This window comes from Halichoeres trimaculatus, unplaced genomic scaffold, assembly GCF_033239565.1.
Source record: "Halichoeres trimaculatus isolate MK-OKI-2021-1 unplaced genomic scaffold, fHalTri1.1 fHalTri1_scaffold_10, whole genome shotgun sequence".
NCBI lineage: Eukaryota > Metazoa > Chordata > Actinopteri > Labriformes > Labridae > Halichoeres > Halichoeres trimaculatus.
In genome coordinates, this window is record NW_027437187.1 from 31,731,590 (window position 1) to 31,875,768 (window position 144,179).

The 144,179-nt window shown below is 40.6% G+C and overlaps 1 protein-coding gene across 2 annotated transcripts; it reads right to left on the minus strand.

The window, feature by feature from the left end:
• Positions 1–557: 557 nt before the first annotated feature.
• LOC141797047 (chemokine-like protein TAFA-5) lies at positions 558–98,493 on the minus strand. 2 transcript variants are annotated; one of them, XR_012598918.1, is made up of 5 exons: positions 97,774–98,493; positions 54,827–54,976; positions 31,797–31,924; positions 4,220–4,658; positions 558–4,122 (listed from the first exon to the last, which is right to left on the minus strand). XR_012598918.1 is itself a non-coding variant. In XM_074678439.1 (4 exons), exons 1-4 carry the CDS (start codon positions 97,862–97,864, stop codon positions 4,650–4,652), a joined length of 378 nt encoding a protein of 125 aa, XP_074534540.1. In that variant the 5' UTR covers positions 97,865–98,493; the 3' UTR covers positions 558–4,649. The 2 variants fall into 2 exon arrangements, 1 of the variants encoding a protein (XP_074534540.1); XM_074678439.1 differs by having other exon boundaries at positions 558–4,658.
• Positions 98,494–144,179: the final 45,686 nt, after the last annotated feature.

Here is a 144,179-nt window from a genome sequence, read left to right on the forward strand (position 1 = left end):
CGTAGAAAACTGCAATGCCATCAAGAAATACACCCAGTGACGCATCACAAAAGACACTGCAATTCTCTCACGCCCCTTAATGTGATTCTTTGCTTTTGGCACATTTTTAAACACAGACGGCATTTCTAAAGTATGGAAGCCCATTTCCGCCAGTTAAAAAAAAAAAAAAGACCAAAAAACTTGAAATTATGACATTATTAAGTCATAATTATAAGGTAATCAGTCAATATTATGAGATAAACAGTGATAATTTTGAGATAAAAAGTAGAAATTATGAAATCAAAAGTAAAAATTATGAGTTTAAAATTTGAAATTATGAGATTTATGTCCTCCTGCTTGTGTTGTAGTCTCTGCATCATCTTACCCTTAGTGCATCACTTCACTTGCCCAGACATGTGAACAGTATGTGACACTGAACAAGGTAATTCATTCCACCAAATGAAGAGATAAATGGAAATTAGCATAGTTTATAGTTGTGTGTTTCAATCTGGCATAATTAGAAATAAACACATTACGTTACTATTGTAATTTGTTTAGTATCTATCTTGTAATTTTGCATTTTTTTTGTTGTTGTTGTTTGTTTTTGTTTTTGTCTTTCCTATACTGGCGGAAATGGGCTCCCATACCAAAGTGTTCATTAACTGGAAAGTAAAGAACATTTAAAGCTCCCCCTGCTGACCAGCTGAAGAACTACAGGCTGTGAACCCCACTGCGTTTAGGCTAACAGAAAGATCAAAAGATGAGGTATCAAATTAAAATACATAGCATGACTTTCTCAAACATGCTTTCTGTCATTCCTTTCATGTTCATTTTTTGCCTAAGGGTGAGGACTTCATCAGTGATTTTAAAATATAATTGCTTGCATGTATTTGCCTGTTTAGAACCAAAATTTAAAATGAGTAAATCAGGGTTAAAACTGGTAGTAACCGGCAGTAGCTCAGTTAATAGGGACTTGAATTTGTAACCAGAGAGTCGCTGGTACAAGTCTCACTAGGAATTGGGCTCATAGCTGGAGAGGTGTATGCATAATTTCCTAAGTACCGTCAAGATACCAAACCCTCCAACTACTCAATGTTGTACATCACTATGGACGAAAGCATTTGCTAAGTAAAAGATCCCAGACTTTTCCTTGGAGAACACAAAGCTATTGAAAGCCTGAAACTCCCTTTGATGACGTTACACTAGAAAATCAATGTCTTGGATTTGGGTTTGGGTCTGTTCAAGAGTCTGTTTGAGAGTCTACCAATACAATGAAGATCCAGGATATGTTTGTTCCACTTGGCGAGGTTTCAGGTGGTAGGACGTAACCAGGATTCACTTAAGTTGCACATTACCGACACGTGTTAGAGCACCGGGCTGTGATTAAAGCTAAACATTGCCATTGAATTCTCTCATTGCATTTGCACTTGTACTTTATCTTTTTCCAATTCATTTATATTATTTTTATCATGATGCTGGAGAATCTCTGCTGGGCTTCATGTGTTATGTTTATATGTACTTGATGTGGATAAAATTATTTGCGTTCTTCATGTATTTGTGTGACTCAGCCTGCAAACACATTTCATTGTTAGGACAATAAAGATACCTTAGACCTTAAAAAGATAGTGTGCTGGAGTGCAGATGGCCTAGTGGTCTAGGTCGCGCACCATGACGTTCGCCCATGCGTGATTGGCCCGGGTTTAAATCCGGCCTGTGGCCTCTTTCCTGGATGTCATTCCCCAACTTCCCCCCGTTCCCTGCTCTATCCACCGTCTTCCTATATCTGATTAAAAGCATAAAAAGCCTAAAGATAAAAAAAAACAAAAACAAAAAAAGAACAAGCAGATTGTCTGCTCACCTTCTGGACACTAAACAATACCACAAACTGAGTTTAAAAGTCTGATTGCTGACATGTTTCAAACATCATATCTCTACATAACCACAAACAAATGAATTACCTTGTTGATTTGCATCCTGGGAAGATTTCTCTTGAAAAGAAAGAAGTATCAAAAAAGATCTGCTCCCCATTGAAATAAATGCACATCTTGGTAACAGAGATGTGAATGATGAGGCTCATGGGAAACAGTAATTTAATTAGAAAAATAATAATAATAATAAATAAAAACAATACCGATTCTGTCCACAGGTGTCACTGCAATCAACACCAAACGAATGGTCATCAGCCGTCAAGTTCAAGACTCACTCCAAGGTCCACTCAACGAGCACCAACACTCACTGCAAAGTCTAACAGAGCTGGCTGTAGCTGAACCACATTGTTTTGAAATATCTGAACTCAGTTTCATCACATTCCTTTTTGTAGGTAGTGAAGTGAAAAAAAAAGGGGGGGCTGTGTGGTGGTTTAGTAGTTTGCAGCGTTACCTTAAAGTTTGTTTCCTGGTAAGACCAGAAATTTAAGTTGATACTTGTTAAACATGAGACACTGTTAGGTATGAAGGAAGAACAACAGGAGGTGAGACATCAAAGATCACGCTAAAACCGGAGGCCTGGAGTCAAAGGGTCAGTGGTTTTCAGAGGCCAGTAAAGACAACATGAATGAGGACAAGCTCAGCATTGGGGGCAAAAAGCCTTTGAAGTCATGCTGGAGGATTACTAGCTGTTGAGCTGTTTGGTGGATGTTAACAGATGAGAGAGAATTAGGCCAAACTGCTATGCAGCGGAGACGCACCGGACACACACCTGGTTGAAGTCTGGCGTATTTCAGACTTAGCCCTCCACTGTCAAGGTGTTACCTGGGTTTTATCCCTTTCTGACCCTCTTAGTGCTATAACAGTTGATTATTTCCTCTGCTGAGTCACATGACCAGCTGCACGGAACTCTGAATCAGTGTGTGACATCATCACAGAACTGCAGCAGCAGAGGGTGGTTTTAAATTCACAAAAGTTTAGAAACAACTCGTCATATAGGCCAGAATGTTGACATTATCTGTGTAAAAATATATTTTGGTAGGAAATTTGATCAGGAATCCATTTATGTTATTTTTAAAGCTGTATAAGTTTGACCTTTTTGTCTAGAGGCCCCAACGCGGAAGCCTGCGTGAGGTGGAGGCTCCAAACCTATTGATTTTAATGGAGGAAGCTGAGCCGGCTTCTGTGGGGTTCATTGACTTTGAGGGCTCGTCCTTCGAAAAACCGTCAAAGTCATTTACAGCTTTTGTAAAGCAGGGTTTAGTCTGCCATGTGAGCGAATTTCAAGCCGTCAGCATTGATGGTTTTGGAGGAGATAATTTTTGCAGAAAGGGTAAAAATGCAGCAAAATCTTATTTTAAAAGGCAAATTGCCAGCGTCCTGTCAAAGATCGGTCAGGGGTGTCAGTGTATGATTTTTGCGTCTCAATGAGACAAACAGTTTGATGTTGGTTTGACGTCTATACAACATTCCCACTGACCACTAGGGTCATTTTAGTGTGCCTAGGTGGTGCTAGAGAGCATATTATGGGATGTTGGGGGTCATGTTTGGTATCGTTTCAAAATTTTTCCTGATTGTTTGTTGTTTGCCAAATTTGGTGAGTTTTTGAGCATGTTTAGGGGTCTAATAAGCATTCAAAGTGTGTGTGGAATAACAATGAGAAAGAAACAGACAAAAAAACAATAGTGCCCTTGCCCTTTTGGCGAGGATCCTAATTACAACAGATTGCAACATATGCTACTGTGATACTCAGATTACCACAATACAAAACTACTCATGAATCTTATCTTACTGAAAATTGTAATCAGCTTGATGCAAACATCAGGATGCTTCACCAGTGGACTCCTTTTCTAACCATCTAACTATCAGCTGACTGTAACCATGTATCTTAGCACAGTTGTGTGAAAGTCAAAGAAATGTTCAGGTATGAAATATCCCCAAATGAGCCCAAACAGAGTTTCTGAAGCACTTTATTGTCTGAGGTTTGTTTCCTCTCTGTTTCGATCTATAAACTGTACCAACAGTTAATTTATGTGTTGTTTTGTAGAAAAGTACATTCACCTGGTTGCCATGTTTGATGTTTTTCTGCTCTGGTTGACAGTTTCACAGCATGCCTCTCATCTCTAAATGATGTCCTCTGGTGCACAAAGTTTTATGATCTCATCATAAAGATGTCTTGAATGATTTCTCACCTCCTCCACCCGGCGGACGCTCAGCACTGTCCCAACAGAAACATCAACATCTCTCCTCAGACACATACATCTTTTATCTTTGACTCATATACATGTTTACTCTGCTCAGGTTAAGTCACTTACAGTTTTATATCACAATGTGTTTGTTTCTTTACATGTTTCTTGATGGTCATGTGGAGGGGTCTCCTCAAAGTCTCTGCCCCTCTTTTAACGTCTTATCGTCGACTCTGTTCATCTTTGGTCTGTAAAAACGAGACAGAGTTTTGTGCCAGACAAAAGCCGTCGATCCAGCAGCACGTCACGACCCAACTCTCAGACCTCCTGCAGAATAAAAGGAGTCACTCTCTTCATCATCATCTTCCTCTTCCTCCTCTTCCTCCTCAGCCTCCACAGGTCACCCGCCATGCGTGAAGCAGGGAGTGTTGTCGTCTCGCCCTGCGGCTCTGATAGCGGCTGATGCTGCGGTAGAGGATGCTCCGCTTGGCGATGATGGGCGATGGACGATGGATAGCAGTCTTTCTCTGGGGGGATTCTGTTCCTGCTGCCGCCGCTGTCAGGAGACCTGGAGGGTGGAAATAAAAGAAATGTTGAGAGGGGATCTGTCGCAGAGTATCAGAGCGATGGAGAGGAGACTGACTCTGAGAAAACACTCAGCTGGATCAGAGCGTGTCTCCGCCAAGGTAACTGAAAAACAACGAAAAAGAAAGTATTCTGCACAAAATAATCTCAGAGTTTGACTTTGTGTCTATAACCAAATGTGAAACTATTTTATCTGCAGTGTGGTTTATTTAAGAGAAAGAACAGACCCACATCCCCTTAACGCTGATAGAATCATGGAGTCAGTTACATGCTTTTATTAATTGCACATGTTCGTCTTAAGGACTGCAGCGCCACCGGCTGGCTGCCTGGCTTTATTAGTCAATGGACAAAAATTGCTACATGAAAATCATCTATCTCTCTACTGACAGAAAGGAAATGTAAAATATTGGACATATCTAAGTTTGGAGCCTCATTCATTTTTGAGTTGCCCACTCAAATCTCCCGCAAATCACAAAATGACGATTTCCCTGTATATATATCAATAGCGCATAAAAGTCGCTCGCTTTATAGCCAGGAGTCCCCTCAAGTCATGTAGACCCATGAAGCTTCACTCAACAATGGGTTAATGATCCTGGAGTTTAGCATGCTACATCAGGGTTCCTCGGTTCAAGTCTGGACCTGGACACCATCATATACTGACATGGATCTATCATCAATAAATGACGAGGTAATTTTAAATTTGACTTCTAGTTTCACTGGCGCAGCTTTTAAAGCATTTATGGTACAGGTCAAGCTAAGCTGGAAACACATACACTGTATAATTAATGGACGTAGTCTCCTCGACGTCACACGTCTGTTTCTGAAACGGAAGATGAGCAAAGGCTTCGTGTACAGCGATAGGGTGCCTGTCAATCACGTGACCTGAGCTGTGACTCTGTTTGGGCGAGCTCGCAATGTTAATATCCTCTGAACTGCTGAGCCTCCGTCTTTCTTTTCTTTTTCTGTTTAGCCAGAGGAGTGGTTACCAGTAATCTGGGTATGGGTAGTTTCTCTGCCATTCTTCTGCTGAGTGCGAACCTTTTCAACGCTAAAACTCAGGAACACGCATTGAGTCAGGGGCAGTGTGCGCCAGTGAAATGTACGCGCAGGAGGAGGACAAAACGGCAGGAGACGATTTGATTGGTTTAACAGACTGGATCCTAATCGATGTGATTGGCTGATGATTTCCTGGGTTTTCTCCTGCTGTAGATAGCGGATATTAGTCACTCTTCTTCACAGACTTTTAGATTTTTTTAACCAGTATAACAAAAATGTTTCTAAATCAAACTACCAATTATACCTTTAATAGTGTCTGAGGCAGTCTGAAGCAATTTGTATGTGCGCCTGGGGTTATTACTGGTGTTTTCAGGATGGAAGTACACGGACACCACTTCAATGTCATAGATGTAAAAGGCACGCGTATACAAGTGAACATCATGTCCCAGAGTATAACCTGCTAAAAAATGACTTTTTTTTTTCAAATTTAAAGTAAAAAAAAATCAAAAATACATAAATAACAACGCAATAATTACTTTCCCTGGTAACTAATTACATTTATGAAGGAGTAGTTCCTTTACTAAACCAATTCTCTTTTTGGGGGAAAGTAACGAGTAACTAATTACTTATTTAAGTAATTTGCACAACACTGGTTACAGCTCACAGCTAAGGGTATTTTTGAGAATTAAGGCCCAAAGTTGGGAGGAAAAAGTCAGAAGTTGTAACTAAAAGCTCAGGTTAATCTGAGTTGGCTGAGAAATGTGACTCATCTTGTTAAGTGATGATGGAAAGCTGACAAACAGTGGTAACAGAAGCTGTTGATGTTAACCACTGGCACAACAAACTGAGTTTTTGCTCAATTTTTCCAATTCCTGATATTGATATCAACATGTTGCTGATGTGCTTCAAGAATGGACATTGAATTTTTTTCAATCCTGTGTAACAATGTTGAAAATTGTACTTGCTACTTACTCACTTTTACACAATACAACCCAAAACAAAGAAGAACAGAGCATAACTGGGAAACAATGCATGATGGGTCTTTGTTAGCTGGAAAAGATTGGGCGGATTTTTCTGACAAAGGTAGATTTCCCTTCTGAACCCCTTTCTTGTCTCATATTGTGCTCAAATGCATTAAATAAATCATTGTTTTTTTGTCTTCCAGGTTATTTTTGGGCTCCTGAGCCTTTATTTGATAGGACAGCTTGAGAGAGCGGTAGAGTCAGAGGATTTGAGGAGAGAGTGGATCCTGTCAGGACTGGAAACAATCCTAAGACAGTGTGACGACATCTGTAGCCCTCAGGACATGGAGTCATCAACTGAGCTAAATGTACGCCCTGTAAAACGACAATAACCTTCTTTTTTCTGTCAAGAAGATTCAGTTGGTAACACAGAGCCTCAAGGAGCTAAAAAGTAAAACTGTGGAACAAATGAAGGGTGGACTAAATGTATCATGGGAGAAAAATACAAAACAAAATGCACCAATGGAAACAAAAACACATCTGCCATGAATGGAAAATATAAAAATACTTTATGTAAGACGCACACAAATAAGACTATTGATTAAAAGTCTTCAGCTGCTCACTTTCCTGTTTTTTCCTCCAGCTGCATCTCGACCTGTGTGACTCGGCCGGGCTTCATTAGAGAGAAGAAGCCTCACACAGACGGCAGAATTAAAACCCACACACCCACACACACACACACACACACACACACACACACACACACACACACTCCCTCATCCAATTAAAGCAGCTGAGCTGGAATACAGAGCCTCTGACAGAATGGGAATTCATACAACACGTCTGTGCGTGTTAGAGACGCTGAGGGAGGAGGTAACAAGCTGCTGAGATATCGACTACTGAAAGTATAACAGAGGAGAATCATGAAAGTACAACGGACTGAGAGCTTCCAGGGAAATCTGCAGTTTCTTTGAAAAAGGGTCTTTTATTGTTAAAGAGGAGAAAGAATTTTGAAGTAAAACACTAGAGTTTCATCCTAAAGGGGGGTGTTCTTCTTTTCCATATTTTGAGCATGGATATAAAGTACTAATGCCGGACGTTTGCAGATTTCCAAACCTCTACATATTTATATGGTGCAAAAATGATCTGAATCTGTCTTTAAACTGATCAAAAAAGTACATCCCGAAATTAGCACAAGAGCTTTACGAGATCTTCATGAGATGATGAGGTCACTGCATGAAGATCTCCTAAGTGTTTCATGACATGTCAAAAGGACGGGCCTTATTCACCAAGGTCTGCCCAAAATTCCCCCTCAACAGGCTTTCAGAGGTCTGACCAATCAAAAAGAAGGGGGGTCATGGAGGGTGGAGCCTTAAAGAGACAGCAGCTTAAACAAAGAATGCAAAAAAGTTTTTTTTAAAACACCAGTGTGGGAAGGATACTTTTTTTTACATCATGCAAAGCTACCACAAGGGTACTTGACAGACAAATTACAAATTACAAGTTGCAAATTACTTTTAGTGAGGTGTGCTTTTTTTTTTTTTTAATTAAATAGAGATCTGATCTAAATTCGTTTTTTTTGCTCAAGACAACTTTTTACTGGATGCAACGTGCCAAGGTAAGGCATTTATCAATACAGTTACGTAGTGCTATGGTATGAAACATGATATCAAGCAAATGTTGTAGAAGCCGGAAATATGTAGCGCTATCGGCAGACCAGTGCACCTACCTATCTGTAGGCTAACGTGTCAACAAGTGAACACTGTCAGTTTGTGAGTAGTTTAGTAGCCGTTTATTTTTAGTGCAGCCTGGTGCTCTAAGACATGTTTGTAATGTATAAAGTTAGTAGGGGTGGGGAAAATATTGAAAATTAATACATCAGGATTTTTTGTTTGACAATGTCAAAATAAGGATTCTTTTTTTTTTCAAAATTTAAATTCTATATTTCAGTCTTTGCTTATAAACTGGAAAGGAAAAAGTTACCACTCTTCTTCAGAGTGTGAAATGTTTCTCTCTGACTCATGTGGTGTGCATTTTATGCGGAAATATGTTTCCTGATATAGTCTGTAGAAATTATCATCATTTCACTTTTTTTACATGGTCTGGTGTTAAAAAAGCAAACTAAAAAACACAAAAATTGTACATATAGAAGAATTGCAATTCAATTCGAATCAGACCCCCCAAAAAACGAAAAAGAAACTAATCGCGGAAATAGCATGTTGTCCAGCCCTAGAAGTTGGTGAATCCTGGTTAGCTATCTCCTGCCAGTCATCTACCAATCAGAGCTAACGTAACCTCACTCTTCATTTTATTGATAGACTCTCACGTTTGAACAGACCACTGCAGAAAAACTGCTGACTGTGGGTTGGAATAGACATTAGCACAAACAGTTTTGCCCCAGTGTAAGCCTTTAGCTCGGGCTATATCACTCTCCTGTTTTTCTTTCTTCTGCCCCTCTGTCCTTTTTCTGTCTGACAGTTCGGCTCCAGTGTCCACCATCACTACAAAATTAATCACAAAAATCATTTTCAGCAGAGAAAAACGCAGAAGAAAACTTCTCACCACTAGAGACCTAGATGTGCCGTAAATCAATCTGGTCCAGTTCAACCCAACCTGGAAGCTAAGAAGTAGCAATTTAAAATTACCTGTAAGCTGTAATACTGGCACTGATAATCACATTTTAAAGTCTGGATTTCAATGCATATATCTAGATGGGAGACTTTTTCACAATCACTTAGAAACTCCTCACAGACCTTTAAAGTTATGCATTAATTTGGGTTTTATCTGCTAATAAAGAGGAATTTGTGAATTTTATGCTCTTTGTCTCATTACAAATTATGCTTAATGCTGCAGAATAGTGTTTTAACCCTCACATGTATGCACAGACAGGATTTCTTTGTGAAACACCCTTTGACTAAAAATCTCAGGTTACCCTCGACATGCTTCAGACATCACCAGAAGGAATAAATATCTCTTTCATTATCTCTCTTGACTCAGTCGTACACATTGAAGTTTCTGCAGCTGATGTAAATTAAACAAATGTTTGACAGTAGCTCCTCCCACACGCAGCATGTGCATCTCATGGAGAGCAGACGTGCCGTCCTGAAGGCTCTGGGACTCTGATTAAAAACATAAAGCTCTGGAGACGTGCGGGGGCACTTCATTTCTGTCCCCTCTGTGGAGCCCAGGCTCTGCGTAATTGCTTTCAGGTGAAGATTCACAAGAAGGAGAAGAAGAAGAAGAAGAAGCAGCAGCAGGAGTGGCGGCACCTCTGCGCCGCTCACCTCTGAATTATTCATGTCCATCCTGTTTGACTGCAGCTGGAATCCTAACAGAGCCGGAGGAGTCAGACAAGGACGAGCCGGATTACACCGAGAACCATACATCACCCCGGAACTGCATCAACATTCAGAGCGTCCCTAAACGCACCGCTCACAGCTGATTAAACATGGAGGTGAAAGTGTGTCTGCAACATTTCTAATGTGCTGCTTGAACTGCTGCCGTCTGAGCACATACACGAAACGTCACTCCACGCTCAAACCGCCGCTGTGCCGTCTAATTACAGACAGCCGGTTCGCTCTCTCTGTCAGCATGGCTGTCACATTTTTCTTCAATGCATCCAGGTGAAAAAAACACATCTGTCGTCAAACGACAACAGTTATAGCTCTCTGTCTGTTAGGGATAAATGGCTGTATGTGAGCTCGACTGTCATAAAACAACTCTGAATGCTTCTTATTATCCTTGTGCGTCAGTTTCAGGAGTATTTCCGGGATAAGTTCCAGTGTTAGAGTCGGGCTGGGACTTCAGCTGCTTTACGACTTACAAATAAATAAATGAAGTCAACAGTTTAAAGAAAGGAAAAACCTCCAGTACTACTTCATCCTGCAAAGTCTGGGGACCATTTGGGTCCATCATAGCACTGGATCAGATAGGTTTCCATTCGATCATCATGTCGCCTTACACTGTTTCAGCTGTGTTCCCTCTTCCACAAGTCAAAGCTGGACGCATCAGATATGCAAGGGTCCTTATTTTGCTGGATAAAGGAGTTATGACAGAAAGGCACCTAAAAATGTCCAGTGACTTTTGAAATACAACAAACTGTGTCAGAACCAGATCTTTAGCCCCAGTTGCTGGAAGTGAATGAAAAGTTATTTATTTCAAAGTTTAACAAAATTTGAGGCAAATGGGCAGAAAAGAACAGGGAGTGCTGCTCAAAAGAACAAACAAGGATAACAAAAAAGACTCTGACTAGAATGATAAATTTGTCTTTACAAAGAACTCAAATGTACAATGGCATTTTGCATTCACTCAAAAGAAAAAAAAAAAGAAATCCTCCTGCTTTAATGAAACAACTTTCTCATGAAAAATAAACTATTTATTTTTTATTTGAAAAGTTAAGGAATTCATAAAAATCTTTAATGGTCATCTCAATAAAGAAACATGAGACATGTAACTGTTAACTAAACACATTAAATGCATACCCTCATCTCTGATTAGCGACAAAAACATGCAGCAACAAGTCATGCAGTGGAGCATCATGGGAAAACCTGTTTTTACGAGTTAGTATCTTATACAGGAAATTCAAAAATAAATAAATAAAATCCTGTTTTTATGAGATATAAATGTTGTGAAAATGGTAGGGTTTTTTTTCCAGGTGAATGCAATAAACCTGGGGTGTAACGGTACATGTATCCGTGCCGAACCGCTCCATAAGGCCGGTTCGGTTTGGTACAGTGCTGTATTCGAACAGTACAGTAAGTTTACGTTAGCTGCTGCACATGGCTCTTTAATATTCACGTGAGTACTCGTTTATGATTGGCTGAGCAGGGAAGGCATTTTAATATTCATGAGGAAAGTGGTCTGTGATTCGTGCTTTGCGATCATGAGTATATCATGTGAACGTGACGTCTCACGGTGAGCCAATCAAAAGATGAATATCAAAGAGCTTCCGTAGCCACAGGAGCTTGTGTCTGGATTGTGCATCATGGCTGCTGCTAACGACCAACCGGAGCTTGAAGAGCCTCCCCCCTTGCTGTATAATGGCAAGTTTTTGGTTTAATAAACACGCTAAACAAGCAAATGGTTTTGGGTTGTTCCATACTGTACCGGAAATGTACCGAACCATGACCCTAAAACCAAGGTATGTACCGAACCGTGATTTTTGTGTACCGTTACACCCCTAAATAGGCCACTGTACAAATGAAACCTATGCAAAAAACAAAAAAACAAAACAAAAAGAAAACAAACAAAAAAACAAGGAGTGAGTGAGCAGCTTCTTAACCCTGACAAATGGGCTGAAAAACAAACAAACACCTCACACGATACAGAAACAACCTAATCCCTAGCACAGGAAAATGTATCTGCCTGCCATAGTACTGGCATCTGCAGCCTCTTCATACTCCTGCTCTACTTTGATTGGTCCAGCAGTCCAATGACCAACAACCCAATTGTGGGGGTACCTAAAGGCGGGTTCACACTACAGGATAATGGGGCTGATTTTTGTCCCGATCTCCTCCTTATGACCGAAGCCAGCAAAGGTCTGAACGTCTGATGACATTATGTGTGATTTTCCTGTGGTGTGGGGTGTGTTAAGCGTGGTTTCTTCTGGTTGAAGCCACTCGTAGGTAATGAACATAATATTTGTGACTTTAAATCCTGTAGAGTGTGGGGTGCTCTGAGAGGAGCCGAGCAGGTACAGCATGTAATGTCACGTGTACTGGAGCAAAGCCAATCAAGACGCGAGCTGACTCAGCTGACTGACCGAAGAAGAAGTAAGAAATCTATCTGTAATACTTAAAATGACTTAACTCACCTCCAACTCGCATTGTTATTCATACAACCCATATTCCTGCTGTCTCCACAACCTTTTCCATAATCCCTTTTCTTTTGTGTGTTTTTTTTTTTTCAAAATTCCAGAGTCCAAAAACAAACATCTTTGTTTTTTCACGTCTGTCATGTTTGTTTACATTGAAGTCACGTGAGATTTGGAATATTGAGCGTGAAGAAGTTGAAGCTCTGCTGAAGAACCAGTTAGTGTGTGGTGTCCTCCAGGGTACTGTAAGATCGGAGAGAGAAATCTTGTGCGATCTGTCTTTTTTATTATCAAGCGTGTGCTCTCTAAATGTGTGAAGTTTTGGAGAATCCTGTAATGTGTGTCGGCCTTTAGACAGCAACATCCTGTCACACAGACTCTCACACTGACACAACCAATTATGTTAAAAGCTCGTATTTAGCTTGGACTACATCAACAAATTGACATCATGACCAATGCCAGATGAGGAGTCAACAGGTTTAAGGTTTACAGCCCAACATGAACAAGGAGAGGATCATCATTGGGTGCTCCTCATCCCCCAATTTCAGTTGACTGGCAATCTTGTTACGTGCCGGATTGAACATGCAGCTGGTCTGAGCTGACACCTGAAAGAGCACGCAGTCAACACGCAACAGAGCGGAGTCAGACTGGGGACTGATCCGGTGTATTCCTGGCACAGCTCATTATTTGTGTTTTTGGAGGTTGATACTTAAAATGTATCTTTTGTGTTTATAGTTTAAGACAGAAATGACACAACGTGGTTCTTATCTTCCCTGAAATAAGTAGTCTACTCGTTCTGTGTTTGTTGGATACATGTCCTTGAGACAATAGAAAGTTGTGTCCTAACAATATCTTGCTTGTTTCTGACGTGAGATGGAAGAAATCTACTCTTGCCATCTAGGACAGCTAAAACTTTTGTCCAAAGTCCATGTACACTTATAGCTCCTCACTGAATTCAAACATTATGTTTATGTAGACGTCCCATCGGACGTACCAGGGTGACAAGTCAGCGATTCAAAAAGTAAACTGTTAAAAGCCAGCCCTCTGCTGGGATCATGGTAACCCAGAAGTAATAAACTTGTCTCCATCCCATAAGACTTTCAGCAGCACAATGAGGAAGTTTTATTTTGTGAAAAGTTTCGATTTGATTTCCTTCTCCTTGAATTTCATTGTTTTCTTTCAAGCAACCACTTTTCAAGACATGATCGATGGCTTAAACCTGAATGGATTATTTTTGGGCCAACAAATCTAGTCAGTTCATCCTCGAGTCCGAGAGGGGTTCATGTGGATTTCTGAAATACTCCTAGCAGTCCGGGAACAGAAACTAAAGATATCAAGGAACAACTCTACCATAGTGCGTACATGTTTCTGTTCAGACTAAATGAGTGTATAATTATTCATCAATCATCTGAAGCTGATCAGGCGCTGATACGTGTCTCTTCTTTGACTGAGAAGCTTCATTCTGAATCTTTCCCCAGCCTCGTGATCCCAGATACCTGACACCTGGGAGTCTTCAAAGTCAACGAACCAGCAGACTCTCTGAGGATGTCTGTGATTTAAAATGAAGTGAAAAGGAACCAGGATGTTTCTTTAACCTCCCTGTGACAGTTTACAGCGAGGTTACAGTCAAACTGACCCCCGAGACTTTCCATCTGAGCAGAAAACAAGGTGAAAACAAGCAGCTGTGATCTTGTTCTCAGACAAACACTCTACGGGGTATTCAGTCCCTGGATTTGCATCATGCCGTGTTCACATTCCCCTTCTCCCCAAGGAGAATTGGATTTCTGTCTGATTGAGCAGACCATGATTTGTTCCTCTGTCTTTTTCTCCCGGTGCGCCCAAAAATAAATTCAGAGAACCACTGCGGGTTTCACCCAGAAGAGAGGCCGTGACACACAAACATGCAGAAACATGCAGACAGGTAAAGTCACACGGCGTTTTTCAAGGACGGTTGCATAGGGAAACAAAACAAACCAGAAAAAAGCGCTCCAGACGAGCCGACGCAGCCAGCCACAAATGAGTTCTGCTTTCTGCTGCGACGCCTGATTACACCTTTGCATCGGCAAATTACCCCCCAGCTCCACAGACTGTAATGATCATGTACGGGCGATGGAAATTAAATGTTCAGCAGTTTAAACTGCTTTAAGATGACGGTGGAAAAGAGCGGCAGTGGGTATTTTTACAGCCTATGATTCAAACTCCACAAAAGACTCAAATCAAACTGTCTATGGCTGTAGGAAGCCTGGACTGAGCTCAGGCTCAAACACTAAGAGTTTCAGACCATTAAAGACTCAAACCAAAATGTCTATGGCTGTACGAGGCTTGAACTGTACTCATAAAAGGCTCAAACATAACCTTTCAGGCCACTTATCGTCTATGGCTGTAAACAGTTTATACAACCGAACCCTCAGAGATCATATAGGGCTAAAAAAACTAACCATCTGAGGTCATATAAGGCTCAAACATAACTGTCTTAGGTCATATAAGGCTCAATTCTAACCGTCTCATTGCATATGAGGCTCAAACTTAACCATCTCAGAGCATTTGATGGTCAAACCTAGCTGTCATAGAACATAAGAGGCTCTCACCTGATTGCCTCAGGCCATAAAAGGCTCAGACCTAAAGACTCATCCATTAAAGGCCAATAGGTGACCCTCATTCCATACATTGCTCAATGCTCATCATCTGAGGCGATGCGTTTCTCAAACCTAACCATCTCAGTCCAAATTATGCTCAAACCAACTGCTCAGGTCATATAAGGCTCAAACTGAAGCGTCTCAGGTCAAATGATGATTTAACTCAACTGTCTCTGTCCATATGATTCTCAAATGAACCATCTCAGCCCATGGACGGCTCAAACCAAACTGTCTCATAGAATATGATGATTAAATCTGACAATTTCAGGCAAAATGATGCTTATGGTCTTGGTTCATAAAAAGCATAAACCAAAGTGACTCGGGTTATATAAGGCTCATACCTATTGTCTCAGTCAGAGATGGGTACTTTCCATATTTGGTTGAAACAATATGGTACCGATGCCCTGGCAGTCAGTATCAATACTCAATGGTACCAACTTTTGGTACCTTTGAATGTGTTAATGTGGTAATAAATATTAGTTTGTTTGATAACAAATCTCAAAATCTTTCAATTTAACATTTATTTCTCAATAAAGAAACTTGCAACGCTCTTTTCATGTCCAGCATGGAAAATTGTCTACTTTTCCACTGCCTCACAGTCACAAGGATGTGTTTGGTATCGAAACATAGCCCCGTTTGATTTAATGTGAATCAGTATTCTGTGCTACAGACAGAATTTGGTCAGTACCTATAAAAGTACCTAATTGGATGAAGCACCCATCCCCAGTCTCAGTGCAAACAATGCTTTAAACTGTCTCTATACGTTTGATGCTCTAACCTACCGTATTCTCCTGACTAGAAGTCAGAATTATGTAGAGTGATTTGGTAGGTTTACAGAATTTCCAGAGAGAACTAATTACATATGACTTTGATAAGCCAGTATTTTTTTATTAGGTTTAAATATTTTTCCTAAAGCAGCTCATCTTTGACCATAGTTAAGTTTCAGTTTCTCTTCTCTACCTGTGCTTCTCTTACTCACTTTGCTCACCCCCTGTCTCCTTGTTCTTCTGTGAGTATTGCTGGTTAAACTGGTGCAGTGTGAGATTGAATGAGCTCCATCGGATAAACATCCTAACTTTTAAACAGTTAAAGGGGTTTTGACACAAATTTGTGACTCACATCCCAAAAAACTGACCACAACGGAAAACGAAAAAGACCCAGACAAACTTTTATTTCTCTAAATCAAGCTATGAGATGCTGAACACCAGGAGCTGTGAGATGCAGGGCCCCCATGAGCGTGCAGTGCCGTTGGGGCCATGTATGAATTCAGCTATCTTCTTCCATAAAAGTATTCATTAACAAAGCACCTTTTTTATTTTTTTCTAAAGTTGAAACTTGCACCTGAGCACAAGTTGCAGGATCAGCCAAACTATAAAAAAAAAAAAAAAAAAGGTATGTCTTATAGTCTAGAAAATACAGTAATCGTCTCAGTCCAAATGGTGCTCAAACCAAACAGTCTCATGTAATATGAGCTCAAATTTAACAATTTCAGGCCGAATAATGCTCAGATTAAACCATCTCGGGCCACGTAGTCTGACCATCCATGGCTTTTTAGAGATTGAACTAAACACTTCAGGTCATGTAGAGCCAAAAACCAACCACATTAGGCTGTTTTAGGCCCCACCCTAACCTTCTGAGGCCATAAACAGCTAAAACATAACCGTCTGAGGCCATTAATGTCTTTTATCTCTATCCTATTTTGTTTTACTGTTTGTTTTTCTTTACCTTCTTTTACTCCTTTTCGTTATTTTATTAATACTATTATTTGCTATTAATTATGATTTTAACTTTTTAATGGTTTACCTTTTTAAACTCTTTTATAGATAATTTTAGACCTTTTTTTCCTCATGTTTATAACTGTATTTTATCATTGCCACTTATTTTTTATTTTTTTGTAATTTTATCATCATTGTTCATTTTATTTTTTTTATATTTTCTGACCTGATTTCTGCTTTCATCCCTTCTTTTATTGCGTTTCCAATTCTTGCTGATTTTATGTTTTTTATGTCTGGTCCTCATGGTCTCTTTTTAGGCTGCAGGGTTCTTGTATTGTCTGGGTTCCTATTAAGTACTATAAATTATGGAAAGGACCTTTTCACCTCATGTCTTTTTGCATTGTCTCTCTCTGTTAGTCTTGATTTAAGCTGTGCTTTTGTTTATACTTCACTGTCCTCATTGTTTGTTTGTGTTTTATTATTTTGTGCTGAATGCTCGTCAAAGCACTTTGTAAACTATGTTTTTTAAAGTGCTATACAAATAATTAATTAAATAATTGTTCGAACTGAGTCTTGTTGAGGCTCAAATATAACAATTACATGCAAAATGATGCTGAACCATCTTATGGCATGACGCTCCTATCTGTCTCAGGATACATGAGGCTCAAATCCCAACAATCGCAGGCCATTAAAGGCTTATATTTGCCAGATGAACAACATTTTTTACATAACTCATACAGTGAGGATGTAGCCAGATACAGTTTTAAACAAATAGGATTAGTAACATATGAATATAAGAGGGTAACTTTGTAAACTCTGAATGTACTTGAAAGGGCTGCTAATGATCCAAGTAGGGTCAAAGTGTTGCCGTAGCGGCATGAAGCAAGCTTAGAGAAGTTCTTATTCATCACAGGAACAAAGTAAACTCAGAGCTCCGCAGCCAGCAGAGGAGGAAAGGAGGTGAAGGTGAAAGGCCTCATGACACGTCTAGAATAAAACATGAAACAGCACTTTGGCTGGAAAAAGTTAGAGAGAAGGCCGCGATGCACCACGTCTGCCTCCTGTTGTACCAAACCGGCGAGCAAAACAAACCTTCAGGTCAGAAAAGTGCGAGTGTTCAGATGAACCACAGTGAAGCGAGAAAAAACAAGGGTCAGAGACGAGGCTAAACCCAAACACAACCACAAAGTTGATTCATACGGCTGTCAAAAACCAAACGCTGCTTATATAAAATGTTTTTTTTTTTTGTATTTTCTGTAGAAGCTAGTTGTGAAATATGTTGTTTTGGCTGAAAGAAGTAAGAAGGATGGTGCAACTATTTCTCCACATTACCTTTTATTGTCTTTCTGAAAGAGTATAACTCTTTCCAAAGAATCAAAATAACAGAAACTTTCCTAACTGGAAAAATGACTTAAGCACATACAGATAAAATTACACCTACAGATAAAAAAGCCCAGATATCAGAAATCATGCAACATATTCACAAAATTAGTTGTTGTAATAAGTACAACGCCTTTATATTGATGGATTATGTCACTTTTTTTTGGTCAGAATGAGCTCATGAAACCCTCACAGATCAGATGTAAAAAAAAACTGTCAGAGCTGTTGGTGTGCGTCTGGACATCTTCAAACACTCTCCATCTCCTGCCGTCGACTTCACAAAAGCAGCTGCAGGACGTGCAGTTTACACCTGCGTTCTGATTGGCTCCGGCACCATCCAGATGACCCAATGGGATCAATTACAGGAAGAGGATCAGAAGGCAGCACCTGTCACGCATCGCTCTCTCCTGACCCACAATGGGAGAGTTTTTAATTCACAGCCAGGTGTTTAAACAAGTGGGTAACAGAGCCGAGGAGGAACACGGGGAATGAGGAGAGACTCAGAGACATGTGGACTTATGCTGCACGTACCCAGTCTCTCTTTTTGGTCTGTTTCTGCCAATTTGGTCCATGTTAAAGGGAGATGTTGAAGACTTAAATCGATATTTGAGTGCCTCGTGACATCTGCTTGGTTCAAATCCCAAATCAGACAGGAACTTTTCTGTGTGAATCAGAAGCAGTACCAAGTACTTTTGTGTACACAAGGAATTTGACTTGGTTTATTGGTGCGAACAATTAACAAAGACAGGTAGACCTGGTCAAGACGATCTGCTGCAGTTCAAATGTGATTTAAGGGACTTTGAACGTGGCATGGTTGTTGGTGCCGGACGGGCTGGTCTGAGTATTTCAGAAACTGCTGATCTACTGGGATTTTAACCCACAACCATCTCTAGGGTTTACAGAGAATGGAGCATCTCTGAACACACAACACGTCCAACGTTGAGGCAGATGGGCTACAGCAGCAGAAGACCACACCGGGTGACCCTCCTGTCAGCTAAGAACAGGAAACTGAGGCTACAATTCACACAGCAACACCAAAACTGGACAATAGAAGATTGGAAAAACGTTGCCTGGTCTGATGAGTCTGGATTTCTGCTCCACATTCAGATGGTAGGGTCAGAATTTGGCCTCAACATCATGAAAGCATGGATCCATCCTGCCTTGTATCAACGGTTCAGGCTGCTGCTGCTGGTGTAATGGTGTGGGGGATATTTTCTTGGCTCACTTTGGGCCCCTTAGTACCAACTGAGCATGGTTTAAAGTCCACAGCCTACCTGAGTATTGTTGCTGACCATGTCCATCCCTTTATGAGCACAGTGTACCCATCTTCTGATGGCCACTTCCAGCAGGATAACGCTCCATGTCATAAAGCTAGAATCATCTCAGACTGCTTTCTTCAACATGACAATGAGTTCCCTGTACTCAAATGTCCTCCACAGTCCCCAGATCTCAATCCGATAGAGCACCTTTGGGATGTGGTGGAACGGGAGATTCTCATCATGGATGTTCAGACGACAAATCTGCAGCAACTGTGTGATGCTATCATGACAATATGGTCCAACCCGGTACTAGTAAGGTGTACCTAATAAAGTGGCCAGTGAGTGTAAAATGTAAATGGGTTCTCTTTCTGGATACCCAGCCTCCTTACACACACTCATCAGGTTGACTGGTCACTCTAAATTTCTTGTCAGTATGAGTGTGTGATGGTTGTCTGTGTCTGCGTGTTAGCCTGTGATAGGCTGGTGAACTGTCCAGGGTGTGACCTGCAGTGTCAGGATGGATGGGGTGATACCTCCCTTAGACAGAACCTTGTGCTTTTTTGAAACAAAAATTTCACCCACTCCTTTGAATCACCTCCCTCAATGCATCCTTGATCCCATCCCCTTCACTCTCATAAAGCCCGCCTCCTGACCATCACCCCACTGAAATCATAATTTCATCCCTCAGCTCTGGATTTATGCCACAACCTCTCAAACTTGCTGTCTTATCTCACCCATCCTCAACAGACCTGGACTTGACCCTGCCACCATGTCCAATTTCCGGTCCATCTGTGTCTCCTCCCAAAACACTGCCCACCTCACCTCCAACGATCTGTTCGAACCATTTCACACCGAAACAGCCAGAGAGAGCTGACAACCTCCTCCTCTCTGCAGACTCTGACCAGCTCAACATCCTCATCCTACTGGACTCCATAGCTCCTGGTCATTATCACTGGCACCTCCCCCCTTCTGGTTACAATCATAGACTGTATATACAGTGGACAACGTGGCTTTGCCATTTATCATTGTACGGTTTTGAAGCCAAAATACCCCCGTCACAGGCGCAGCTCTTGTGCAGCCAGGGTCTGCGCAGCAGAGACTATGAGGAAGAGAGAATCTGAGTGGAGCCAGGTGACAAAAATAATATATATTTTTTCTTTTGAGAGTCTAATATCTTCTTCTCTCTCCCTTCCGACACATTTTACAATCTGCCCAAAAATACACAAGAACGGCAGCTGTCAATCTTCGTTAAATGTGACATACAGCCTAGTTTTAGCCTCTTATAACTAAAAAAAATCAAAACTTTTTAGAAAAATGTGGACCTGAGTACAAGATAGCAAAACAATATCTTCAAAACAGGTGTGAGAAACATTTCTATGAGGTGTATTAATTTTTTAAAGTTTGACCACAGCCTATCTGGAATGACTGGGGAGATGGATTTCTTGACCTATACTGCAGCCAGACACCAGGGGGAGCAGTTTTTGTGGTAGCCTCACTTTGAGCCAAGCAAGATGATGCCTTTTTTTTTTTTTTTTTTTTTACAGTCTATGGTCACAATCATACTCCGTAAACAGACAACATTAACAAATTGTCACCCTATTAAAATAATGGCCCAAGTCATTTTTTGAGGAAAATGAGTTTTTGGCTTAAATCATCTCTTGATAGTGCTGGCTATCGCAGCTTAAATTGCTTAAATCTTTATCTTAAAGGAACATGCTCTTAAAACCCCCAATAGGAAAATGACCTAAGTCAAGAGGGTGACCGATGCCATTTTTTTTCTAGCCCAAGTCAAAATTTTGGACAATTTGGGATAAAATGTGTGACTTGGTGATGATGGCGGCTGCTTCAAGAAGAAACAGTAACTTAAGTGCAGAAGAAGCTGTAAACATGATTTTTGAATCAGTTTATACCGATGAGTGATTAGGTTCACTAGCATAAGGCTGGGGTATGATGTTGTGGAGTAAATAAAGCCCTGTTTCCACCAAGCGGTTCAGTTCGGTTTATCCCGGCACGGCACACGTTGTACAGCGTTTCCACTGTCTGATCCTGGGACAGATCCCCAAATAACTGAGATGAGCCGTCCCATTTTTTGGCACCCTTCAGTAGGGGTGCCAGACTTAACCGATCTGATCTCGGAAGGTGGAGCTACAACACCGCAGACCATTGATTGATCAAAAGAATCATCACTTACTGTGCGACAGCGGCTGCATTTCTCCTGGCGGCACAGTAAGTGATGTCTTAAACAAAGCTTGATTGTTCTTTTTATCAAAGAGCTACATGCCAATCACAGAGAGGACGAAATGCTGCATGTCCTTCATCTATGCTCTTTGTTTACTGTGTCGCGTTTTTCTTCTTTGTTGGATTTATTAGCGGGGAACACTGTCTTGGGCTGCTATGGCGTCATGCTATTATTTAACAGATGCGGCTTTCGGCATCCGGCATGGTTGGCTGTGGAAACGCAAACAGGATCAGGCTTAACCGTACTGAACTGAACCGGACTGCTTGGTGGAAACGTGACTTTAGTCTAAATTTCACAAGTTATCCTTCTAACTAGCTACCTATTTCTGGCAAGCCCACTTATTTCTGTGACCAAACATACGTGAGCACAAGGCAATAATACCCCTCAAAGTTTTTAAAATCCAAAAAGTTTTTTTGCTTTTTGGTAGGAGATGTATGAGTATGCCTACCAGGTGTATGACTGACCGACAAAAAACAACAAAGACAGGGGCTGCCTCCTGACCAGTTTGATTTACCTGACATTTGTTTAATTTAACTAAGGGTGGTTTCAGTTTTGAGTTTGCTCTATGGAATGAAAGGACAGTTTAAGTCAGGTATTAAGTTGCCTCAGTCACTTTATTCTTTAATGTTACGTGATTGTCACACAGTGTTCTCTGCACGTCAACAGTCATTCACTGTGAAGGCCTTTTTGATTGAAAGATAAACACATATCATGTGCTCTGTATTTGGTCAAGTTTTTTGTGTTTCCCCAAAAACTTGAAAAAATGACTTAAGCCACTGTTTCAATAGGGTGACGATGAGCTCCAGTGTCCTTCTGTCACAGAGCGTCCCCCAGGGTTCGACCGGAGGTAGCTCTAAACATACCCTTGTTGATAAATCAAATCTCATCTTGTGCTTTTGTCCTTGGAAAAGTAAAGTAGCCCATTTTAAACTGCCTGATCCAGCTATTACTGCAGCTTGACCTTACCGTGCATGCAAACACAAGATAAAGATCCAGGTATGAAAGCCTCTTCTTCCTGTTTGGTAAAGTGATTAGTTTCCATTTAGACATGAACACAAAGAGTAGTAAAAAGTGCAGTAAAACAAGAGCATCAGAATCAGTGAATTATGAACCAGCATTAATTAAAGATCAGAACTGTCTGCAGCTCATTAGCACCATCTCAATAAACAAAGAAACAACAACAAAGAAATAAAATCAGCGACAGACGGCGAGCTGAGCAGCTCTGTTTGTTTGTTACACATCAGTTTAAATCACATTACTGCTCCACAACAACAGCAAATACAGTCCTCACTTATCAGAGGTGTGTATGTTTGTGTGTGTGTGTGTTATCTGCTGTTTCCCTGACAAACACTGCAGCTGGGAGTAAAGTGGAAAGCAGGCGGCCTTGTTTCTAACATAATTGCTTTATGATGAATTACAGCTTGTGATGAGAAACAAAGAGCTGCGTTTCTATTTATTTCTCCACCAAAGCAAAAACAAGCCAGAAGTCGTCTCATTAATATCACCGAGCCACAGCTCCTTCAAATGTTAAAGAGAGCTTTAAAGTTAATTTTAAATTTATGGAATAAAAGAGATGCTTAGAGTCCTCTAGAGACACAACAGTCCGGCTCTTAAACACAGATGGTGTCTTCAGAGAATTCACGTCCTGTGTTACTTCTGCAAGTTTTAATGAAGGACAGATTGGTTTGTTTGGTTAACGTCATCAAATCAACAGTTTTTAATATCACTGAAATGATTCACCACAAGTGCAATGAAGAGAAAAAAGCATTACATTTGCAAGTTCAGGTACCGTGAGCTGTTAAACATGTCTGCGTTCATAACTACGGTGGCTGACGAGGGCAGACGATCTGCAACAGTCTACAAAGTCCTGTACTCATGGTGGATTAAGATAAGACCCCTTATCTTGTCTTGATATTGGGTTTCTGCTAATAAAATTTTATTAACATTTACGTGTCTAGACCTGTAAATGTTTTTGTAAAGTGTCTTGAGATAACGTTAATTATGATTTGGCACTATACAAATAAAGATTGATTGATTGATTGATGACCCCCATCAGACGGAGCAAGTTGTGTGTGTTTTAAAGACAAAGCAACATTTCTGCGTTTTCAAATGAGAAAATGTAAAAAGCAGACACACTCTATGATCAAATCAAAACTAGAAGAAAAACAATGACTTAAAACATACTCCAAATACAGAAATGAGGCAAGGCAAACTACATCAGCAAAACAAAAGCAGAAGTAATCCAGGCCTGAAGGGGGCGCTGGGTGACATAGCTGTAATTTTGACTTTGGTGTGTATTTTTTAAAAATGCAGCGTTTTTGTGTGCATCTAATTTATCTTGATAAAAGACGGTCTTGCTCTTATAGATTTTTTTTTTTTGCCTGTAACTGTTTATAGCAGGGCTGTAAAATTTGGGGCCCAAGGGCTAAAGTTGGCCGTCCCCCGCCAGGGATTTTTTTTCGGCCCACTGCCCATGTTAGAATTTTTATTTTATATATATATATATATATATATATATATATATATATATATATATATATATATATATATATATATATATATATATATATATATATACACACTTAACTATCATAATTATTTTCCACTGTCAGCAGCCTGAATTTCTCATTCATCGGTCATTAATGTTGCACTTCCCTTCCTGACCAGTCAGTCCATGACCAGAGAGTAAGAAGATTCAGGTTCATGGCTGGGATGGACCATATGAAGCGGTGGTACTCTGACAAGAAAGAGTTTAAAAATAGTTGGGAACATGAGTATTTTTTTTTTTTTACAGAAATTGATTCCACAGCGGTATGCCTATTATGTAGGCAGAAAGTCGCTGTTTTAAAATTGAATAATCTACGCAAATATTTGTAATACAGTAGGTACTGGTGTCCAGTTTTATACCTACTTCTTGTTTTAAAAGGGTGGAAAATGCAATATTTGGTTTCATAAGAGCATGTTGTGTCCCATGTTGTTCAGGTTATGTTCCACTAAATGTCTTTGAAGACATAGGCCTGGAATTTGTGCCATATGGATGTTCAGTAGTTTCATGCTGGGAAATACAGGAAAGAAAAGTGTTTTCATTTTCAAAATTACTTGTATGAGTATTTATTTTGCAGGCATATTTAATATCATGCATTGTAACATAAATGTTTAGTTTTGGCTCGCCACCCTCCACTCGGATTCTTTTTTTGGCCCTTCAATGGATTTGGGCACCCCTGGTTCATAGTATCATCCTGTTGGCTAATAAAATTCTGTTAATATTCCCGCCTTTTAACAGATACTAATTTAGGCTTATTTACTGACACTTTCAGATACTGAGGGACCCCTCCCAACGTACTTGAAAGTGAAGTGTTCACCCAAGTTTGTCACAACCCATCTGGAATGACTGGGGAGACAGACCTATTTTTTGAGCTATACTGCAGCCAGCCACCAGGGGGAGCAGTTTTTGTAGCGACCTTGCTTCGAGCCAAGCAGGATGACTTCCATTTTCCTTACAGTCTATGTTGCTGACTTTATGTGACTATGACAGACTCCAGTTTGTGCGAGGATGAGGTAAAGAGGCAGGTCTTTAGTCTCTTCCCAGACAGCTACAAGGCGCCCATCTATCAGTCCAGTCAGCCATGGCCTTATGAGAAAAATTCATTTTTATTTTTTTAAAGCGTTTGCTGATAAAATTAGCTAACGTTTCTGAGTGGAGTTTTATGTTAAAGTGTTTTGTTTCCTGAAAAGAAGGCAGCATCCATCTACAACACTGCATCCTTCAAAAACAGCCCGACTATCTCCGAGCAGAGACATCAGAGAGTATGAAGGAGCTCTGTGAAATCCTCATCCTCTGCGTGCATCACAATCAGCCCCTCTACACATTCTGTACATCGCGCTGCCTGTAAACCTCCTCAGGGCTAATTAAACGTCATTTGTTCCTCTGATCCAGCTCTCGTAGCTTTAATGAACGCTGACTCCTCTCCTCGTGTAAACACAGCCGAGTTTGTGTCGGTCCGCCCACTCAGCGCTGCGTCTCTCTGATTTAATTTGCCTTACAGCGAGGCAATCAGATCCGCTGTCCTTCATTAGAGAGGAGCTTGTTTGTGTGAAGCTCCTTTTTAAAAGAATCAGATTTCCTCGTCTATGTGTTCAGGGGTGAGCTGGAGGCAGGGAACGCAACTACACGCCGACATCTCTCAACCAGATGAAGACAAAGGGATCCAGAGTGTTGTTGTGAGAGTTTGAGCCTCAGGAGACTCTCATCAGCAGGAGGAGATTGCTTCTTAGAGGATCCTTGGCTCTGGTTGATGACTGGATTGGTTGTTCCAGGTTTTGGACGTGACTAAAATTACCACCAGTCCTTTGCATCTTAGTGTCACATGCTATGATTGCATGATTTTAATGCTCTTTCTGTCTAAAGGCAGAGTATGTCTAATGAAATGCATGCCTCAAACGCTCATCTCTTCTCCTTTGGTTGTTTCCTTCACTGTGACGCAGAATTTAATCTCCAGGACAACTACGTTACAAGGTTTGAGTCATTTTACGCCAAAAACCAATCAGAAATAACCCAGAAACATCAGATGTTTTCTAAATAACTACATCCGTGCATCACCTGCATACAACCAAGCAGATTAAAGCCTGTTATTCCTCCAAATGATTCATTTTTGAAGCATTTTCTGTGTAGTGATGTTAGGGTAAATGTCTCCACACACATACAGTAAATCTGATATGAGCTGTCCTGCAGTTCTGTGTGTCCGTGTCCTCAGGAGGCCAAGCAGAGACGCTCCGGCGATCTGACTGCGAGTGTCCTCGCTCTGCTGTCCATCTTTAAAACAACAAGTTCCCAGCGGAGGAGGAACTCTCAGACAGAGCAGACAGGAGGAGGGGGCTTTGTTACTGTGCCGACGTGTGGAAGTCAGAGCCGGTTTGACAGACTTCATTATTCAGAGAGCGGACGGACTCGTCTCAAACCAGCCAGCCAGAACGTGCGCGCCAGAGAGAGTGTTGATGCCCGTCAGAGATAACCTGCTGTCTGCAAGTCAGTTTCCTCTGTCTCTCTGCTGAAATCTGGTTTATTTAACACTGTGTAAACTCAGGCCCGCTCATGTGGTTGTTACTGTAATTGAAGAATTAGAGATTTTTTTTTCACCCACAAAAAGCAGAACTTTTAAATATGTCAATTTATATTCTGGAGAAACTTTTACAGACAAGAAATCTTGACATGAAATTGTCAGGACTCACTCACTTTCCTTCCTGAAACTGACAGCTGTCGGTTTCATGGATGTGAATCTGGATTTTTTGGCATTAATGTGAAGTTGGGCTCAATGTGAATGGTTATATTTCGGGAGGTAAATGACCTCTTGGGTTTTGAGTGATGCCACTGCTGGTCTTAGAAACTTCTGGCTTGTTACCTTCATCACTATGAGAGGACATGTGGTTTATCCTACTTCAGTACATCCATTATCAGAAATAGAGGAAGGAGGAAAATTACTTATAACCACCTAAAATTGATGGTCATTGAGTTCACTTGTTGCATGGTTACCTAATTCTTACTTTGATGATTATCTATAAATAAGATGCATAGACGGACTGTTTGTCTGTGAAAAACATAACCCAAAAACTAAGAAAAAGATCTTGATGAAATTTTCAGGAAATGTCAAAAATAGAATAAGGAAGAAGTGATTACATTTTGAAGGTGATCCAGATCACCGTCTGGATCCAGGACTTTTCTAAAGGATTCTTTATCATTGTGAGATTGGGCTGTTTTCACCATATGTGTATATAACTCCACTATAAATGGTCGGATTGCTTTGCACAGAAAATACAAGACAAGGTCACCATAATTTCTGACAGATGTAAAAGTATGATCCAGATCCTGCAATATTCTGGATACTTAGATTGGGATTATGAAATATATACTGCATCATCATATTTTTTACACTGTCAGGTAACAAATGATCGTACAAACCTGCAACTAACACCAAATTGTAGCAGACAGTCTACTGAAAGGGAGTATAACATTAAAGTAGGACTCAAGTGTTGCATGACAATCACAGAGTGATGTGAGTGCTTTTCTAGATTGTTCTATTTTCACATTAATTTCCTGTTTTCACAAAAGCCGTATTTTTCCCCTGGTGTATTTTTTTTTTTTTTTTTTCTCCGTTTCTCAGCTTGCATTTGGAGAGCGCTGCAGACTGTTTTGCACTGTTTTTCATGGTGAAATTCTTGACTTCAGCTGGTACTTTGTTGTAGCAACCTGCTATGTTTACACCACCGTGATCAGCTGGTTCATCCGCCAAACATCTGGAGAATCCCATAGACCGTCTGGTAGGTTTTCCCAGCAATAGTAAGAATGATAAGTTTTGACTCGATCTGCCACCTTTTGCAGGTTTATTGAAGACAGAAACAGTATCAGTATATTACTGTCCTTACACAGCAGTGTGTACACATTTCTGCTCTGCTCTCCGTAACACGCTCAGCCCAGACGAGTACACAGACACACAAACATGTGCACACACACAAACAAACACACCCTGAGAAGACAGAGATTTGGGAAACCACTTAATGACATGCAAAAAAAAACAAAAAAAAAAACAAGTCCTAGCACCATCTCTGTGATGATGTAACATTTGTTCTCCTCTGTACCCTCCTCCCGCTGTCACCAAGGAAATATTGTGAGGGAATACTGATTGCAAACATCACACTTTTTCAAAATAAAAGCAACACATTATTTTTGCATGCCACACATTTTTTCTATTTATATTTCAGTTCATGACTGACCCCGGGTGGGCCAGATAGAGACGCCCGACGGGCTGTATTTTGCCCATGTCTGTCTTAGATAAGCGTTCTTCATCTTGTAGCACAACCAGTGTCCAGGAAAACTTGCTAGTCCAGACAAGTATCTGGTTACTCAGAAACCAGACTTTTAACCTTATCAACAGAGGAGGCAAAAACTATGAGGGAGGAGAGCTGGTGAAAAACAACAGAGGCTTTTGGAGAGAAGATATAAGCTGTGCGTTCCCTCTCTCATTGGCCCTCATTTATCAATCTTGGGAATTGGCGTAGATCTGGGTGTAAAAACAATCCTACAGCAATGTTCCAGTGTGATTTATGAAACGTGCGTACCACGCCTGATCAGCTGTTGATAAATGCGGCGGCTGAAAACAATCGTAATTTACATAACACGCCCCTAAATATTCAAGGTTCAGCTAGCCGAACCCACGGAATTTACGACGTGGAGGAAAGCATTACGGGAAAAAGGGAATTTCACCATGCTGGAAATCGACAACCCCATAGCAACGGAGTTAGAGAGGAAATGACGCCGCGTTGTTTGGCTACTGGAAAAGTAGAGTCAATGGTAAAAAGCTTGTCTGCAAGAAAATCACTGCAGTGATTCAACAGTGTGGATGTGACAAACTAAACTACAGCAGAGTTTTAAACATTTAATTTACACAGCCTTCGTTTATACCTTGATTAATTCGTCTGTGATATTTGACTGTAAGAAGACACAGTATTATTAATTGTTTCCATTAAAGTGATACTCCGGGATGGAACAAGTTGGGTCCTATCACAAGGTTTAGGGCAGAAATTACCCCTACAGCAGTGTTTTTGTGCAGCAGAAGCCCAGGGCGCTCGCACCAAACACCCCCTCCCTGCTCCTCTGCCGGTTTCCTCTGCACTCAGAAGGGGCCATATTTTAGTTGACCAAAAACACAAATAAACGGACTCCCACCAAAAAAATCTGATATCGGTCTGCATTCACGCTTTATTTAGAGAATTTTCAGCGCGTTGCTTTCACACAAAAACACCGCTAAATAAGGCTCTAGTTCTCATCGTGTCTCTTCGTCCTGGCAGACTACCTGCGTTTGTTTATATCTGGCACGCTACGCGCGCGGATACACTAAGCAGCGAGCTCCTCGTAGCCAGCTGTGGCTCTGCAGCGGAGGTAGCACCGTTTTACGACACAATGAGAAATTATGCTCGGGTAGACCGGAGTTTATGATTATTCGTACCACAAGACGAGCACATTGGTTGCGATTTCATGTTAATGAATATCTTTTGTTAATTAATAGTCACTTTTTCACACACAGTTTACATTCATGTATTTTGTGATGTGTGAAATAATAATCTTCACAGTGAATCCTGTAATCAATACAGCTTCCTTACAAAAATTCAGGCTAAAAGTTTGATCAAGAGTGAATGTTCTCTGCAGAGACTATATCATGGAAATGAGAATGGATTAAAAACTGTTAACTAACTCTCCATTTTTATTCTATTTTTTTAAGTACACCGAGAAAGGAATAACATTTTTTATAGGAAGAAACCAGCTTTATAAATTGGAGGAAGAAGAGTGAATGTTAGAAACATTCTTGGTGTTATATCTAATTCAAGGATCTAAACATTAATCTAAGAACATCAGTTTTTCTGTTGAAAATTCTTGCCCTCATGTGATCTAATAGTTATTCTCCACAGATGGATTTTCCTCGCTGCATCACGCTCCCCACTGACATGAAACTTGCGTACACGAACTCAGACCTCGTGTGGGATTTGAACATACCTGACGCCCACGTTCAGATTGATAAATGCCGATGTGCGTGGAAAGGAGCGTACACCCATTTTTCAGGCGTACGCACGTTTGATAAATGAGGGCCAATATGGGCAATGCGAGATCTCTGCTGAAGGCGACAGAGGAGCTAACATGACTGTCCAGGAGTGTGACAGAGTTTGGAGAATGCAGTGTAGTGAGTCTGTATAAAGATATCCCTGATGACCAAGATGTAATACAGTCAACCCAGGGTCAGGTGGGCACGGCCTCAGACAGGAAATGTGTTTTCGGATGAAATGGAGATAATGATCGACTTAAAAGGTCAAAGGTGGGTCGTACTGTGAAAGCAGAGTGTCAGGTAAATCACTCTTATCTGCTCCATCATGTCGAGGCAGCCTCCAAGAGACAAGAAGAGGACTGAGCGCAGCTCAAACGTCTATTTAGAGCAAAGGGAGAAGTGATTGAATTTTGGTCATTAAGGGTCAAAGGTCACCGTGACCTTATGTCCTTCCCATTTCTGTAAGCCTGATACCTTATCATCTCCTATCTGGAGAGACTGTGCAACTGATGGGTGGTAAAATTGCTTCTTCTGCACACAACAAAGGCTCCTGATTGTCATGAATAAGCAAGCAGAATAAGCTGTTTAGCATCGGCAGAGAAGATTTGGCAAATTTGTCACGGGTGCAGCCCACGTACTCAGCTCAGCTTCTCATCCTGGAAATGCATGTTCTATACAAATGTGGCACCATTTAAAAGAGAAATAAACAGGCTTTCTAACGGTGTAAGATTTGTTGCCAAGAAGCAAAGACTACAAAGGAATAATCTACCGAACACAAAGTGCCTTACTTTCTCACTGTTGGCTCTCATTAACGTAATGAGGCTCCACACAAATTTGCATTCGAGGCAAAGAAGTCGTGATTAATTTGCATCCAAAAAAGAGTTTCACATTCAGATCTTAGGATTAATTTCATGAGTTAATGCGTAAATGTTGACAGCTTTTGCAGAAGCATAAACAGGACCAACAAACCCTCCAGAGTAAATTCACCTGCAGGCTTTGAACAGACAGTAGAGCTGCACAGAGAGCTGATAGAGATAATCAGCCTCATCAGATTAACAGAGAGCAAGCAAGCGACTGAGAGCAGGAAGAGTTAAGTGTTTGAGTAAAAAAAAAAAAGAAAAATCATCCGATCTCGAACGAGCTTTGCTTGATGTGATATTATCTGCTGCATGAAGAGGCTTTTGAATCAACTCCATTTAATCAGCTGCTGCGAAGAGATGGTGGCAGATGGATAGAAGAGTGCTCATGGGTTGTAATTATTCAATCAACACACACTTTTACACACACACACGCAGGCTGTGATTTTATTAAGGGCCGGCAGTGTCTTTGTTAAAGGATGTTATTATGTTCTTAAAGGCTAACATCGAAACTGGATCTTCAAATTAAACACACGCAGAGAAAAGAGAGCAATAAAAGAGACTGAAGCTTTTTATCTGTGTGTGAAGACTGAAGATTGAAGACGCGGACATGACCGAGGTCACCCTCTAATCCCCCTCCAAGACACACTTCTGAGGAGTAATCTAGCTCTCACCGTGGTGGTCTTGACTCGGCCTCCTGGTTGCGTGCAGGTCCAGCCCGACTGATTGACCAGGAGATCACAGCCTTCATCATCCAAACACGGAGACATCTCACACCACTGCCGACTCCACACGATGCGAACTGAGGAGAAAGACAAGACACGGACAGATGAGTTTGTTTACCTCCTCTTTTATTTGTTTACATCCTTCGCGACTCACGGCTGAGTCCCTCCGGAGTGTCCTCAAACTTTTACTTCATCTCACATTTTTTACTGTTGAAGACGTTTCAAATAAACATCCTCTCTAGGTTTAATGACTAATTAAAACGTCTCTGCAGCCTGATATGAAACACGGTTATGGTGTACCTGATTTCTTCAGGGAGGTGATTTAACAAACATTTGATGGAAAAACATCTCAAATCCAAAACTAATTTAAAAATGTCTTCAAGGTCGTTGGCAGTGAAATAGCTGCTTTTTCTGATCCCTACAGTCTTTAAATTTTACATTTTAATTCATGCAGATAAAAAATACATCACTGCATTCATATAATATTTAAATATCTTTTGCTAATCTCAGTTTTTAGCTTTGATTTCATTTTAAATCATGTTTTACGCCCCTCTATCCTAAAAGATCGCATTTTCCACAATGATGACTCTTTTTTTTTTCAAAAATGTATGTTGATTTTCTTCAACTTATGTCGTCTTTGGGGTTGAACAGTAAATAAACATCTAAAAAGTATCACAGATTGAATTCAAAGCTCCAAACAGAACTCTTTGTCTGTTTACAGTTCACACCTCTTCATTATTGCATTCAGCTATTTATAAAGAAATAGGACATCCACATAAACACATTTGCATATTGTGGCTCTCTGATTGGCCCACAGAGGAAGAAAAAAGCAGGGTACTGGGGAGATGAAGAGGAGGCAGAGGAGGAGGAGAATACCGAGATGAAGAAACAGTCTAATTGAGCAGGAACAATAATACAGAATCATTTGATGTTTCAAACGCTGATGTCAGAGGCAGAGAGATCCTGGTCTAAGTGGGTCGAGCTCTACAAACCTTTGAGACTACATTCCCCATGATGCATCCTGGTATAACACCTAATTCTAAAAGCCAATCAATTCCATGTTTTAGAGAAGACTTACATCTTTGTAACCTGTTTTAAATTCAGTTTCAGAGCTACAAACCTCCAGGCATAAACTGGGACAACTTTAGCCTCTGACCTTCCAGATAAAAACAGCGAATTAAACCTTAAAAGCTATACATTAGAATGCACAGTTCAGAACAGTTTACAACGGGTGTGTAGTAATGATACCACGAACATAAGATCTGAGCTGTTCTGTCACACAGCAACACAAAGAGAAAAAAAGAATTGGTCTAGAGCAGGGGACTGCAACCTTTACCATCATAAGAGCCATTTTGCCTCAGCTCACCTGGATTAAAGTCATTCAGGAGCCACAAAAACTACAATAAAGACATAACGTGTATAAAATTCTACACAAAATAAAAATCTACTAAAAAATTATTTGAACAAACATTTTTTGTGTTTGTAAAATTGAACATGTGATGTTTTTTTTCTATTTTTAATAAAATAGCAAAAAAATAAATTAAAGAACTGTTATGTCAAAAATTTCAAAAATTTGCAAAATTTATGAAGCTTCCAAAAATTATGAAATTTTAAAAAATTTGGAAAAAAAACGCACATTTTTTCAGAAAATTTTAAAAAATTGCAAAAGTTAAAAATGGAATTTAAATTTTGCAAAAATATAAAAACATTGAATTTAGCAAAACTTAAAAAACATTTTTCTTTATTTGAAAGAATTACCAAAAATTGAAATTCAAAAACTTTGCAAAAATTCTGAAAAATGAGGAAAAAATCTTAAAAATATTTTAAATATAAAAACTGCAAAAATTTGATTGAAATTACTTAAAGAAATACATACAACTTGAAATGTAATACTTTTCCAATAACAGTTTTCAAAACTTTTTTTTTCAATACAAAATTTGTTTGCAACAAAGAGCCACTACAAAGGTGTAAAAGAGCCTCATGAAGCTCCAGAGCCGCAGGTTGCAGACTTTCAGCCTAGAGCTTCTCTTCTTTATCAGTTTTTGTTTTTCCAGGTATATTTGTTGACGTAGACACTGATATTGTAGATGGACATATTTGATGCTCATGATTCCACATAAGGGAGGCTCTGACGCAGAACGGAGCTGTGAAATATTCCTATTTCTACCAAAAACCTGAAGATTATTTTGACCAATCATCTGTTACAAAGAGTACTGAAAGGTGATCAGGCCACACACTCCCCCTGATCACCAGAGGAGGCGAATCGGGTCTTAAATCTGGCTTTAAATCATCTAGTGTGTGGAAAGCCTAATATAGCTTCATTCCTTCATGACCTAAAGTACCAAGTCTGCAGGAGCATGTCTTTACATTTTCACATGCTGAAGTGTCATTGCCAGTGTTGTGAGTGAATGAGTGAAAATATTTTCATGAACAGTGATGAACAGTGTTCAGTTTATAACTCATGAACAGAAACGTGAGTGAAGTTAACCCCTGGGGCAGTGAATGGCTGTTCACAACCCAAGAGGCACCAAAAGATGCCAAGAGATAAAGGGGAGTTGCCGAGAGGTGATGGGAGGTACCGAGAGATGCCCAGCTCTGTGATTTACTGTAATTTACGGCAAGAGAAGTCAGATCTTATACTACTGCACTCTCCATACATTCAGCATGACTCATCCTGCAGACAATTCACACAGAGCGGCTACGATTTTGCCGTCTGTGATGCTTTGACAGCATACAGGGATTCATTTATTAGAGGAATTGGCAGATATGGATCAAAGCACAGAGACTCTGATGGAAAGAAGAACTTGCAGTGAGAAAATAATGTGAACTACTTAATTTTTTGGACCATGAACTAAGTTCAAATTTTTCAAAAATGAACCAGAAACTCACACCAATTTAAATGAACTAGTTCATTTAAATTGGTGTGAGCTGAACTATGAGCTGGCACAACACTGGTTATTGCATGCATCAAACTTTTGCTCTACATCAGTAAAACCCTTAAATCCCAAACTTTAGCTAGAAAAGCACTCAGAGAGCCCAGACCTCCATCAAACATATTGTGATTGTCACCAACACTTTAGTCCTACTTTAATGTTATACTCCCTTTCAGCATACTGTGTCCTACAATTCGGTGTAAGTTGCAGTTTTGTACAATAATTTGTTTCCTGACAGTGTCATTAAATTATGATGACCCAGTACATATTTCATGTTCCAGATCTTAGTATCCAGAATATTGCCAGGATCTGGATCGTACTTTTACATCTGTCAGAAATTATGGTGACCTTGTCTTGTATTGTTTTGCAAAGCAATCCCACCATTTATTGTGGAGTTATATACACATATGGTGAAAATGGCCCTATCTCACATTCATAAAGAATCCTTTAAAAAAGTCCTGGATCCAGATGGTGATCCGGATCACCTTCAAAATTTAACCACTTCCTCCTTATCACATTTTGAATGTTTCCTGAACCTTCTTGGCAGAGGTAATAATGCATAGAGAATGGTTGATATATCTTATCTGGTTTCAAATCTACTTCCAACAAAAACTTAATGAGCAAACTGGAGTGGTGGGTCTACACTGGGCTTGAAAGGGTCAAACTGGGGAATTTGGTGCCAATCTGTCATAAATGGTCTCTACAGGAAACTGGTAAGGAATCCCTCTCTCCATCCAGCTCCCGTCACAGCGCTGGGGCGAGAGCTCACAGCGCTGAGACATTTTTTTGAAAATCGGTTGCACTTGGTTCTTTTGCTCTGTCCAGATTGCTTTGTGAATTTTACATTGAGACTGAGGCAAAGTGGGCTGTATGAGACAAGTTCAAGTTATTTAAGTGTGGTTAAATAATTATTATGTTGATATAATGCTCTGCATAAATGTGTAATTGTTGTTTTTCTGTTGATACAGCTTAAACTTGAGCTTGGTACGGTGCTTGGCTGTAGGTTTTGGAACATACGTGAGTTACCGCGGCATTGGGAGGGAATTGATGGGGGTGTAGCTTGTGTGTAGTTGCGCAGTTCAGTTTAACAATAACCAGCAGTGGAGTCACATGGTTTTTATACCGTGCCCGTGAATTGTAGCATACATAGGATTTTGATTTACTAAAACTTCTGGATATTTTTTGTGTAACTTCTTAAAATAACGTTTTTTTGTGTTTTAAACCAAAAGAAACGTAAAGTGGATCAATGCTTTAAGACACCAGAAGACAAGCGTATACCACGACTATCAGCTATCCAACAGTTTTGACTCCTACATGCGCAAATTAATTTTTCACATTAGTTTCTAAATGATCACGTCACAAACAAAGAATCAAATCTTATCAGACTGTGAGCTTCATGCAGGAAGATTTTTTTATGTTTTAAGAATTTTTGTGTCTCCTTTTGACATGTAAGTTTTCACCACAAATTACATCATCACAAAGATTCCTCTGAAATTCAGGAATCAAGAGTTTGATCCCCCTCTCTGTTGATCTGAACCCAACAGTGGGTATCATAGTTAAAAGAATATTCCACCTTGAGGCTATCTAACACCTTCAAAAACTATCTTTTGATAACAGATTGCTAAAGAAAGACATACAGCTGAAGAGCTTACAAAATTGTCTTCAAAAATCACAACTTAGTGTGTGCTGGTGCCCCACAGCATCCTGCAGGTGGTCTTTTTTGGTCCCTGCCCTCAAACAGCCCGGTTTGACACCATGACTTCAGGCTCAAGGTGAGTCGTTCATCTTCAGGGTTTATTTTGGGGTGTCTTTAGAAAGTTTAGATATGTGTGATCTTGCCAAAAGAGTCTTCCTTTAGAGATGAGGCCTTAATGTGACCTCAGAAGGAATAATCAGTCTCGTCTGGTTTACTTTTGGAGTTATTTTTGGCGTCTGTAACCTCTGCCCTCCGGTTGATGTGAGACGAAGTGATCCACAGCCCTCACACTGTCGGATCCTTTGTCTGCTTTTCTCTCTGCAAACTCACAGCGAGCAGTCAATTAGAGAGCAACAGAACAAGGAGGAGAGTTTTCATCTCCCAGAAACTTTTTATTAAATATGCAAAAGTATGCAAATACCACCTGACGTAACTGAATGTAACAACAACAAACATAACGCAAGGCAGAGTAACACCGTGCAGGAGTGACATGACATCAATAAGCAGCTGTCACGACCTGGTCCAGATCGTTCCTCTGCTCCCTGTCAGGCTGTTCCTCATCATCTCAGAGTGTCACTTTCTTCATCACTGCGGATTCAGCCTCTTTCCCACTGTTCCCATTATCAGTCCTTCTCCGCCCACTCCTCCACCCACCGTCCTCCACTCCATTAGTGAAGTATTTATACCAGTTCATGTCCTCTTTGTCCAACCTTTGCCGGGCTGTCTACTGTGCATCCGCCCCGTTTCTCCAACCTTAACTCTGCCTGTCTGACCTGTTGTCTGACCCTTGTTTTAATTGGAGTGTGCCCCATTTATCTGTCCAGCTGTCTTTGACCCATGACCACCTTTTGAACAAAGTTAACTTGGATGATTTTCTCAACCTGCCTGTGAGAAATGTGTTTTTGGCCTTGGCCTTGCTTTGTGTCTGAACCACTGCAACAACAAGACGAAGCATGCATGATCATGAATCAATATTTAATATTTCAGAGCCTTATGCTGCTTTTCACACTTACAGACACACAGCGTTCATCTGAGGTGTGCAGGCAGTTTGCATCGGAGGAGAGTCTGAAGCTTCACTTTTCTGGAAAAAAAAGTAGCATTGTGATATTTAACAGTAAAAACTTGTTTGTTCAAATGACTTTTTCATGTCTTCTAACCTGAAAAAGTCACGTAGCTTGGACTTGTACTGTTTGCATTACTGTTTGTTGTAACTTTACAAAAGTGGCTAATTGACAACTAATGGAAACAACTTGTGGAAAAATGCAGTCATATTATTGTTATTTGGGTCTGTGATGAAGTTTTTCCTCCTCCGAGACAAAACTGTTTCCCCTGACGTTCACATAAAGTGTTGGAAACAACATATTGGGAGAAAAGAAGTATCTACATCTCATCTTGTGCTTTTAGTAAAGTCATATTTCAGTGACCCCAGCCGGGTGACGCTCCCATTTAAGGATGCAACGTCACCTATTTGTTCCTGATTCAAAGTAATGAAGCTAATCGTTGGCATGGGCCCTATTAGGATTGCTGACTCAAGAGGCAGGCTTCGAACCTCCTCACTGACAGCTACAGTATGCCAGACCTGTCATTCATGTGAGATGCACCTCTGATTGGGAAAACTTGTGATCTTAATATCTTCTAAAATGCTATGTTGGAAAAAAAAAAACACCCCATGTGGAGTGTGTGCCGATCCAGAAAGTAGCGTTTCAGACCCCAGACGTTTTTTGAACCAGGCTGCAAATTAGGGCTGAACAATTGATCCAATTGAAACCTACATTGTATTGAGACAGACTGAAAGTTTCAAACTGCAGAGACTGCAAAATAATAAAAGAAAAAATTACGTACACACCTGGAGGGAATATTGTAACTTGTACTTGTTCTTCTTATAACCAATATGCTGTTTTTTCGGCACTGTCAACTGTTGAGTTTACTTGAAAAATGCTTGTAATCTGGTTCCCTTAAAAAAAAAAAAAAAAAAAAAAAAATACATTTGAAACTTAAGTAGTTGTGATAATTATAGAAAAACATGCTACTGAATTTTTTAATCAAATAAACCTGATGCTTATTTGTTACAAAATCAAACGTTAAGTTATGTTAAAAAAAATGTTGCATATCACTGTAAAACTTAATAAGTTGACCTTACTCAAAAATGAAAGATGTGATATCAATAAATTTGCCTTATGAATTTAGTAAATGTAATAATAAGAAAAATAATTGCTTGTCTTTCTGCAGCCAGCCTTAAGCGGACACTTGTTGAACTGTGCTTTCAGCACTTCCACACGGGAAATTACGCCAGTGCAGAAATGCTAAAAAAAAAAAAAAAACTGCAGTTCCTCAAATACCCTCTTGAGGCATGCTCTAGAAGTACCAGAAACCACATACCAACCAATTAAAAAAACTGATCTTTACTAGAGGTCGACCGATATGGGTTTTTTGGGGGCCGATGCCGATATGCATAGCCGATTTTTCCAATTTGATATTCAGGCCGATTGTTAAATAAATATATATTTATCACATTTTTGTGAAACGCAGCAATTTCTAAGCAACTAAAAGAAATCTATTACAAGTCGTGTCAAGTCCTGTGAACATTTATTCAGCTTTCAAAACAATGAAATATTTTGTCTGAGTAAACACACAATGTAACAAGCAGTAGTAAACATTCACACTCTTCTTAAAATGTCAAAAAAGAAATTTAAACTTATTAATATAATTTGAACAAAAGTATGTAATGTATCCAAGTGGTTCCACAAGTTTGAGGTGCTCATCTTTTTTGTGCCTGATCAAAAATTGCGTCATTTTATACAACGGATCAAAAATCGTCTTTTTTAAAAGAAAATACGGCCGATGGCCAAAAGAGACAAATGTCCAAATATCGGCCCGATATATCGGTCTACCTCTAATCTTTACACCCTTATTCAGAAAACGGCTTCAAGTCTGCTAATTTTAGCCGATCTGCCTGACTGACTTAGCAAGGGGGCTCAAGGCCTGCCTTTTTACCCCACAGCAGCTTCACAGAGATAAGATCAGTGTTTCCAACAGGGCAACAGCTGATGATCAACCTCAAAACTCTGATTCAAGAGCAGATAGTTGACATTAGTGAGACTACATCCATGTTTTATATAAGCTATGATTCCCAGGGCTAGGATGCTGCTGATACCAGTAATAAACTTAAATTCAGAGCTTAAGAATTCTTGTAACTGACTTTTTTAATATAATTCTGGGTGACTATGTAGACAGTAGTGTGGCATTTTACAGACTTAAGTGTACCTGTCCAAAAGTTACATCCTCCTCCTCCTCCTCCTGGATCCAGCCTTCATGGCATTGATATATACTGCTTCCTGACCCAAATTCTTGCTCAGACCTGAGTGTGGTCTGCAGAAGATGTCCTGTGTTAACTCATATTTGTTTCAGCTTCACTGGTGAAGAGAAACTTCATAGAAACCAGACTGACTGATCGCCATCTGCCGTCTGGTTCGGCTCAGACGGTGGGCTGGGGGTAGAAACAGCATTACATAAGATTAAATAATATAATAGTGTTTTTCTAACCACAGCAGGTCCTTCCATGTAAAGCTGCTCAGACTTAGTCAATCAGTCTGTCGGCTTCAGTTAGCTCCTGCGTCTCTCCGGCGTCTTGTCTGAAAATGAATTCTCACTCTCAGGGATTTCCTGCTGTTTGGGCGACGCTTTACTGACCCAATCATTCCCCGTTGTTCCAGCCTCGCTCTCATTCCCTGCGTTAAATTAAACTCTGTGAGCCCAGCCGGGGGGAAGATGAAGAAAATGAAAGTCTGTACAGGCCTGTAATACATAACCAGGTAATCAGTTCTCCCTTTGGAGCGCCGGAGCAGCGGTGTGATTGTGATAGCCCGTTAGCCCCCAATTATCAAACCAATTTCCTATTGAACAGCAGCTCCCCTCAGCCATGATACTTAATTAAATCCTCACATTGCTCTCACACCTCTATCATGATGAAGAGAGACGAGTCCTCCTACGGAAAGTGGAAACTCTTCAATTGCTTATGAAAAGGTTATTTAGAATTGAGGTCCGGAGTTCAGGCTTCATATTACAAAATGCACAAAAGGTTGAAGCAAAATCACATCTCACATTTACATAAATGAGACAGATGAAAACATGAATATCAATTTCCTTTCTCGAGGACGCAGCTAGCCCAGCGTGGTTTAATAAAAACCTAGCTGTTTCATAACAAAACTACAACTTTAATGAACTTTTCCTGTTTTCTGTTTCTGACTCGATTAATCAGTTAGCTAAATTCAGCAGAAAACTTGAACCAACTCCATCCACAAGTTTTCTCTATGCTAACTAAGCTAATTGGACTGAAAAAAAAAGCAGGCTAAGAAGTTAGCCTTATATAACCAAATCCAAAAACGGACTTGAACCTTGCTAGACTAACTCTTCAGCAAAACTAAAGAGAAGATTATTTGTCTTTACAAATACTTCTTTTTCTTTAAGGAGCTTACTCCAACCAGCTACTTCAAGTCATAGCTGACCACACCAAGCAACTACTTTAATCAAAAACTGGAGCAACAGGCTAACTCTAAGCTGACATGACTAAGACGCTAGCCTTAAGCTAGCATGACTAAAAGATGAAACCTATGCTTAGGAATTTATGAAATATTTCAAGCCAATTTGACACAAAAAAAGAAAAAGACCTGAAAGGCCAGAGGAAAAAGTGACTGGTATAGCAAGAAACTTCTGTTAAATTTTGAAACTGAATCCAAAAATGAACTTGAAGCTTACCTGGCTAACTTTAAGCAAAACAACACTAAAGAAAACCTAATCTCTTATTTATTAATCTATCTTAATGATTAAGAAACTACCTTTAACCAAACTGTTGCCAATTTAACTCTAAGCTAAACACATCAAATTTGGACAAACTGGGCCTACACGCTGAGCTAACTTGACCTGGATGCTCCTATTAAGCTAGCATGAATGCAAGGAGCTGACTACAACCAAACTTTAAGAAACTCAGCACAACGCCTACTAAATTTAGCAACGAACTTTGCCAAATGATCCCGCAGGCTTAGACTACACTCACTATATTATGGCTACCCCTTAGATGGTGTGATGAAGAAGATAATCAAACCTGAAGACTTTTGTAGCTAGTCAGCTAGGTAGGAAACACATTGGAGCTAGCATGTACATAACTCTTAAAGGTATAATTGGTAGTTTGATTTAGATACACTTTTTGTTATACTGGTTAAAATGATCTAAATCCCATCCTGCTGTTTTGCCCTCCCCCTGCGCGTACTTTTCACCGGCGCACACTGCCCCTGACTCAATGCGTGTTCCTTAGTTTAGTGGTGTACAGGTTCACACTCAGCAGAAAAATGGCAGAGAAACTAACATACCTCAATTACTGGTAACAGCTTCACCGGCTAAACAGATCAGGAAAAGAAAGACGAAGGCTTTCTTTTCCTGCCTCTAACTACTGCCCCTCTCGCTCGACCTCGGCCTGTCCTCTCTGACCTGATGGGGTACTTGGCTCTGGGCTGTAGTCTGGATCAGAGTCTTGTAAACTGTTACCACAGGGGCTCTGACAAGCAAACAAAATGTGATATTTAGTAAGTCCTAGAGAAAATGTACATGAACTATTTGTATTAAAGCTTTACTCCTGGTGTCTTGTCACAGGTAAAAGGGGATAATGCTACCATGACAGTTGCGAGTACTAACAAAAGTCACATTTGTTTATTTGTTTTTTAGCTTTATGTGCTAACGTTTTGGTGTTTACTTACCTCTAAATGAGACATGACTCGACGTAGATGCTACATTCAAATTCATGCTAGTTTTTCAGGACTGCCGAGCCTGCCTTTAAGGCCCAAATACACCAGATGTGCCTCGGTCTGGCTCCACTCCATCACTGCACTGGATCAGATAGATTTCTATTCAAGTCAATGTGTCAAATTACACTGGATCTGCTCCATTGCGACCTGGCTGCATCCCTGCTCTGGCAGGTCGCAGCACATACGCAACAATCCAATTTTGGCCGGAAGCCTGAGCTGTGACGCAACATTTTTACAGATTGAGGGCCAATCAAGCAGGACATGAAGTAACGCAAACTACCTAAAAACTGATAGAGCCCAACATGAGCAAGGAGAGGATTATTACTGAAGTGGAAAGTGCGAGAACTCTTCAGTCTTGCGACTTGGGCTGAGCTGAACACATGGCTAGTGTGAGCTGACGCACCAAGTCAACACGCAACTGAGCAGAGCACCAGGGACCCAACTAGCATATTTGGCCCATTACAGGACAGAGAAGGTGAAGGTATCTTTGAGCTTTTTAAACCAGGAAGTCGCTGAGCTCTCATCCTGGATCGTTTGGTGGTTTGAAGCAAAATTTCAGACAACAAAATGAAACAACATAAAACAGTTTAGTGAAAAAGGATGTATGTTTGAGGTCAGTCGTTCATTTTTGTCTTCTTCTGTGTTTAAAACGAGGTTGTTTGTTCAGAAGCTGCTGCATTTTAATTCTGATTCATTTCCTCCTTTCACACAGAGAGAAATACCTGACATAAAAAAAACTGAACTGAATTTTCCATCACATCAGGTGGAACAGCACACCTCTGAACAGCTCAGAGTAATTTACTGTAAAAAATGGAACTGAATTGAATTTGATGCAATTTCCATACAACAGGTGCCAAAGTACCTGATTCCCTTCTCAGTTCTTTTGTGCCCCGTTTGCCTCGTGTAGAAAATTTCAGCACATCTCCCCCTGTGGCTCAGCCGTGCAGCACTGAGCGCGCTCAGACGCCCCCTGAGACCCAATAAAAGGTGTCAGGGAGCAGAGCGGCAGGAAACAGCGGCGGCCTGTTTGTATCTGAGCAGACGACGTGTAATCACAGCTCCTCCAAGATTCCTGCTGAGGACGAAGATGGGAGCCGACAGAGGCCGCCCCGTCTGCTGATTTGCCTCTTTCCTTCACCGTCCCAGGGCGCCGGCGCTGAGTGAAAACGCCACATGCTTCACGCCGTAAGGCCACCATTACCACAGCAGGACCTCAGCATTTTATCAGACATCTACCAGAGAGGATTTAAGTGCTGCTGTTTCCCAGAATCGTCTGAAAAACACTCAGACTGAGCACGTCAACTCGAGACAAAACAAGATACAACGTCAAACCAGGACCTGAGAATGAAACATCAGCACACAACCAAGGTCACTGGCTCACAATCAAGCTATTGTTTTAGGATGTGGTGGTTTTAAAGCTATTTAATCTTAAAAAAGGTCCCTGTACTGTGGTGTTAGTATTCAAAACTTAACTCCAGTCCAGATCCAGCCTTGTTCATTCATTTGGAGGATGACTTCTTTCAACTTTGGGATTTCTCCCGTTTGCCTGGAGCTATCAGCAGGTTGACATTTTTGGTTTGGAGTGTGTTGGATTGATTTCCATGAATTTGGTCTCGCCCCGTCCTGCTCCCCTCCAGATAAACTGGAACTGTTTTGCTTACTGTCTCACTTCATAATAATCAGCTTCACATCGCAGCGTGTCGCACAGTGAGGGTAAAACCTGGAGCCATCTGGGAGAAGGTGAGGTAATATATGCACAGAAATACATTCACCTGTGTGCAGGGGGTTACACGTTAATACATGGCTGTTATTGTGCTGCAAGTTTAGCGTATGCATCTAATTAAAAGCTTATTTCAGTTTAAGGCAAGGTGAGGCAGCACCTCAGGACAAATTTCACATCAACCAAACAATCTCTTAACAACCAGGCTGCTATTTACACTCCATACTGTCTCACTCTGCCTCTTTCAATCCCTGTAAAGTACATTGCATTGAAAAAGCAACACAAGCTTGCCTGATTGATTTGAATAACTAACACACCCTACTTCATCAATTTACTTTTACAAACTAAATATACATCCAAATCTGTACTAGTTTCCAAACCAGCTTGATAAATAAGGGCCAATGTTTCTATTTATTATTAGTTTTATACATTTGGCTCTTTGTAGTCAAGCAACATTACACCAGATGCGTCTCCAGTCCGGCTCCATTTTGCCCCACAATGATCTGGCTGCGTACCTGCTCCGGAGAGTTGAAGCCTTCCACATCAATTACACAATACTCCTATTTTTCAAAAAGCAGATCAAGCAGGAAAAGAAAGTTGTGCGCAAAAAAACACATTAAAAGGCCCGATGACTTTCAAAACAAAACACTGTGTCAAAATCAGGTCTTATTCAAAGATGCTATGAGGAGGATCTATTTTAATTGGACTACCTTGCCACCTTCTGGGGTTGGCTTCTCATGCAAACTGTCTAAAAAAGGGACTTTTAACCAGGCATGTGTTTGTTTTGGAGCAAATTTTCTTTGTTCAAGACAACTTTTTACCGGATACATCACAGAGAGGTAAGGTATTTATTAGTATAGTTACGTAGCACTGTTGTTGAAACATGACAACAAGCAAACATAAATTTGTACCGAACGTCAGTAGCTGGCTAAATGTAGAACTCATAGACTGTATACAGAGTGGACAGCTTTGCCATTAACCATTGTATGGTTTTGAAGCCAAAATAACACTGTCGCCATGGTAGCCAGAGTCTGCGCAGTAGAGACTGTGAAGGACTCTGGGAGATTCTGGTGGGGGGGAGAATTTTTTTTTTTTTTCTTTTCGGGAGTCTAATCACTTCTTGGCTCTTCCTTCTGACATATTTTACTATCCCCACAGTCAATCATTGTTAAATGTTACGTAAAGCCTCGTTGTTAACCTCTTATAACTAATGAAAACGAAACTTTTCAGAAAAAAAGAGGACCTGAATACAAGGCAGCCAAATAATATCTTCAAATCACCTCAACAATCAAACGTGAGAAACATTTCTACGAGGTGTATTAATTTTTTAAAGTTTGACCACAGCCCATCTGGAATGACTGGAGAGCTGGATTTTTTGACTTACACTGCAGCCAGTCACCAGGGAGAGCAGTTTTTGTGGCGACCTCTCTTCGAGCTAGATGACATCTATTTTTGTTTACAGACTATGGTAGCACTATTAGCATCCCGGTGCTATATATTATCCATAGACTAATGTGTCAACAAGAAAACGGTCAGTTCTTACAGTAGTTTAGTAGCCATCCATATGTAGTGCAACCAACAGCCCGGTGCTGTGAGACATGTCTGTTATGTGTAATGTTAGTGAATCCTGTGGGTTGGAATGAACATTATCACAACCAGATTAGCCACTGTGTTAGCCTTTGGCTCAGGCTGTATCACTCTCCTGTTTATCTTTCTTCTGCTCTTCTGTCCTTTTTCTGTCTGACAGTTAGACTCCAGTGTCCACCATCACTGAAAAATAATCACAGAAATTTTATCAGAAATCAATCCGGTCTAGCGCGACCTGCTCAGGAAGCTACGAAGTAGCATTTGAAAATAATCTACATTGGTGCTGATTATCTCATTTTAAAGTGTGGATTACATCAGGCATTTATCAAGAAGATAGACTTTTCTAAGATCACTTAAAAACTCCTCACAGCCCCTTTACCTTTACTAACAAACAAACTGACAGAGCTGGGTGCGGAGTCAACAGGTTTGAGGTTCTACAGCCCAACATGAATGAAGAGAGGATCGTCATTAGGGTGGGAATCCAGAGATTTCCTTGGTCTCCTGACTCTAGCTGTCCAGTGGCCTTGCAATGTGCCGGACTAAACACACAGCTGGCGTGAATGGACTGATGAGAAAGTACGCAGCCGACATGCAACAAAGCAGAACGGACCAGAGACGCATCTGGAGTGTTCCCGGCATTACTCAATAATTTATTAAATGGTGTTCTGCGAACCAGGATCCAAGCAAGTAGTTGTGTTTTTTGTTCATGGGACAGCTTTTCTAAGACAAACTGGTTCAGTGAAAAACTGTTTGAGAGCAAAAAGACAGTTTTTATTGATTTAGGTTGCTAAAAAGACCTCAATAATTAGGAGCATCTACAACAAGGTTGTTCATCTGAGAGAGAAGATGAATCTAAACCCTGCTCTTTCATGATGAGTGCAGCAATCAGGTAGTTAATGATTGATGATTGATCATCCCGAAAGAATTGGTACGATTTCAGGTGTTAAATTTAGAGAACGGTCAGGAACAGTAAACAAACTCTCACATTAACAATGTGCTGAGGAGATGCAGTGGATTAATCTCAGGTATCAGCGAAACACCTGAACACCTGCGAGCGCTTCATCGCAGCGCTGATTAATGAACGACCAAAAACGCAGATCCATCCACCGCCGCCGCTCAGCACAGTCCATTTATCCGAAAAGAGAGGAGGCCGTTTAGTAATCACTTCATTCATCAAAGACGGCGTCCAGAAGGAGGGACGCCGCTTCGCTCCCCAAGGACGACACGAACTGAGAGAAAGAACAAGTGAAGAAAGTGGAGAAAGCAAAACAGATGGAGGAGAAAAGGAGCAAGGAAAGTCTTTCATGGGCTGGAAACGGACAGAGAATCCATTCATCTGTTTATCCATTAATCTTTCAAAATAAAAGCAGAGAATTTGTTTTTATTTTTCTCTTATTCTTGTCCTGAGGGTGTGTTTAACTTTTCTCTCCACACACACTCTGTTCGCAAGTGAGGAATAAAAGCTATGACAAAAACATCTGATGACTGCACACTTTGCAAATGTTAAATTAAACTGTTTTCATGTTGTGTTGGTTCTGGTTCCCCCTCTGGATGGAGCTGAAGCTGATGGTGTATTTCTGGGATGAAGACCTTATTTACCATGAGCGTCATCACCGTCTGGTAAAGATGTTTCATTTGCTGGCCTAACTTTGTAAAATTTGAGCTATTATTGCAGTAAACCTAAAGAATGTTGGAAGAAATTCCAGATTAACACGTTAGCATAAACCATTGGTTAAAAAGGCTGTGAGGACTATCTGTTTGAAGTGGATTGTAGCGGCACCTTTGGCCAAAATCGTGCACAAGATTCTGTGATAAAGTGACTTTTAACAAAGCGTGTTTCTTTTGAAAAACAAACAGAGTTTAGATCTCCTTTTTAAAAATACTCTTCTTTGTTCGAGACAACTTTTTACTGGACACAACGCAACAAGGTAAGGTATTTATCAATAGTTACGTAGCGCTGTTGTTTGAACCGTGACAACAAGGAAACTTTGCAAGTTTGTACCGTTTTTACCAGGCTTTATATAGTGTTCCTCACAGCCTGGTGCGCTGACGTATCCATGATGTATAACGTTAGCCGTTAACCAAGCAGAGCTAACGTAACCTCACTCTTCATTTTATTGATAGACTCTTAATTTTGAACAGACCACTTCAGAATAACTGCTGACTGTGGGTTGGAGTCAACATTAGCACTAACAGTTTGAAGGATGCTATGAGGAGGATCTGTTTTACTTGCACTCCCTCGCCACCTTCTGGCCTGGAGTCTCTGCACACTGTCAATGTAAATATTTTTTAGCAAGGTGTGTGTTTGTTTTGAAATTAAACGGAGATCAGATCAAAACAATTTTCTTTGTTCAAGACAACTTTTTATTGGATATAACGCGCTGAGGTAAGGTATTTATCAGTTCAGTTAAGTAGCGCTACGGTTTGAAACATGACAACAAACAAATATTGTAGCAGCCGGCTTTATGTAGTGCTATCGGCAGCTATCTGTAGTCTAATGTGACAACAAGTAAAAACTGTCTGTTTGTAAGTATTTTTATAGCTGTTTTTACGTAGCGCAGCTGGCAGCTCGGTGCTTTAGGACATGTCTTTGATGTGTGACATTAGCAAACCCTGGTTATGTCCTGCCAGTCATCTACCAATCAGAGCTAACGTAACCTCACTCTTCATTTTATTGATAGAATCTCAAGTTTGAACAGACCACTACAGAATAACTGCTGAATGTGGGTTGGAATGAACAGTAGCACAAACAGTTTAGCCCCTGTATTAGCCTTTAGCCCTTGCTCTATCTCTCTCCTGTTTATCTTTCTTCTGCTCTTCTGTCCTTTTTCTGTCTGACAGTTTGGCTCCAGTGTCCACCATCGCTACCAGGGGTGGATTAATGCACAGGCTCACTTCGGCTGCAGCCCAGGGGCACCACATGTGCAAGGGCCCCTTGGCTCCAGGTGCTTGATTTGTTTTCTCTCTCAGCTCTCCAAAACAAGAAACATTTATCATTATTCATTCAATTTAATTATTTTAAATTTTATAGATCAGTTTAAAAATTGATTAAAATAACTATAAATTAATATTTTTTTATTGACCATTTGTCGTCAATTTGCTGTTATTTATGCATAATACCCATGCATTTTCCTCTAGTCAGAATTTAGAAAATAATTTATTCAATGTTTTTAAGTTGACTGAGTTAACTGCAAACAAGAATAAATATTTATACCGTTATTAAGAGGTTGATTTTGTAAATTTTACTTTTGTGGATTTTATTTTTCTATGATGGCTTTTATTTGTTTTCATGATTTTTATTGTATCTTTTATTAATATTTTCTCTTATTATAATCATAGTTGGTGAAACTTGAGTAAGTTTTAAGTCACGTTTCAGTGCTTTGATAGTGTGTCAATTCTGACTGTTTGTGTGATTTTATGCTTTTGTGACTAAATATCAAAGTGAATGTCATCATAACTGTGCTGCATAACAAATCTAGGAGACTTGAACATGATTATTATGTATAAATATCCAGTCCTTTTGCTTATAATCTTATTTAAACAGTTAGATTTAGATTTCAAAATAAGATAAAACTCGTCACAGTGACGCTAATGGTTCTGATTCCTTTGCACCTTTTCCAAAGTTAAGTTTCATTCTCTGACTGCCCTGTTTTTTCTCTCCCCTCATATTTCTTTTCTTTTGTCTTCAGTTGAAGTCAGAGCAGTTTTGTTTTTCTCATCGTAAAGACTCTAGGAATCTCTCTGGAAGCCTCAGAGCCTGCGGTCCCTGAACGCACCGCCTATCTAACCTTTTCAGTTCGTCTCCACCTGACGAGAAACAAAAAGGTCTCGTCTCTGGACTGTTTGTTTTCTCAAACAGCCTCAGAGCAACGCAGCCTTCTTTACTCATCTCCGTCCATCTGAAAACATTAACGTCTGTGCGAGAGCAGCAGCGGGAAACATTCTGAGGGGTCACATATTTTAGTTTTCAGTTCTGAGCCGACGTCCTGGAATATTTATGTGAACAGCAGCTTCTTCAGAGGCTGAGAAAAGCTTCTTAAAATCAAATTTAGAGACACAGACTGAGATGCTTTTTAAGAATAAACCAGGACTTTTCAGATTTGATTAAGTTTCTATTTCCTGCAGAACTCCTCTCAGTGATGCGTGCTTAAATTACCCCTGCACGATAACCAGGACTCACGTTTGGAGTCAGCTGAGGTATCCAGGGATGGAGTTTTGAGTCGTGTGGAGACGAATGAGAAGTGACTGCGGTCTGATCGTCCCTCTGAGCAGCAGCAGAACAACAGAAAGCAAAACAAGCATCTTCCAAAGATACAAACTGACGTAAATACCAACGTGCAGCCCTCACCAGCTCCAGGAAGGTCACTGAAATCCGAGCGGAGCAGCTGCTGGGGTCTGGGGAGATTTATGCAGGACTTCCTGCACAGTAAGTGGATGTTTCCATATCGTGCTCATCACGAGAAGAAAGGCATGCATGCTCATTTTGCATCAAGAAAACAACAGCTATGAATATGTTAAAGAGACCTTTAAGCAATAAAAAGGAAACGACTCAAACAAAGATCGAATAAAGGGAGGTGCAATTCTGTCAAAGCAGTTTCTATGTCCTTAATGAAAAGTGATCAATAATCTTGTAATTTCCTCGCACCACGGCTGTAATTTGTTCGAGATTAGGGCGCAATTTAGGTTTATTTCAATCATCGATTTGTTTTCACTTCTCCTCTTTTCCTCCACAGCTCATGCAAACACTTCCAGGATCAAAAAATGACCAACATCAGCAGCAAATCCTCACATGCATGAAGGATTTCTCGCAAATGTAAATGCAGCTCCAGCTCCGCACGTTTTTTGTTTACCTCATTTTCTTTGTCGCTCTTTTCTTACTCGTCTTGTTTTCCCTCCCATGTGTGGAATAAATTCATATTTATTCTGAAGTGTTTGTGCTTGCGTTTTTTTTTCTGTCAGAAGCTGGGGAGCGACTTGATGTTACCTGAGATTGCAGCAGAAAACAGAATCTGACATAAATAACATACAGCTCAGAAACAATCAGCAGTAAATGCGGAGGAAGGGGAAAGATTGTTGAAATATGCTTGTTTCTGCAGGACGGTTTCAGAAATGTGCACAAACGAAGATGTCTCTGTAACCTCGCATTTGTTTAATATCTGTGACGCACTCATTTGTTTACCGAGCCGTTTAAAGGTGGAGCTGTTTGTTTGTTTGTCCTCCTTCGCTCTTTGTAAACACTCAACTCAAACCTGGATTTACCTCACAAGTCAGCCGCAGCGCAGATTTCATTATCTGACATCTTTTAATTCGATCAAAGAAGCAGCGGCGGGGCAGATGTCACTGAGAGCATGTCTGGATTTAAATTTTTCTCAGACATTTGGAGAGAAAAACAGGAAGCGGCTGATGAGTCTCAGAGCTCAGAAAGCAGGTCGCAGCGATCAGCGGCGCTCTCACATCCAGTCTGCTGCTGAAAATATCCTCCCAGAGCAGCAGAGCACGTTCACACAGCCTCCGTCACTGACAGCAAAGACTTTAAAGGGATCGACTACAGATACACTTTAACCTGCTCCAATCACCGCGCTTAACGCCATCAGCTTGGTCTGATCTGAAGATGGATCAATAAAGTACATCCTGTTAGAGTCAATCTATTTTTATTTATATAGCCCTAAATCACAACAAATGTTACTTCAAGACCCTTCCCTAAAACATTATCAGTCTCTGGACCTGGAGTGTGGAAAAACATGTTCATCCTCTCAAACAGGAGAAGTGTTAAAAAGAAAAGTGGATGAATCCTCAAATCACACAGTTTAAGGCCCATTTATGCTCAACGTTGGATATGGGTGCGGACAGAGCCTCTGAAGTGCTAAAAGTTACTGTTCATCAAGAATCTGCTTGAGGCTGGCTGCAGAAAGACCAGAAGTCACGTACACATCCAGCCGTAAAAACAGACTTTTACGGCATTAAAAACACATTTCCAGCCTGGTTCAAAAAACAGCTTGGGTCTAAAACGTTGATTTTACTATCGGCACACACTGTACGGTGGGTGAATTGTTTCTAGCTTGGCGGTTTAGAAGTTATTAGGATCGTTTGAATGTCCAATCAGAGACACAGCTCAGCAACTGATGGGCGCCCCGTAGCTGTTCGGAGCAACTCACAGCTACTGTCAACAAATGTGGCTGTGTCCGCGGATTGGCTTCATTTCAAGGTTTCAGGAAAAGAGGGGTGACATCAAAATAGTCCGAATTTGAAAAACAATCCTGATAAACTCCAGCTCCTGATCCTGACATAAAAACATCCTGACATATTTCCCACATATCGCCCCCTAGTGGAGAACATTTTCCTTGGTCAGAAGCAGAGTGTGTTGATGTTTCCGTAGCACGTAACACTGCAGAAAACTGACCACTGATCATCTGGTATCAAGAGACACCTGAGATGAGGTTTGATTTCATCAGTCTGTATGAGTGATCAGTTTCCCTCTGGCATTGGGTTTCAACTAGGGCTGTCAATTGATTAAAACATGTAATCATGATTAATTATATGATATTTTATAGTTAACTGGCGATTGATCTCAATTGATGAGATCGCACACACATTTGTTTCAAATGTACCTTAAAAGGATAATTTCAAGTTTTTTAACCAAACAGCCTGTTTTTTTTCGGCAGCTCAACACAAACTGATAGAGCTCATACATCACAGCAACAGACGCATTGTCTAACAACTACTGTTGGTTGGAAACAAATAGAAAACTCTCTGGACACTTCACACTTAAAAAACTATCTCATACAATGTTTCCCAGCAGCCCCTGTATGCTTGGCCAGCAAGTGAGGACGTGGTCACACTGACAAACTGTACCGTGTTTAAGCATGCTTCAACTCTAAAGCCCAGTTCGTTGGTCCAGTGTGACCACAAGTGTGCCGGGCTTAAGCACAATTCACTTCACTGCTTTGGGACACTTCAGAGAAGTGGGCTTCAGTGCAGTTCACTTCATGCACAAGCACAAGCACAGCGCGTATGATCGCCTTGAGCGCACCTCACGACAATCATTTTTGAACAATAGGGGGGTGTTAAAGGGCTGTGTTGGACCAAAACAACTTAACATCAGTCAAAAAGTCTCTAAAGTTGTAGCAGTGCTCTCTGTGTCTCATTGTGCTGACTCTGATGAGATGGCGCTTTGTGCAAACAGACGCTTCACAATGACTTAGGTGAGCCATGTGCGTTTGTGATACCTGGTAATGGTTCATATTGGAGAAGTGTGTCCGCTGGCCGTGCTCTCCAGTGGGGAAACGGTGCAGCGGGGGCAATTGTGGTGGCGCACAGCACAGTCTGAATGGCCAGTGTACCATCTGGCAGAGCTTTGGGGCTGAATTTCCCATCAAAACACCGTCTTTACTCATTTCTGCTTGTTAACCACAATGTTATGTTAGTGCTGTTCGATTCCTGATTTCCCAACCTACGGGGTGGGCCGAGGGTCATACACAGAACGCTCGTCTGTTGATGGTATGTTAAATAAGTTAGTGGCATTAAGAGGACTTTGAATTAGGGATGGGTACTGAATTAGGTATTTCTGTAGGTACCAACCGAATTCTGGTACCAGGTACCAATTCACGTAAAATTTAAAAGGTACCATGTTTTGGTACCTTAATGCATCCTTGTGACTGTGAGGGAGTGGAAGAGAAGGTGATTTTCCATACTGGACATGAACACAACATTGTAAGGTTATATATTGAAGAATAAATATGTTAAGTTGAAAAGAATTTTGATTTTATGATAGAACAAATTGATATTTTTTTACCACATAAACACACAAAAGTACCAAAAATTGGTACTGTTGAGTTCTAAAACCAATTGTCAGGTACCAGAAATTGGTAGGGAATCATTTCAAATGTGAAAGGTACTCAACCCTTATTTGAATTAATGTGTTACTTTGGCGTCAGTTTCAACAGCCCTAGTTTCAGCTACTTAAAAAAAAAAAAACATGTCACACAGCCCGAATATCAGAAAGAAAGATGGTAAAAAACATGTTTGATGTTTGTGATTTCACAGGCTCAGGCGTGGCTGGGAGCAGTAAAATAGACGTATCAACTCCACACACTTGAAGATTATTTGGACAAACGAATGGTTAATATTAGCCCAGAATTAGTCCATGACCCCTCATCACTGAGGGAGACAAACCTAGCTGAAGAAAACTGACCGGCTGAAAAACAAGCTGCGATCACAAAAATCACCGACAAAACAGAAGCTCAACCACCTATCTCACTTTTCACCACGATTGCTGCAATTACCCCAAAAAAAACAACAGAAAAAACACTCCAGGGCCTCGAAGAAAAACACCTCCCTTCAGAGAAAGAGTAAGCACTCGATGCAGGAAACCATCCACTCTCTTCTGCCCCTTAGACTGATTGTTAATCAGGCACAGGTGAGCTCAATCACCTGCTGCAGTGAGGCTGAGAGCAGCACCTGGAGAGGAGCTGGAGAGAGACAGGGAACACTAAACCAAGCTGCAGCAGAAAGGGATGAGCTGAAATAAGCTACGAAACAGGAAAAAGGAGAAAGTGTGAAGGATTTTAACTCCATTTCAGCAGAGTAAAGATGCTGGATTTACAAAAGATGAACTATGGGAGCATTAGGCTGATATTTAACCTGGGAGGTTTTGTTACATCCACATTTTCAGACAGATTGTCACATTAACTCCTTGACAGGGATTCGGTGTTGTGTAAAAAAAAGCGGATATCTGTCAAAAATGAAGGTAAAATATTTGTATTTCTGTCGAGATGCAGCTGTGAGAGCAGCAGGAGAGACTGCAGAGGCCCCTAAACTCGACTAAACAACTGTTCCGAGTCTGTAAAAATCACTAGGAGAGCCTGTAAATCCCTGCAGAGCACACACACAGTCCCTCCAGCTGTTGTCATCGTCTCCAGATGGCAGAAACAAAAAGAGAAAGAGAGAGGAGGAGACAGCCGCTGATGAAATGCAATGCAACTCCGGGCTCTGACTTTGTGAACCTGGCAGTCCAGACGAGGAGATTTGGGGGATTAAGACGGAAGCTGCAGGTATCTGGGTGTTGATTCAACCCGTAAACTGACAGTTGAAGCCTCTGAATACTGACGTGACATCTGAAGAACAACATCAAAACAGAGTTCTTCAGGAGTAATTTACCCCTGAAAACTGAGACTAATACCGTTCTGCTTCTCAGAAAGAGATCAAACTGTTTTTTTATAATAGGGTGAGCAAAGTGGGCGTCTCACCGTCCACGCAGGCTGGTCTGGCTCGTGTCGTCCCGGCGATCTGTCCCTTCCTGCAGGCGCAGCGGGCCGTCTGCCGGGCGATGGTCCTCCTAGGCTGGCTGCTGTCTCGATCCAGAGTGACGATCTCACAGGTCCCTGCTGCCAGCTGACCTGAGGGACAAACACAAGTCACGTCAGAGAATGAAAAAAACAAAAACACAAGTGCTACATCAGTGTGGAGGTTCTCGTTGGATGAAAACAGAAAGCGTGTCCTGGATTCACTTTGAATTTTATGAAGAAGTCATGTAAGATTTAGCTTTTCTCCAACAACAGGCACCATAGACTGTCCCGCCACAGGCCCCACCATTGGCAGCCTTTGTGCAGCCAGAGTCTGCTCAGTAGAGGCTATAAGAGAAACTGAATGGAGCCAGGTGACAAAATAACGTTTTTTTTCTTTCGAGTCTAATCTCTTCTTGGTTCTTCCTCTCGACATATTTTACAATCTACAAAAAAACAAATACAAACAAAAAAAAAAACCCACGAGAACGGCAGCTATAAATCATCGTTAAACGTAACGTAGAACCTTATTTTTAACCTTGTACAACTAATGAAAACAAAACTTTTTATACAAAAGAGGACCTAAATACAAAGCAGCCAAATAATATCTTCAAATCACCACAACAATTGGACATGAGAAACATATCTGCGAGGTGTATTCATTTTTTAAAGTTTGACCACAGCCCATCTGGAATGACTGGGGAGTTGGATTGTTTTACTTATACTGCAGCCAGTCACCAGGGGGAGCCGATTTGTGTCACTTTAAAGTGATACTCCAGGATGGAAAAAGCTGGGTCCCATCACAAGGTTTAAACTGCCGTGCGTGGCGCTTCCGTTCTGCGCACAGCGGGTCCTGTGTGAACCTTGCGTAAGCGGCGAGCGCCTCTTAGCCAGCTGTGGCTCTGCAGCGGAGGTAGCGCCGTTTTATGACACAATGAGAACTAGAGCCCTATGTAGCGGTGTTTTTGTGTGAAAGTAACCCGCAGAAAATTCTCTAAATAAAGCGTCAATGCAGACCGATATCAGATCTTTTCTGTGGGAGTCCGTTTATTTGTGTTTTTGGTCAAGTAAAATATGGCCCCGTCTGAGTGCAGAGGAAACTGGCAGACGAGCAGGGAGGGGGTGTTTGGTGCGAGCGTCCTGGGCCTCTACTGCAACAAAAACACTTTTTTATGTTTGTTTTCACTTGATTATGTTTGTTTCGTTGTTTTTTCTTTAAATAAGGAAGTATGGGTTTGATTACAAAGACACTTTGGGGCGCAGATGGCTAACTGACGTTGGCCCTCGAGCAGGTGTCCCAGGTTTGAAACCAGTCTGCAGCCACTGACATTTCCCACTCTCACTCTGTGTCCTGCTCTATCCATTATCCAATCATTTCTAACTAAAGGCATAAAAATACCCCCAAAATAACTCTGAGAAAATAAATAAGGCACTTTAACTCATGAAAAAACAAGCGACCAGTGGGGGAGGATTGTGCAGCTCTCAGTGGATCAGTTCATACCTCACAACTATCAATGCTCCTTCACTCCTGAGCTCTGCTACTGTACGGGTAACAAGCAGGATGCTGAAAAACAGATGGTGCTTGAAGGAAAGACACAGCTGCAGAGAAAGCATACGCTGTGGACTCAGTTGAGAGCAGCAGGAAGACGTTCTAATCTTTTTCCCTGTCACCCCTTTTCCTCTCAAGAAGCTCTGGTTCTGGTGGGTGTTCAGAGCTGGTTTCAGACTGGAGAGCTTGTTTTTCCCTAAGCAAGGGCCACAGAGGAGTCACATCATTATACCAATAATGAAAAGAATTAAATTCACGTGGAAAAATGTGAGCATGTCTATTGGGTCCACTCTTTTAAATGTCAATGTATATTCAAGTATGTAACTCTGAATTACCTGATTTTTAACTTTGACTTAAACATCACACACATCAGTCTTCAGGTTTCCTCATCAAAAGCAAAAAAACCCCCAAAACTATTCTTCGTTGATGTGCAACACTGTAGTCCTACTTTAATGTTATACTCCCTTTCAGCAGACTGTTTGCTACAGTCAACTCATTGGTGTGAGTTGCAGGTTTTAAGATAATTTGTTACTAACCCATACATATTTCATATTCTGGATCTCAGTATCCAGAATATTTTCAGGATCTGGATCGTACTTTTACATCTGTCAGAAATTATGGTGACCTTGTCTTGTATTGTTCTGCAAAGCAATCCAACCATTTATCCTGGAGTTATATACACATATGGTGAAAACAGCCCTATCTCACAATGATAAAGACTCCTTGAAAAAAGTCCTAAATCCAGGCGGTGATCCAGATCACCTCCAAAATTTAATCACTTCTTCCTTATCCCATTTTGAAAAATTTCTGAAAATTTCATCAAGATTTGTTGGTTAGTTTTTCAGTTGTGTTGTTCACAGACAAACAAAAAAAAAAACCCAAAACACGATTTAATATAGATTTTGCATTAAGTGATGAAAAAATAACCTTCAGCTCCATAAACCTAAATATCTGTGAACTCTTTGATTTATTCATTTTTTGTTCAGGCTGTTTTTAGCCACGTCAGAGCTCAGGCTGGTGGTATTTTGGTCAGACACTGCCTCCAGCTCCTGATGTAAACAGTTCGTTCGTTCTTTTAGCCCAATGAGGAGTTGGTGCCACCCTGAAACCATTTTTTTTAGCTTGGGGTCAGTTATTTGGTGGATGAAACACAAAGAGCTGTTAGAAAAATCCTAACAGGGCTTCATGATGAAACCATCCTGCATCTTTAATCCTGATCTGATCTTTTCATCTGAAGCTTTTAGTGAGGAGAAAGCAGCAGCAGCTCTCTTTAGCCTCAGAGAGAACTGAGCGTCTTCAAACCTTCGACCTCTTTGCTCTGTTTTTGTTGAACTCACTCAGCAGCGGCCTCGGAGTGAGCGTCAGAAATACACACACACACTTTGATAGTGTTTACAAAGCGTGGGTCAACTTGACTCGACCTCAGAGTGATGCAAAGTGAGGCTCTTTGTACGACTGCATGAAACCACTGAGAGGTCAGAACCTGTGAGGCGTTGTTGTTGATGCTTTAAAACAAGGAACGTGTTTCCACGGCGGCTGAAGCTTCGACATCCTGTCTTTTTATTTCAAGAGGTCGACTCCTGGTATGAATACCTCGTCCATGCCTGAATCACCGACACCTGAACTTTTCATTCCTGCCTCTGGAGGAAGATCCGATCGAGGATAAATCTGGAATACATATCTGGAAGTAAAAATAGCTCCAAGCCTCATTAATAACACAGAGCAGAAGTGAGAGGTCTGTGGATCAGATGTTCAGAGATAAGATCACCTGTATCACACAGGTGCTCATTAATAATAATGATTTCTGTGATATGAATGGAAATTAAAATCCCAGCTGGAGGAGAAAGAGATTAGAGCTCAGCTCCTGTGGCCTGATGCAGCAGCTCGGAACGAGATGTGTCTTAATTTAGATCATAAAGCCTTCACTGAACCATACAGTGAAGCCGGTTTGTACCACATACGCGCAAGGTTCATCTTGATTAGCAAAGCGTAACCTCCACACAAACCAAATACGGTCACAGTGTTTGAAACTGACTCTTTTACCAGCAGTACGAATGGTGTGTGTCCACCAGATCACAGTATCTTTCTACGCTCAGCATCACTGCATCACATCTGATAGGTTTCAGCTCAAGTCAACTTGTAAACTCACACTCAATCCACTCCCTTGTATTTTAGTTTCTTAGATCCAGGAGCCCCACAGATAAGAAACGTAAGACTTCTTCACTGGATGCCTCGAGCAGCGAGGCATCAATTTCCACAGAGCAGATTGAGCAGGACAGGAAGTTGTGCACTAAAATCTCATAATAACATCTGCTGAGTTTCAAAATAAACTGCATTGACACCAAGCGGCAACCTTCAGTAGGGATGGGTACCGAATGAGGTACTTTTATAGCTACAGACCGAATTCTGTCAAAAGTACCAAGAACCAATTCATGTAAAATCAAAAGGTACCATGTGTAGGTACCCAAATGTATCCTTGTAACTGTGAGGGAGTGGTAGGCAATTTTTCATGCTGGATATGAACACAGCATTAAAGAATAAATATGTTAAATTGAAAAGAGAAAAAAAATATAGATAAAGTTGATATTTTTTGCCACACAGAAAGTACAGAAAGTTGGTACCATTGAGTATCGGTACCAATTACCAGGTACCAGGCATCAGTACCGTATGATTTCAAATGTCAAAGGTACCCATCCCTAACCTCTGGTCTAAAAATATGAGACAATGTGGAAGTGCTAAAACTTGCTTTTTCTCGAGGGGTCCACTTAAGGCTGTCTGCGGAAGTACCGCAAGTCACATACACACCAAGCCAAAAGAAGCTATTTTCACAGCAGAAATGAACTTATTTACTCACTGCATAAAACAAAATTTTATCCAGTGTTTTTGTCTTATTTAAAGTAAAAATTGTCTTATTATGCTTGATATAGAATAGTATTGAACTTTATTTGTCATTGCAACAAATACAAGGAAATTTGAGTATATGAAGCCACACTGAATACACAAAGAATATGAGATACACAGAATACACACAAAGAATATAAGCCACATTCAACTGGTCAGTCCAGAAAAATGTCTTGCTATAAGTTATTTAAAAACAAAAAATAGGTCTGAGTTGCTTGTAACAAGTAAAAAAAAAATCTGCAACTGGAACAAGTAAACTTTGCTCAAAAAGTTGCTTGAAACTAGAATAATATCTTAATACAAGAAACTTTTCTCTTGAATACACTTGATAAGATTTCAGTTTTTGTCAGTGTAGTCTGGTTCAAAAAAAGTCTCCTGTCTGAATTGCTAATTTTGCTATTGGCACAAACTGTATGGGGGATGACTTTTTTTCTAACTCAGCAGTTCAGAGGATACTAAGATCACAAGCTTGCCCAGTCAGAGACACAGCTCAGGTCACGTGACTGGCAGGCGCCCAATAGCTGCACTCAAAGCCCCTGTCACTTCCAATATGGCCGTGATAGCCAATCTGCTTCAAAATTCCCCTGATGACACAAACGGGTGACGTCAGGAAGACTACGTCCATTAACTATACAGCCTGTGGTTGACACCAGATCATGTTTGACTTCACTACAACCTGAGACCAACATATTGAGCACAGCCACAGGCCATGAGTCAACAGGTTTGAGGTTTTACAGCCCAACATGAACGAGTAGAGGATATTTCCAGCTTTCTGCTGGTCCTGCTACATACCACTGTTCACTAACGATAAGAGAGCAAGCAGTCAATACTCAAAAATGGACCTGGATCTGGGAAGAGTCTGGTGTTTGGCCTCCAACTCTTTGAGGGAAGGTTGTTTAAGCCTAACAGGGATGACTTTTGGACAAACTAAACATCAAAAACTAACGCTCCCAACCCTGCTCAAAATCTGAACCTTGCTCTCTTTCAGATGTTAACTCCCTGTCCACTTGAAGCCACATGAACGAATGTTAACGACTCCCAAGAACTCAGCCAACGACTTTTCAAACAACTCTATCTGCGATACTGATTACCCTTTTTTTGTGTTCCAACCAGAAACAAATAAAATCATTCCCATGGCTGATTTACATGTAAAGTTAAAGGTAAGGCGGTAGATGCACATTCTTGTAGGAATGAGATGAATAAGGTGACCATTATGGCGTTAATTTGTGATGCAGTCAACACTATACTCACACACTTCATTCATTTAATCATGAGTGAGTCCAGCTCTCTTCATCTGTACAGCCATCATAGAAACATCAAACCCTGCTCTCTGATTGGCTGTAAGCTCCCTGGATAAGAGCTCAGGTATCATTAAACTGGATTTATCCATGGTAACATACTCATCATACATGCAGTATACATTACATTTCTCTGACACCTCAAGGACCTTTAAGACCCTTTTAATGAATTTATTTCCTTATCAAAGGTGTATTTAAGCTTCTCAAGGACCTCGGGGTGGACATCTCAAGGACCCTTTCAGTCTCTAAGACTATATTTTCCCCATGAAGGACCAGCAGCCTCTCAAGGAAGCAGCAGATCCATTTCCATCTCATAACACGAAATGCACAAACACAAACTGAACCAGAGGACTGTGTAAAGCGGCCAAAGTCACAGATCAATACCCAGAGTGCAAGACAAATCCCACTCCTCTTTCTTTAAAGCACAACTCAGTCACAAACTAATACACTGACATGGTCAACAGTTCATGTCAGTGTGATTCACACTGTCTGAAAATATCCCTGTCTCTGATCTGCAAATCTTTTTGAACAATCAGCTGCTTTAAATCCGGAGAGTCATCACATTTTAAAGTTTCCCTCAGTGTCAGAAATCCAGCGACAGCTGTCGGCAAATCCACGAAAACATTTCAAAGAGAAATTTTAAGCAGCGCTCTGAATGGTTTCCAAAAGGAACATACTTCAGTTTATCTCTCCAGCTTTCTGTGGGACTGAAGCTAAAAACCACAATGTCAGCTTAGAGTTAAGATGAAAGTGTAAAAACATAAACAGTTTTTTACTCGGGCTCAGTTTGCTTTGATTTGCTGCTTAAAGCTTACAGTACAAAGGGCAAATCCTCTCTCTAACAGCTTCTCCCCCTCATTATGTCATCATATCAGAGTTTCAGGAGCAAGACCAGCCCTCAACCCTGCCTCCTCCGGTGCTCTTTGATTTTCAATCCTTCACCTTTTCTTCTCCTTTCACTCTCTCACCCCCACTATTTGTTTTTTTTATCCTTCCTCAAAGGGGGTTCATCAAGGTTAGGGAGTCAGCAGCAGCAGCCCCGAAGCTTCCCAATACAACTCACTCCAGGCCAGTGACCAGACATCGGTGATTAGACTAAAGTGAGACATGTTGAGCCTGTGAGACTAATCTAAGGGTAAACCAACACCAGACATGATAACAGATCATAAACATCAGAACTTTGTTAAAACATCAGGTGTAAACAAACAGACAACTGAATGGTCTCTGTTGTGACTGATTATCTGTGTGTATTCTCAACTTGAACTTCCTAAGACCCTGTAAATATGTGGACATTACATTTCTGCCTCTCAGACCCATGTGTCGTCATTTTTTCAAACTTTGACCTATTAGCCACATTTAGGGACACTGCCCACATCATCTTTTGGCAAAATCCCAACATTACACCCATTTAAAAAAAAAAAAACAAAAAAAAAAAACAGCCTATTTAAGTTGAAAAACACTAATAACAAGCAACTAATAAAGAACTCATATCACAAGCAATCAAACTTCCCGAACAAAGACCAAGTTTGGTTATTATACTTATCAGGTCTTACTTATCCCCAATAAGGGTTGAAGAAAAAACTGGAAATTATTTTAGCTTTTGATTGCTACTATCCACAAGTATTTGAACATTTTTTTATTTGCGCACACTGTGAACCCTTTTACACATTTGTATATTAGCACATTTGATCTGATCAAACATTTGTGTTTCTACCTTCATTACCGTTTACACATTTGTGGATCTTTTTGTGTATTTTTAAACTGATTTGCACATTTAAGGATTCGCATCCACATTTGTGGACCTATACAGACATTTCCGGATCCGTATAAACATTTTCCATTTTAATTTCACATTTGTACATTCATTTTCAGAAATCAATTAGGTGTTTGTGCATAAACTTTCAGATCTACAGACATGTCTATGTGCACATTTGTAGCTTACAGTTGTGAATCTTTTTACACATTTGCAAATTGTAAATTATGCACATTTGCAGATCGATACATACTTTTGTGAATTCTCCTTACTATTTGCATATGCATTTGTGGAGTACACATGTGGTTTTGTACATATATTTTTTCACCTCTGCACACACTCTTAAGATTTGTGAATTTTTTTGCACATTTGTAAATTTATTTTCACATTTGTAGATCTATTTACATATTAACATGGTTTTTCATATCTATTATAAGATCTATAAATAAATCTGCGTATGCATTGTGGATCTGTGCCACATATGTTGCTCTTTATACATTTGTATATGAAGTTGCACATGTAAGCACATGTTCTCCTCTCCTAGCTGTAAATTCATTTGTTGATTCACTTTCACATTAGTAGATTTATCTGTGTACGCTTTTAAGCATCTGTGCATACATTTGTAAATGAATTTGCACATTTGAGGATCTCTTTAGACATTGCTGGATCGAAACACATATTTGTAGTTATTCTTTACTATCTGTGTATGCCTTTGTGGATCTATATAAACAATTAGGGATCTTCATTGTATTTGTGGATCTGTTCATACATAATTATTAGGGGTGTTCAAATTTTCGACTTTTTATGCAGACCGATACCAGTACGAGTACTCCCTCTTGAGTACTTACTGATACCGAGTACCTAAACCACCAATACGTTTGAAACATAAAATTTCAATTAACAGTGACGGATCATTTTGATCAAAGACAGCACAGTCACTCTGCCATTAAGTCCAACTAAAACACAAACAACTCTCTGAGTTTAGATTGTTTTTGATAAATATAAAAAATATATATTTAAAGTGCACAATATATCTAGCAACTGTCAGAGTTTAAGTATTTCTAAAGTAAACTAAAGCGCAAAATAAAACAGTTTAACTGTTAACTCTTCCAGTTTCATTCACGTTGTCTGAACAGGACCTGGCGCAGATTTGCTGTGGTATTAAACCACGCAGCAGCAGCAGCAGCAGCAGCAGCAGCAACTAGTGGTGAGGAAGACTCGCTCGACGTAAGATTTTCTTGCCTAGAGTATCAGCTGCTGGTATCTGCAGCCTTCACGAGTACAGATACCTTGAAAAAAGGCTGGTATCAGCCTGATACCAAAAGCTGGTATCGGTACTCGCCCATCCCTCATAATAAGGCTGTTTCACAGATACATGTGGGAGGTATTTGTGGATCTGTTACATATTTGTAAACCATTTTTCACATTTTAAGATGGATAAGACCTTATACATTGGTGGTTTTGAATATTTATTTATCGATGCATTTGTCTATCTTAATGCTTTTTAATTACATCTGCACTTTTGTGGAGCTGTCCACCAATATTTATAGCATCTTCATATGCATCAGATGACCCTGTAGATATTTTTTAGCGTATTTGTGGATTTTAGTGCACAGTTGTGGATCTATAGACTCATGCATGGATCTATATTTAATACATTTTCAGATATGATAGACATTTTTGGATATGCACATCAGTTTGTAGATTGATGTGCATATCTGTGCACACATTTGTAGATGTTTTTATGCATTTTAAGATCAGTGTATGGCTTTCTTAATCTGTTTACACATTCATGAATAGATGTATGAATCTGTGGGTTTATGAACACATTTTTGGAACTGCATACACATCTGTGAAAGAAACACTAGCTCTATCTAGTTCATTAATGTAAAAACACTTCTCGGTTTAGAAATGTGGTGGACAAAAAAATATGTAGTATGAAACTCCTCCTGCGTCCTCAGTAAAGGAAAAGAATGTGAGGCACAGATTCCTGCTGGTTATTTCATAAACGCTGCCCTGTCCTTCAACTGTTTAATAAAAATCTATTCTGTCACTTCTGCAGCTGAAGCTGTTTGAAGTCCAGACTGTCGGGGTGAAAAGCTTTAGCCGTCAGCCGGAAACACGGTGCAGCGGCAGCAGCACTCAGGAGCTGATAGGTTTTGATGTGGCGAGCAGCGTTGGCTGTCAGCAGCGTGTCTGTGAAACACGAATGAAGACACTGCGCTGTTGTTTCTACCGGCTCAGAGACATAGCTGCTGTCCATCAGACCAGCTGTCTTTGAGGAGTATTAATGTCTGTGTGTCTCTCTGAAGAACACACACACGCGGCCTCTACAGGGAAACACCCCCATCCAAACAATGAGCCATCCTTCAGAACTTTTACATATGCAGAAAACGACTCCCAGCAGCCTCAGACATGGTTTCTCCTTCACTCTGATTACATACGAACTGATAATTTACATGTTTGGTTGTAATACTTCAGTTGATTTTCTCTGAAGACACCATCAGAGCTCAGATCTCCGTGTTGGGACTCATTGCAGTTTTAATGAAGCTCATAATTACATCTGACAGCCTGCATTAGCACCACTGCTGCTTTCTGTCTGATGTGTTCTCCCCATCCTGTTAGCCTGGAGGCTACATGGAAGCTAATAAACTCTGAGTCTGAGAGCTGCTGTGATGGGAGTTATCACCCCCTCCTCCTCCTCCCCCTCCTCTTTCTCCTCCTCCTCGGTCTGAAAACAGAGTTAGACCTCTGCGAGCTCTGCAGTAATGTAGTTTAATCTTTAAAAGGTTAAAGGTCACGGTCTCACTCCCTGGTACAGAGTGTACAGAGGAGAGGAGGCTTTAGACTTCTTTGACCTGAGTGTGGCTGTATCTGTCAGGAAGGTTGAGGTCAGAGGATGGAAACTGACACATGAGACTACAGAGGAGTGAAAGACGAGAGATTTGATCCTCAGACAGAAAACTAGATGAAATCAGGGGCTTGGATAAGGATTAAATATTCAGATCAGACTTTTCACTTTGTGTCTTAGAAATCTTGTTAATATTCTGGAAAAGTAAACTTAAGGAACAAATCAAGCTAAATCTGACATAATTTTCATCTGCACAATGTTCATGACGTACGTGCAGGAAAGTAGACGTCTTGAGGCTCAAGAAACTTGTCATATAAATTTCTTTTATAGCCCATTGGCAGATTTTTTTACCCTTTCCAAGCAATTAAAGTGTCATTTTTGTCTTTTTAATCTTGAAATAAGACTTTTCTGCACTTTCCAGCTGAATGTGGCTCATTGTAAGTCTAATAATACGTTTCCTAATAAAAAGAAGGCATGTCATGTTACAAACGTATTTGTAATAATTGTCTGTCGATTTGCAGGGAGATCTTTGGGGTTGTAACAGCAGTTGTCATGTGGCACCAGTTCAGCTTGGTCGTTAACTCTTTAAAACCCATCAGAGAGCCAACGCTCCCATTTCATTAGTGCTCTTTAATTTACTGTAACTCCTCAACCATTTGTGTAAGTGAGAAAATTCAAAAGGCAGAAGGAGAAGAAAAGACAAGCTTTACGTCAGCAACCAGGATGTTTACGTAATGTATAGGAATCTACTTACAATGTAGTTACAACCTCAGGCAATAACTGATGTAAACCGTTTTCATAACGATGACTCTTCAACCACTGGGACCAGCAAAAAAACATTCTCCTCAAAGAAGAGTAGACAAGCATTCTGGGCATCATTTCTGACTCTTTTGAACCCCAAATAATGAAAGATAACACTAGGGAAGTATTTGAAAAAATTCTGTTGAATTAGATTTTTCATGCTGATTAAAATTAAAATTGGCATGTTGATTCTAAAATTGAAGTCAGTTTTTTACTAGCATGCCAAGTTTTTTCCTCCATAGTTCAGCTAAATTCTACTGACTGGCTGAAGTAAGACTCTCCAGCTGATTACAATTGGACTCATCTACAGCTAACTGACAGACAGAAAGCTAGCATAGAAGGATTTAAGAGGATTTGTGCTGGCTTATCTCTTTACCTTGTAACCTTGCTAACTGAGCATACTGGAAGTCGAGCTAATTTTATTTCCATACAGCACCAGATCACAGCAGAAGTGATTTAGAGTTCCCTCTCTCATAAATCAGGTCTATGTCTTGTTTTTTAATCCAATAGACCAAACAGCCTCATGTTTTTTTAAATCTTATTTTCATGATGGGATGTTGTTTGTACGTCATTGGATTCACATTTCTCCTCGCGGAACTTCATGTGCATGAAAGAGCACATGATCTTTAGTGCACAGTTTAAGTTCTGCTCCAATGTGTTTACAGACACACTAACACGTGCATGCATTCACACCATAGACTGTATATAGAGTGGACAGTGTGGCTCCGCCATTTACCATTGTGTGGTTTTGAAGCCAAAATCCCCCCCCCCAGGGATTGTCAGAGAATCTGAGTGGAGCCGGGTGACGAAAAAAATAATATATTTTTTGATTTGAAGGGTCTCATCACTTCTTAACTCTACCTCCCGCCATATTTTAAAATGCCCAGAAAAATTACACGAGAATGGCATCTGTCAATCATCATTAAACGTGACGTAAAATCTCATTTTTAACCTCCTATAACTAATGAAAACGAAACTTTTCAGAAAAAAGAGGACTTGAATACAAGACAGCCAAATGATATCTGCAAATCACCACAACAACCGGACATGAGAGACATTTCTATGAGGTGTATTAATTTTTTAAAGTTTGACCACAGCCCATCTTAAGACTGGGGAGATGGATTTTTTTAACCTATACTGCAGTCGGCCACCAGGGGGAGCAGTTTTTGTGGCAACCTCACTTCGAACCAAGCAAGATGATGTCCATTTTTTTTTACAGTCTATGGTTTGTGCACACAGACAAGCTCATTTCGCATAGCGGTCAGTTCTGGGAAAACCACTCCACCACAAGAAACATCTTCTTACGCTTTCTCCGTGAAGATGTAGCATGAGTCCCCCTGCTGCCAACAATGTCACCGCCCCCCAAGGCTGTTAACCTAAGGCAAACACTGAATGTGCTTGACCTTCCTCAAAACTAGCAAAAGTCTAAAACAGAATAAAAAAAAGGAATTTTATTATTTTCCAAAGTTGTTTAGCCCTTATGAAATCTTGAGATTATTAATCTTAATGGAGTTGATCCAACCACAAATTCTTTCCTTTCAGGGGTTTAGATAATCTTTACTTATCCCAAATACTGGGATACAGTAATCCATTTTAAACATACTTAGTAACTGGGCCATGGATCATGAGTTGATCAGCATCAGTATGATTGTGAAACATCCCCGGGACATCATGTACAGAGGCTGTTGTTGTTCTAACATGAAACCACAAAACCCTATTTTGACTTTGATGCTACTGCATGACATTTTTTTCTCCTTCTTTTTAATTTTCCAGGCAGAAAAAAATGCAAAACAAACTTAATTTTTTGTTTGTTTTGGAATATTTCAGTTTGTGTTTGTTTTGGTGACCCCTGTGGACAAAGTGTGTAAGCAATCTTTTGAGCATAAAAAATATGGATATGGAAAAATATGAAAGTTGAGCAAATCGAGTTTTTTTTTCTATCCAGGATCATTCTCTGTCATACTTAAGATGCTTCTTTTTAACAAAGTGGATTTCCAATTTTTGGTTACGATAATTTAAACCCCCTGACTAACTTGTTCATGAACCATCAGTGGATCAGCTTTACTTCATTTTCTGAATATCACAGGTTGACTTTTCAGTTTCATTGATTTCGAACTGTCGGAGCGATAAGGTGCAGCTCCCTGCGTTAATTGGGTGTGGGTCTGTTTGTAGATGATGTAAGAGACTCAGTTCGCTAACAGGTATCCCATGGTGTCTGAGGAGAGTGACAGCAGCAGGTTTGTGTTCCCTCGTTAGCAGCAGCTCATCATCGACTCTCTTTAGTCCTCCATCTGTTGCAGCACAACATGATGAAAAAGTAATTGTTTCTTCATCTCTGACAGTGAGAGCAGAGGATGCTGGAAGAAGACGAGAGAACAGCGCGCTCACTCTAAACACGATTAAAGGAAACTTTTTTTAATTGTTGGATGTCTCTAATGATTAAGAAGCCTCGTGTTTACAAAGTGAAAGATGCTGCAGTCGTATCTGTTTTTCAATCAGCTCAACTTCAAAACCAGTTAATATAAAAAAAGCAGATAATGTGAGAACTTTTCACAGGATGATTCTGCAGCTTTTTTTTTCAGGCTCAGTTTCTGCTCTTGCTGCACAGAGCTTTACGGATGAAGGTCATCTTATTTTCCCCTGATAATAAAAAACAGACACAATCCCTGCTCTATCTGCAGAGGTGGATGGAGGTGGATGTTGTGACCCTGTAACATCCCAAAAAGAGCTGCTCTGACTCCAGAATAGCAGCTCATCACTCATAGTACAGTGGCCTTAAAAGGACAAGTACTGCAGCTTAAGATAACCCTGCAGGGCTGAGCAGAATGGTCCACTTCTACTCTCCGCTATACGACTGAAATATACGATTCACTGCTGGTTATATTTGACTATGTATCAAGTCCTGATCCTGAGCTGTGCAGGGTTTATGGACTCAAATCTGGGGTCTTAAGCTGCATTTGTGCGCTCCTTCGATGGCCACAGTTTCTTAGATGAGGTGTATTTCTTACTTTATTGAGTCCACCTTGCTCGTCTTGGGTTGGACCCCCTTTAGCCTCCAAAGCTGGCTTAATTCTTGGTTTCACAGGCTCAACAAAGTGCTTGAAACCTCCCCTCAGAGATTTTGCTTCAAATTGACATGATAGCATCACACAGTTGCTGCAGATTTATGGGCCACACATCCCAAAGGAGTTCTCTTGGACTGAGATCTGGTGACTGTGGAGGCTGTTTGAGTACAGGGAGCTCAGTGTTGTGTTCAAAAAAGCAGTTTGAGATGGCTTGAGCTTTGTGACATGGAGCGTCATCCTGTTGCACTGTAAACCCCAGAATTTGAATTACTCCATTGGATTGAGCTATGAAAACTCAAAATTTGCTAACAAGTCCAATTTACTCAAATGTCTGAGTTTTTTAGTGTTGAAACTGATGATTTCTGAGTGGATTTAACTTTTGTTACTGTTTAATTCTAACCTTGCAGAGCAGATGGACCTGCCTGATTCAGTTTCTGAACCCCTGCAGGTCCATCTTGCCAGGCTCCAATGACCAACGATTTCACTCGGCTAAATTCTGACCGGCCCAATCAGGGAAGAGAGACGGAAGCTGTGGGAGCATATGTGACGTCAGCAGACTTTCGTACTTGTCAGCGTTCCTTTGATTCTTTAGTTAAATGTATAAAAACGGAAGCTGTCGTCTAACGCCTTTTTCACAACTGTTTCTCGTGATTCAGTAGTTGTTCATCTATTGTTTCCTAGAGGCATCGGCTCACATAAGCTACATCATACTGTGGCTTGATGTGGATTGGTCCGTGGTGAGTGTGTTAATCAGAACGGCCGTCCAATCACCAGCTGCAGATTTTTTTTTTTTTAAGTCCCGCCTCTGAAAACAAATCGGAAGTGCTGCTACCCAGATGGACTTGTGAAATAATTCTGTGGCGGATATATGAAACTGTCTGTCTGGCGTGTCAGGTTAGTTTAAGTAAGGCACAACCTAAAATCATTAGTTTCTGTGACTGCTTTTTGTAACCATGATTGAGGAGGGGACGCAGTTGATATGAGACCCTGCTGTACTTCTAGACATGCAGCAGTGGCACAGGTTGTCTGTGTTGCACATGACATAGACTGTTTGTCTTTGCACCTTGTGGCATCGATCAGCTGTGGACTGGCTGTCTGTGACAAAAATAAAGAAATATACCTTCCAACACTCGATTTCAAAATTTGCCTAAATAGCATGATAGTCCAGTCAAAAAGGTCATTTATTAAAATATTAACCATTACACACTGCAAAAGTCAATAGGTACAAGACCCTGTGCCATGGAGCACAAACCACCAGTCAGTGCCGTGGGGCTCAGACGACCTGTACCCCCTGAAGAACAATATTTCAATGTACAGCAGAGTCTCATATCTACTGCCCTCCCTCCTCATTCACGGTTACTCAACTTATGGAATAAAGGCTGATTTTTGTTGTGATGGCGTTTGTAACCATGAGTGAGGAGGGAACGCTGTGGATATGAGACCCAGCTGTACTTTTAAATGTTATTTAATTTAGTTGTTCCGATCTGCTTCAATTTATTATAATTACATTTACTTAATTAATAAGGCAAATTTATTGATATCACATCTTTCAGTTTTGAGTAAGGTCAACTTATTATGTTTTACAGTGATGTGCAACGTTTTTAATATTACTTAATATTTCAATCTGTAACAAATTAGTGCCAGGTTGATTTGGTTAAAGACATTCAGTAGAATGATTTTCCATATAATCATAACTACTTAAGATTTTGAGTTAAAATAACTCAAGTTTCATTACTTCTAAAACCAAATGGGGGGGGGGGTGTATTTGTTTTGAAAATACCCAGTTACGTGTGTGTAAGGCCCAAGTCTGCATCTTCCCCTGTCCTGTGTCATATTGTTCTGTGATGCTGTTTTGTGTTCCTTCAAGCCTGTCAAGCCCTGGCCTGGAAGTTAAGTTTGACAGTTTAAAATAGATCTTAGTAGATTCTTTGTTCATTGTGTTTTCCTGCCTTGCTGTGATTTTTTTTTGCTAGCATTGATGGATAAGATTTATTTTTGTCTGATTTGTTTTGTTTTGCTCAGGGTGGTATTGTTTTGACCCTGATGTGGACGTTGTTTTGATGTGCTTTTTGTCCTGAACGGTCATTAAAGGCATCATGACCAACAGCAGCAGTTTTCCTGTGCTTTCCACCCACAGTCCTCATTAAATTTAAGTTTCTAGTTGACGCTGTTCAGTTTTAAAAGTTGAAAAGAGACACCTACAAGTTGTGGTGTTACGGTATCTCGCTTTTGTAACTCCAGCTCAGAGCTGTGATTTTGTGTTGATACTTTAGTTGAATTAAAATAAAGAATTTAAGTTTCCACTTTGAGAAACATTTGAGGGTCATGCCTCTGGGTTCTTCCTGCCAATTTTGTCAAGGTAATGTTTTTCAATCTTTCTTCAAGTTTAGGTGAGCCCCTGTGAATAGTAGCCTCAGTTTCCTGTTCTTAGATACAGGAGTGTCACCCTGTGTGCTCTTCTGCAGACCTTTGAGTTACTGTTGCCTTTCTATCATCTCCAACCAGTCTGGCATTCTCCTCTGACCTCTGGCATCAACAAGACATTTAGTCCCAAAGAAATGCTTCTCACTGGATATTTTCTCTTTCTGGGACCATTCTCTGTGAACCCTAGAGATGGTTGTGGGTTAAAATCCCAGTAGATCAGCAGTTTCTGAATCACTCGGCCCAACAACCATGCCACGTTCAAAGTCTCTTAAATCACCTTTCATCTCTATCCTGATGCTCACTTTGAACTTCAGCAGCTCAACTTCACCATGTGTACATGTCTAGATGAGATGCTGCCATGTGATTGGCTGATTGGACATGTGTGTTAACGAGCAGTTGAACTGGTGTGCCTAATAAAGGAGGAGCTACTAGGGAGAGAAACGTTTGGGGAATCTTGTTTGGTCAGCTACAATCACAAAGTAATGAGAGGTAGAGCTTTAAAATATCAGGAATATCTCTTCGTGGTTTGGGCCTGGTACACATGTTGCCGGGTATTTTCCAAACATAGCCCTCTTATTCGTTTTTAAGGCCATATCCACATGTAGATGTGTATTTAGAAAATCCGCATACATTTTTACTTACCGCCTGTCATCCACACAAAATCGCAGCTTTACGTCACTGCAAACAATGTTTTCTATGAACTCCGGCCAGAGTGAAGATTTTGGAAAACTCTGGTTTGGACGCCGGCAAACAGAGTTTTCCGTTCTCAAACATTACAGCTGAATGAGGGGGGCTTATGCTGATAGGTTGGCACCATAGACTGAATATAGCGCCATTTATCATTGGACGGTTTTGAAGCCAAAATACTGCCGTCTCAGGCGCCACCATTGTAGCAGTAGAGATGATGAGGGATTCTGGGAGAATCTGAGTGGAGCTGGGTGACAAAAATAGTAATCTTTTTTTTCCTTTCCAGAGTCTAATCACTCCCTGACTCTACCTCCCGACATATTTTACGATCCCTGAAAAAAAATACTCAAGAACGGCAGCTGTCAATCATCGTTAAACGTAACGTAAACCTCGTTTTTAACCCCGTAAACTAATGAAAACGAAATTTTCCAGAAAAAAGAGGAGTTGGATACAAGACAGCCAAATAATATCTTCAAATTACCACAACAATCAGACGTGAGAAACATTTCTACGAGGTGTATTAATGTTTTAATGTTTGACCACAGCCCATCTGGAATGGCTGAAAAGCCATATTTCTAAACCTATACTGCAGTCAGTCACCAGGGGGAGCAGTTTTTGTGGAGACCTCACTTCGAGCCTAGCAAGCGGACATCCATTTGTTTTACAGCCTATGGTTGGCACGGGTTTTACATCTAGAAAACACTGCCAAATATCGGTTTGCCGAAGGTATTTTGAAAAACAAACGAGGGGGGAATACTTGTTTTTAAAGTACCCAGCTACGTGTGGACATGGCCTAAAAATACTTTTATTCACACGCGATGGGCAAATTTTTCCATATTTGGCAGTGTTTTTCAGACGTGAAACCCATGCCATCCAATCGGGATGAACCCCATTATTCAGCTGTGACGTTTGAGAACCAAAACTTCAGTTTTGCAGCGTCTACATGAAACTAGAGTTTTCCAAAATCTTCACTTTGGCTGGAGTTTCAGGAAACGTTGTGTTCAGTGACATAAAACTGTTTTTGTGTGGACGACAGGCCTTAACGTAGAAAAATATATGCCAGCTACATGTGAGCCTTGGACAACCTGTCGGGTCCTGGAGTCGGTTTCTACTTTTAAGAGTTTATTGAAAACTTTGTTTCAAAGCTTGAGTTGAAATGTCCCCAAGTTATTCTGCCAAGGCTAAGACTGCCAGGACCTGCCACACTGAGCTCCCACCCCCTCCTCTTCTCCTTCACTCTTTGGCTTTACTCCCCGTGTATCCAATTTTCTATCTTCCCCTGAGTTTTGGGGCTTAATAGCTTCAAAAGAAAATGTTTTTTATCCACACATTAAATCCTAAACATCGTTATGTCTTAAAGTGAGATTTGGTGATAGAGATGCAACTGTTGTATATTGCTCATTCAAAACTCATTATCCACCAGGCAAAGTTTTTTAAAATGCTCACCTGCAGAAAAAGTGTTATAGAGAAGAAAATCTTCCACACTGATAGCGTCTAATTTAATCTGGAACATAAACTTAATGTGACGACTCTGAGCCCGTGGGGATTCATCTCCTCGCTCTGATCTCTGCAGTAAAACTCGAACATGAATATGACTTTGTGATTCAGCAGCAAGAAGACTCCAAACATCTCGCTCACATTACGGCAGAATAATGAAATTACAGCACTTTGTTTTCTCTGTTTGGACTCTCGCTCCTTCAATCACAGCTGACATGTAATCTATTCAGGAATGAGAGGAACGAAGACAAACTGACATCTGCTTGATATGAGCTCTTATTGTTCATCGTTTTTTTAATTCCCTGCAAATTGAAAATAGGAACAACAATCACAGAGCGAGGAAACCCGAGTCACCGTGTTTGTCCTGAGACAGAACGCAGAGGAATAATGATGAGGCTGAAATTGGTTTAGACGTGACGCAGGGGCTGTTTGCTGATCCTCCTGATGACGGTTAATGAGTCTCTGCAGCCAGAGACAGATCCAGAATCCAACATGAGGACGCAGCAAAAGTTTCTGAAGCTGTTAGGAAACAAAGAGCAGCTGAGAGGACTTTAATACGAGTCAAGGTTGTGACTGATCGGAGGAGCTGAACACAATTACAGAGAGCAGCTTTTAGACAGAGAGCGACACGAGGGGCATTGAAACGGGGAGATCAGAGGCAGACTGAGGGTGCTGCTAATACTACTTCCTCTCGTCCTCTGGCCTGTGACCCAGAAATCAATAAGAAGTCATCAAGGGTGAAACAATCCACAAAGTCAGTCTCAGAGGAGATCTGGGTCTGGTACGACTGAGACTGGGTTTAGACCCTCTGAGCATGCTTTTCTTTTTTTTTTTTTCAATTTATAAAGTTGCCTGTGCACACAAGAGCATTTTATAAGCCTGAACAGTTAGTAATAGTTGATTGTTGTTCTTAAAACAACTTTGGGAAAGAGCTTTCTAGACTCACCCCCTATGCGAAAAAATGAAGCTGATGAAAAGTTGCAATAAACTGCAGTTCCTGAAGTGTCCACTTGAGGCTGATTTCAAAAGTCATTGGATCCCACTAAGAAGTACAGACAGAAATTGCGATATGAGACTTCTCCTCCTCAACAGTGGGCGCTGAAATCAACACAAACCAAAAAGAGCCTAATATGAGCTTGAAGGCTAGGATTTTTTCATAATTATACATATGTAAGATGTGTGGCTACATTTAGTTGATAGGTGGGCATTTGTTAGTTGATATTAATCCAGATCAAGGGCCTGATTTGTCTGACAGAGGCTAGGGCGATGGGCATGACCTGATTCAGGGTTTATTGCAGCCGTAGATTTTATAATATATACTGTCTATAGCCTCTGTGACATCACTCACCTGTTTCAAATATAAAGTTTTGAAGCCTATTCTAGCAGGGGGCTGTTTCGGAAAGCCGACTCAACCTAGCTTTGTTCGGTTTAGGATGAGGTGAAGAGGCGGGCCTGTAGCCTCCACACCATGTCTGCCAAGAACTAAGTGGGTAAAACTTGTACGTTTGAATACCTTCATAAACAGAAAGTTGTGAAATCAAAACTGTTTTTTTGTTTTTTTTGTACCAGGCTGTGATTTTTTTTTTTTTTTTTTTTTTTTTTTTTTTGCTGAAACATGTTTTTTTTCTGTTTTTTAATTAGTATGTACATGGTTCCAATTATTTTTGCAGCCAGCCTCCAGTGGTCACCCAGTGAACTGCACTTTTAAACACTTTCATATTGGCTTCATATTTTTAGATTGGAGGTTGTTTCTTGTATGTAATTGATTACACTGGGGAACAATAAAAAAAAAAAAACTGTTGAGTTAGATTGTTATGCTGGTTAAATATAAAATTGGCATCCTGATTCCAAAATTGCAGTTTTTCAAGCATGTTTTTACTCCACAGGTCTGCCTCCAGATAAGAAAATTACTCTGATAAGCTGTTGGAAGACGTGGGATGGGTACCAAATTTGGTACTTTTATAGGTACCAACCATAGACTGTATAAAATATGGACAAAGCATCTGTGACACCTCTCGTCTGTTCCTGAAACCCTGAAATGAAGCCAATCGGAGGACGCAGCCACATTCTTTATGGCTCCCTGACTGGGAGTTTTTCTTCAAACAGCTACAGGGCACCCGGCAGTCATGTGATCTGAGCTGTGTCTCTGATTGGAACATCAAACAATTCTAATAACTTCCAAACCACAGAGATAAAAAAAAAAAAAATCACTCACTGTACAGTGTGTGTGGATAGTGAAATCAGCGATTTAGGCCCAAGCTGTATTTTTGAACCAGGCTGTAAATATGCTTTTGATGCCATAAAAGTCTGTTTTTATGGCTGGGTGTGTACGTGACTTCAGGTCTTTCTACAGCCAGCCTCAGGCTTTGTTTTTGCTAACCGGATGTTCTCCTTTGGTACTGACCAAATTCCATCTGTAGTACCGAGCACCAATTCACACAAAATCATGTTTTGATACCTAAACACATCCTTGTGACTGTGAGGAAGTGGAGGAGTAGGTGAGTTTCCACGCTGGACATAAACACAGAATTGCAAGTTTACATATTGAGAACAAATAGGTTAAATTGAAAAACTTTGAGATTTTATCATTAAACAAATTTATATTTTTTTTCCACATAAACACACACAAAAGTACCTAAAATTGGTACCATTGAGTACTGATATCAATTGCCAGGTACCAGGCACCGGTACCGTATCGTTTCAAATGTGAGAGGTACCCATCCCTGAGTACGACTTGCAAGATGTTAACGATTGGACTCATCTACAGCTACGTGGCAACTTGTTTGCGCAGTCACAATTGAGACAGTGCGGTGAGAGGTGTGTGCAGCTGCCAACAGGTCAGTACTATCCATATCTGCAAACAGAAAGCTAGGAATTAAGAGGATTTGTGCTGCTTTTCTCTTAACCTAATGGGGATTCTATAGTTCAAAAACCTTATGTTATAGAGAAAAACTGAGATCAGTTTTGGATACTGCACCCAAAAGTTAGCCTAAAACAGCAGACTGGCAACCATATTAGAAAAAGAAAACATGTTTACAGCTTCGTTAATACATTTTATTTAGTCTTTGTGGTTCATTTCTTTTTATGTTGGACTGGAATGCATGAGGTATTTTTCTTTTTTCCCTCATTTGTTTCAACAATAGCAGGACTGAGAGTTAGGAGTAGGTTTTCACTGCCAAGTTGACTGATTTAATGACTGAGCATTTCGCTACTGTTTGGTTTCAAACTCTTTGTTAGATATTGGATGAAAACTGCGTGACACTGAGAAATCATGTTTTTCTGAGTCCAGTAAAATCAGACCTACCTCGACATGTCGGCTTAAGTTTCTGGATGGACATGAGTCATTTAATCCTGAAACATTGTTTACATCTCCATGCTTCAAAACTAATTAGGGGGAGAAAGTGCACTGTTGATTTTATGCCTCTGTCACACCGATTATTATCCGCAGCCTTAAACTCCTCCGTGACTCAACACACGACTTGTTTGACTCACAGCAAAGACTCGACTGACCCTCCTTGATCCTTCCCTCCGTGACTTCCCTCAGAGACCTAACTAATACTTCTTCCTCTCTCTGATAATCTGATCTGGAGCAGCATCAGGCAATTAAACTGTTGCTCACACGTTTTATGACAGACGAGACGTTTGTGTGCATCGTGAGTCGCTGTCGTCTCTAAAACACAACACTCAAGTGAGCGTGGAGATGACCTGATTAAACTTCCTCATCTTATCGTCTCTCTCGCGTCTGTCAGAGGAGACGAAGGCGAGGGGAAAAGATGAGAGGAGCTGAAGGAAGAGCCTGTCCATGAAAATAAAAGACTCAAGACGCACAAACAAGCTTTCAAAAGAAGGACATAAATCATGTAATACATCTGCACATGAATATCGTCCTTAATTCACATTCAAATGGCAAAGTTACCCATGAGGCATTGGTGACTTTTATTTTTCCCCTCAAATATACAACCATTAATCTATTTCAACACTCTGTGTTTTATTTTTCTCTTATTCAAGATGATTTCAAGTTTTACTGCTGTCTTTGATCAAACAGTGTTAAAGCACAGGGACAGACTCATTTCAACATTTATATAAAATTTTAAACCAGAGAAAACATTTGAGGATGGATTCAAGTTGTTCCCTCTTTGAAAATATTTCATGTAAATAGAGAATTAGTCCATTCTTTCATGCTGTTATTTCTTTTTAACACAGATCATTTAAAAATGACTGTGAGTGAATTATACAGTGAGTCAAACTTTTTGTCGCTAACTTTCAACTGATTGGATGACCGTATTTTCTGGACTATAAGTCACAGTTTTTTCATAGATTAAGCTTGTCTTGTGGCTTATAGTCAGGTACGACTTATGTACAATGAGGTTCAGTGTAATTGGATACTTTTATAGAAATGATCACTAAATTCATACAAGAGGAATATTGATGAGGAAATATCTGACGGGAGCTCTGTATCTCTGGCTTGGACAGCCTGACAGCTCCCAGTGTTTAGCGCCTGAAAACGGGATTTAGAGAAATAAAAGCTCACTCATGTCTTCTTCACTCTCCTTTGTAGACAGTTTTTCAAGGATTTGGGTCAGAAACTGGTGTCAAAACTCCTGTAACTTTTTAAAAGTGAGGACATTTATCTGATGTAGTATTAGCTCACCAATCTAACCGGCAGCATTGAAAAATGCATGAAATGCATCAGAGCTTAGTGGGCGAGAGGAGCACATGTAGAAAAGAGAAACTGAAACTTAACTATGGTCACAGAAATGAGGTGATGTATGAAAAATATTTAAACCTCCTTCAATACAAATACAGACTTGTTATTTCTAAATAGTTCTCTCTGGAAATAATGTAGACATACCATATCACTCTAAATTAAGGTAACACACACACACACACACACACACACACACACACACACACACACACACACACACACACACACATACATACATACGTACATAAATATATATATATATATATATATATATATATATGTATGTATGTATGTGTGTGTGTGTGTGATTTGTAATCAACACTGTCCCTCTGCTACAACTACTCAACTACTCCCTCTGGCCTCCTGGGGGTCAAAAGTACCCTAAAAAATATTAATTCAAGCATTGAAATAAAACAGCGATTAAGTGACATGGGATATTTGAAAAAAGGTAAAAAAAAAAAAAAAAAACATAAAATAACATTTAAAAATTACAATAAATGTGACATAATGTCACATTTATTTTTTTTAATAATATTTGCCTTTTTTTATTCTATTTCAAAACATGAGAAATTTCTCTGAACTTTAATATTGTTAAAGTATCTCTTTGTTCCAACTTTAATCTGTTAACATTAAGACTTAAAACCAGTAGTAATCTCAGAACATTTTTAATTTAGTTTAATGTTAATTATTTTACAACTATTCAACTATAATATTGTATAATTTTGGCTTTAACTGAACTTCAACCTTGTACCTTACAACAATATTTTAATTTTAATCTAGTTATATTAAACATTTAATTCAACTTTGGTCTTGTAACATAATCCACACTAAATTTGATCTACATCTCATAACATTACGACTTTATTCCAATTTTAAGAAAGGGAAGTCTAACTTTTTCACGACTTTTGTGATTAATTTTGTAGTGGTGGTGGACACGGGAGCCTAACTGTCAGACAGAAAAAGGACAAAAGAGCAGAAGAAAGATAAAAAAAGAGAGCTAAAGGCTAAAACACAGGTTGAGCTGTTTGTGATAATGTTTATTCCAATCCACATGCAGTAGTTATTCTGCAGTGGTCTGTTCAAAATTGAGTCTATCAATAAAAATGAAGAGTAAGGTTACGTTAGCTCTGCTTGTTGTTGGTTGTTGTCGTGTTTCAAACTGTAGCTCTGTGTAACTGTTGATAAACACAATTCCTCGCTGTTGTATCTGGTAAAAAGCTGTCTTGAAGAAAGAATAGTTGTGTTAAAAAGAAGATCTGATCTCTACTCATTTCCAAACAAACACAGGCCTAGTTAAGACTCACATCATCACAACAGCGTGTATGCGATTCTGGCGTGTTGCTGCAATCCGCTTCAGACGGACAGTCCTCACAGCCTTTCTAATCTCAGAACATTTCCATTTTTCATTTCAGCTTTAATCAACATTACCATTAAGATTTTCTGTTTGTGTAACCCTCTGTTGCTTTGTCCTCTCCCTTTGCTTATAAAGCTCACTTTTTAGTCCCATGTCTTTGACCCAAACCACAGACCCAATTTTCATTAAACTTTGACAGAAGGTGCAGCGCTGGCAGACACAGCACCAGCTCAACGTGGACAGAATACAGTTTACAAAGTCAAAACACATCAGACCTGTGTCGCACTGCACAACACATTAAAGGAACCAGCAGGCATGAAAGAGTTTCATAATCACTTTTACTCTAACTGAACATCTCCGTCTACTGAATGATGTCTAACTCTCATGCTCACTCACTGCAATAAACATCTTTTATCCAGTATAAAGAACAGGTGCAGCCTCATAGAGTCTGCTGCTTAACATGCAAAGTGACTTATTTGCATGAATAGAAGTCGAGTTTCTCTCACAAAAATGATCCATCTCTGCCGATATGTTTACACATTCTGTCGTTACTTTTGTTACCCTGGCTCACCTGGATGTTTGCATCCTAAAGACCTCAAATCTGCCTCAGAGTGCACATTTCAACCACAAATAAAGCAGCTAACATATGGAAAACACATGAATATTTACCACATTACCAGTGAACAAGATCACACACAAGGTCAAACTGTCGTGTTAATGTGCACACTAAAATGTGTCTACATTTCACATGTCCCACATCTGGCTCACAGATCCAGACATACAGTGGGGGAAATAAGTATTGAATGTGTCAATTTTTTGTCATAAATACTGATTATGTGGAATTAAGTAGGATAACACAAGAAAAAAGTATTGAACATGCCAACTAAGACTCATCTAATACTTAGTGGAGAAGCCTTTGTTTGCAATGACAGCTTCCAGACGCTTCTTGTATGTTTTAACTAATGGCCCACACTGCTCAGGTGTGATTTTGGCCCATTCCTCTGCACAGATTGTCTTTAAATCTGGAATATTCTTTGGTGCCCTCTGGTGAACCATTTTCTTTAGTTCTTTCCACAAATGTTCAACTGGATTTGAGTTTGGTGAGAGAAGAGAAACAACCCCATGCCATGATGCTTTCACCTCCAAACTTCACTGTTGGAAAAAACATGGTATGTAGTATGACAGCCGAAAAGTTCAATTTTGGTCTCATCTGACCAGACAACATTCTCCCAGTATTCTACAGGCTTGTCAAGATGCTGTTTAGCAAACTTTAAACCAGCTTCAACATGCCTTTTCTTGAGGAATGGAGTCTTGCGGGCTGAGTGTCCATAGAGGCCATGGCGGTGGAGTGCATTGCTTATTGTTTTCTCTGTAACAATCGTACCTGCTGCCTCCAAGTCTTTCTGGAGCACTTTCAGGGTGGTCCTTGGCTCATTGAGTACTCTTCTGACTATCTTTCTGACTCCCTGGTCAGAAATCTTCAAGGAGCTCCTGTGTGTGGCCTGTTGATGGTAAGGTGGTGCTTCTTCCACTTGCGAATAATGGCCCCAACGGTGCTGACTGGAATATTCAGGTGCTTTGATATAAGTCTGTAACCAGCTCCATTCTGATGCTGAGCAGGTTGTGAATGTCTTCAGAGAGCTCTTTGCCTTTACCAATCATGAGGTGTGTCGTATTTTACTGCTTGGTGAAAAAATGACCTTTTTTGTAGGATCATCAATTTGCTCTAGCCCAGCTGATGTTGGTTTACACTAGTTGGAAGTTCAAGTAATAATTACTGACAGATTTTAGGTGGTATGGTGCATTTCCTTGCCAAAGTATACAGCCTTTCCATGGTGTGTTCAATACTTTTTTCCTGTGTTATCGTACTTAACTCCACATAATCATTATCTATAGACCTGAACGTTGTGATTTCTTTTCATGTGTGGATTATTTGAGGTAATAACAATGTCTGGTAGAAGTTTTGTTTGAATTGCAGCTCTGAAAATAAATGTATTGACAAAAAAGTTGATGCGTTCAGTACTTATTTTCCCCACTGTATGTAATAATGTTGATATAAAACAAGCAGTTGACTAAAAATTGACTGAATGATTGGCTGGAAATGATCAATAACATCTGTGTTTCAACCAAAATGGTGTTTAAATAACAAGAAGCAAACCGTATCATTACGAAAAGAGCTAAAATAAGAGCCAGAAAAGAAATGTAAGAGGCTCATCAGCTGTGAAGAAAAGCTTTTATATCTCTCATAAATGGAGCAAACCATAAAAGCCTTCCTGCTTAATGTCGATATGAAACATAAACTCTGCAGCTGCTCCTCGTATGCAGATGTTTGAGATAATCAGTGCGACTGGAGAAAGATGAAACACCATCAAACCCAGCATCTGCTCCAACGATGAGAGCTCAGTCAGCTGTGCAGGTTAAAGATTCCTGCGAGGCTGCACAGACTTTTATTTTGAAGGGGGTGAGGTCTGTCAGTGTCAAGCTCTGATTTTGTATCACGGATTAAAAAATACACAAATAAAGTCTATGAAGTTATACGAGTCCCTGATTTCTGTGTCAAACCTCCTCGTATCTCTGACTCTGCAGAGGCTTTTATTTTGAAGTCTGTCAGCCTTTATTCTTCCCTCACACAGCAGTTTATTGTCTTGGCTCAGCGAGCTGTGGAGTGCTCGGACATTTTTTGTTGTGCATGGAGGAGTCACGCTCCGTGTTGAATCACTCGCTGATGTTCCTCCTCCAGATGAATTTATTCAAATCCAATTAGCTCCTCTGCAGCTTTTTGCTCCGTTAATTTCTGTTTGTTTGTTTTTCTCTCAGCTGCTGATTTGCTCTTTCTTTCTTTTCGCTGTGTGTTTATAATTCCCATGAATATATGTTCGACTTAATGGAGCGTTGAGAATTAATTTGGACTCTGAAGGCTCCTTAGGTAAGCTTTCTGCACCGCCGGCGCCACAGTGAATCTGCTGCATAATAGGCTTGTTTCCAGGATCTAAATGAGCTTTATGAGCCGGCCGAGGAGAGAAAAGAGAAACTCTGTCAACAGTCAGCGTGAGGGAATTAAAATCAGCGAACACTTTGTGCTCATTAAAGCTTTTCACACTGAGATGATCAATGAAGAAAAGACGACAAGGAGAGGTGCTGGCTCCTCAAACGGTTCTTATGTTCCTTAAAAGCCTCATTTGGATCTTTATCGAGGGTTTTAACAACCATGTAGCCTCGACATGTGTTCACATCTCACTGTGTGTGACGTTAAAACTGTTCGTCTGGTTTCATTACAGCGAAAGCTAACCACAGATCTGATCATTCATCTGTGAGAGGCCTTTTATCCCTTCAAAATAAGAGTCCAGGCAGCATCAAAGGAAACTTTAACCCGCACAGTTGTCTGTTTGAGCTCTGGCTGTTGAATTTCAATGAGCAGATGCTGGGTTTTATAGTTTCTCTGCAGCAGTACCTCAGCTGAAACATCTGTACACGAGGAGCCGCTGACAGACGAAAACCTGCAGAGTTTCTGCTTCACATCCACAGAGCAGGAGGCTTTTACTGTTCGTGTCATTCACAAGAGACCCAACAGAGCTGAAAGTTGCAGCTCTCTAAAGCCTGTTCACAAGTCTTCAAGTCTACCTGGCTGCACAGTCAGACGTCTGAAATGTCAATGATATGCAGATGATGTGTTTGTGTTCAGTCAAAGAGCTCTTCACTTTTAGCAGACTTCAGACGTGCATATGTTATCTTACAACGTGGTACCACATTTATTCTCAGAGTCATATAAGAGAAGACAAGATGTTCAAATCTCCTGACTTTGAGCTGTCTAATTTTAATGTCTGTGATAAAGTCAAATGTTTTCAACTTGCGCAATGTGACGCTTCATTATTTTTGTCACCGAGACGCAATGACAAACATATGTTTTGTTTTCATGAAAGGATGCTATGAGGAGGATCTTTTATAATTGCACTCCCTCGCCACCTTGTGGCCCGGAGTCTCCACACACTGTCGTACATTACTTTTAGCGAGGCGTGTGTTTGTTTTGGAATTAGATGGAGTTCAGATCGAAACAAATTTTCTTTGTTCAAGACAACTTTTTGCTGGATACAATGCACAGAGGTAAGGTATTTATCAGTACAGTTACGTTGCCCTACGGTTTGAAATGTGACATCAAGCAAACCTTGTGGCACCCTTGATGTATCTGTAGGTTAATGTGACAACAAGTAAACACTGTCAGTTTGTAACGCAACTGGCAGCCCGGTGCTCTAAGACAATCATTCCCAAAGTCTGGGTCCTGACCCAAAGATGAGTCGCCAGAGATTTTTGATGGGTCACCAAATTAGTTCACACAAAATTCATGCTTTCCTTAACTGAAAGAAGTCCCCCCTCGCCGATTTGTTCACTGATGATTGGCTCCTCACATTGTCGGAGCTAGTTATGTTTTCATGAAGGGTCATCGCCACAATGTTTACTGTAACTGGAAACATGTAACTGTTTTCTAAAGTCTGAAGCCATGAGCTGGCTCTTCTCAAACAACCAAACTAAACCACCGTATGTTTCCTACTGTTTTACGGCACTCAAAGGAAAATGCTGTCACTGTGTCACCATCACATGAAGGAGCTAAAACATTGATTACTTTGATCGTTAGTTCCTAAAAGAAAGATGTGAAGTCAGATTCAAAACCTTTTTGTGTTTAAAAGTCCAAAGTCACTGCTAGATCTTTGACGGGCACCAGCTGCTAAATGGAGCCTTTACAGCTTGTTACAGCTGTGCAGTGACGTCAGGCTGAAAAAGGGGCATGGACGGATGCTGTTATTATGTTCTGAATTAACACTGAGTCTTAATTTCTTGTCCTGAATATCACACGACTGGGATACAATTCTGAAAAACCCGTCACTGTAAAAAATGCAAAGTATTTTCAGAGCGTAAGCCTCATAAAGCTGTCATGCATTTGTCAAATATGTGAGGCCTGTTAGCTGGTACAAAAGATGTAAAATGATGCAGAAACATGATTTAAGAACCCTTTTTTTTATCTTTGCACAGTTATCCTGTCAATTGATTTACTGATTGGACATATTTTGGATTAGGTCCCCATGGCTTGTTTCCCCAAAAATGTGTGTCACCTGAAAAAAGTTTGGGAAACATTGCTCTAAGACATGTCTGTAATGTGTAATGTTAGTAAATCCTGGTTATGTCCTGCCAGTCATCTCCCAAGCAGAGCTAACGTAACATCACTCTTTATTTTATTGATAGACTCTCAAGTTGGAACAGATCACTGCAGAATAACTGCTGAATGTGGGTTGGAATCAACATAAGCTAATTAGCCTTTAGCTCAAATCTCTGTGTTTTATCTCTTCTCTTTGTCAGCCATCAGTCAGCCGGTCATCCTGATCGACCTGAACTGGAAGCTAAGAAGTAGCAATTTAAAATAACCTGTAACCAGCTATATTGGTGCTGATAATCTCATTTTAAAGTGTGGATTACAATCAGGCATATATCTAGAAGGGAGACTTTTTCAAGATCGCTTTCAAACTCCTCACAGCCCCTTTAATGAGGGGATGATAACACAACAGTTTTCATGGTGAACCGTCTGACCACAATCCACAATATTTTCCCCCACTGTGTGTCTAAGCTGTCAAAATACAAGCAATGCATCCCTGCAACAGGCATTGTGAGATCTCCTCGACACAGTTAGTGACAGCCAAAATACACTAGGTGCACTCCACTCTGTCAGCTCATACTGGATCGAGGTTGCAGCATGCAAGACTCCTAATTTTGCCGGATGTCAGTATTCAGTTTAGAACAAAACAACCTTATCTTGTAAAATTACCACTTTATTCCAACATTGTATCATATAGAAATATGATTTAAATCTTGAAATTTTAATTTCTGGCACCTTTCATTTGTGAGAATCTCATGGCCAAAACGCACCAGATGCACCAGTCTCTAGTCTGGCTCCATCACGGCAGCAGAACAGATAAATTTATAGTCAAGTCGGTGTGTCAACTCACTCTGGATCCGCTCTGTCACAGTCATATGCAGCCGTCCTAGTTTTGCCGGATGACAGAGCTGTGAAGTGTCAATTTACACAAAGCAGAACGAGCAGGACAGAGAGTTGTGCACATGAAACCACCTAAAAACACCCAGGGACTTTCAAATAAAACAAACCAGATCGTATTAAACTTGAATAACAACAAACTGACATAATGAGCACAGCCAGGAGTCAACAAGTTTGAGGTTTTACAGCCAAATATGACCAAGGATAGGATCATCATTGGAGTGGGAAGCAGGAAATTAGACTGTCTGTTCAACATGTCACTGCAGGGGCATTTAAGGACCATCGTAAATGTGCACCACAGTCCTTGTAGAGCACTTTTATCTGAAACCAGGGTGTAGAAATGAAGCCATTGTGTTCACAGAAAGTCTTTTCACTTGATTTGGAGTGAGGATCAACCTTCTGACTCCACTTTTATCTGTGTGTAATGACCTTTATTCACTCTTTAGATCATCAGGGTCAGCACAGCAGCTTTACTGCCAGGATGAATTACACAAAGACATTACACAAGAACATGTCCAGAGAGTGAAATTTTGTGGATTTCAACACAGGGTACAACCTTAATACGGATCTATGAGCTGAAACATAAATACATATAAAGAACCATTTTGACTAAAGCTAAAAATTAGAAATTAGAAAGTAGACTAAAATTAGGGCTAGGATTATATCCTATTCCCACGATTCGATTCTATTACAATTCTTTGGGGGTGCTGATTCAATTTTGGATTGCGATTCTTTGATATTTATGATTTTTGCAATTTTTAATTTGCTTTTTTTTACACCAGACCACGTGAAAAAGATAAATAATCATGATTATGTCTACAGACTATATCAGGAGCCATAGTTTCCCATAAAATGCGCATCATGTGAGTCAGAGAAAAACATTTCACCCTCTGCTGGAGAGAAGTGGTAACTGACTGAAAAAAAGTGGTAAAAAAGTGAAATGAAGAATTTGAATTTGAAAAACATAACAAAAAAAATTTTTGATACAGGATCCTGATTGCGATGTTGTCAAACGAAAAACCCTGATACAATCGTTTTTTTTCGATTTTTACTCCAAACTAAAATGTTTTGATTTTCTGTCAGCTTAAACTAGAAAGGCATTTTTTCAAAGGGAAAAAATCAAATCTAAAATAGCAGCCAAAACTAACTCTGTATTTATGACACACTACAGGAAAACCACCTTTGAAAGACGAGATATGGGAAATAATGTTTCCATCAGAGCTAAACACTCGCTGTTCTTGTTAAAGTACGTGTGCAGCATCCATTGGTGTCCATTTCCAAACTGCAGGGGGCAGTGTATCACAAATGTACAACTACCAGAGTACAAAACAAGAGTCGAAAAAGTTCGCTTTTGTTTACAACGTGATATATCTGTCCCAGAGATTTTTCCAGGCTCTTTTTTTTTTTATTTCTCTCCTCTGTCGAGAGTGGCCGCAATTTCATGCCATAAATTATTTACCACTCGGTTATCACGGTGATCTCTGTGTGAAGAGTAATACAGAAGCCTGTATTTCTGCACTTCAACCACTTGGAAATTCTCTTCTTCCGCCATCTTGTCTGCGTGTCTCCATACGGCGGGTTAGAAAGTTTAGAGTGTGGGCTCTGTGGAAATTTCCTGTGTAAAAAGGACCACGCAAGTGGGCGTAGATGCAAAAATGACGTAATTCGTTCGCACTAAGCCACACGGACCCTACCGACACATCGAAGCGTAAATCAGCCTTTAGTTGGAGTTGCCCTGATAATTTACTACACCTGCAGAGGAAACGCCTCCACCTTCCTCCTGTCTCTTCTATAAAACACTGAAAGCTCAAAGCAGAGGACAGACCAGTGATAACCACTCCTTGTGCTGAGAAACCGACTCAGAGAGACTCTTTGGCTCAGCCTGTGTCTTTAATTCAATGTTTGTAGTCAGGCCTGTCGTCCTGACTTCACTTTGAAAACATTTGGATGTTATTAAAGCTGCTCTTCTCCTGCAGACTCTCACCGAGGGTCACACTCCACATTACAGAAGGCTGTAATAATGAGCAGCACACAGACTCATTACAGCTGCTGAGGACAGAAACAGAGGCTCTTTGATTTCATTTCATTCCCGTCCTCTTTAAGCCAAAAGCCTCACTGCACAGATCACCGAGCACTTTTACATCCTTACAATCTATTCGCTGTTAATTCACAGACTTAAATGGACTTTTCTGGGCTGCAGGACAAAAAGGAAGCTCCATGCTGCACAGATGGAGCTGTGCTGTGGATTACTTTCGGATTATAAATGCTCATCCCTGTACGCCGAGGCTGCAGGTGAAAACAGTCATTGTTTAAGAAAACTTCCATAGAGGCCACATGAACAATGCAAATGAGAAAGTCAGTGTTTATGAAAGACAGAATCAGGATTAAAGTTAAACGCTCTTTTGTGTTAGCTGCAGAAACACGTCAATGCTGACCTGACAAACATTTTCAATCTATTACTTTTGATCGTTCAGACATTATTATTTATTTATTTAATTACATGCTTCCTTATGTTAATATTTTATTTGTCAGAATTTAATATCTTAAACTCTTTGAACATGTCCTACTTAAATCTTCTTCCTCAGCGTCTGTCATCCGGTCATATTAATTTATAGCTCAGTGAAGACTTTCTAAGTGATACTGAAACAGTCTCACTTCTATATATATATATATATATATATATATATATATATATATATATATATATATATATATATATATATATATATATATATATAAATATATATAGTTTTACCTGAAAAAAGGGATTTCTTTGATCTATTTTGCTGTAACGGTGGACACTAAACCCTGTGATGTCTGTTGTTGCAAATTTGCGACATACCCTGTCAGGTCTTGATGCAGCTGAAATGACCTTTATATCCTAATGTCACCTATTGACTCATATTCAGGGTTCGAATTCTGGGGGAGCTAAGGGCAAATTGGTCAGGTGCTCCCCTGAAAGCGTTACCTGACACATTCAGGGGGAGCTCTGAAAATTATTGGTTTTGTAATGTGTCTGTTTCTGGAACGAGGTTGAATTGATTTTTAATGAGCCTCAGTTGATATCAGAGCTTGTTTCAGCACCACGGATAACACTGTTTGTTGTGTGGCTACATTTGCACTGGTGATTTAACTTACGACATACTTTTGTGGGGGATTTGACCAGCTGTTTAAGTCTTGCCTGCTGCTTTATTCTTGTTAAAGTTATTTGAGGGGCAATTTAGAGATTTGGGAGCCAGGAAAGCTGCCACTGCCACATTGATCTGAACATGTGACATGATACGGTTCGTTAAGTTGCAGAGTGATGTCCTGTGGTATTTTTATTACTCTAAATCTGACGGTACTTAACCCATACAACTTTTCTATCTGCAGCGGAAACTTTGCAGAGATCTTCTCCCTATGCTGCACATTGGTAAAGGATTTGATTTGTCGCACTGTGATTCGTAGTTACTGTGAATTTTAGCAACTTGTGAATTCAACAGAAAAAATTCCCTGACACTATTTGGATCTGCTATGGAGCCTCTATGGGATTTTAAATACAGAATTAGGCAATTGCTGTAGTAATATTGGAATATTTTTCTCTGTAAACCTGTTATTGGCCACATAAGGGTAATAAAATATGTGCATACATGTGAGTTAAAAAGTTGTGGTGCACATGGTAAATATTTGGCTCCCCTAAAGGCCACTGTGTAATTTGAACCCTGCTTATATTCTACACAAACCAAAGATCCTATCAGATCCACTGTGACCCAATATATCGGTCAGGGGATGAACTTCTCATATAATAAAACTTAGTTAAAACTATTGTGTGTACTATACTCAAATTTACAATCTCCATTTAATTTGACTCCTATGAAGGCCTTCGCACACTGAGTCCAATTCTTTCGTCACAAACTTATGCATGTTAAAAATACATTAAACCCTGTGTTATGTCAATCATGTATGCACACTCGCTCTGAAACCTTTGTCCATCATCATGTTTTATTAGAATAGGTTCCACTTTTTGCATTTTTTTTGCATCCGCCCAGCTCGTTTCCTGGGTAGTCTATTCAGAGATGCTGTAGGCTACTTGCAACATCACATTTTCTGACATATTTTCTGTGGTACATATGTGGTGCATGGTACATATTTTTGATGTTCAGATGCAGAATGAAGACATGTGTATATATGTGCGTGCAGCAGTGTGTCCGTGTGCCTGTGCCTGTGCATGCTGTGCATACTTCAAACATACAGATAGCCGCTGCTCAGGATCAATTACTGGATGATTCCATTTTCTCAACGTTTACACAAGAAAGACTTGTGTGCATGTGTGTGACGGTGTGTCTGTGTGCCTGCGACCCTGTGTGCATACCACAAACATACTGATAGCCACTGCTCAGGATCAATTGTTTGATCACTGCTTGATGTTTCTTTTTGTTGCGAATTTTCACAAATAATACAAAATGCATGCGTCAGATTCAGTGTGCAAGGTGTCTGTGCGTGATTCTTTCTTCTTTTTTTTTGGATAACAAATCCAAAAAACGCATCTGATAAAAACAGACTCGGTACGTGTGTATTAATTCAAGCAGTAAGGGGTTAAGCCGGACGGACAAAAAGAAAAACGAGGTAAGAGCAGAAGAAAGCTAAACAGGAGAGTGATAGAGCATGGACTAAAACATGGGTTAAACTGTTTGGGATAATGTTGATTCCAACCCACAGTCAGTTATTCTGCAGAGGTCTGTTCAAACTCGAGAGTCTATCAATAAAATGAAGAGTGAGGTTACGTTAGCAGACACGTCTCAGAGCGATTAAGGATGGGCTGTGAACATTTGAGGTACCAATACCGGGTACTCAAAGATACCAATTTTTGGAACTCTTGTGTGTGTGTTCATGAAGTAGAAAATATTCATTTGTTACAGGTAAAATCTCAAAGTTTTTCAATTAAACATATTTACTTCTCAGTATATAAACTCACAATGCTGTGTTCATGGACAGCATGGAAAATCGCCTACTCTTCCACTCTCTTACAGTAAGAAAGGTGCGTTTAGGTATTGAAACATATTGATTTAACATGAATCAGTACTCAAGTTTCAAACAATAGGGCCATGTAACTACTAATAGATACATCACACTGCCTGTTTGCATCCTGGGAAAAGTTTTCTTTATCAAAGAAAAGTTGTGTTAAAAAGACCTAAATTCCAAAACAAATGCATGCCCTTGGTAGGAGTCACGTCGTTACAACAGAGGGAGAAAGCACTCATGGTAAATGAGTGCTATCTTTATCTTTGTAAACACTATGGATTCTGGCTAAAGGTATCGCTGCTATCAACTTCAAACACATAGTTGTCATGGCACCTTTAAGTAAACACAACAAGAGTTAGTCATATGTAGATTACAGTTTCATTTAGCGTCAGCAACCAGTCATTAACACGTCGCTTTACCTGTCTAGGCGTGGGTGGGTGGACAATAAGAGGTCGCGCACAAAAGGTCAATAATCTTAAAACGTACATATATAACTTTATACATACAGGAGTAGAAGCCTTACACACTTTAACTGTGTCCCTGTGTGTTTATGTTGATGCTGTTGAGCTTTTGTTACTGCAGCCCAGGGATTCTTTAATCAGCCATGCGAGAGGGACTTCAGACGAACATCAAATTTGATTTCTATTTTATATAAAACAAAGTTTTTTATAGTTATTTTTCTTCACTCCTTCCTCAGTGGCCTCTCAGATGTCTTTCTTTGACACTTTGTTCCTCAGAGCCACCAAAGAAATGAAAGTGAAAGTCAATGACGATTAAATAATGATAAATAATAATATCATTGTTTGTCATGTCAGATCCAATAGGCTTTACAGTCTGCAGTTATAAACCTCCATCAACCGGATAAGCTGCAGATTGCCTCCTTCATTTATCACAGCGATAACTGTGTGTTGTCAAGACGGGGAATATATTCGTGTATTGAAAATATCCAAAAGGAAATGCGGCTCTCAGAAATGAAAAATGATAAAGAGCTCGTACGTTCAGTCAGTTTCTCTCTGTTTTTCTTCATTTAATTGAGAGAAAATGATCCTCATAGAATAAACATGTATACGGAGGAGCAGACCAGAGGAACCAATCAGTGAACATAATCCCCTTGAACATGTAATAAATTAAAGATCAAACATGTAGTTAAATTGCTTCAGGCGATACTTAGACTTAACGTTCATGAGTGCAGGGAAGACATGACCTTTGACCTCTCAAACCTCAGGAGCAAAAGGAACAGAGGATGTTTCTGCCGAGTATCAGAAAACGTTCTCTCAGGCGTTTCTGTGATTTCACATTCAAATGAGTGCAACAAGATAGGATCACGTTTCGGCTCGTAACATTTATTTTATCAATCGTCTGAATTTTATTACACTAAAGCTGCCAGCAGCTCTCACCAACTTATTTATTAATGCCTGAAATCTCTATTTGTATATCGTCTTTTAGTGGTTTAGTTGTTCTATCATTACAGACATAAGAAATCAAACATCACCTGTCCCTAAATTGTCTTTTGATACTAGATAACAAGTGGTAAGTTTTCTACAGTTTTCTCCACTGGGGGGCGATGTGGGGAAAATATGTCAGGATTTTTCTACGTCTGAGGGTCTTAGCTTAAGAGTGATTCAGGAAGCTTCTGAGAGCAACTCTGAGCAAAGAGGAGGCAGAAACTTAGGCTGTGTCCGAAATGGCATACTAACATACTAAATACTACATGGTCGTTGTGTATACACTGCATACTACATACTATAAGTATGATCAGAGTGCCAACCGTTTACACTGTAGTATACTACTCGGTTTCCCATGATGCATTTCAAAAACCTCCGACGACAAAAATTGGAAGCACACATAAGTCTATGGAAGCACACCAGGCTATCAAATATCTCAGTTGATTCGCCACATTTGAAAGTTTTAAGAACATTTTAGGCGAGAAAGTCATCACGTAGAATACTAAAATGTGGTCATTTGGGCCACAAAACGCACGGATACAAATTTAATTTAGACATTTCGGACATTCTGTTAAGAGCGCCAATATGCTATCGAAGAAACTTCCGGTCCGCTCCAAAACAAGAGCCTAATTTACAAAAGCGTTAAAGAACTTAAAGGAGATAAACTGGTGCTTTTATTTTGAAAACGGGAAGTTCGCTAGTGGATGATTTTTAGCTAACACCAGTCTCAAGACGAATTCCTCTCTCTTCAAAAGATTAAAAAATGTTTACTGCTAGCAGACACCTAAGACGATCCGTCCGTCGCCTCAGGCACTTTATTTCTTTGTACTTACGTTTAGGTTTCCCTGTAGAGCTAAGTCCATTTTAGTTGCTTCTCATCTTGTCATCTCATTCACTATTTATGTTTATAAATACGGGGCTCGCAATGCATTATGGGGCGTGTCAGTGCGACTAGTATGTCCACCTCCCATACTTAAAATTTTTACCGATATAGTATACATCCGGGTATTTCTCGCGCAATCTTTTCATACTATTTAATGTGAACGCACTACATACTATTTTTGACGTCACACTTAGTATGAGTAGTACGTTAGTATGCCATTTCGGACACAGCCTTTGTTCTTAGTGAGGAGGTGTGGTTGACCCTGGTGCGATGACGCAGTCTCCTAAAAGCTGTGATTGGTCAGTACCAAAAGGAAAAAATGAGGGGGAAAAAATACTCCCTACTCCTAACAATGAATGAACAATAAAATCAACGGATCACATAACTCAGACTGTATTCAGAAATGTGTGATGATGTCATTAATCTTATATCATGATGATGATGAAACCCAGCTAAATTAAATTAAAAAGCTGCTCATGTTACTACTCAATTGTGTCTGAAATCATTCACTCATTCCCTACTCACTACTCACTACAAATTGAATTAGATTTAGTAGACTGTATAGTCCACTAAATCAGCTAAATTAAAACAACAGTTCAGACACTACTGACTCACTCACCAGCCGCTGACAGTAACGTAATTACTCTTGCGTCGCTCATGGACAGCTGGGGATTTACAGTTGTAACTTTTTTCAAACACTGCAAACGGGTATTTATTTTAGTGATAACTAATATCATACTTTGCTTATTTTCCACAACAGCCAAATATAATAGAAACATTTATTACACATCATTTTTTTCATAAACAAATCACATGTTTGCGCAGAACTTATGCTGCGTTGGAGAATTACAAGGTCCAGTAAATGCATCACCCGCAATGCACAGTTAAGCGGCTAACATCCGTGTTGTTTGCTTCTCTGCTCGAAGTTGTGAGACGGGCTCGTCCGAACGTTAATCAGAGAGATAAGTGTTATTCTCTGGCAGTTTTTAATGCCGTTTCATGTCATCAGTAATCACGAAATCAGCCATGTCTTCTGTTTGAACTGCAATGTATGATGGTATATGTTGCTCATATGGTGAGCATTGCTAATACACTACTTTTCAACATGCATTGGGGGATACACTGAGTGGACTACACGGTGAATGACCGTGCTCACTCAGATTTCGGACAGCACTCAAAATGCCGTATTCACCCTATAGTGCATTATATAGTGAAAAGAGAGTGATTTCGGACACAGGCAATGTGTTTGGTTTTAGGCTATGTCCACATGCAGCCCAGTATTTGGGAAACGGCATATATTTTATACGTTTACGACTGTCGTCCACATGAAACTGCGGCTTTACGTCACTAAAAATGATGTTTTCTAAAAACTCTGGCCAAAGTGAAGATTTTTGAAAACTCCGGTTTCATGGTTTTGTGTGGACGCCGGTAAACTGAGTTTTCGGTTCACAAACGTCATAGCTGGATGACGGCTCATTCTGATTGGCTGGCATGGGTTTTACGCCAGGAAAACACTGAGCATTATGGGTTTGGCGTGCTTGGAGCACAAAAGTATTTTTAAAAATGAACGAGGGGGGGATACTCGTTTTCCAAAATATCCGGCTACGTGTGGACATGGCCTTAATGGTAGACGCAGACTCAGCTATCAGCAGTTTGATTTGGCAGAATGACCAAAAATGAACAACATGGATAAAACAAGAACTAGACAGAGGAGCCTGCTGTTGGCTCAGCTCATAGAGGAGAATAAAAGAGTGTTAAGAGGGAACTTGGGTCCCGGGATCACGGCGCATTGCGTGTGGGTGTGAGACACGCTGGTACATGCTTCAATCCCAAGCGAATCCTAAGTGAAGTTGTTCTTAAACAGTTTTGTGGGCTACCACTTGGAGTATAACATTGGTATCTTTGACACAAAAAACTATATGAATTTTATGGAATTTCATCTGCTCATTAACCGGACTGTTTTGGGGGTGGATCAGCAGATAAACAGCTGTCTCAGGTGGAAAAAACTGCGTAGGGAAAGTCTGACATCGGTATCAGCGTCCACTCTAAGGCTTCTTAAAAGTCCTCCTCCCTCCTCCTAATAGTTTTTCACCTTAGGAGCTCTCTTAATGCTTTAGAAACTTTGTGAATAACTTTTATCTTACAGAGGGAAAATTCTTAGAAAAATCTTCAATTCTGAGGAACTAAAATTTTTCTAAGAATGAGCCTTAGGATGCTTTGTGTAGACGGGCCCTGGATTTTATCAGGATTGCTTTTCATATTCAGACTATACCGACAAGATTTAGCTTCAAATATTTTTTATCCTGCATTCTGAACATGTTTTATGCACCATTCTTGTTTTTTCTTCACCATTTCATTACTTTAATCTAGTCTTGTGTCCTCTGATACATTTTTTGATCTCTCACATTTTCACACCGTGATAAAAACATTTAAAGACACCAGCTGTAAGAGTTGTTGTGTTTCTGCAGAATGTATAGAGCTTTAGCTTTATGCAAGCAGATGTAGCTTTGGAAGACATTAATAGATATACTTTGGTCAGAAAAAGTAAATTCTAACATGAATCATTTCAGTATCATAAATAATACAAGATGAAAGCTGGGGCTGTATGAAATGGACCTTTGAGTGCATGTTTGTGTTGATGAGGATGTTTTATGAATAAAGTTGGGATATGCTACGTGAAAGATTTATTTTTCCTCACTTTGCCATTTTATCTATTCAAAATTTGTCTAGTCTCTAGTGCATTTAATCTTCAGTGATTGGCTTCATTTAAGTGAATTGAAAATGCCCTTTGACCTGTGAGATCAAACTGATTTTTCATCAAAAGATCAAAAGAAATTTCCGGGAGTCATCCCAACTAAAACTGCGTTAATGAGAGGAAGATAGATAGATGTAGACAACCTGGAACAAAAGTGTGTTTGAGCACAGCTGTAGTCAAAGTTTGGCTCCTGTTCCAACAAAGGAATATATCTTTGTGTACGTGTGTGTGTGCATGTGTGTGTGTGTATGTGTGTGTGTGTTAAACAGCTGATGCAGCTGAAGAACAGTGTAATGAAGAAGCGAGGACGTGTTTCCATCCTCCTTTTTATGGCCGCTCTCGGTGTGCTCATTAAAACACGTTGATGTTGGTGGGTGGTTGGAAAAGTCGTGATTTTGCAGCGGAAGCAGAGTGTGAATTAATCATGATGTACACACAGCATCAATAAAAGACACACACATACACACACACACACATCAGATGTGAGGAGAGTTACGTTCAGAAACAAACACGGGGGTTTTATTTCTGTTGTCTTGTCAGGTTTTAGTGGAGTGTTTCATTTTTACGTCATGTTGTCGTCTTTTTCTGCAGCCTTTAACAACGTCTGACCCGAAGTCAGAGCGCCACCTACTGTTTAAAACATTATTTACATAAAGGTAGCTGATTGAAAAAAGAAGCCCAGGGCCCAACACCTCACTGCCATGGCCCTGACTCTTCCTCTGTACACTGGGCCCTGGGATTGAAATATAAAAAGCAAAGAAGCAAATTTCTAATGCACTGATAGTTATTAAATGAGTTATGGTATCTTTTTTGCAAAATTAAAAGGTTTTACTTTGTGTTTTCACTTCTAAATCTTAAAATTAGCTCACTACAAAGTTAAGAATTTGTTTTCAGGTCCTGTTTATATCTTTTTTTTTATTTGACCGCCAAAAAAAGAGAAAAAAAACAACCTGTAAATCCTCTTTAGTAAATCTTTAAGGTCAAGTATTCAGTCCAAGACTAACTTATTCTGGTAGATGTCTTTCTTTTTTGATTATTTTTCATTCTTATTTCATATTTTCAGAATTAAACTGATGACAGAAAACAAATCTGGATTGATAACAGCTGGTAAATTTGTCAGTGGTTTAATAGTGCTGGTTTTTGCAAGACTTCTAGATTTTGCTTTGATTCTAAATGGAAAAACTTGAAAGCCAAGACCGAATCTTGAATAAAAAAAGAAACACCAGAAAGTGTCGGTATGGACATGAAAAAATTTAGACCAAGAGCTCCCACTAATGTCTGACATTTCAAAGAAATAACACAAACAAAGATTTAATAAATCATCAAATATGTGACTCAATCGCTGCTATTAATTTCTCATTAAAATCAAATTAAATTGAACTTGAAGTAGAAGACAAGCTGTCTCTGTGAGAGACAGTGTGTGTGTGTGTGTGTGTGTGTGTGTGTGTGTGTGTGTGTGTGTGTGTGTGTGTGTGTGTGTGTGTGTGTGTGTGTGTGTTCCTCCCTGCCTCTCTAGATTCCTCCAGGGAAAACCAGCGGCCCTTCATGGGAGCTCAATCCGCCTACCATGCGCCCCAGCCCGGTCATAAAGCTCTCTGATGCCCGGTGTGAGCCCCCAGCTGCTTTTTTATCGGTTTTTCCATCTCCCGCCTTCAATCACAACATTGTGCTGAGCTCACACGGGGCGACAGGTGCATAAAACACGCACGGGTGCACGCGCACATATAGATTTAGACCCGTCACTCAGGAGATCACCAAAATCAGCTCAGAGTGAAGAGATCAATCTTAGATTCGAGCGTCTCTACCGTGACCTGTTGAGACATGTTGGGCACTCAGTTTTGCCTCACACACACATGCATACACGCACGCACGCACGCGCACAGACCACCAGATTCATACCTTCCCTGAGGACCTGGCTGTGGAGGAGCAGCAGGAGCACGAAGCAGACTGCAGCAGCAGTCAGAGCCCAGGCCAGCCGGAGGAGCTGCATGAGGGAGATCCACGAGCTGCACGAAGAGCCAACAAAAAAGTCCAGAGAGTGATTATCCGCAGGCTGGAGCCTCCTCACTGCGCAACATCCATCCCGAACCGACCCAGAGGAGGACGGAGCCGAGAGACGGAGCTCATTCCCGGGGAGCAGAACCACGCACGCGCCTGGAGACTCAAATCCAGACTGAATTATGTTCAAAGCGGCAGAAAGGTTTAAGTTTGTCCTCCGGGGACTCTCCAGATGTCTCTCTTCGACTCGCTTCCAGGCGCGTCACGGGACGCAACAGCGGCCGGCAGAGGCAGTTGATTCCCGGGTTGACCCCCTCCGCCACAGCATGCTCGTCAAACACTCTCAATCTGACCCTCGATCAAGTTTTCCGCTTCCAACTTAGAGCTCGCTGCGCGCACGATCCGGCAGCACTCTCGCACTGGTCGCCCGAGTAAATCCCTCCACAAGTGGAAAAAGCGACACCGAGCCCGGATAGAGCTGCTCAGCGGGCATGTTGCACGTTCCCCCGCCCGGTGTGTGGCCCCGTGTCCGTGGAGAAGAGCGAAGGAGGAGGAGAAGAACTCGGCGCAGCTGCTGCCTCTGGTTCTGATGATCTGCACCGTGTGAGTGTGTGTGTGTGTGTGTGTCTCTTCCTCTCTCTCTCTCTCTAGCCACAGAGTGACGTCACAGAGTGGTTACAATAACTCGTGTCAAATCCATCCACAGGCTCTAAGTCACCGGACCGATGAGGTACAACAGGAGCAGAGACCTTGCCTCTGTGTGTGTGTGTGTGTGTGTGTGTGTGTGTGTGTGTGTGTGTGTGTGTGTGTGTGTGTGTGGAGAAACCATGAACTTTATAGCCGCGTTTCCACCAAGCAGTCCGGGTCGGTTCGTCTCGGTACGGTGCGCTTTTAGCGGCGTTTCCACTGACTCATCCCGGGACGGATCCCTAAAAACCGAGACGAGCCGTCCCACTTTTTTGGGACCCTTTCGTATGGGTGCCAGACCGAACCGATCCGCTCTCGGGAGGTGGAGCAACACACTGCAGACGGTTGATTGGTCAAAAAGAATCGTCACTTACCCCGACAGCGGCTGCATTTCTCCTGGCGGCTCACAGCCTTCTCTGAAACGAAGCTTGATTGCACGTTGTAACAGAGCGTTACATGAAAATCACAGAGAGGACGAAATGCTGCATGTCTCCCATCCGTGCTCTTTGTTTATTGTGTCGCGTTTTCTTCTTTGTTGGATTTAATAGCGGGGTAAGCTGCTACGGCGTCGCGCTATTGTTTACTAGCTGCGGCTTCCGGCATGCGGCTTACACGCCGCCCACCACGAGAGGGTACAGTTTGCTGTGGAAACGCAAACGGGATCAGACTTAACTGTCCCAAACCGTCCCAAACCGTACTGAACCGACCCGTACTGCTTGGTGGAAACGCAGCTTATGTGACTTAAGTAAAATATTTAAAGGTTACTTTAAGGGGCTTTGAGGAGTTCGAAAGTGATCTTGCATAGAGTCCCTCCTAGATGAATGCCTGATGGTAATCCACACTTTAAAATGAGATTATCATTACAGGTTATTATAAATTGATACTTCTCAGCTTCCAGTTCGGGTCGACCAGAACCGCATTGATTTACGGCACGTCTCGGTCTCTATGACAACACCACGCCGGCTGACAAAGTTTAGTAGAGACAAGAGATAAAACACAGAGATCTGAGTTTTTCTCTGCTAAAAATGATTCCTGTGATTAATTTTGTAGTGATGGTGGACACTGGAGCCTAACTGTCAGACTGAAAAAGGACAGAAGAGCAGAAGATGGCCAAACGGGAGAGAGATTACGTTAGCTCTGCTTGATAGATGACTGGCAGGACATAGCTAACCAGGATTCACTAACGTTAAACATTACAGACATGTCTCAAGGCACTGTTCTGCCAGCTGTGCTAAATATAAACAGCTACTAAACCACTTACAAACTGACAGTGTTTACTTGTTGTCACGTTGGCCTACAGATACGTCAGAGCACCAGGCTGCTGATGTTGCTAGCATATAGCCGGCTGCTAAAATGTTTGCTTGATGCCACGTTTCAAACCATAGGACTACGTGACTGTACTAATAAATACCTTACCTTGACATGTTGTATCCAGTAAAAAGTTGTCTTAAACAAAGAAAATTTATTTCGATTTGATTTTCATTTAATTCCAAAACGAACACACGTCTCGCTAAAAGTAATTTACCACAGTGTACAAAGAGTCAGGGACACAAGGTGGCGAGGGAGTGCATTTAAAACAGATCCTCCTCACTTCATCTTTAAAGCTAAGTAAAGGTAATCTTGCCCAGTTTGAACCCTTTTGCACAGGAGTTAAACATTTTTGAAACTGTTTCACGCATTTCAGATACATTTTGGGTTTAAGCTTTATGTGCAGAAACCTAAAATCAAACAGTGAAAAGGTTTTTAATATTTGGATTTCCACTTACATTATTGGCTTAGCCAACCTTTACTCTTAACCAGGTCAACTCCAGACAAGACACATTTTTCATGCTGGGTTTTTTGGTTTAAGTTTTTACAATATTTTCAAGGATAAGTTTGGTTAAGACAGCTTTTACATTGTTTATAGAATGAAGTAGAACAAAATACTCACCCAGAAGGCTTTCCTGATCCAAGCAGTGCTTCGGGAGATATTTAGATCCAAAATCATGCAGCTAACGTCCGTATAATGGGATCCATCGGGGCATAGACAGCGCCGCTCCTAAAACTGCATTAATCATCCAAAAACTCATGTTTTTCACCAATAATCCATCATGGTCCGATTCAGATTAGTCCTCTGCTGCAGTCTGTGTCACTCCAGACAGCACTGTGTGTCTGTAATGACCTCTAAACTGACGAAGACTTTGTCTACGTTTGTGCCTCAAAGAAAGGAGGAAGTGGAGTCAGCTCTCCAGAGAGTACTGCGCATGCGTGGAGGGGCAAACGTAAACGAAGTCTTCGTCAGTTCAGAGGTCATTACAGCCACACAGCGCTGTCTGGAGTGACACAGACTGCAGCAGAGGACTAACCCGGAGCGGACCATGATGGAATATTGGTGAAAAACATGAGTTTTTGGATGATTAATGCAGTTTTAGGAGCAGCGCTGTCTGTGCCCCAATGGATCCCATTATACGGACGTCCGCTGCACAATTTTGGATCTAAATATCTCCTGAAGCACTGCTTGGATCCGGAAAGCCTTCTGGGTGAGTTTTTTGTTCTACTTCATTTTATAAACAATGTAAAAGCTGTATTAACCAAACTTATCCTTTAAGAGTGTAAGTCCAGTAGCTGGTAGATGTAAGATGGTTTACAAAAGCAGCAACACAACGAAAGAACAGCCACAAAGAAAGAGGTAAACTTTTCTCAGTTTATAGTCAGTAAAAAACTGTTTTTAATTTTAACTTAAGTAATGAAAAATGTAGCTGTCGTGCAAACATTATGGCATGACTGATTCTTAGAGCTAAATATGACACATCACGATTCCGTGAGTGCTTCAGGGCCAAGCTGCAACCTCTAGTATTAAAATATGGGACAATGCGGAGGTGCTAAAACCTGCTGTTTCTCAAGTATCTGCTTGAGGCTGGCTCCGGAAGTACCGGAAGTCACATAAACACCAAGCCAAAAAAAGGTGTCTTCAAAGCAGAAATTAACCTATTTACAGCCTGGTTCAAAAATGTCTCCTTTCTGAATCCCTAATTATCATGAGCTCGCCCAATCAGAGGCACAGCTCAGCTCATGTGACTGACGTGCACCCTATAGCTGTACTCTAAGCCCCTGCCACTTCCAATATGGCAGCTATTGTGGATTTGCTTCAAAAATCTGTTTCAGAAACAGACTGGTGATTTTTGGGAGACTAAATCCATTAATTATACAGTCTTTGTCCAGGACCCAAGCCAGGGCCCTACCTACCTACTGTTTTCGGATCGTGGCAACCGGACACAGAGTAGCGGGGGTCATCATGGCAGCTAGAGTTTCTGAAAGTTAGGATCAGGATGACAGAGAAAAAGAGATACGCTGAGGAACAGACAGCTATACAACAGTAGCTACTTATAAAGTTGCAACAAGCTACTCTGTGTCAGATTGCCTCCAACCCGGAAACAGCAGGCATGTAAGGTGACCAATCAGAAAGAAGGAAGTTGGGGCGTTCAATGCCCGCCCCTGAGTGCCAAAACTAATCAAATTTGATTATGTAATGAGCAATTTTGAAGATACTAAGATTGTAAGTTTACCCAATTAGAGGTGCGGCCCATGACTGACAGGTCTGGCGCTGTCCGTGAGGAGGCTCAAAGCCCGCCTCTTGAGTCAGCATTTCCAACATGGCCCCCTGCCTGATGATCAGCTTCATTACTCTGTTCAGGGCATAGAGACTAAGTCAATTTATTATATAGTCAGTGGGTGAACTAAACAAGACACACAGGGTGCAAGAACTAGAAAATAAAACAGGAAACACAAAAGACTCAGAAAAAACCGTCACCAAGACCAAAATTATCTTCCTGTATTATGGAAAACATGACCCTAGTTCGAACTAAATTAGGTTGAGTCCAGCATTTACCATTTCCCTGATTTGAAAAAGCCCATAATTTACTATTAAATCCAGAGTACCACATGATTAACTGTGCTTATACCGAGGATAAAAAGAGCTACACTCTGCTACTTGCAGGTAAGCAGGTTTTTATCTTTCATGCAGCGTTTTAAAACACTGTAATCAGCTGTCATGTTTATGAACTCGTACTAATCCTTCCAGCTCCAGCCCTCCTGCTGCCTCCACCATCATGGAGATCAGAGTGTGTTCAGATCAGATGAAATCCTCCTGTAACTTAATGTGTGTGTGTGTGTGTGTGTGTGTGTGTGTGTGAACAGTCTGCTGGGAGAAACTGTAGATTCTCTCTTAGCTTTTGGCGAGCCGCCCTGACAACATAAATTATTGCAGAAGTCTACCAGCCAACAACTGTTTTTATGTTTTCCCTGAACTCAGATGTGGTTGTTAAACAACTCTGCAATCTGCTGCTCTTTATGTTCTGCTCTAATTACTGTGTGCTTCTGTGTGTGTGTGTGCGTGTGCGATAAAGAAATAAATTATTCAGAGCTTCTATAGAAAATGAGGCTGCAGTCGACAGACAATGTAATAATTAAAAAAAAAAAAAGTGACACTCTCAATCACTCATTATTCTGTTCTTTTTGTGTTTCAGAATTAAGGTATGATCAGACTTTCAACAGAATCTGAAGCTTGACAAGTTTAATCTCCCATCATTGTCAAAATTTCTGTGTAATTGGTCAAAAAACCCAAGAGACTGTGATAAATTCGCAAACCAGGACTAACAGGAACAGCATGATCACAAACAACATTAAATCAGCCCAGAGAAAGAGTCTGAGTCACCTCTGCCTGTTGACACTGTGACAAAAAAATGAAACATTTCCCTCCTGAGTTGGAAAATAATAACAGTTAGCAAACCCAGATATCAAAATGTCATCATGTCCTACACTCAGAGAAATAACTTGTTGAATGAATGTCATTTAATTATGGAAAGAATTTCCATCTAATTCAATTGCTTTCATTTAGAAAGACCTAAATTTGTTCAACCAACTAATTGTTAACATTTTGAGTGAACAAAAATTGTTGGTATTACTATTACTTCTTTGCAATGTGTGGGTCCAACTGAATTTGTAAAGGTTGTTTCAACATATCCACTAAGGTAAGACATTTGAACCATGAGTGAGGAGGGTACACAGCGGATACAAGACCTTGCTGTACTTTGAGCTGTGTTGTACACTGCTTTGGACAAAAGCAACATAGGCTGTCTGTGCTCCACTGCATGGACTGGCTGTGTAATCTTAAAACACTTCAGTTTCAGATTGGCCGACAAAGCACAGCCCATCAACAGAGTTTGTTTAATTGACTCAAACAAACTTTAAAAATCATTGGGTACGTGGGCTGGGCCATGTAGAGCATTGACAGCCTGTCCGCACTGTGGAGCACAGACATCTCAAGGCACAGTAGAGCCTCATATGCACCGCGTCCCCTTCTCACTCATGGTTTCAGTGAGCTATTACAACAAAAAATACGCAATTCGTTTGTACTAATTATAAAAACGAAAGTTATGAAAGTTATGTCCAGATGTACCTCTGGGGACAGCAAGTGGATTGTCCCTCAGCTCAACGGGATCTTCCACCATTCAAGATGATGCCCACATTAGCCAGGTTATCCTCTGGCTCTGCTCTCTGCACATTACTGCCACCTCCTGCTCTGGAGAGGTGTTGCACATGGGATTCCTCCCTAATCAATTAAAGCAAACTTGTAGTTTGAACTATTTTGCGCAATATGGTAATACATGATTTAATCATGTTTAACCACTACACTTTTAATAATCTAATAGAAGTTACATGTTTTACGTATGCTGATTGAACAAACACCTTCTTTTGTAAACACTCCTGCTGACTGATGAGGCATTCAGGGTTCGACCTCTCCCCTCTGCTCTGTCATGTTGTGTTTAATTGCACTTTGGCTTCTGCGTGATCTGCTGCTGTGTGTCACACAGAACAAAGGTCAGAGCTGAAGGCAACACCTGCTCGCCTCCTCACCTGTCGATAAACCTGCTGAGACGTCTGCTGAAGTCGTCTCTTTACTCTGTGTACTCCACATGCACTCAATGTTTGTTTGAACTAAACAAATTAAGAGTGTTCGATGTTACTCCTCTAAAACCCTGTGCTTATTAGAAGGTGCTTTTTAACTGGAGGAACCAGGGTCCGAGTTTAGTTCTGGGGGTAAATTCTGGGGGGGGGGTCCCAAAGGTGCTCTATTGGATTAAGATCTGGGAACTCTCGAGGCCATTTGAGTACAGAGAACTCATTGTCATGTTAAGCTTTATGACGTGGAGCGTTATCCTGCTGGAAGTAGCCATCAGAAGATGGGTACACTGTGCTCATAAAGGGATGGACATGGTCAGCAACAATACTCAGGTAGGCTGTGGACTTTAAACCATGCTCAATTGGTACTAAGGGACCCAAAGTGAGCCAAGAAAATATCCCCCACACCATTACACCAGCAGCAGCAGCCTGAACCGTTGATACAAGGCAGGATGGATCCATGCTTTCATGTTGTTGACGCCAAATTCTGACCCTACCATCCGAATGTGGAGCAGAAATCCAGACTCATCAGACCAGGCAACGTTTTTCCAACCTTCTATTGTCCAGTTTTGGTGTTGCTGTGTGAATTGTAGCCTCAGTTTCCTGTTCTTAGCTGACAGGAGGGTCACCCGGTGTGGTCTTCTGCTGCTGTAGCCCATCTGCCTCAAGGTTGGACGTGTTGTGTGTTCAGAGATGCTCTTCTGCAGACCTCGGTTGTAACCAGTGGTTATTTGAGTTACTGTTGCCTTTCTATCAGCTCCAACCAGTCTGTCCATTCTCCTCTGACCTCTGGCATCAACAAGGCATTTTGGCCCACAGAACTGCCGCTCACTGGATATTTTCTCTTTTTGGGACCATTCTCTGTAAACTCTAGAGATGGTTGTTGGTTAAAATCCCAGTAGATCAGCAGTTTCTGAAATATTCAGACCAGCCCGTCTGGCACCAACAACCATGCCACGTTCAAAGTCCCTTAAATCACCTTTCTTCCTCATTCTGATGCTCAGTTTGAACTGCAGCAGATCGTCTTGACCATGTCTACATGCCTGAATGCACTGAGTTGCTGCCATGTGATTGGCTGATTAGAAATGTGCGTTAACAAGCAGTTGGACAGGTGTGCCTAATAAAGTGGCCTGTGAGTGTATATGCGTCATAACCTCATCAGATAAATTGATTAATGATGATTTGAAGATGTTTGAGAAGGACACATCCTGCTGAAAGTTGTCAACCAGCAGACTAGTTGTTTAAGATGAAACAGAGGTCAATCTGTACAGTCTTGGTGCTCTAGACTAAAGAGTTGTATGGGGTTTTGCCGGAAGCTGTTTCAGGCTTGATGAAACAGCTTCTACCGTTGACAGCTTTGCAACTTTTGCTTGTCTCCTTTAAAGTGTCGACAAATCCATCTGCAGTGCAATCAAACTACTTAGGGACTGAATGTCCTTTATCACTTTCTTACTGCCCTCTACTGGTCTGGAGGTGTGTTGCAAATATTTTTATTTTTTTTTCTCCATACATCACCATTTTCACCAGGAATCTGTATGACAGTGCTGCCATGCACAAACGCCTCCATGTGACTTCCTGGATGTCGCTTTGGGACGGCTTACTTCTTAGTAATTGTAAATAAACTTTTGGAATAATAATAGTTGAAGAAATGTCTCGATGGATGGACTTGTAATTGTTGAACCAGATGACATTAAGATAGCACAAATAGCGCCACAGATAATATTTAATGAGATTATTATGTCTGTGTAATAAATCACACACCTGTTGGGTTCAGTGGAAGGATAAACTGTATGAGAGCTCTCTGAAAACATTAATTTACCAAATCATTTTTCATTTGATGAGCACACAATCTTTTTTCAAACAGCACATGAAAAATGCAGAGCGGCAACATTTGTCCTCAATGCTCGATGTTTGGAGATGAAAGATGGCAGATGAAGCTGTTGGTTGTTGATGGAGACGTTTGATGATGACAGCAGCCTCTCCTCTCTGAATGAATCCATCCAGCTGATTGATCGTTCAGCTTCACGGGCCTCAGGTTACGTTCAGAGTCTTATCAAAGCTCTCTGCAGCTCCCGTCTGTCAGACAGACTTCATCACCGCTGCCCTCCTCCAGCTCTGACGGGGATCTGTCTCCACCAGGTCACGCTCCCCGGGCCTCTGGGCGGCGGTGATTATTGCTGATGTTTTCCTGCCATCGATTAGCTTTCCAAAGCGCCGTCAGTCAGAGGTGGAGCCGTCGTATGAGAAGAGTCTGGAGAGAGAGATCAACACAAACACTGTCAGGACTCATCTGATGTCAGTAACAACGCAGGAAATGAAAACTGTCTGTTTGACAGGGCAGACAGACAGGAGGTGATGAAGACGCTTCAGTCAAAATGTTGACAGCCTGAAATTAACACCAAACACAAACTCTGACCACAAACTCTGTGGAATAACCTGCAAATAAGGGGAAGTTTGTTCCTCGAGTGCTGTTATAGGAAGTCAGTGTAGGTCCTGGTTTTAGAAGAAATGCATGATGCAATCCTGGAAGACACCGGCACTCTAGGAGCAACAGTTTCTCTTTACATACTCAACCCAGTGAGTTCCGACTGGAATTTCAGAGAAACTTAGTTAAAAAAATGGTGAATTCAGGATCGAATGGCCAAATGCTCATTTCAACCTTCTGTCAACAGACTATGATGAAGTATGAGGACTCATTTCTAATCAATACTTCCAATAAATTACTTATTTTGAGGGTAAAGCAGTTGCTTTTTTGAAAAGTGATCAAAATCCTATCCATGCAACGTAAACTTGGCAAATATAAAAAAAAAAAAACATTAGCCAACCAGAGGCTTTAAATTCATGAGTAGCGTTTCCATGTTTATGATATTTTTATACAGTCTCAAAGCTATCAGAGCTCAGTAACACACTCAGTATGTCTTGAATACTCTTCTTCCCTAGTTCAAACATTGCTCATTAAAAAAAGACTTTTAGAAGTAAGACTTTAGACTTTTGGTGTTCCTCAAGGCTTCATCCTCGATCCTCTGTTGTTCTGTTTGTACTTGGTGTACAGCAGAGTGAATCCAGGGAAATAAGGAAATGTAAAGTTTGGTTAAAGGTATAACCAAACAACAAATCAGAATATGTACAGTTGTTCAGGAACATTTAAATATACTGCTACAGCTTTTGCAATAGAAATGAAAGCAGGAACCAATGCATTAAAGGACACTCTAAAAGGTGAAATGCTTCTCTGGGGTTCATGTATCTGCAATGGCCTTAGGCTTCATGGAAAATGGTGTTTGCTCATAGCAGCCAATCTATGTTATAAGCATTCATAATTTAGTCGTGCAAAGAGGAGCCCTCCAGCAGAGCCTCCAGTTATGATCCTCTATTCGTCTGTGTAACCTGCTGATGGTTCCTACGCCATCAGTACATCCACTTATCATCATAAGTCCCATTAAGATGCCCCTCATTATCATGAGGGACATCTCTGTGGTTCATGCTCATGTGTTGACTCCCACAGCAGCTGGACCCCCTTGTAAACCCCTAATGTGTCGTAGATTTTCCTATCAGTGATAAGGAAGTAAGACTTGATTCAGGATCATGTTCTGCAGCCTTTTGTGGGTTTATTACCTCCACCAAGGAGGCTATGTTTTTGGAAGAGTTTGTCTGTTTATTTGTCTGTGAAAAACACAACTCAAAAAGTAACAAACAGATCTTGATGAAATTTCAGGAAATGTTCAAAAAGGGATAAGGAAGGATGACTAAATCTTGGAGGTGATCCAGATCAGAGTCCTGCACTGGGTAGGGTACCCGATGGGTACCCGCAAAAACAGCTGATTTGCGGGTGGTTTTTAATTTTTTTTTTTTCCCGGGTTCGGATCTGGGTGGAAAAAATAACATGTGGGTCGGGTCACGGGTTTTAGTTTGACACATCAAAATTAATATAAAATAATAATAAATACAATAAAATAAAAACGTAAGTTGTAAGCTGGTTGTAAGGCTGTGACCATATAGACTGTTAAAAAACATGGACCTCATCCGTAAATCCGTAGCATGGTGGAAGGCTGAGCCACGCTATCCAGTTCTTATAATACATCCATGGCTGTGACATGATCATGGCTCGTACCTGCTGAGCGTCGCGTAAGTCTGGACAGAAAGTAAGTCTACTATTACACATGTAAAGGTCCTTTTAAGAGATTAAAAGTTTAAAAGCATTAAACATAAAAAAACAAGTGAAAAACATACAACAGTTATATGTGAGAAGATCACAGAGGGTTGATGATGGAGCTGAAGTCAGGCTTTTATTGGAAGAGTTGCTTCATTCAGGTGTGGTGTTTACTCACTGGCATCTAGACTATGGCAATATACCGTTCAATTTTCAGACAATATGACCCAAAATGAATACTTTGAATAAGGTTAAGGGTCGGGCTGCAGGTCGTGTTTCAATGGGTCGGATCCGGTTGCGGTACTTATCAGGCTGATGTGCGGGTTTGCGGTTCAGGTGCGGGTTTGTACGTCCCCGGGGCGGGGCGGGGCGGATCTCGAAAATTGGACCCGTGCAGGACTCTGATCCAGATCACCGTCTGGATCCAGAACTTTTTTTAAGGATTCTTTATCATTGTGAGGTAGTTAAAACTTGATTGATGCAGAGACAGTGCGGCGCTCATGCCAGGCAGTGCCAGGTCGTCTCCAGGCTTTGATAAAGGCAAAGGGTGGCTATATTGAGATGTAAATCTTTTTGGTGATAGAGAATAAAGTATAGAAACTGTGTTCAATGTTTGTTGTTGTTTTTGGATAGTGGGATAATGGGTAAATCTTTCTGGCCCACCTTGTAATTCCCACTCTTGGTCCTTGCTGGTACTTGAACCAGCAACCCTTCACTTTCAAACCCAAGTGCCTATGGACCGAGCTACTGCCACAACTGCCACCCAATAAAACATTTGTGTCCTGCCAAGTATCTGGTTCCTTAGAAACCAAACTTATTGACTTTTCCCGCTACACAAATCCAGCTCCTCAAGTCATGACATAAGTGTCCTGGTTGATCTCACATCCATCCAGAGACCTCTGCAGGGTGAGCTTTAGAGTCAAGGAAACTGTATTTTCTTTCTTGTTTCCTTATTTAAGCTGCGTGATGTCGCCTGGAGGCTTGAATTTCTATGATGGTTTTATCGTAGAGCAAAAGTCCATAGAACTTGCACAACAACATTACCTCAGAATAAATAAAAAAACAACACAGAACTTAAAGATATTGCAAGCACTGCAAAGCAGGTCTGCAGAAACTGATTCCCAAAAGTAGTAAAATATCCAGACAATGTTAGCTCTGCCTGCAAAAATCTAATTTAGCTGTGTCCACTTGGTATGCAGCCTGTTCTGCAGTTGATTTTCCAGAAGCCGGGTCTTTATTTTTTTGGACTGATTCATGAACAGACAGAAGTGTATTTTATTAATAGTAAAGTGTAAACTCCATTAAAAAGCCCCCTGGGATGTTGGTGTTTATTTCATGGAAATCAGCTTTAGGTCTGCGGCTCCATCAAAACTCCTCCTGATAGTTTTAAAACAATTTTCAGCCAGCGTAAAAAGAAAACAAGAGGGAAAGTCATTTTTGAGATTGCCTCCAAGGATCTGTCTGTTTTTATAGCGTCTGTCTTTTTATCCTCTCTGTTCTTAAGAGTCTGTATGTTTCTTTAAAGCCCATTTGTGTCTCTTTCTTTACTGTCTGTGTTTATTTCTTCAGTTTCTCCTCTCTGTTTGTGTCCTTATCGTCTGGCTTTTACGTGTCTTCCTCCAGGAGCTGAATTAACTCAGCAGCAGGGACAGGCTCCCTCTGACAAACACGGTTTATTTGCTGATGATCAGAAAGCAGGTAAGGCCAGCAGAGGGACCGTACCTGGCTAATGAAAGTCATTCTGTGTGGGCGAAAACACAGAAACACTTTACTTGCTTTCTGTGTTACAAAGACATCACACTTGATATGGTTTTCAAACAGTGATAGTAATGTTGGGATCAGCAGGGGGTTATAGAGGGTACATTTTAAAACACTGTCCCCAATTCAAGTCTGCAAAGTGCATCTGCAGCACGTTATTCCATGTTAAATATTGAATGTTTGCCTGGTTTGATGTTTTGTGCATCTTTTACTGGAAAACATGACGCCTGGCTCCTCTCACTGTTGGATATGTGTTTTTCTAAAGTCATTTTCAGACGTCAATCTTTATCACACTATGTCATTGTCTAGAGAACTTTGAGTAAAAGCTTTGGCTCTGTTACCATTATGTGCAGTGTCGGAGATGTCAAGTGTGTTTGGTAATTGTGGAACTTTGCTTCCATTTGAAGAAGAAAAATCAAAGAGCCTTGACTTTTAACAAACCTTGTGGTTACCTAAAACTATTATATCATGAATCAAGTTTAACTTTTCACTTTAGTTTAACAGAAATCCAAATATTGTGATTTTTAACCACATGATTCTGACCATTTTGTCATCCACTCTTTCTCTCACTGACCTCCTCATTGTCTTTAACTTGTCTTAGGTCAAGTCGTGGTCACAGCAGGGTAAGAAAATCAACCGAGTAATTCTACCACCCAAGCAACATTTTAGAGCTCCTTGTTTGGGATCCTGAAGCGTTTTTTGGACAAATAGGACATGAAGGTTACATCCATCAAGGCTGCCGACCTGTCAACTGAGCGGTCCTAGTGCCCGTAGTGTACAGCTGGCCATGCAGGCAGGCGCACCACTTTTGGCTCAAATACGGGACGTCCCAGCCAAGCGACAACTTCCGGTCTAAGAATATAAGACGGTGTCAAAGTGCTAAAATCTGCTGTTTCTTGAGTGTCCACTTGAGGCTGGCTCTGGAAGTACCGGAAGTCACATACACACCAAGCCAAAAAAATCTGTTTTCAAAGCGAAAATTAACCTATTTACAGCTTGGTTCAAAAAACGTCTCCTGTCTCAGTCGCTGATTTTACCAACGGCTCCCACTGTACGAGGGTGATTTTTTTCAATCTTGGCCGTTCAGAGGATATTAAGATCGCAAGCTCCCCCAATAAGAGGCACAGCTCAGGGTCATGTGACAGACAGGTGCCCCATAGCTGTAGGCGAAGCCCCTGCTACTACCAATATGGCCGCTAAAGCCGATGTGCTTCATTTTCCGTTTCAGAAACAGACGGGTGACATTGGGGAGATTACGTCCATGTTTTATACAGTCTATGGTCCCATCTAATACGGGACAGTTGGCAACTCTACCCCCAAAATCGCTAAGTTGGCAACACTGCTGTTTTCCAGATGTAAAACCCATGCAAGCCAATCAGAATAAGCCCCCAGTCATTCAGCTGTGACCTTTGAGAACTGAAAACTCCATTTGGTGGCGTCCACACGAAACCATGAAACCAGAGTTTTCAGAAAACATCTTTTTTGTGACGTAAAGCTGCGGTTTTGTGTGGATGACAGGGGTAAATGTATAAAAATGTATGTGGTTTCCCAAATACCCGGCTACGTGTGGACATGGCCTTAGTCTCTGTGTCGCTATTGCTGTTTACGTATAGTGCCATGCCTCGTGTCTTTGTGTTGCCTCAAGCCTCTTTTTTTTTCAGTGAGTTTTTTGGTTTCACCTTTCTTAGAGTTTTTGTTTGAAATTTTGTGTTTTGGTATTTTAAGTTTAAGTTTAATGACTCTTGTATCATACACTAGTAGAAACTGTAAGATGGGTAAACCACTTTTTACAAAATAAGTGATCATAGCTTCAAGCAAGAATTTCTTATTTTGACTTTAACCACATTATTGAGTGGACACCTCACATTATTGTGCCTCTTTAATCTAATCAGTACATTTAGAAGGGCTGCCCTTTTGAAACTTTTGACTTCTTAAGTCATAATTATGACTTCTTATCATACATTAGAATTTAATCCCTGTGTTGGTTTCTTACAAAATTTGACTCTTGACTTCATATTCCCATGTTGTTGACTTTTCTCATGATTACTTCTCATCACAAGTTCAGTTTAATCTCTTTTCACTCACTGTGATATTCTTTGCTGGACAAACTTGTATGGTGGCGCTCAATAAAAAGTCAAGAGAGTCAGAGGGATTTAACCTCTGGGGAACATGACCACCTATTTAAAATTTCATTGATTTCTATCCATGAGTGACCCAACACTGAACATCTGAGATCACTGAGCTATGAAGCTACCAGGGTTGCAAAAGAGAGCTGAAGCGCAAACATACATATGATTTCCACCTGGTATATTCTGGTTACTGTGTGAGCTAGAGGAAGACTTCACCCACCTGTAGGACATGGAATATATACAGTGAGTTTGTGCTTTCAATATAGAGATTGAACCTTCCATATGAAGTCCAGGTATTGATTATTTCCTACAGTCTGAACCTGTCTGCAAGACTTCACCTCCTCCATCGGCAGTGTATTCCTCAGTGAAGTTCAGCCAGCTGGAAACCCGTTCGATGGCCTTCAGCCTGTGACACGTGAAGATGACATTTAGTCAAAGCCCCTCCACCGTCTTCATGTGAGGCAAAGGTAGACGGTGTGTTCTTGCTCTGACCTTTACGGACTCCAGTGAAACATCTGAACTTGGTCCAGCTGAGCTCAGATCAGTAGCTGAGCATTCTGAATGTTAGCGCATCACTTTTAGGTTTGTTAAGCTGTTTAATTATGGGCCCAGATGTGAAAGCAGTAATGTATAGTGAACGTGAGGCCATGCAGATTAGAATAGATTTAAACTTGCATAAACACCTGTTCACTATACTTCTACTTCTTCTTCTTCTACTTCTTCTACTTCTTTTTCTTCTTCTGCTGCTGCTGCTGCTTCTTCTTCTTCTTCGTCTTCTCAAAGCTATCACATTGACTCACCTTTACCAGGAAAAGCTGAAAATGTCACAACTTTGAACAGTGTTGATGAGTGAGCAGTAGGTGGAGGAACATGTGAGGGAAAATTGCAGAACTAATGGATTCTCTGAAATCAAAGGGCAGTGTTGGGAATTTCTTAATAGAGAAGAGACTTTCACTGACCTTGGTGTTATGGTCAGAGTTTCATAAAATTAGCTGGAGTACATGGAAGAGCTAACTTGTCTTTAGGGATTGAAGGCTGCAAATGTTTTTACCACAGTGTTAACAGACAAAGGGAGCATGTTTCCTATGGATTTATACAACATGACTGGTGTTGTTAGTTTTTCCCGGGTGTCATTTCTGTTGTTCCAGAATGTTCTAATCGGGCTCTGATCAATCAGGAAAATTCTTTATTTTGATGTTGATTGTTTCAAAGTTTTGACCAATCAGGATTAAGTACGCAAACAGCTGGGTGTCAGTTCTTTTATTCTTTAAAACTTGTCAGCCAATCAGCAGATGCAGCCACATTTGATGTAACGCCGGCTGTAAGTGTCCTTTTAAACAGCTACAGGGCACCTGGCAGTCACGTGACCTAAGCTTTGTCTCTGATTGGACAATGAAACGATCCTAATAACTTATAAACTATGGAATTAGAGAAAAAGTCACTCACCCTTTAGTGATGGTTAAATCAGCGTTTTAGACTCAAGCCGCCATTTGAACCAGGCTGTAAATACGCTTTTTAATTCCTCAAAAGTCCGTTTTTAATGGCTGGGTGCGTACGTGATTTCTGGTCTTTCTGCAGCCAGCCTCAAGCAGATTCTTGATGAACATCAACTTTTACCACTTCTGCATAGGCTTCATTTTTACTAACGCGCTCGAAGCATAGCTTGTTTACATTCCCTGCAGCTGAAAGGAGGAGGGGGGACGGAGCGCACTAGCGCTGCGCGGAAGGACACATGAGTTAGTTAGGTCCAGATAAATGTTTTTATTTCCGAAGACTTAATGCACTTAAAAAATATTTTATGTAGCGCACTCTTAAACTGTGGTATTACTTTATGATTTTAGTTCTTGTAGGCAGAGAAAATAGCCTTTGAATTTGGTACGGTATTTCCCTGTTAGCGCCTATTTCCTCGTCACCATCGATTAAAGTTTGTGTCTTACTGAGGGAGAGGAGACAACTTTCTACTGTATCTAATGTCCTTAGTGGTCACATAGAGCTCATACAACCCCACTTCAAAAAAACTGAACTATCCCTTTAAAATGGGATTCTGCTTTAGAAATAAGTCCTGTTTTTCACGTCAGGTCGGAGACTATTCAATTTCCACAACCTTCTTACTGTTGTTGGACTATGGTGATTTGTTATTTATGAATGCACCTGAAAAATACTTAAAAAACTGAATTCTGTGTATCACTGCACTCTACTTTTTATTACTGGTTGTGGATATGGTGTCCATCACTGTCTGCTAAATACTTCTGCAAACCGTCCCTCCCCGTCCGTCCGTAGACACTCTCACCTGCTACTCTTCATCTACAAATCTGTTCTTCAGCTGCTTCCATCTTATTAACCACATATTTGATCAGGTCTAGTAACAATCACGGACTGCGCTTACAAGAATTTATAAAAATGTTTGTTCTTGCGTCGGAACAGAACTGGGTTAGACAGCCTTTAAATATGCTGCCCCTCTACATACTTTCTTGATGGATTTTAGACTAACAGAACTGGTCGCTGTTGGTGAATTTTAGACTTTCTTAAGAGACCGGAAGAGAGTTAGCCTTGGACAATGTGACTGCTTCTCCTTTTGTTTTGAATTGGTGTTTCCAGAACAGCTTGGTTTCGTTGTGCTGACGTCTGAATGTATTTGTAATTTTTATTGTGTAACTGTCAGCTGCTGCCATGCCTGGTCCCGCTTGAAAAAGAGATTTCAAATCTCAATGAGGCTTTTATCTGGTTATATAAAGGGTATAATAATACCCAGGACTCCACATGCAACAGTGTTCTAAACACAGGCAATAAATGATGCAAGCTGTTTTTATTACCGTAACTCTTCAACTATTTGGGCAAGCAAAATAAATAACAGTCCATTTTTTGTTTTTTAGTATTGAAGCAGTAAAAAAGTCAGTATGTTTCATTTGTTTTCTTCTAGATGTAGTGTTTTAGCATTGTAAACAGTTGCCTGAAGTCAGGTGATAGAGGGCTGAATGACACCAGAGAGCACTCAGTGCCTGTTTCCAAATTATCAGCCCATAAGACCCCAAAAAGCTGACAAAAATGAACAAAAAAGGCAAAAGATGCATAATCAGCGGATCGATTTCGGAAATACACCAACTCAAGTGTACAAATGCATTTACTAAACTGATCATCTGTCACTGATGTTGTCTTTCTCCTTGCTTTGTCACCATGGGGGGTTGTGTTGCAACAAAGAACTGTTGAAAAGATATCAACATGCATGGTTTTATGTCAAATTTAAACCCTATTTTTGCTTTAATTTTTACAAAAATGAATGGAATATGCAATTGAGAAAGCTTTTCCTTTTTGAAAGGCATCTCACAAACACCTCCATCAGTGTTTTTCAACCCTCAGCTAGGAAACTGCTGGTCGAGAGAACATATTTTAAAGAGCAGAATGAGTTATTTGGTAAAGTTATGTTATACTTTATAATATATTTTGGCAACCCTTACTCTGTTTTGACACCTTGTATTTTTCTGAGCCAGATTTCCCGAGGCTCTACCCTTTGTCTCATGTGTCTACTTTCTTGCTTGTTTTTCCTCTCTGTGCTCTGGATTCCCTTTTTCTCTGCCTGTTTGCTTCAACCTGCCCCCATTCAACCCTCTCACCTCACAAACTCTCAGTTCCCATCATCCACCTCTGGAGGCCACAGGCTGGAGTAAACCTTTTAAAGCTGTCCCTCCATTCCGAGTGCTGTATTTTGGCTCCTCTCGTAACTGAACTTAAAAGTTTATCATCGCGTGGATCTATTGAACGTAAAAACGCTCTCTTAATCCTGAGGACCTGTGGGCTTCTTATTTCGCAGAGAAATGTAAAGGTGCGTAAAACGATTCATTTCCAGCTCTGCCTGCAGTAAAAATGAACGATGGACTGTCTAACAAACCATCTTAAAAACAAGCAGAGACAATCCAAAGAGCCATCTTCTCTGCAGATATTGCCGCTGTAAAACAACGCTGGGGTTTAAACATCGTCTGCACGGATAGAGAGCAAAGACCGGTTCACTTCTTCTCCCAGAGGAGGCAAAGAGAGAGGGAGAAAGAGGTGAAACAAGTTTAATGTTCCCATAAAAAGAGGAGGAGGCAGTGAATGAAACTGGCCCCAGGTCAGCAGTGAGCACATTTCATCCAAAATTCAGTCTGAAATTTACATTCTGTTGCCTGGCATTGCTATGCAGAGCACAGAGCTTCTCAAGGCGAAACATAAAGTATCTGGGAGAAGTGAACTAAAACTCAGCTTTGTTTCATTCCTCCTCTCTTGTTGGTGTTTCTCTGCAGAGCTGCAGCAGGAGGCTCTGCAGGAATAAGATAAAAAGTCAAACACATCTCACTGAGCTGCTTTTTTCATGTTTTATACACATTTGAATGAAATTTAATACACTTTTTTCCATCTGTGATGGAGAGTAGATTATGTTATCAGGAAAAACAGCTCATGCTACAAAACAGAGCATTACCACCCATAAAAAATCTTCCTATTAACTAATTACTATTTATTTAACATCAGAGAAACATCACATTGGGATGCATCAGCAAAAATGTTTATTCATTTTGTTTTGAGTGTTTGCACCAAAAAAAAAAAAACATTCTTAAACATCGTACTTAAAACATCAGCTAATACCTGAACGTTTCCCTTCTCGGACATAATCAGGTGTCAGGTTTAGTGAGCAGGTAGCTCAGGACGATCTGTTTGCACATCCTCATGGAAGATTGTTTACACCAGGTTTGGAGAAAACAAGAAGGCCATGGATTGTAAAATAAGAAAGAATGAGATCATAAGTAATCACTGAAGCTTCTTACGTGATAAATAAAAGTCATAAATGTGAGATGGTATGTCACAGTTGGGAAATGAATGGTAAAGTTAGCTGGAGTTAAAAGTAAATAAAACCAAAGGTAAAAAAAAAAATATGACATTATATATGATGGTTGTAAATATGAAAGTGCTGAAAAAACTAAGACTTATCGCCAAAATGCAAAAATGTAAACATAATTTCGAGATTGAAAGTTTAATAATATAAGATTAAAAGAGATAAAAGATAGTAATACAATTGGTGCACCAAAAATGTGCAACCACATTTGGTGTTGTTGTTTTGTATATGAATGTACTGAACTTTGTATATCCAGCACTAGTCTTTATAAATATGCTTTGTAAATGAGATAAGCATCTACTTATATTTTTGAGATGTACTCTTGTGTTAGTATTAGAGAGTAAATGAGGAAAACAGAAAGCGGAACCTTGTCACTGTTGTCGCGCATCCCAGTTGCCTAGAGTGGATGGACTTCCTGCCCACGAGTGCTCCTGTTCTTTCTGCTCTGAGACGCTACCTTTACTCAGCAAATTAAATTCTTTTTAATATTGTGTTCACTGTACCTGTGACCCTTAACATAAGCCGTGTTCCACCAAGCAGTTTGGTTCGGTTCAGTTAAGCCTGATCCCTTTAGAGTTTCCACAGCAAACTGTGCCCTCTCGTGGTAGGCAGCGTGTAAGCCGGATGCCCAAAGCCGGAGCTGTTAAACATTAGCTTGACGCCGTAGCAGCGCGACACAGTTTACCCCGCTAATAAATCCAACGAAGAAGAAAAACATGACACAGTAAACAAAGAGCAACGATGGAAGACATGCAGCATTTCGTCCTCTCCGTGATTGGCATGTAGCTCTTTGATACAAAGAACAATCAAGCTTTGTTTCAGAGAAGTCTGTATGCCGCCAGGAGAAATACAGCTGCTGTCGGGGTAAGAGACGATTCTTCCTACAATGGTCTGCAGTGTTGTAGCTCCACCTTCCGAGAGCGGATTGGTTCAGTCTGGCACCCATTAGAAAGGGTCCCAAAAAGTGTGACGGCTCATCTTGATTATTTGGGGATCTGTCCTGGGATAAGTCAGTGGAAACGCCACAAAATGTATAGATAATAGTAGAAAAAAGTAAAAAATATATGATAGGTCAGAATTATGAGATAAAATGGTCTATAATATCAGGTTGTCAATTATGAATATGAGATAACAAAGTCAGAAATATGATAGTAGAAGTTATCAGAACGACATGCCATGCTAAATAAAATTAATAATAATAATAATAATAATAATCCATCCATTTTCTTAACCGCTTATCTTGTTCAGGGTCATGGGTGGCTGGAGCCTATCACAGCTATCATTGGGCGAGAGCTGGGGTACACCCTGGACTGGTCGCCAACCAATCGCAGGGCTGACACTCAGACAGACAACCATTCAGGCACACACTCACACTTAGGACGCGGTCACACTGGCCATCCAAAACGTGCCGTGCTTAGGCATGATTGACCCCCTGCAGCGCTGCTCCCCAGCTGTAGAGTACGGCCAGCGGTCACACTACCCCAATATGAACCAGACTTTAGCGGGTATCAGACACACGCACAGCCCGCCTACGTCATCGTGAAGCATTTGTTTACATGAAGCGCGATCTCATCAGAGTCAGCACAATGAGACACAGAGAGCACTGCTACAACATTAGAGACTTTTGGACGTATATTGAGTCGTTTTCGCCTGACACAGCCCTCTAACACCTCCGCTTTGTTTAAAATGATCGTCGAGAGATGCGCTTGCGGTGATTATACGTAATGGATCGCATGCGCTGTCCGCGTGCTTGTGCTCGTGCATGAAGTAAACCGTGCCGAAGCCCACCTCTCCGAAGCGTGCCGAAGTACGGAAGGGAATCATGCTTGAGCACGGTACAGTTGCAGTCACACTGGCCATTCCAAACGTGCTTTACGGCTGAAGCGTGCTTAGGCACGGCACGATTGGCCAGTGTGACTGCGTCCTTAGGGACAAATCAGAGAGCTCAATAACCCTGGTGAGCATGTTTTTGGACTGTGGGAGGAAGCCGGAGTACCCTGAGAGAACCCACACATGCACGGGGAGAACATGCAAACTCCACACAGAAAGGCCCACCAGCCAAGCTGGGGATCGAACCGGTGACCTTCTTGCTGTGAGGCTGCAGCCGTAATAATAATAAGAATAATAAGATTTATTATTCTTATTATTATTTAGTCATAATTGTGTTACAATGTCATAAAAATAAGATTAAAGTCGCAATGTTGATACAAGATGTCAAAATATGAGATTTAAGTCAGTTATGAGATGAATCTTGAAAATGGGTCATTGTAGATCATAGTCATCTGGGAAAATCAACATAAAAGAGACAATTATGAGCTTTTCAGTTCAAAATCTTGGCATTAAACATCATAATAACAAGATGAAAAGTAAAATTTGCTTTCTTTGAATTAATCATTGAGATTTCCTTTTGCATGTCAGTGAAACTTGTCAGGCTGTTGCTGGTTTTTCTATTTTATGTTGTCTGTTCAAATGCACAGAAGGTTTAATTCTCTCTTTTATGTTTGCAAACACAAATTTATTTATTCTATGAATTTATTCATTAATTTGCAGACTCCAGATCATGGTCTTTCTCCTGTGGCTCAAAGGACCTTGGTTGCCCTTATCCTGTCACTCAGATTTCATGTCTTTCAGAGTTGCTCCTCATGTCATGGGGCCACTGAGATTTCTGAAAATGAATCTTTGTTTGTTTGTTTGTAACAAACCTGGTTAACCTTTTTAAATGCAGCAAGATGAAGCTTATGTTTGCACTGTTCAGTGTCAAACGAACACGGTGATGCTGTCTCTTCAAATCACACAAAAAACACAAGGTTGCTCCATTGAGATTTGTCATAATGACGCACAGCAACTATTCTACTTGGACAAATGTTCTGTTTCACGTCACACGGATACAAACGCTTGTCGTGTTTTGAATCACCATGTTACATGGGACGCTGTCACAAACCATTCCTTTTCTTGTGTAATACAAATGCACAAGGTAATTTTATTCTACCTCTTGTCCTTCTCTCCTAATGATGCGCTCTTCCATGTCAGTAAAAGTTACGCCTTAATGATGTTGGACAGACAAACAACGTCACTGTTGCTGATTTAATAAAGTTTCTTAAAAATAACTGTGGTTGAGTTTTGTGCTCTAAAGACGCACAAGGTTGTTCGACCCTGAGTCAATCACACAACTCGATTTGAGGCCAAAAACTGGAACAAGGATTTCTGATTATGACAGAAAACTTTACAGGGATGTGCTATGGAAGTTTCTCCACCAGGCTGATCTTCAAGTGTCGTATTCTCCTCACAGGTTAACCTCAGAGTCACACATATGCCCCTCCCCCATCCTCATCTGACCCCTCCCCCTGCTGCGTCCTTCCTTATCATCTAATAGCCACATTATTCAGCTGGCGTCTCTAAAGGCTCTGCCGCAGCTGGATTTATGTTCCAGCTTTAAGTCAGAGGTAGAGCAGCACATTAGGCAGATCACAGCAGCCTGTGTGGAATTATTATGCTCACTTTACTGCACAGGAGGAGGATTAATTAAAGGAAACAAAGAGGCCATACATCACCAGGACGTCACTTTATTTCCCAGCGCAGACACACAGGCTGTGGTTACATGCAAAACAGTGAGGCTGCAGCACACAGAGCATCAAGGAGCAGTATTCTCACAAACAAAGGCACTAAGAATTATTTAACCCTCATTACAAGTTAGTTTTAGCAGTATTTACAAACTTTCAGACCATTACTGATCCATAAACTTAAGAAAAGCTGTCTCTTCTTATCTCATTACTACAAAAAAAGACCAAGAAGTTTTAAGATTCTTTCTGTGGAGCTGTAAAACAACACTCAAACTTCCTCTAGCCTCTGGAGGAGGAAGACTGAAGCATATCCTGAAAACGAAACCCCCTGCCTACAGTGAAGCATGGCGGTGCTTCTGTGATGCTCTGGGGTTGCTTTGCTTCTTCTGGAAAAACCTGAAATCTGCAACCGAATAGATTCATTTAGGACATCCAAAGAAAGAAAGTCATGCTAACTGTGAGGAATCTGAAACATGGGTGCTGTTGTTCCTTCCAACAAGACAACAATCCAAAGAAGACTTCAAAGTCCACCAAGGCTCAGTCTTAAGAGAAGGCCATTGCTCACAAGGAACAGGCTGAGAATCTTATCGCCATTTTTTAGGTCAATTCCAGGAGTCAAACTTTCATCAACTATATCAAGGACATTAATCATATTTGCCTTAAATTTGGTGGAAAAACAGTTGGCATCTGCATGTGAAAAAAGTATCAAAATTTTGTACATAACTCAAAGGATGTGGCAGTATCAAGCCCTCAGTTTTGCAGGTTCAACCACAATATCTGAGCTGTCAATGCCTAAATGTAATCTAAAGCCCCAGCTTATAATTCATCAAGACTTACACAGCACAAAAAATAAAATAAAATAAAATAAAAATTATCAAGTGTTTTGTTTAACTTTCAGTAAAAATTGTCTCATTACTCTTGATATGAGCCACACTCAAGGATTCACTACAAGGACAAACTGGTTCAGAGACAGTTTCTCCCCAACAGCAGTAAGGGTCCTGAACAAAGGCTAAAATCAATACCTCATTTGTTGTCATATAATTACAATATAACAATTACCTCTATTTTATCAATGCACCTGAACATGGCAGCTTTTTTACACTTTACACTGTTTTGCACTTACTAAAAAAGTTCTATTCTACATTCAACTTATCAGTCCAGAAAAAATGTCTTGTTCCAAGCTGTTTAAAGACAAAAATGAGGTCTGAACTCCCTGTAACAAGTTAAAAATGAATCTTCCAATGGGATAAGGAAAATTTCCTAGAAAATTTGCTTGAAACTAGAATAATGTCTTAATACAAGTAAATTTTCTCTTGTTCTATTTGAAGTTTTTCTTCTTTTTTTGTCAGTAAAGTCAGTAAACAGTTGGCACCTACATGATAAAAAAATATACCAAAATCTTGCATAAAACTCAAGGGGTATGGTCTTTGCAAGCCACCAGTTTTGTATCTGAGGTGTAAATACATGAATCAAGTCCGCCAAGGCTTTGTCTGAGAGGAAGTCTTGGAGTAGTCTTGAGTGGCCATCACAGTCACATGACTTTCACCCTATAAAAAATCTGTGTTTGGATTTGAAGAAGGCAACTGCAGCACGCAAACCCAAGAGTACTGGTAAACTGGAGGTCATTTCTCATGAAAAAGGAGACAATTTTCCTGAGGAGAGAAGCAATTGTCATTAAAAGTTTCATTTTGTGTTCTAGTTTGAGAAAACACTTGCAAATATGAGATGAGCCAAGTTTTATAAATTGTCTTTGTTTTTATTCTAGCAAACAGCTGAAAGTTTGTAAATTTTGCTTATAAACCCAACTGGTAAAAGAGGTTGAATCATTTTGAGACCTTCTCAAAATTTCCTCGGTGGGCAGCATGCAATGAAAATTTACACACCAATTCAACCTGGACTTTTAATTCCCTCTAGCCCTCCAGTAAGGCTTTTGCAGGAGCCCTGGATGAGCTACTGTGAGGACAGAGCAGGAAATATCAGAGGAAATTCATGCAACTGGTGCGTGCCCAGAGCAAGATGTAACTGGATGAACAAAAACATCTAAGGTCGAAAACGGACTTTCAAAGCAAGATGTCTGCACGTTGAAGTGATATAAATGCAAAAATCAAAGCCCAGGTCTGCTGCTTCATCCACCATCACGTTCCATACATTACACTTTCAAAGCATGCGTTTCACTTTGCGTCCTGCTACTCGAAGCTCAAACAATCAACCCAATTATGTTCCCTTTGCAGCACACTGCTCTGGTTAACCTGTAACATAACTCTGTGTCTTCCCCCTCCTGCATTCACTGGTGCTGAAACTCAGAGAATGAACCTCTCCAGGATGTCTGATGACGCTCTCTGGCAGCTCATCCGTCTGAGGATGAGCAGTAAACAAAAGAGCAATAAGAGCTTGTTTCAGATAAGACTTTGATTCATCCTGCGCTCTTATCACCTGCTTTTCAGAATCACCTGCAGGCCCATACTTCCTCCAACACACCAAACCCTCCCCACCACGCCGTTTATCTGAGGAGTTTATAGACTCGGTGGCAGACGGGGAGACAGCACCCTGCGTGTCTGAGACGATGAAATCCACTGAATTTAAGTGACAGGCTGTCATGTGTGGATAAAAACTACTCTTTGAAATGACATCCACTTCATGAGGGATTAAAAAAAAAACACACTTGGGGAAAACAAGTAGGGAGGGGAATTAAAGTCACACAAAAAGGACAGAAAATTGTTGTTTGCACTCATAATCATTCACAGGACTCGTGTGTTTTTGAAGCAGTGGAGTTAAGAGTCTCTTTTCTTTTGAAAGTAGTTCTGAGAAAATGACCCCAGAAGTAAATAAAGTCATTATCAGCTCTCTGATGTGTTGACAGGAACTGAAATGTTAACTAAATAAAAAGTGAAATGTATCCTGAGGTGGGTAGCGTGTCAGGCGCACAGAAAAGGTTTTGAAAGAGGCATGTTTTGAGTTCTATGGGGCTTGATCTGGGGAGGGGGATTTGGTGCGTCACTAATGGGACTAAAGTATCTGTCTACACCTGTTAATATGAATTTAACTGTTTTAATCAGGTCTATTGCCATAAGCCCTAAGCCATGAAGTCTCCAAACAGCTGTGATACAAAGTAGGTAATTCCTACACTGTAACAAAAAAAGAAAAAAGGACGTTGTCTCGCTCAGCTCAAAGTGAGGTTGCAAAAAAACTGCTCCCCCTGGTGGCTGGCTAAAGTATAGGTCAAAAAATCCATCTCCCCAGCCATTCCCAGTGTTGGGCCAATTACTTTAAACTGTACACTGCAACAAAAAAATAAATAAAATAAATACATAAAAGGGAGGTCCTCTAACTCAGCTCAAAGTAAGGTTGCAACAAAAACTGCTCCCCCTGGTGGCTGGCTGCAGTATAGGTCAAAATATCCATCTCCCCAGTCATTTTCAGTGTTCGGCAAATTACTTTAAACTTCTCACTGTAACAAAAATAAAAATTAAAAAAAGGGGAGGTCAACTCACTTAGCTCAACATGAGGTTGCAATAATAACTGCTCCCCCTGGTGGCTGGCTGCAGTATAGGTCAAAATATCCATCTCCCCAGTCATTCCCAGTGTTGGACCAATTACTTTAAACTGTACACTGCAACAAAAAATAAATAAAATAAAATAAATAAATAAATAAAAGGGAGGTCCTCTAACTCAGCTCAAAGTAAGGTTGCAACAAAAACTGTTCCCCCTGGTAGCTGGCTGCAGTATAGGTCAAAAAATCCATTTCCTCAGTCATTCCTCGTGTTTGACAAATTACTCTAAAAAAGTAGTTAGTTATAGTTACTTGTTAAGAGAATATTAAGTTTGCAGCTTCTATCCTGTGTCTGGATTAGAGAGCCAAGTCGGCTAGACCTGTCAACATTCCTGATTTAGATGGGATTCTCCCACTTTTTAACTCTACCTCGCACTCCACTCCCAACTTGTTATTTCTCCCTATTACCCCCTTGTTTTTAAGTATGGTCCTGTCATCTCTTATATTTTTTTTCAAGTCAAAACAAGTCAGCTTCTTGTACCTTACATTCAAACCTCAAAAAGCATCCTCCCTTCTCCCTCTAGTTGGTTTGATCCAAAGGCGCTACAGGTGCAGGAGATTCTGGCCTTGTACACACGTAGCCATGCATTTTCAAAAATGATAAATTAAATAGAGACTAAGATGAAAAAGTGAGGTTATGTTAGCTTTGCTTGGCAGATGACTGGCAGGACATAACCAGGATTTACTAGCATTACACATTACGGACATGTCTCAGAGCACTGGGCTGCCAGTTGTGCTAAATATAAACAGCTACTAAACTACTTACGAACTGACAGTGATTACTTTTTGTCACTTTAGCCTTCAGATACGTCAGAGCACCGGGCTGCCGATAGCGCTACATAAAGCCAGCTGCTACACATTTCAAACCATAATGCCACATAACTGTACTGATAAATACCTTACCTCAGTGCGTTGTATCCAGTAAAATGTTGTCTTGAACAAAGAAAATTTGTTTCGATCCGATCTCCATATGTAAGTTACGACAGTGTGTGGAGACTCCAGGCCACAAGGTGGCAGGGGAGTTCAATTAAAACAGATCCTCCTCATAGCATCTTTTACCACTTCAAGGTACAGTTAGAGAGCCTGAAGCTGTAGTGTTGGCAGTTGAAGACAGGGGTTCCCAAACTTTTCACCCTGGGACCCCCAAAAAAGCTGTCCTGGAGACCTGGTGACCCATTGCTTCAATAAGACACAAAATTGAGTACCCCCAAAATACTTAATTTCACTGATAGGTAGAGAATAAGACTACCTACTGTATGTTAATGTCTACCATACCATTGTTACTCTGGTTTAGTCTCTTTTGGGTCTTCAACAATAAAAAAACAGCTCAAACATTTTCTGTTTGCATGGCTTTAAATACAATTTAACCTCTATTTTTGTTAATATTTATTAGGTAATGGATCAAATGTGCAGTTGTAAGGAGGTTTGATTTTGGAAGGTATTTCGAGACCCCCACTTTGGACATCACTGGTTTAAGAGGACGTTGTGGTCAACAGTGTGAAGAGATACTCAGTGAGTCAAGATAGAGATTTCAAGCTCTCTAAGCCCCAAGCTCGCTAAATAACCTGCAGATTGTCATTGTCAGTTGTGTTCTCAGCAGGAGTTGAATGACCCGAGCACTCACAGGTGTGCTGCTCAAAGCAGAGTGTGAGAGAAAAGGATAAAGACACAGCAAAGGGCTAAAATGAAATGAAAGGAATCAGGCTCCCAGGAGAGGAGAATAAGATGGTTAAGTTGAAGTCTCTGTTGAGTCATAAGATGAACACCATTAAATATAGTTGGAGGTGATAATATGATGAAATGACACGACACAGAGTTGAAACCCCACGTCTGACCAAACCGTGTGGAACACAGCCGACCGAGTGTAAGAGTTTCAAACCTCAGCAGAGACCCGTCACTTTAATCTCATCAGCAGCAGCAGCTTCATATTTCTTTAGCAGCAGCAGCTCATTATACAAATTAATTCACAGGAAGGTTACAAATGAGCTTTATGTCTTCTTTCTAAATGGACAGACCCGGCACTCCTGGAAATTAAAATAAAAAGATGGATGCTCTGAATTCAATCTAATTCGGCTTTTTGGGGAGATTTTGGTCACTTGAGGACAATAAAAGTATTTTCAAAGACTCACAAAAGATACGGCTGCGACCTTCAGGAATATCAAGAGTTTTTTATCTTGTCAGGTTCATTTTAGGTTTTCGGAGCATTAAATTATTTAGCTCAAGGAGGTGTGTTACCCATGTTAACGAAAAGTATTATTAGACAGTAGTTATTCACAATATGTACGGTAACAGCAGGACATTTGAAGGTGCTCAACTTTCTGTGCTGAGCTTAAAGCAGATATTTAAATTACTCACATTGAAAAAGTTGTGTCAGTTTTAATTTGGTTGAACTTTTGTTGTATTTTTTGAACAGAGAAGTTGTGTGGAGCTATGAGTCCCACAGGGCACCATGCTCGGCCCACTTTTACTTCCTCTGTACGCACTACCAGTTCATCAATTCTGATTTCTAAATGGTTTTTAAACAATGTGTGGTGACACAAAGATGGATGACTAAACTTCAAGAACTCTTAACAAATGTTTGTCATATTACTTGGAAAAGTTGTCTTATTAGACCCAAAGTTTCATTCGCCCAACAACCCTGAAAAGTGTCTTATTTCCAGATAGTAAAAGCCAAACTTCACCTGAATATCTTGTGAACCACTAAGAACATTTGCCTGCCAGGGCCAAGCGTGGAAGGGGGCCACTTCTCTCACAAAAGACATCATCTTTCCACATGTGCAAACAGCATCAGTCACTGTTAGTTCTGCAGTGCACTTTGTGAATCAAACACCAACTTCCTGACTCATCAGCACAGGTTTAGTCACCAAAAAGCTGCACAATCCTTTGTGAATCACGCTTTTAGTGTTTCAAGTGCTCCCATTAACTTCCTGCCATGCTGTTAGTCAACAGTGTATTGTTGTGCTTTGGAGGGTTTTTTTTTTTTACTTCATGTTTTTGTTTTAAAGAGTCTCAAAGGGATTTTCAATCCCCATCAGTGAAAAACAAACCTGTTGACCTTCGCCACTGACTAATTACTACTTTGAAATGAACATTTGAAAACACAGAAGTCAAGGATTAAGAGCTGAACTTCTGAAACTTTATGCTCTGTATGTATAAAAACACTTTACTGTCAAAGAGGAAATTTAATGCTCACGTCATCTCACTGATGAGTCTGTAGTACCTTTACATGATTAACTGCTCAAAAAGAGCTTAAACTGATTTCAAACTTCTGTTGGAAAAACTGAAATGCTTTATTTCAGCCACTGTCTCCCCGATATGAGCACCACTTACTTCTGCGTTGATGTGTCCGCCTCGCTCTGCAATACTCTTCCAAAAGACACGAGGGCAGTGTGGTGTGTGTGATCATTAGATCGCATGTTTTACAGAGAAGCTACAACATTTTCTACTCACCACAACTGTGGGAGTATCAAGTTATAGTAAATCTAAAACGTGTCTGTTTTTCATACAGCAGCCATTTCAACAAAGGATAGACATTTTGGACAAGATGAAATGTATGGCCGATGTGCACGGCTCAAGAGATGTCATAGCCCAGAGGCCGGGGTGGCTGAGGGGTTCACTGGCTACCCCTGGAATCTGGTGGTCCACCCTGCCTGGTCATCCCCTGCTGAGCTCTCAATCTTTTTGTCTGCCTGGACTTCTACAACCTGAACCCCATGGACCATTAAAAGATCAACCATTAGGACTGTTAGGGAGAAAATGAGGTACTGGAAACATTCCTCAGAGAGTTTGGTCCATATTGACATGATAGCATCACACAGTTGCTGCAGATTTGTCGGCTGAACATCCATGATGAGAATCTCCCGTTCCACCACATCCCAAAGGTGCTCTATTGGATTGAGATCTGGGGACTGTGGAGGACATTTGAGTACAGGGAACTCATTGTCATGTTGAAGAAAGCAGTCTGAGATGATTCCAGCTGTATGACATGGAGCGTTATCCTGCTGGAAGTAGCCATCAGAAGATGGGTACACTGTGCTCATAAAGGGATGGACATGGTCAGCAACAATACTCAGGTAGGCTGTGGACTTTAAACCATGCTCAGTTGGTACTAAGGGGCCCAAAGTGAGCCAAGAAAATATCCCCCACACCATTACACCAGCAGCAGCAGCCTGAACCGTTGATACAAGGCAGGATGGATCCATGCTTTCATGTTGTTGACGCCAAATTCTGACCCTACCATCTGAATGTGGAGCAGAAATCCAGACTCATCAGACCAGGCAACGTTTTTCCAATCTTCTATTGTCCAGTTTTGGTGTTGCTGTGTGAATTGTAGCCTCAGTTTCCTGTTCTTAGCTGACAGGAGGGTCACCCGGTGTGGTCTTCTGCTGCTGTAGCCCATCTGCCTCAAGGTTGGACGTGTTGTGTGTTCAGAGATGCTCTTCTGCAGACCTCGGTTGTAACCAGTGGTTATTTGAGTTACTGTTGCCTTTCTATCAGCTCCAACCAGTCTGTCCATTCTCCTCTGACCTCTGGCATCAACAAGGTATTTTGTCCCACAGAACTGCTGCTCACTGGATATTTTCTCTTTTTGGGACCATTCTCTGTAAACCCTAGAGATGGTTGTGGGTTAAAATCCCAGTAGATCAGCAGTTTCTGAAATACTCAGACCAACAACCATGCCACGTTCAAAGTGACTTAAATCACCTTTCTTCCCCATTCTGATGCTCAGTTTGAACTGCAGCAGATCCTCTTGACCATGTCTACATGCCTAAATGCACTGAGTTGCTGCCACGTGATTGGCTGATTAGAAATTTGCATTAACAAGCATTTGGACAGGTGTGCCTAATAAAGTGGCCAGTGAGTGCAAGTTGAATATCTTGAATACCTTGGCCCTCTGTTTTTATTACGATCCATCTGTGGCATTTAAAGATACGTTCCCTTTCACCATTTCTCATGATGTTAAGATATGAGACAATCTCGTGTCATGTTCTCATTCTCACCCATGCTTAACTTGCACATGAAACTTCCCCTATTGTTAGGGTTGAAACTTAACAGTTTAACTTCATATTTCCTTTCAAAATAGAACAAAAATAAAAGTAAAAACACCTAATTTAGTTATCGATGCAAAGAAGAAAGTATATCCTTAGAGCTTTTATTTTTTCCAAAATGAATTCTCTATTTTTGTTTCCTCCCAGTTCAATTAGTTTTCATCCAGCAGTTTATAGAGCCTCGGACATATTTAGCTTAGCTTTGCATAAAATCTGGTGCAACTCTCTAACTTAAAACACACACACACACACACACACACACACACACTTTGATTGTAGTATTCTCTGTGATTGGATCAATAAAACTTCCAATTATTGGAAACTTGAGCTTCACTGAACCACATAAAACAAAATCTTCGGTACAAACAGCTAAATCTAACTGATGTATTACTGATGGAAGTCTGTGTCGTGCAGAACAAACTCTTCTGTGACCCAGGTGCTTTTATTTATGACACACTCTACAAGGAGCTTTTATTCCACTTCATAATCAGCGTCTTTATTTCAGAGAGTCTCCACCTCAAGGTCAGCCCCATCATGAGGTCACCGGTTATAAAACTAAACACTAAAGGTTTGAGAGGAGGCAAGAAAAACAGTTTCATTTCTGTTTTGTGAAGATGGTGAAGTTTAAACATCCAGAAGGAGGAAGTCTGTGAACAATGCTGCTGTTAGAATCAGGGTAAGTGCAAGAGTTTAATGTTAACCTAAGGGTTTGTGGGTAAAATATCGAAGTTATCATTTAAGAACATGGAGTACCCAAGTTCCCCAGCATGCTGGTGCTGTCAGATGTTTTCAACAGTCTGAAACAGGATGTGGAAAAGAAGCGGTCATTGTTCGTAAAGGTCAGCAGCGTGAGCAGCAGGTCGCCCTCACACTGAGCAAACATGTTTACAGCTGTGACAAACTGTTCGATTTTCCATAATGTGTGCACACATCATTTTTTACACAGCCCAAACTCGCCTGCAGAGCCTGAAAATTTCCTCCTCTGTCTGTATAAAAACAGCAATAATCCTTCAGAAACCCAAGCGAGTCCACTCTGCCAAACAAAACAAAAGCACAGTCGTGTTATTTCATGAGGGTAAATGCGTTCGTTCAGCTCTGTGGGGCTCTGAATCAGACAGCTGTGTGTGCTAAATGTACTCTGTTAGGGAGGAAGTGGATTAACTGTGAAAAAGTTTCTCTAAAGTTTCCCTCCTGAACTGAAACTGTTCAGATTTCTGCTTTAATAAGATATCAGGATAAATGTCAGCATGGATTAACTGCCTCAGAGGAAACAGGAGGCAAAGTTTATCCTCTGATCTGTCGAGGTGTGTGATCTCAGACAGGCTGTGAGCTGAGACTGAGACCAACCTGGACCTGCTTGTTTGGGGATTCACACCAAAATTTTAACAGCTCGACAAAAACATTTCAATACAGAGAGACGACCTTTGCTGGAAGGAGAAAACAAGAAGTTTGACTCTGACATGACACTTTACAAAATAATCTGCCAGGGCTCAATTTTTTTGGTTTTATTTTTCATCATCATTTCATTTTCCACCAGCTCTTCTGAGGGGGTACCAAGGCGTTCCCAGGCCAGTCGAGAGATATAATCTCTCCACCATGTCCTGGGTCCACCCTGGGGTCTCCTCCCAGTTGGACATACCCAAAACACCTCCCGAGGGAGGCGTCCAGGAGGTACCCTAACCATCTCATCTGGCTCTACTCTGAGCCTCTTCTGGATGTCCAAGCTCTGAACCCTATCCCTAAGGCTGAGCCCAGACACCCCGCAGAGGAAGCTCATTTCAGCCGCTTGTATCCACGATCTTGTTCTTTCGGTCACTACCCACAGCTCATGGCCATAGGTGACGGTTGGAACGTAGATTGACCGGCAAATTGAGAGCCTTGCCTTCTGGGTCAACTCTCTCTTTACCACAACAGACCCGTAGAGCGTCCACATCACTGCCGACGCCATCCTGAACCGTCTATCAATCTCTCGCTCCATTTTCCCCTAACTCGAGAACAAGACCCTGAGATACTTGAACTCCTCCACTTGGGGCAAAGACTCTCTCCCGACCTGGAGTGGGCAGTCCACCCTTTTCCGACTGAGAACCATGGCCTCAGACTTAGAGATGCTGATCTTCATCCTGGCTGCTTCACACTCAGCCCCAGTGCGAGCTGGAGGTCAGTGTTCGATGAGGCCACAAGGACCACATCATCCGCATAAAGCAGAGGTGGGTTTCTGAGACACCTAAACCTGACTCCCTCCATTTTATTTTTAATTTTCTTTTTTTTTTTTTTTGTGATGGTGTTTTTTTCATATTTCAAAGCAGACATCTCAATCAAAAACTGGATTTCAATCATAAACATAGGCAAAGTTTCAAACTGTGGTGTTAATGTGTTTTGGAGACACCCTGGGATCAGATTTCAGGCTGCTCTTAGGGAGGGACATGACAAACCTGACACTCACCTGTTTTTTTTGTTTGTTTGTTTTTTTGTTGTTGTTGTCGTTTTGTAGCTGGACATTTGTCCCCATCCAGACTTTTCAGTTGTTTTTTTTATAATCCTGGCTGTGTCTAGATAAGAGGCTGTAGCCATTTTCAACACCAGCTCCTCTCAATGCAGTAAACAAATGTGTCTGAGCCCAGCAGGATCACATGTTTTTTTTTAGACATTTCCCAGGGTTCACTGAATTCAAACAAGGTTGTGGGATTTCAAATAGCTGCCTAATTATACACAGTTCAACAATACTTTGTGTGCTTCAACTCAGTGGTGAGCTGTAAAATTTAATAAACCAACATTCAGATGTGTAATTTTCTTTAAAGAGAGGGTATTGACCTTTTTTCAGGCTTTATGATATTACTCTGTGCCCCTGTTGTACCTTTACATGATTTACAGATAAGAAAAAACTAATTTTCTCAGTTTAAAAAAAAAAAAAAACTTGTGAGTTGTTACATTTCAACAAGTCTCATGACATCAATAACAGGGAAACTAAAGCCATGTCCACACGTAGCCAGGTATTTTAAAAAACGAGTACCTCCCTTAGTTCGTTTTTAAACATACTTTCGTCCACACACAGCAGACACATTAGCCGATAAGTGCAAACTCAAGGCATGCCAAACCAATATTTGACAGTAAAACCTGTGTCAGCCAATCAGAATTACCCCCATCATTCGGCTGTGACATTTGAAAACTGAAAACTCCATTTCCCGGTGTCCACGTGAAATCACAAGACCGGGGTTTGCAAAATCTTCACCTTGGCCAGAGTTTTCAGGAAACATTGTTTTCAGTGTCATAAAACTGTGGTTTCGTGCGGAAGACAGGCATAAATGTTTAAAAATATCTGCAGTTTCCCAAATACCCAGCTACATGTGGACATGGCCCAACAAAAGAGAATTTGCACCGTCACACCAAAATAAAAACAAGGCCTCTGGGGTCTAAAAGGTGGAGTGAAGGTTTGACTATCCACAGCCACCCACTAAATCTACTAAAAGAGTAGACAAACTAAAGGAAAAAAAGGCCTCAAACAAAAGTGGAGTTGCTTGATGGAGAGAAAACACTGTGCTAAAGAAAATCTCCTTAGAGAGCAAACCTCTAAAATCTCTTATAAATACCCTTTTTCTCTCAACACATACACACACACTTCCAAAACACTCGTTCCCCAAACCAAGAGAAACCAACTGAAGGTGTTAGCTCTCTGGTGTCACACACTAACTGCGGGAAAGATCCTCCTTTTATAGACTCCCCAGGCTGATGAGCACCAGCTGGGTGCACTGAGGACAGGTGAGCTGAGTGAGAGCTCGTTAGGAGAGCTGGAGGTCACCAAACACCTCCATCTGTAACACAGCCACTAGCTGGGTTTCCATTACACTTTTTAGCAAAATAAAAGCAGTATTTCTGAAGTTTTGACAAAGAACAATTTCTCCTTGCCAGTGTTTCCATTATGACCAGAATTGTGCACAACTTTAGTAAAGTAAAACATGATATCCGTCCAGCCACTGCACTCATGATGATGCCAATTCTTGAACATGAGTGTTTTTATTCACTGCTCAAACTGTCTGCCGTGATCACGCCAACTCAAAACAGTCATTAACAAAACCCTGCATTGAACATATTAATAAGAGCAGAGCTGATAAAATATGAACGCTGGAGTCTGTTTGTGTGGCAGTGGACACGTATGAGGTGGTGAGGGAGGAGCGTTGTTATGACAACGTACCGGATAAGGTGTTTCCATTGCAATTTTGCGACAAAGTTCAGAATCAAAATGTCTCAAAAAACCCACCTCATGAGAGCGTAAAAACTTTTTGTCTAAATTTGAGAGGTTTTTCGAAAATGTGGTGTTTCTATTACTGTTTCTTTATTGCGATTTTTGGTTTTGCACAATTCTAGGTGTAATGGAAACCCAGCTACTGTCTCTTTCAGGCCATGTCCACACATAGCCGGGTACTTTCAAAAACTAGTATCACCCCCTCTCGTATAAATACTTTTGTCTGCCAATAAGTGCAGCTCAAAGCATTCCACACCCATATTTGGCATTGTTTTCAATATGCAAAACCCCAGCCAGCCAATCAGAATGATTGGTCATTCAGCTGTGACGTTTGAGAACCGAAAACTCTGTTTACCGGTGTCTACATGAAACCGTGAAACAAGAGTTTTCCAAAATCTTCACCTTGGTTGGAGTTTTCAGAAGACGTTGTTTTTAGTGATGTAAAGATGCAGTTTCGTGTGGATGAAAGGTGTAAACATATAAAAATGTATGAGGTTTCCCAAATACCCGGCTACATGTGGACATGGCCCAAGACTCCCCACTCCACAAAACCTTGGTGTTTAGCTGTGTTTCCACCAAGCAGTCCGGTTCGGTTCAGTACGGTTTGGTACAGTTAATCCTGATCCTGTTTGCGTTTCCACAGCAAACTGTGCCCTCTTGTGGTAGGTGGCGTGTAAGCAGGATGCTGAAAGCTCAGCTGTTAAACAATAGCGCGACGCCGTAGCAGCTTGCCCCGCTATTATTCCAGCAAAGAAGAAAAACGCGACACAGTAAACAAAGAGCATAGATGGAAGACATGCAGCATTTCGTCCTCTCTGTGATTTTCATGTAACTCTCTGTTACAAAGTGCAATCCAGCTTCGTTTCAGAGAAGTCTGTGTGCCGCCAGGAGAAATGCAGCCGCTGTCGGGGTAAGTGACGATTCCTTTGACCAATCAACGGTCTGCAGTGTGTTGCTCCACGTTCCGAGAGCGGATCGGTTCAGTCTGGCACCCATTCGAAAGGGTCCCAAAAAAGTGGGACGGCTCATCTCGGTTTTTAGGGATCTGTCCCGGGATGAGTCAGTGGAAACGCCACAAAAAGCGCGCCGTACCGAGACAAACCGAACCGGTCTGCTTGGTGGAAACGCGGCTTTTGAGGCCTGCTCCTCAGAGGTGTCATGAACTAATGAGTAGACCCTTTTGCAATGACCTCATAATTCAGCAAGTGTCGTGAAAATCTCGTGAAGAACAGACCTTTTGACCGGTTTATAGACAGATTTAGGAAATTCTACAACATATAAATATGTAGCTGTTGATCAATTTGCGCGCTAAACTTGAACATCCAGCATTGTTACTTTGCACCCATGTTTAAAACCTGGCAAAGTAGAATACACCCTCTTTAAACAACAAGCACATTGAAAGGAAAATCTGCATGTACAGATACATCACTGTTTCCTAAAGTTTTTGTGTTCTCCCCCCTCTTTTCTTTAAAAATGTTTTCAAACATATCCATATTTACAGAGCAAGAGCCTCAGAGTCTGAGATATGCAAAAAAGTCTGGACCTCTGTGGTATGGTAAAAAGCCACTTCAGGGCTTTCAGTGGGAGACTGCACAGGCTAAAAATCCACAAAATATGACCTTCTGTTGAAGGGTAGGCCAAACAAGCTGTAAGTACACGTGTTTGCTTTTTGTGACTTTCAACAACTCCATCAAACCCTGTAAAAAAAAAATAATCATCTCCCAGGTGAAACCAGACTCAGGTATGTATGTATGAAAGAAAGTAAGAAAAGCAGACCCAGGATGAGGAATGAAAGAAGAGGAGAAGGAGAAAAAGTATTCAAAGGCAAATTTGTCATCCGTTATCCTGTGACTGAATCAGATTACAGACGAAATATTAAGAGGGTGAAAAATGTTTTGTTTCAAAAATAGAGTCAAATGACTGTAATGAGTAGATATTAGGATCAGTGCACATCTGCTGCATGAGACTTAAATAGCTCCAGTCTTTAATAACCCCTCAACCATGAAACGCCATTACATAAAAGAGCTGTACATGAAGACGGCGCAGGATATAGAGAGACAGACCAAAATCTGATGTAAGTATATATATTTGTGTAGGACAAAAATAGGATTATAATTAGGTTACCTCTGTTTTTTTTTCTTTCACTCGGGAGACACAAGAAGAAGAACATCTCATTTCAGTAAGGTGTTGAATTAAAACCTCTCTTGTCTTGTTAAATGGTGATATTCATGTCAGGCTGTGTCATAAACACAAAGTCTTTATTGTCTGTTGATTATTATTGGTGCTAAAAGCAGTTTATGACCACATTAATGCCAACAGCTGGCCTTATGTAGAGCAGTAGACTGTGTTTAACTTTAAGATGTACTTTATTACATAGAAGGTACATCATGAGGGGATGAAGTTAGGCTGTTAGTTGGACTTTTATACGAATAGAGGACACAAACAGAAAGCTTCACACAGATACAGTCCTCTGTGTTAGTTTTTATTCCAATGAGGAAGACAGCAGCGAACCTGTTTTATTTATGTTTTGACTCTCCAACTGGTGGGTCATAAAGTTTTACTGGAAGCCCTACCTTTGAACATCAGTTTAAACACATCGTAAGAACCTGCAGCCATGTTTCAATCAAATCCTTGAAGTTATGTGTTTAAAAACTTTGGAAAAGTAAGAATTCTCCTTATATACAGTGGAGAAATAAGTATTAAATGCATCAACTTTTTTCTCATCACATTTATTTCCAAAGCTGCAATTCAAACAAAATTTCTACCAGACATTGGTATTAACTCAAATAATCCACACATGAAAAAGAATCATGACATTCAACACCATAAGTAATAATTATGTGAAATTAAGTACAATAACACAAGAAAAAAGTGTTGAACACACCATGGAAAGGCTGTATACTTTGGCAAGGAAATGCACCATACCACCTGAAATCTGTCAGTAATTATTACTTGAAATTCCAATTAGTGCAAACCAAATTTTAAAAAAAAGGTTGTTGTTTTTTAGCTCTCTGGAGACATTTGCAGCTTGATTGTTGCTCAGCATCAGAATGGAACTGGTTACAGACTTATATCAAAGCACCTGAATATTCCAGTCAGCACCGTTGGGGCCATTATTCACAAGTGGAAGAAGCACCACCTTACCATCAACACGCCACGCACAGGAGCTCCTTGCAAGATTTCTGACCAGGGAGTCAGAAAGATAGTCAGATGAGTACTCAACGAGCCAAGGACCACCCTGAGAGTGCTCCAGAAAGACTTGGAGGCAGCAGGTACAATTGTTACAGAGAAAACAATAGGCAATGCACTCCACCACCATGGCCTCTATGAACGCTCAGCCCACAAGACTCCATTCCTCAAGAAAAGGCATGTTGAAGCTGGTTTAAAGTTTGCTAAACAGCATCTTGACAAGCCTGTAGAATACTGGGAGAATGTTGTCTGGTCAGATGAGACCAAAATTGAACTTTTCAGCTGTCATACTACATACCATACTACTGCACATCACCCAAAAAACACTATACCAACAGTGTGCCGGACAACGATCCAAAGCCCACAGCAAAGTTGACTCTCAAATGGTTTCAAAAAAAGAAAATCAATCTGTTAGAATGGCCTAGTCAATCATCTGACTTAAATCCAACTGAACATTTGTGGAAAGAACTAAAGAAAAGGGTTCACCAGGGGGCACCAAAGAATATTACAGATTTAAAGACAATCTGTGCAGAGGAATGGGCCAAAATCTCACCTGAGCAGTGTGGGCCATTAGTTAAAACATGCAAGAAGCTTCTGGAAGCTGTCATTGCAAACAAAGGCTTCTCCACTAAGTATTAGATGAGTCTCAGTTAGGGTGTTCAAGACTTTTTTCCTGTGTTATCGTACTTAATTTCACATAATCATTATTTATGGACCTGAACGTTGTGATTTCCTTTCATGTGTGGATTATTTGAGTTAATACCAATGTCTGGTAGAAATTTTGTTTGAATTGCATCTTTGGAAATAAATGTGATGAGAAAAAAGTACATGTGTTCAACACTTATTTCCCTCATTTACTGTATTATTTACTTTATTTTTCTTTTTACATACTTTTCAACTACATTTTCAAAATTCTTGATGTGTAACTTGTATGTAAATTCACTCTGTAAGTTGCTTTGTGTTTTGAGGAAAACAAAGGAGTTGTTAAAGTCTTTTGTTGCAGCAGCAGTGTACCGTCTCTGCACAGATGTTAGTTTTATGAAGCAGAGACTGAGTCCTTTAAACTCCTCTCTCCATGTCTAAGTGCTCGGCTGTGTCTCGAGCGATCAAGCTAAATATCTGAGTTCATTCAAACACGATTCAGACGATTGGCTCCAGACGGTGCAGTGTTTGTACAGACGAGGTTCGGCTGATTACATCACAGACGGAGAGCTAAATGTGTGGTCAATGACATGAGGCTGATGGCTGTCAGACGATCTGCTTGAAGAGGAAACAACTGAGAGGAGTCATAAAGGAAACGCTCGGAGAGGAATCGATGCAGTGGAGGAACTTAATCTCTTTGCTTTTTACGCTTAAGTCTTATTAATCTACCGCTCTGTGCTGATGCAACCAAGAGTCAGAGCCTGGAGTCCAACTCTTTAAGATTTGATGGTACAGTACAGTACACAATTAGGTATTTCTGCTATAAAAAGCTGGAGTAGGCTCTGAAATAAATGATCTGTATCATCCTACTTCTTTTGAGCCTTCTGTTGGGATACCAGTCCTAACATAAGAGGTGGCGCAAGACACACTGTAATCAGCTGATTTAACAAGAGGAAGGAGGAGCAGAGGTCAGACTGGATTATATCTCACCTCTCTGATGTTATTAAATTAGGATAATACTTTAACTTAAAGAGGCTTAAATCATGATTCAAATATTCTGGAATAAAAGTGCTTTTCTTAGTATTTCTGAAGGTTTTTAAAGTAGCCTGGAAGAGTTTTCATTTGTTTTACATTCTGGAATAAAAGTTCTTTTCAAAGTATTTTTGTGTGTTTTTAAAGTGTTCTGGTTCTGGTACAGTTTGGAAAGCATTCTGGAGTGCTTTCAAATTGTTCCGGAATGCTTTTCAAACTACTCTGGAACAGTTTTTGAAGCATTCCGGAATAGAGGGGCTCTCCAAAGTTTAACACAATGCTTTTCAAAGTATTATGGCACAGTTTGAAAAGAGTTCTGGAACTGAGGTGCTGAACAAAGATTTTTGGAATGATTTTCAAAGTATTCTGGAACAGTTTGCAAAGCATTCTGGAATATATGTGTGTTCAGAGGTGTTGGAGAAGGCTTTCAATGTCTTTCTGGAAGCCCCTCAAGGAATACAGTATTCTTAAAGGGCTGTAACACTATAATCATTGTGCTTTTAACATATTATCAGCTAATATGAACCCACTTTAGACTGTAATTTATCATTGTGTGATGGTTTGGGTTTTTGGTTTGTGTATTTCTGTGTTTTCTTGTGTTTAAGTCTTCTTGTATTTCTTTGTAATCCTGTTCTTGTCCTGTGTTTCTGTGTCACCTGTGTAAATCTTAGTTTTTCTTTTTGTTTGTGTGTTTTCTCGTCACTTTGTTGCATCCTGTGTTTGGCTGAGTTCTCCTTGTGTTTCCCTCCTTGTTGATAGCTCCTCATGTGTTTCACCTGTGTCTTGTTTCACACCTGTGTTAATCACTCCCCTGTCTATATAGTCTCTGTGTTCCGGGTGCTCTTTGTTGGTTCATTGTAGCTGTCTCTGTATGGCGTGCCTCGTGTCCTCCGTCTTCTGTGTCTCTTGGTTTTGTTCTGTGGGTTCCTTAGTACTTTTGATTTTGTTTCTTTAGCCTGAGTTTTTTTAGCTTTTGAATGTAGTTATAATGAAAGTTTTCGTTTCATCTGCGACTGGGTCCTCCTCTCCTTTGTTCCTGTGGTTCCCATGACACATTGTCTTTGGTCTAAAAAAAGAACAAACAAACAAAAAATGCCTTTTGTTTATTCCATTTTCAGCGTGTTAGACACATGAGACTTGCCATTTCAGAGCCATGATTTCCTCAATGAAGATTCAAAGTTTACAGTTCACTGTTGAAATACAACAAGTTCAGTTTTCCTTACAAGCCTGCACCAGACCACTTATAAGAAATGCACTATAAGGCTGGACTTCACTGTATGTATGAATATGTTAACTTTGTGATGTTCTCATGTGTTAATCTAAAGAAGATGTGTTATGACCCAAGAAGTAAGGAGACTATTAAATAAAGTGGATACAAAAAATATGTTCTTTAAATCACTTTAATTTAAAACTTAGTTATTTCAAACTCTGTAAAGATAAAATCGATCTTTGCAGGTAGCTTGGTCAGCATATTTGGTTTCTTGTAGAAAATAAAAAACTGAAACAAAACTGCATACTTTTTATAAACTGTACGGTGGCCCTGGCTGCTCACAGTGCTGCAACTTAAGAAAGCACATGCAAAAAGACAAAACATAAGCAAATTAAGAAAACATCTTCACCAATTCGACATTTACACAGCATTTAGAAAAAAACTCTCTTAAAAAAGATTCCTATTTCATACATCCAACATGTTATATAGCTTTTAATCTACCAAAACGCCTTAGAGCCCTGTAAATTGCATTACTATGCTAGCGGTTAGCATACATCGATTCGTCATTTTTCCAGCAAAACATCAACTCTCTCTGAACAAACACGTACATAACTCCCTCCCACATAATCTCCTTTAGCACATATACAAACAGCCATACTTAAAAACTTCAACAAACAATCAAAACCAACCACACAGGAAAGACTAAAATGCACCATTTTGGATGATGTGGCAACAAACATTCAGCTGTGACTGTAATTCCCAGGCAACAACAAGCATGTTGGTAGATGTGCATCACTTTAAAGTGTCCTCTGTAAACACTTACGTTGTGTTGTGGTATTTGCAGCGCATTTTCTAATTGCTGCACACATGTTGTCAAATTGATTAAGATGTTTTCCAAATTTGCTTGTCTTTTGTCTTTTTGCATGTGTTTTCTTAAAGTTGCAGCCCTGTGAGCTCTCCGGGCCACCGTAAAACTGTCATCTGCAAATAACTGCATTAGTCTTACATGAAGGCTGCAAGTACACAACTTTCCTCACACATCTGTAGCCTCTTTAAATTTACGTACAAATAGTAGAGATAGACCGAGATGGATATTTCCAGGCCGATTGCCTACAGATATTGATTATTTGTAGTCAAGGAGGCAATTATCCAATATTTGAAGCTGATATCAATTTGCAGTCAAAGTGAAAATATTGGTGTCAAAATTTTGGATAATACAAACTCTAACACTTACCTGCATTCAAATGCCTTCAAGCATATGCTTATTAAACAGCTCCCAGGTTCAGCAGCATTTTTTATAAAGTTAAATGAAAACATAAAAAAAAATTGCTTAAGTTTTCTACAGTAAATCAAGTTTTCCAAAATTTTAATGCAACTGCAATAGCTGAAATAACTGCACTGCTGATTGGCTGTTACCCAAGCCATGGCTCTGCTTGTAACCAATCAGATGGTACTGTGGGTGGGACAGTGCTGGGGACTGAGTAGTGACTGCAGACGACAGAGTGGCTGCATCAGAGCTGCAACTGTTTTAAATTTGTTTCTTATCAGCCGTCAGATTTAAAGAAAGGCTGATGCCGATATGCCTCAAAATGCCAAATATCGGCCTCGATAATTGGCCCGGCCAATAAATTGGTCTATCCCTAACAAATAAGCCAAGATGTGGTACAAACTGGTTAAAATGTTGTCACTACCGGGTTCATAAAAGCAACATGGAAGCTGTCAAAATACTAAATGTTTCTCCCATTATCGACATGATGTGGCTTGTCACAACATTCATATGTAATGGATTCAGAAAATAACTGTCTTTTCACTTTCTCCTGATAGTTTATCAAAAGTTGTGTTATCTGACACAACAGCAGCCTACAAGTTTATAAAAAGAATCCTTTAATGCAACTTTAAGGAAGAAGCATTATCAAAAAAATCTGTGTCTCATTCAGTTTCTTTATCCTTTGAGATATTGAGCGTAAGGATTTTAAGCTGCTGTAAAGCTTTAAGAACTGTCTGCTGTGTCCACTTCAGAGTATAAAAGAAACAGGACAAAAGACACTTTGACAACTCCAGAGACACTGATGTTTCACAGGAGGGGGCTGTTTAAACATTTAAATTTGATGAAGCACTTCAAAATGTTTGTATAGAGGACAGTAGTGTCTGATCCCTTCTCTTTTCACATGAATAAATCTGATCCCGAACTGACAGATGTCTCTCAGTGTGACGGTCTGGCTGCAGCTGCACCGACACTAATGTTAACCAGCAGGAGCCCCATGAATCCATCACTGATACTGACTGATTGGTCTGCCATGTCGGCTCCCGGAGCTCTAAACAGCAGCTTCCAGCAGTCAGATAACAACCGTCATCGTCTCAGCAGCAGCAGCAGCAGAAATAGCAAAGCCATTATCCCGCTGTGTGTTATCAGGGACGGATGAGGAGGCAGGATATCAGCTCCTAATCTCCCCTCCGCTGCTGTCGCTCGTAACACAGCCGCCACCATCGCCAGGGCTGCAACAGCAGGCCGAGGAAAATGGATTCTTCACTCTCTCCAACAAAACATCCCCCGTCCTCCTCCTCCTCCACCTCCTCCTCCTCCTGCTCCTTCCTCCTGGCCAGCAGTTTGGTGAAAAATGAAACCATGGCAGGAGAGAAAGAAGGAGTGGAGCTCTGTGACCACAAACAAACAATCAGTCTGACTTTTAATTAAAGTAAAGAGAGACAAACTCCTCTGCTGCGAGCAGACGAGAGAGAGGGAGCTGAAAATGATCTACAGGACTGTCAGACGAGCACACAAACACACAGGCTGCATTCATTTACACACTTTATTCTTCTCTTATAAGTTAGTTTTATCCCCTTTACTGGAGTGAGTTTAATAGAAGTGTACTTTCTTTGATGTCAAAGTCAATATCTGTGAGCTAAAGGAAAAATAGATGAAAAACCAAGAGGGAAAAAATAAAAACAAGCAGGAGAGTAAATACTATGAGTTTTTAAAATGAAAATCTGTCCTCTTGAATCTATCATCAGGAATAAAAGAAGTTAACAACCCAGCAGCAGGTAAAACTAGCACCAAAATGAGCTGTTTATGAATACTCAAGTACAATTTATTTTGCATCATTGACTGGATGGGACAACAGCTTTCATGTGTGAAGCCAAAACCTCTAAAGCTCCACCTGGTGGCAGTTTGCAGATTAGACCATAAGCCCCGCCTCCACCATTATAACAGATGGAACATGGTTAAAACTAGAAAAATTAAGATTAAGCCTTTGTTGCTGACTGTATTTTATGTAATACATGAGTCTCAAAGACCTCATCAACATGATAAATTGTTTCCTCAAAAACCTGTTAAACTAGAAAAGCCCTCAGAGAGCGCAGACCTCCACCAAGCATATGATGATTGTCACCAACACTTTAGTCCTACTTGAATGTGAGGGCGTATTCAGACCTGGACTGTTTGGTCCACTTTAAACGGACCAGGGTTCGTTTCCCAAGCTGGTGCGGACTTTTCATGCAGGTGTGAATAGACGAACCCTGGTGCGGACCAAACAACCGGACCGAGACCCACTTTTTGAGGTGGTCTCGGTCCGCTTCCAAACGAACTCTGGTGCGGTCGGTGGTTCTCCGGTGCAGGTCTGAATACAAACCAAGGTCCATCCGAACTAACTACAGGATACATGCGCCTTTTGGGCCCATAAAGCCACCGTAACCTAACCGTCTTTAGTTCGTACCTGATCCTCAGTCTTCTGTTTAGCCACACTGTTGCTAGCATGTTGTGGGTCAGGACACACAGAGCATAGCGTCTCCTTGCTGCGCGCATTCGTCTTCGCTGTTCCAAAATTTGAAACGGTGTTGTTAAGCCTACTTTGAAGGAGCTGCTCTTGAAACTGAAAATGATTTTGCAGCTCTAATAAGAGCACAAACAAACATGTTTACCTCCATTTCTGGGTCTGTATTCTGTGTGCCGCCCTTTGTCAGTGCTGTCCAATGAGAGCACTGATCGTCACACACATGGATGTGTTTACAGAATATAGTCCACTTGTAAAAAGTACAATCTGAATACAAACCGCACTAAACGAAAATGATCAAGTTCGCTTTTGGTCCGGACCAAACAAGTGGACCAAAGGACTTTTCTGGTCTGAATACAGCCTTATACTCCCTTTCAGCCGACTATCTGCTACAATTTGGTGTTAGTTGCAGGTTTGAAATTATGATGACCCAGTACATGTCTCATATTCCAGATCTTAGTATCTAGAATATTGCCAGGATCTGGATCGTACTTTTACATCCATCAGAAATTATGGTGACCTTGTTTTGTTTTGTTTTGCA

Excerpts from the sequence above, each read along its gene's own strand:
- LOC141797047 (XM_074678439.1), bottom strand. The coding sequence starts at position 97,864 with ATGCAGCTCCTCCGGCTGGCCTGGGCTCTGACTGCTGCTGCAGTCTGC. Across the intron at positions 54,977-97,773 it reads CAGCCAGGTCCTCAGGGAAG|GTCAGCTGGCAGCAGGGACC; the intron begins GTATGAATCTGG and ends TTTGTCCCTCAG. Across the intron at positions 31,925-54,826 it reads CAGACCAGCCTGCGTGGACG|TTCGCATCGTGTGGAGTCGG; the intron begins GTGAGACGCCCA and ends CTTTCTCCTCAG.